The sequence below is a fragment of the Chiloscyllium plagiosum genome, unplaced genomic scaffold (assembly GCF_037043375.1).
Source record: "Chiloscyllium plagiosum isolate Xiang-an unplaced genomic scaffold, Cpla_swu_hap1 HiC_scaffold_3, whole genome shotgun sequence".
NCBI classification, from domain to species: Eukaryota; Metazoa; Chordata; class Chondrichthyes; order Orectolobiformes; family Hemiscylliidae; genus Chiloscyllium; species Chiloscyllium plagiosum.
In genome coordinates, this window is record NW_028270141.1 from 24,369,339 (window position 1) to 24,513,517 (window position 144,179).

The 144,179-nt window shown below is 41.6% G+C and overlaps 3 protein-coding genes and 1 long non-coding RNA gene across 10 annotated transcripts in view; 1 reads left to right on the forward strand and 3 right to left on the reverse strand.

Moving 5' to 3' along the window:
• Positions 1-26,426: 26,426 nt before the first annotated feature.
• On the reverse strand, positions 26,427-57,244 carry colec11 (collectin sub-family member 11). Of its 4 annotated transcripts, none has more exons than XM_043678565.2 (7): positions 56,967-57,240; positions 54,722-54,877; positions 46,701-46,772; positions 37,940-38,011; positions 31,672-31,725; positions 31,477-31,572; positions 26,427-28,967 (listed from the first exon to the last, which is right to left on the reverse strand). In XM_043678565.2, exons 2-7 carry the CDS (start codon positions 54,849-54,851, stop codon positions 28,558-28,560), a joined length of 834 nt encoding a protein of 277 aa, XP_043534500.1. In that variant the 5' UTR covers positions 54,852-54,877; positions 56,967-57,240; the 3' UTR covers positions 26,427-28,557. The 4 variants fall into 4 exon arrangements, with proteins under 4 accessions (XP_043534500.1, XP_043534508.1, XP_043534513.1 ...); XM_043678573.2 differs by having other exon boundaries at positions 26,427-28,949; positions 56,967-57,234; XM_043678578.2 differs by lacking the exon at positions 31,672-31,725 and having other exon boundaries at positions 56,967-57,244.
• Positions 57,245-69,135: 11,891 nt separating this feature from the next.
• On the reverse strand, positions 69,136-84,041 carry rps7 (ribosomal protein S7). Its single transcript, XM_043678582.2, has 6 exons — positions 83,958-84,041; positions 79,741-79,812; positions 77,541-77,684; positions 77,378-77,442; positions 71,846-71,996; positions 69,136-69,252 (listed from the first exon to the last, which is right to left on the reverse strand). Exons 1-6 carry the CDS (start codon positions 84,030-84,032, stop codon positions 69,175-69,177), a joined length of 585 nt encoding a protein of 194 aa, XP_043534517.1. The 5' UTR covers positions 84,033-84,041; the 3' UTR covers positions 69,136-69,174.
• A 9,224-nt stretch (positions 84,042-93,265) lies between these two features.
• rnaseh1 (ribonuclease H1) lies at positions 93,266-135,208 on the forward strand. Its single transcript, XM_043678583.2, has 8 exons — positions 93,266-93,404; positions 104,797-104,918; positions 111,215-111,373; positions 123,721-123,820; positions 126,475-126,529; positions 126,776-126,860; positions 127,749-127,873; positions 134,408-135,208. The coding sequence occupies exons 1-8, from the start codon at positions 93,301-93,303 to the stop codon at positions 134,492-134,494; spliced, it is 837 nt and encodes a 278-aa protein (XP_043534518.2). The 5' UTR covers positions 93,266-93,300; the 3' UTR covers positions 134,495-135,208.
• Positions 135,209-135,217: 9 nt separating this feature from the next.
• Positions 135,218-144,179, reverse strand: part of LOC122541715 (uncharacterized) — a 12,986-nt gene continuing 4,024 nt past the window's right edge. For 3 of the 4 annotated variants that reach the window (XR_006309659.2, XR_015752525.1, XR_006309661.2), the window contains 2 exons: positions 142,510-142,724; positions 135,218-136,515 (listed from right to left, as the gene is read on the reverse strand). This is a non-coding gene — a long non-coding RNA (uncharacterized LOC122541715). The remainder of the gene's footprint in view (positions 136,516-142,509; positions 142,725-144,179) is intronic. The other variant, XR_006309660.2, reaches the window with a different exon arrangement.

Genomic DNA, 144,179 nt, shown 5'->3' on the forward strand with positions numbered 1-144,179 from the left:
ATTGGTGAGATGGTATTTGACAGTGATATTGGTGAGGTGCGGTTTGAAAGTGATATTGGTGAGGGGCAGTTTGACAGTGATATAGGTGAGGTTTGACAGTGATATTGGTGAGGTGTGTTTTGACAGTGATATTGGTGAGGTGTCGTTTGACAGTGATATTGGTGATGTGCGGTTTGACAGTAATATTGGTGAGGTGGAGTTTTACAGTGATATTGGTGAGGTGGAGTATGACAGTGATATTGGTGAGGTGGAGTTTGACAGTGATATTGGTGATGTGCGGTTTGACAGTGATATTGGTGAGATAGAGTTTGACAGTGATATTGGTGAGGTGTGGTTTGACAGTACTATTAGTCAGATACGGTTTGACAGTGATATTGGTGAAGTGTGGTGTTACAGTGATATTGGTGAGGGGCGGTTTGACAGTGATATTGGTGAGATGGAGTTTGACAGTGATATTGGTAAGGTGCATTTTGACAGTGATATTGGTGAAGTGCGGTTTTACAATGATATTGGTGAAGTGTGGCATTACAGTGATTTTGGTGAGGAGCGGTTTGCCAGAGATATTGGTGTGGTGCGGTTTGCCAGAGATATTGGTGAAGTGCGGTTTGACAGTGATATTGGTGAGATAGTATTTGACAGTGATATTGGTGAGGTGCGGTTTGTCAGTGATAATGGTGTGGTGCAGTTTGTCAGTGATATTGGTGAGATGGTATTTGACAGTGATATTGGTGAGGTGCGGTTTGAAAGTGATATTGGTGAGGGGCAGTTTGACAGTGATATTGGTGAGGGCAGTTTGACAGTGACATTGGTGAGGTGATATTTGACAGTGATATTGGTGAGATGCTGTTTTACAGTGATATTGGTGAGGTGATATTTGACAGTAATACTGTTGAGGTGGTGTTTAACAGGGATATTGGCAACGTGTGGTTTGACAGTGATATTGGTGAGGTGATATTTGACAGTGATATTGGTGAGGTGCAGTTTGACAGTGATATTGGTGAGGTGATATTTGACAGTAATACTGTTGAGGTGGTGTTTAACAGGGATATTGGCAACGTGTGGTTTGACAGTGATATTGGTGAGGTGCGTTTTGACAGTGATATTGGTGAGATGCGGTTTGAGAGTGATATTGGTGAGGTGCGGTTTGAGAGTGATATTGGTGAGGTTTGACAGTGATATTGGTGAGGTGTTATTTGACAGTGATATCAGTGAGATGCGGTTTGACAGTGATATTGGTGAGGTGCAGTTTGACAGTGATATTGGTGAGGTGCGGTTTGAGAATGATATTGGTGAGGTTTGACAGTGATATTGGTGAGGTGATATTTGACAGTGATATCGGTGAGATGCGGTTTGACAGTGATATTGGTGAGGTGCAGTTTGACAGTGATATCGGTGAGGTGCGGTTTGACAGTGTTGTTGGTGAGGTACGGTTTGACGGTCATATTGGTGAGGTGCAGTTTGACAGTGATATAGGTGAGGTTTGACAGTGATATTGGTGAGGTGATATTTGACAGTGATATCGGTGAGGTGCGGTTTGACAGTGATATTGGTGAGGTGCAGTTTGACAGTGATATTGGAGAGGTGTGGTTTGACAGTGATATTGGTGAGGTACGGTGTGACAGTGATATTGGTGAGGTATGGTTTGACAGTGATATTGGTGAGGTAGAGTTTGACAGTGATATTGGTGAGGTGATATTTGACAGTGATATCGGTGAGATGCGGTTTGACAGTGATATTTGTGAGGTACGGTGAGACAGTAATATTGGTGAGGTACGGTGTGACAGTGATATTGGTGAGGTACGGTTTGACGGTGATATTGGTGAGGTGGAGCTTGACAGTGATATTGGTGAGGTGATATTTGACAGTGATTATGGTGAGATGCGGTTTGACAGTGATATTGGTGAGGTGCAGTTTGACAGTGATATTGGTGAGGTGCGGTTTGACAGTGATATTGGTGAGGGGCAGTTTGACAGTGATATTGGTGAGGGGCAGTTTGACAGTGACATTGGTGAGGTGATATTTGACAGTGATATTGGAGAGATGCGTTTTGACTGTGATATTTGTGAGGTGATATTTGACAGTAATACTGTTGAGGTAGTGTTTAACAGGGATATTGGTGAGGTGTGGTTTGACAGTGATGTTGGTGAGGTGCGGTTTGACAGTGATATTGGTGAGGTGCGGTTTGAGAGTGATATTGGTGAGGTGCAGTTTGACAGTGATTTTGGTGAGATGTGGTTTGACAGTGATATTGGTGAGGTGATATTGGTAAGATGCGGTTTGACAGTGATATTGGTGAGGTGCGGTTTGACAGTGATATTGGTGAGGTACCGTTTGACAGTGATATTGGTGAGGTACCGTTTGACAGTGGAATTGGTGAGGTGTGGTTTGACAGTGATATTGGTGAGGTACGGTTTGACAGTGATATTGGTGATGTACGGTTTGACAGTGATATTGGTGAGGTGTGGTTTGACAGTGATATTGGTGAGGTGTGGTTTGACAGTACTATTAGTCAGATACGGTTTGACAGTGATATTGGTGAAGTGCGGTGTTACAGTGATATTGGTGAGGGGCAGTTTGAATGTGATATTGGTGAGGAGGAGTTTGACAGTGATATAGGCGAGGTGCGATTTGTCAGTGACATTGGTGAGATGGAGTTTGACAGTGATTTTGGTGAGGTACGGATTGACTGTGATATTGGTGAAGTGCTGTTGACATTGATATTGGTAAGGTGCATTTTGACAATGATATTGGTGAGGTGCGGTTTTACAATGATATTGGTGAGGTGCGGTTTTACAATGATATTGGTGAGGTGCGGTTTGTCAGTGATATTGGTGAGATGGTATTTGACAGTTATATTGGTGAGGTGCGGTTTGTCAGTGATATTGGTGAGATGGTATTTGACAGTGATATTGGTGAGGTGCAGTTTGACAGTGATATAGGTGAGGTTTGACAGTGATATTGATGAGGTGATATTTGACAGTGATATCGGTGAGGTGCGGTTTGACAGTGATATTGGTGAAGTGCAGTTTGACAGTGATATTGGAGAGGTGCGGTTTGACAGTGATATTGGTGAGGTACGGTTTGACAGTGATATTGGTGAGGTACGGTTTGACGGTGATATTGGTGAGGTAGAGTTTGACAGTGATATTGGTGAGGTGATATTTGACAGTGATATCGGTGAGATGCGGTTTGACAGTGATATTTGTGAGGTACGGTGTGACAGTAATATTGGTGAGGTACGGTGTTACAGTGATATTGGTGAGGTACGGTTTGACGGTGATATTGGTGAGGTGGAGATTGACAGTGATATTGGTGAGGTGATATTTGACAGTGATATCGGTGAGATGCGGTTTGACAGTGATATTGGTGAGGAGCGATTGGACAGTGGTATTGGTGAGGTGTGTTTTGACAGTGATATTGGTGAGGCGGAATTGGACAATGATATTGGTAAGGTGCGGTTTTACAGTGATATTGGTGAGGTGGAGTTTGACAGTGATATTGGTGAGGTGGAGTTTGACAGTGATATTGGTGATGTGTCGTTTGACAGTGATATTGGTGATGTGCGGTCTGACAGTAATATTGGTGAGGTGGAGTTTGACAGTGATATTGGTGAGGTGGACTATGACAGTGATATTGGTGAGGTGGTGTTTGACAGTGATATTGGTGAGATAGAGTTTGACAGTGATATTGGTGAGGTGTGATTTGACAGTACTATTAGTCAGATACGGTTTGACAGTGATATTGGTGAAGTGTGGTGTTACAGTGATATTGGTGAGGGGCGGTTTGACAGTGATATTGGTGAGGTCGAGTTTGACAGTGATATAGGTGAGGTGCGATTGGACAGTGATATTGGTGAGATGGAGTTTGACAGTGATATTGGTAAGGTGCATTTTGACAGTGATATTGGTGAAGTGCGGTTTTACAATGATATTGGTGAGGTGTGGCATTACAGTGATTTTGGTGAGGTGCGGTTTGCCAGAGATATTGGTGAGGTGCGGTTTGCCAGAGATATTGGTGAAGTGCGGTTTGACAGTGATATTGGTGAGATAGTATTTGACAGTGATATTGGTGAGGTGCGGTTTGTCAGTGATATTGGTGAGGTGCAGTTTGTCAGTGATATTGGTGAGATGGTATTTGACAGTGATATTGGTGAGGTGCGGTTTGAAAGTGATATTGGTGAGGGGCAGTTTGACAGTGATATTGGTGAGGGCAGTTTGACAGTGACATTGGTGAGGTGATATTTGACAGTGATATTGGTGAGATGCTATTTGACAGTGATATTGGTGAGGTGATATTTGACAGTAATACTGTTGAGGTGGTGTTTAACAGGGATATTGGCAACGTGTGGTTTGACAGTGATATTGGTGAGGTGCGTTTTGACAGTGATATTGGTGAGATGCGGTTTGAGAGTGATATTGGTGAGGTGCGGTTTGAGATGATATTGGTGAGGTTTGACAGTGATATTGGTGAGGTGTTATTTGACAGTGATATCAGTGAGATGCGGTTTGACAGTGATACTGGTGAGGTGCAGTTTGACAGTGATATTGGTGAGGTGCGGTTTGACAGTGATATTGGTGAGGTACGGTTTGACGGTCATATTGGTGAGGTGTGGTTTGACAGTGATATTGGTGAGGTGATATTTGACAGTGATATTGGTGAGGTGTCGTTTGACAGTGATATTGGTGATGTGCGGTTTGACAGCAATATTGGTGACGTAGAGTTTGACAGTGATATTGGTGAGGTGGAGTATGGCAGTGATATTGGTGAGGTGGAGTTTGACAGTGATATTGGTGACGTGCGGCTTGACAGTGATATTGGTGAGATAGAGTTTGACAGTGATATTGGTGAGGTGTGGTTTGACAGTACTATTAGTCAGATACGGTTTGACAGTGATATTGGTGAAGTGTGGTGTTACAGTGATATTGGTGAGGGGCGGTTTGACAGTGATATTGGTGAGGTCGGGTTTGACAGTGATATAGGTCAGGTGCGATTGGACAGTGATATTGGTGAGATGGAGTTTGACAGTGATGTTGGTGAGGTACGGTTTGACGGTGATATTGGTGAGGTGCAGTTTGACAGTGATATTGGTGAGGTTTGACAGTGATGTTGGTGAGGTGTGTTTTGACAGTGATATTGGTGAGGTGTCGTTTGACAGTGATATTGGTGATGTGCGGTTTGACAGTAATATTGGTGAGGTGGAGTTTGACAGTGATATTGGTGAGGTGGAGTATGACAGTGATATTGGTGAGGTGGAGTTTGACAGTGATATTGGTGATGTGCGGTTTGACAGTGATATTGGTGAGATAAAGTTTGACAGTGATATTGGTGAGGTGTGGTTTGACAGTACTATTAGTCAGATACGGTTTGACAGTGATATTGGTGAAGTGTGGTGTTACAGTGATATTGGTGAGGGGCGGTTTGACAGTGATATTGGTGAGGTCGAGTTTGACAGTGATATAGGTGAGGTGCGATTGGACAGTGATATTGGTGAGATGGAGTTTGACAGTGATATTGGTAAGGTGCATTTTGACAGTGATATTGGTGAAGTGCGGTTTTACAATGATATTGGTGAGGTGTGGCATTACAGTGATTTTGGTGAGGAGCGGTTTGCCAGAGATATTGGTGTGGTGCGGTTTGCCAGAGATATTGGTGAAGTGCGGTTTGACAGTGATATTGGTGAGATAGTATTTGACAGTGATATTGGTGAGGTGCGGTTTGTCAGTGATAATGGTGTGGTGCAGTTTGTCAGTGATATTGGTGAGATGGTATTTGACAGTGATATTGGTGAGGTGCGGTTTGAAAGTGATATTGGGGAGGGGCAGTTTGACAGTGATATTGGTGAGGGCAGTTTGACAGTGACATTGGTGAGGTGATATTTGACAGTGATATTGGTGAGATGCTGTTTTACAGTGATATTGGTGAGGTGATATTTGACAGTAATACTGTTGAGGTGGTGTTTAACAGGGATATTGGCAACGTGTGGTTTGACAGTGATATTGGTGAGGTGCGTTTTGACAGTGATATTGGTGAGATGCGGTTTTAGAGTGATATTGGTGAGGTGCGGTTTGAGAATGATATTGGTGAGGTTTGACAGTGATATTGGTGAGGTGTTATTTGACAGTGATATCGGTGAGGTGCGGTTTGACAGTAATATTGGTGAAGTGCGGTTTGACAGTGTTATTGGTGAGGTACGGTTTGACGGTGATATTGGTGAGGTGCAGTTTGACAGTGATATTGGTGAGGTGCAGTTTGACAGTGATATTGGAGAGGTGTGGTTTGACAGTGATATTGGTGAGGTACGGTGTGACAGTGATATTGGTGAGGTCTGGTTTGACAGTGATATTGGTGAGGTAGAGTTTGACAGTGATATTGGTGAGGTGATATTTGACAGTGATATCGGTGAGATGCGGTTTGACAGTGATATTTGTGAGGTACGGTGAGACAGTAATATTGGTGAGGTACGGTGTGACAGTGATATTGGTGAGGTACGGTTTGACGGTGATATTGGTGAGGTGGAGCTTGACAGTGATATTGGTGAGGTGATATTTGACAGTGATTTTGGTGAGATGCGGTTTGACAGTGATATTGGTGAAGTGCAGTTTGACAGTGATATTGGTGAGGTGCGGATTGACAGTGATATTGGTGAGGGGCAGTTTGACAGTGACATTGGTGAGGTGATATTTGACAGTGATATTGGAGAGATGCGTTTTGACTGTGATATTTGTGAGGTGATATTTGACAGTAATACTGTTGAGGTAGTGTTTAACAGGGATATTGGTGAGGTGTGGTTTGACAGTGATGTTGGTGAGGTGCGGTTTGACAGTGATATTGGTGAGGTGCGGTTTGAGAGTGATATTGGTGAGGTGCAGTTTGACAGTGATATTGGTGAGATGTGGTTTGACAGTGATATTGGTGAGGTGATATTGGTGAGATGCGGTTTGACAGTGATATTGGTGAGGTGCGGTTTGACAGTGATATTGGTGAGGTACCGTTTGACAGTGATATTGGTGAGGTGCGGTTTGACAGTGATATTGGTGAGGTGCGGTTTGACAGTGATATTGGTGAGGTGCGGTTTGACAGTGATATTGGTGAGGTACCGTTTGACAGTGGAATTGGTGAGGTGTGGTTTGACAGTGATATTGGTGAGGTACGGTTTGACAGTGATATTGGTGATGTACAGTTTGACAGTGATATTGGTGAGGTGTGGTTTGACAGTGATATTGGTGAGTTGTGGTTTGACAGTACTATTATTCAGATACGGTTTGACAGTGATATTGGTGAAGTGCGGTGTTACAGTGATATTGGTGAGGGGCAGTTTGAATGTGATATTGGGGAGGAGGAGTTTGACAGTGATATAGGCGAGGTGCGATTTGTCAGTGATATTGGTGAGATGGAGTTTGACAGTGATTTTGGTGAGGTACGGATTGACTGTGATATTGGTGATGTACGGTTTGACAGTGATATCGGTGAGGTGTGGTTTGACAGTGATATTGGTGAGGTGTGGTTTGACAGTACTATTAGTCAGATACGGTTTGACAGTGATATTGGTGAAGTGCGGTGTTACAGTGATATTGGTGAGGGGCAGTTTGAATGTGATATTGGTGAGGAGGAGTTTGACAGTGATATAGACGAGGTGCGATTTGTCAGTGATATTGGTGAGATGGAGTTTGACAGTGATTTTGGTGAGGTACGGATTGACTGTGATATTGGTGAAGTGCTGTTGACATTGATATTGGTAAGGTGCATTTTGACAGTGATATTGGTGAGGTGCGGTTTTACAATGATATTGGTGAGGTGGGGTGTGACAATGATATTGGTGAGGTGCAGTTTGTCAGTGATATTGGTGAGGTGCAGTTTGTCAGTGATATTTGTGAGATAATATTTGACAGTTATATTGGTGAGGTGCGGTTTGTCAGTGATATTGGTGAGGTTTGACAGTGATATTGGTGAGGTGATATTTGACAGTGATATCGGTGAGGTGCGGTTTGACAGTGATATTGGTGAGGTGCAGTTTGACAGTGATATTGGAGAGGTGTGGTTTGACAGTGATATTGGTGAGGTACGGTGTGACAGTGATATTGGTGAGGTACGGTTTGACGGTGATATTGGTGAGGTAGAGTTTGACAGTGATATTGGTGAGGTGATATTTGACAGTGATATCGGTGAGGTGCGGTTTGACAGTGATATTTGTGAGGTACGGTGAGACAGTAATATTGGTGAGGTACGGTTTGACGGTGATATTGGTGAGGTGGAGTTTGACAGTGATATTGGTGAGGTGATATTTGACAGTGATTTTGGTGAGATGCGGTTTGACAGTGATATTGGTGAGGTGCAGTTTGACAGTGATATTGGTGAAGTGCGGTTTGACAGTGATATTGGTGAGGGGCAGTTTGACAGTGATATTGGTGAGGGGCAGTTTGACAGTGACATTGGTGAGGTGATATTTGACAGTGATATTGGTGAGATGCGTTTTGACAGTGATATTTGTGAGGTGATATTTGACAGTAATACTGTTGAGGGAGTGTTTAACAGGGATATTGGTGAGGTGTGGATTGACAGTGATGTTGGTGAGGTGCGGTTTGACAGTGATATTGGTGAGGTGCGGTTTGAGAGTGATATTGGTGAGGTGCGATTGGACAATGGTATTGGTAAGGTGCGGTTTTACAGTGATATTGGTGAGGTGGAGTTTGACAGTGATATTGGTGAGGTGTCGTTTGACAGTGATATTGGTGAGGTGTCGTTTGACAGTGATATTGGTGATGTGCGGTTTGACAGTAATATTGGTCAGGTGGAGTTTGACAGTGATATTGGTGAGGTGGAGTATGACAGTGATATTGGTGAGGTGGAGTTTGACAGTGATATTGGTGATGTGCGGTTTGACAGTGATATTGGTGAGATAGAGTTTGACAGTGATATTGGTGAGGTGTGATTTGACAGTACTATTAGTCAGATACGGTTTGACAGTGATATTGGTGAAGTGTGGTGTTACAGTGATATTGGTGAGGGGCGGTTTGACAGTGATATTGGTGAGGTCGGGTTTGACAGTGATATAGGTGAGGTGCGATTGGACAGTGATATTGGTGAGATGGAGTTTGACAGTGATATTGGTAAGGTGCATTTTGACAGTGATATTGGTGAAGTGCGGTTTTACAATGATATTGGTGAGGTGTGGCATTACAGTGATTTTGGTGAGGTGAGGTTTGCCAGAGATATTGGTGAGGTGCGGTTTGCCAGAGATATTGGTGAAGTGCGGTTTGACAGTGATATTGGTGAGATAGTATTTAACAGTGATATTGGTGAGGTACGGTTTGTCAGTGATATTGGTGAGGTGCAGTTTGTCAGTGATATTGGTGAGATGGTATTTGACAGTGATATTGGTGATGTGCGGTTTGAAAGTGATATTGGTGAGGGGCAGGTTGACAGTGATATTGGTGAGGGCAGTTTGACAGTGACATTGGTGAGGTGATATTTGACAGTGATATTGATGAGATGCAGTTTGACAGTGATATTGGTGAGGTGATATTTGACAGTAATACTGTTGAGGTGGTGTTTAACAGGGATATTGGCAACGTGTGGTTTGACAGTGATATTGGTGAGGTGCGTTTTGACAGTGATATCGGTGAGATGCGGTTTGAGAGTGATATTGGTGAGGTGCGGTTTGAGAGTGATATTGGTGAGGTTTAACAGTGATATTGGTGAGGTTTTATTTGACAGTGATATCAGTGAGATGCGGTTTGACAGTGATACTGGTGAGGTGCAGTTTGACAGTGATATTGGTGAGGTGCGGTTTGACAGTGATATTGGTGAGGTACGGTTTGACGGTGATCTTGGTGAGGTGCAGTTTGACAGTGATATAGGTGAGGTTTGACAGTGATATTGGTGAGCTGATATTTGACAGTGATATCGGTGAGGTGCGGTTTGACAGTGATATTGGTGAGGTGCAGTTTGACAGTGATATTGGTGAGGTGATATTTGACAGTGATATCGGTGAGATGCAGTTTGACAGTGATATTGGTGAGGTGCGATTGGACAGTGGTATTGGTGAGGTGTGTTTTGACAGTGATATTGGTGAGGCGGAATTGGACAATGATATTGGTAAGGTGCGGTTTTAGAGTGATATTGGTGAGGTGGAGTTTGACAGTGATATTGGTGAGGTGGAGTTTGACAGTGATATTGGTGAGGTGTCGTTTGACAGTGATATTGGTGATGTGCGGTTTGACAGTAATATTGGTGAGGTGGAGTTTGACAGTGATATTGGTGGGGTGGACTATGACAGTGATATTGGTGAGGTGTGATTTGACAGTACTATTAGTCAGATACGGTTTGACAGTGATATTGGTGAAGTGTGGTGTTACAGTGATATTGGTGAGGGGCGGTTTGACAGTGATATTGGTGAGGTCGAGTTTGACAGTGATATAGGTGAGGTGCGATTGAACAGTGATATTGGTGAGATGGAGTTTGACAGTGATATTGGTAAGGTGCATTTTGACAGTGATATTGGTGAAGTGCGGTTTTACAATGATATTGGTGAGGTGTGGCATCACAGTGATTTTGGTGAGGTGCGGTTTGCCAGAAATATTGGTGAGGTGCAGTTTGCCAGTGATATTGGTGAGGTGGAGTTTGTCAGTGATATTGGTGAGATGGTATTTGACAGTGATATTGGTGAGGTGCGGTTTGAAAGTGATATTGGTGAGGGGCAGTTTGACAGTGATATTGGTGAGGGCAGTTTGACAGTGACATTGGTGAGGTGATATTTGACAGTGATATTGGTGAAGTGCGGTTTGACAGTGATATTGGTGAGATAGTATTTGACAGTGATATTGGTGTGGTGCGGTTTGTCAGTGATATTGGTGAGATGGTATTTGACAGTGATATTGGTGAGGTGCGGTTTGAAAGTGATATTGGTGAGGGGCAGTTTGACAGTGATATTGGTGAGGGCAGTTTGAGAGTGACATTGGTGAGGTGATATTTGACAGTGATATTGGTGAGATGCTGTTTGACAGTGATATTGGTGAGGTGATATTTGACAGTAATACTGTTGAGGTGGTGTTTAACAGGGATATTGGCAAAGTGTGGTTTGACAGTGATATTGGTGAGGTGCGTTTTGACAGTGATATTGGTGAGATGCGGTTTGAGAGTGATATTGGTGAGGTGCGGTTTGAGAGTGATATTGGTGAGGTTTGACAGTGATATTGGTGAGGTGTTATTTGACAGTGATATCAGTGAGATGCGGTTTGACAGTGATACTGGTGAGGTGCAGTTTGACAGTGATATTGGTGAGGTGCGTTTTGACAGTGATATTGGTGAGGTGCGTTTTGACAGTGATATTGGTGAGGTGCGGTTTGAGAGTGATATTGGTGAGGTTTGACAGTGATATTGGTGAGGTGTTATTTGACAGTGATATCAGTGAGATGCGGTTTGACAGTGATACTGGTGAGGTGCAGTTTGACAGTGATATTGGTGAGGTTTGACAGTGATATTGGTGAGGTGATATTTGACAGTGATATTGGTGAGGTGTCGTTTGACAGTGATATTGGTGATGTGCGGTTTGACAGTAATATTGGTGACGTGGAGTTTGACAGTGATATTGGTGAGGTGGAGTTTGACAGTGATATTGGTGATGTGCGGTTTGACAGTGATATTGGTGAGGTGCAGTTTGACAGTGATATAGGTGAGGTTTGACAGTGATATTGGTGAGGTGATATTTGACAGTGATATTGGTGAGGTGTCGTTTGACAGTGATATTGGTGATGTGCGGTTTGACAGTAATATTGGTGACGTGGAGTTTGACAGTGATATTGGTGAGGTGGAGTTTGACAGTGATATTGGTGAGGTGGAGTTTGACAGTGATATTGGTGAGGTGTCGTTTGACAGTGATATTGGTGTGGTGTCGTTTGACAGTGATATTGGTGATGTGCGGTTTGTCAGTAATATTGGTGAGGTGGAGTTTGACAGTGATATTGGTGAGGTGGACTATGACAGTGATATTGGTGAGGTTGAGTTTGACAGTGATATTGGTGATGTGCGGTTTGACAGTGATATTGGTGAGATAGAGTTTGACAGTGATATTGGTGAGGTGTGATTTGACAGTACTATTAGTCAGATACGGTTTGACAGTGATATTGGTGAAGTGTGGTGTTACAGTGATATTGGTGAGGGGCGGTTTGACAGTGATATTGGTGAGGTCGAGTTTGACAGTGATATAGGTGAGGTGCGATTGGACAGTGATATTGGTGAGATGGAGTTTGACAGTGATATTGGTAAGGTGCATTTTGACAGTGATATTGGTGATGTGCGGTTTTACAATGATATTGGTGAGGTGTGGCATTACAGTGATTTTGGTGAGGTGCGGTTTGCCAGAGATATTGGTGAGGTGCGGTTTGCCAGAGATATTGGTGAAGTGCGGTTTGACAGTGATATTGGTGAGATAGTATTTGACAGTGATATTGGTGAGGTGCGGTTTGTCAGTGATATTGGTGAGGTGCAGTTTGTCAGTGATATTGGTGAGATGGTATTTGACAGTGATATTGGTGAGGTGCGGTTTGAAAGTGATATTGGTGAGGGGCAGTTTGACAGTGATATTGGTGAGGGCAGTTTGACAGTGACATTGGTGAGGTGATATTTGACAGTGATATTGGTGAGATGCTGTTTGACAGTGATATTGGTGAGGTGATATTTGACAGTAATACTGTTGAGGTGGTGTTTAACAGGGATATTGGCAACGTGTGGTTTGACAGTGATATTGGTGAGGTGCGTTTTGACAGTGATATTGGTGAGATGCGGTTTGAGAGTGATATTGGTGAGGTGCGGTTTGAGAGTGATATTGGTGAGGTTTGACAGTGATATTGGTGAGGTTTTATTTGACAGTGATATCAGTGAGATGCGGTTTGACAGTGATACTGGTGAGGTGCAGTTTGACAGTGATATTGGTGAGGTGCGGTTTGACAGTGATATTGGTGAGGTACGGTTTGACGGTGATATTGGTGAGGTGCAGTTTGACAGTGAAATAGGTGAGGTTTGACAGTGATATCAGTGAGATGCGGTTTGACAGTGATACTGGTGAGGTGTCGTTTGACAGTGATATTGGTGATGTGCGGTTTGACAGTAATATTGGTGACGTGGAGTTTGACAGTGATATTGGTGAGGTGGAGTATGACAGTGATATTGGGGAGGTGGAGTTTGACAGTGATATTGGTGATGTGCGGCTTGACAGTGATATTGGTGAGATAGAGTTTGACAGTGATATTGGTGAGGTGTGGTTTGACAGTACTATTAGTCAGATACGGTTTGACAGTGATATTGGTGAAGTGTGGTGTTACAGTGATATTGGTGAGGGGCTGTTTGACAGTGATATTGGTGAGTTCGGGTTTGACAGTGATATAGGTCAGGTGCGATTGGACAGTGATATTGGTGAGATGGAGTTTGACAGTGATATTGGTGAGGTTCGGTTTGACGGTGATATTGGTGAGGTGCAGTTTGACAGTGATATAGGTGAGGTTTGACAGTGATATTGGTGAGGTGCGTTTTAACAGTGATATTGGTGAGGTGTCGTTTGACAGTGATATTGGTGATGTGCAGTTTGACAGTAATATTGGTGAGGTGTCGTTTGACAGTGATATTGGTGAGGTGGAGTATGACAGTGATATTGGTGAGGTGGAGTTTGACAGTGATATTGGTGATGTGCGGTTTGACAGTGATATTGGTGAGATAGAGTTTGACAGTGATATTGGTGAGGTGTGGTTTGACAGTACTATTAGTCAGATACGGTTTGACAGTGATATTGGTGAAGTGTGGTGTTACAGTGATATTGGTGAGGTACGGTTTGACAGTGATATTGGTGAGGTCGAGTTTGACAGTGATATAGGTGAGGTGCGATTGGACAGTGATATTGGTGAGATGGAGTTTGACAGTGATATTGGTAAGGTGCATTTTGACAGTGATATTGGTGAAGTGCGGTTTTACAATAATATTGGTGAGGTGTGGCATTACAGTGATTTTGGTGAGGAGCGGTTTGCCAGAGATATTGGTGAGGTGCGGTTTGCCAGAGATATTGGTGAAGTGCGGTTTGACAGTGATATTGGTGAGATAGTATTTGACGTGATATTGGTGAGGTGCGGTTTGTCAGTGATATTGGTGAGGTGCAGTTTGTCAGTGATATTGGTGAGATGGTATTTGACAGTGATATTGGTGTGGTGCGGTTTGAAAGTGATATTGGTGAGGGGCAGTTTGACAGTGATATTGGTGAGGGCAGTTTGACAGTGACATTGGTGAGGTGATATTTGACAGTGATATTGGTGAGATGCTGTTTGACAGTGATATTGGTGAGGTGATATTTGACAGTAATACTGTTGAGGTGGTGTTTAACAGGGATATTGGCAACGTGTGGTTTGACAGTGATATTGGTGAGGTGCGTTTTGACAGTGATATTGGTGAGATGCGGTTTGAGAGTGATATTGGTGAGGTACGGTTTGAGAGTGATATTGGTGAGGTTTGACAGTGATATTGGTGAGGTGTTATTTGACAGTGATATCAGTGAGATGCGGTTTGACAGTGATACTGGTGAGATGCAGTTTGACAGTGATATTGGTGAGGTGCGGTTTGAGAGTGATATTGGTGAGGTTTGACAGTGATATTGGTGAGGTGTTATTTGACAGTGATATCAGTGAGATGCGGTTTGACAGTGATACTGGTGAGATGCAGTTTGACAGTGATATTGGTGAGGTGCGGTTTGACAGTGATATTGGTGAGGTACGGTTTGACGGTGATATTGGTGAGGTGCAGTTTGACAGTGATATAGGTGAGGTTTGACAGTGATATTGGTGAGGTGATATTTGACAGTGATATCGGTGAGGTGCGGTTTGACAGTGATATTGGTGAGGTGCAGTTTGACAGTGATATTGGAGAGGTGCGGTTTGACAGTGATATTGGTGAGGTACAGTGTGACAGTGATATTGGTGAGGTACGGTTTGACGGTGATATTGGTGAGGTAGAGTTTGACAGTGATATTGGTGAGGTGATATTTGACAGTGATATCGGTGAGATGCGGTTTGACAGTGATATTTGTGAGGTACGGTGTGACAGTAATATTGGTGAGGTACGGAGTGACAGTGATATTAGTGAGGTACGGTTTGACGGTTATATTGGTGAGGTGGAGTTTGACAGTGATATTGGTGAGGTGATATTTGACAGTGATATCGGTGAGATGCGGTTTGACAGTGATATTGGTGAGGTGCGATTGGACAATGGTATTGGTAAGGTGCGGTTTTACAGTGATATTGGTGAGGTGGAGTTTGACAGTGATATTGGTGAGCTGGAGTTTGACAGTGATATTGGTGAGGTGTCGTTTGACAGTGATATTGGTGATGTGCGGTTTGACAGTAATATTGGTGAGGTGGAGTTTGACAGTGATATTGGTGAGGTGGAGTATGACAGTGATATTGGTGAGGTTGAGTTTGACAGTGATATTGGTGATGTGCGGTTTGACAGTGATATTGGTGAGATAGAGTTTGACAGTGATATTGGTGAGGTGTGATTTGACAGTACTATTAGTCAGATACGGTTTGACAGTGATATTGGTGAAGTGTGGTGTTACAGTGATATTGGTGAGGGGCGGTTTGACAGTGATATTGGTGAGGTCGAGTTTGACAGTGATATTCGTAAGGTGCATTTTGACAGTGATATTGGTGAAGTGCGGTTTTACAATGATATTGGTGAGGTGTGGCATTACAGTGATTTTGGTGAGGAGCAGTTTGCCAGAGATATTGGTGAGGTGCGGTTTGCCAGAGATATTGGTGAAGTGCGGTTTGACAGTGATATTGGTGAGATAGTATTTGACAGTGATATTGGTGAGGTGCGGTTTGTCAGTGATATTGGTGAGGTTCAGTTTGTCAGTGATATTGGTGAGATGGTATTTGACAGTGATATTGGTGAGGTGCGGTTTGAAAGTGATATTGGTGAGGGGCAGTTTGACAGTGATATTGGTGAGGGCAGTTTGACAGTGACATTGGTGAGGTGATATTTGACAGTGATATTGGTGAGATGCTGTTTGACAGTGATATTGGTGAGGTGATATTTGACAGTAATACTGTTGAGGTGGTGTTTAACAGGGATATTGGCAACGTGTGGTTTGACAGTGATATTGGTGAGATGCGGTTTGAGAGTGGTATTGGTGAGGTGCGGTTTGAGAATGTTATTGGTGAGGTTTGACAGTGATATTGGTGAGGTGTTATTTGACAGTGATATCGGTGAGATGCGGTTTGACGGTGATATTGGTGAGGTGCAGTTTGACAGTGATATAGGTGAGGTTTGACAGTGATATTGGTGAGGTGATATTTGACAGTAATACTGTTGAGGTGGTGTTTAACAGGGATATTGGCAATGTGTGGTTTGACAGTGATATTGGTGAGGTGCGTTTTGACAGTGATATTGGTGAGGTGTGGTTTGACAGTGATGTTGGTGAGATGCGGTTTGAGAGTGATATTGGTGAGGTGCGGTTTGAGAGTGATATTGGTGAGGTGCGGTTTGACGGTGATATTGGTGAGGTTTGACAGTGATATTGGTGAGGTGTTATTTGACAGTGATATCGGTGAGATGCGGTTTGACAGTGATATTGGTGAGGTGCAGTTTGACAGTGATATTGGAGAGGTGTGGTTTGACAGTGATATTGGTGAGGTACGGTTTGACGGTGATATTGGTGAGGTGCAGTTTGACAGTGATATAGGTGAGGTTTGACAGTGATATTGGTGAGGTGATATTTGACAGTGATATCGGTGAGGTGCGGTTTGACAGTGATATTGGTGAGGTGCAGTTTGACAGTGATATTGGAGAGGTGTGGTTTGACAGTGATATTGGTGAGGTACGGTGTGACAGTGATATTGGTGAGGTACGGTTTGACGGTGATATTGGTGAGGTAGAGTTTGACAGTGATATTGGTGAGGTGATATTTGACAGTGATATCGATGAGATGCGGTTTGACAGTGATATTTGTGAGGTACGGTGTGACAGTAATATTGGTGAGGTACGGTGTGACAGTGATATTGATGAGGTACGGTTTGACGGTGATATTGGTGAGGTGGAGTTTGACAGTGATATTGGTGAGGTGATATTTGACAGTGATTTTGGTGAGATGCGGTTTGACAGTGATATTGGTGAGGTGCAGTTTGACAGTGATATTGGTGAGGTGCGGTTTGACAGTGATATTGGTGAGGGGCAGTTTGACAGTGATATTGGTGAGGGGCAGTTTGACAGTGACATTGGTGAGGTGATATTTGACAGTGATATTGGTGAGATGCGTTTTGACTGTGATATTTGTGAGGTGATATTTGACAGTAATACTGTTGAGGTAGTGTTTAACAGGGATATTGGTGAGGTGTGGTTTGACAGTGATGTTGGTGAGGTGCGGTTTGACAGTGATATTGGTGAGGTGCGGTTTGAGAGTGATATTGGTGAGGTGCAGTTTGACAGTGATATTGGTGAGATATGGTTTGACAGTGATATTGGTGAGGTGATATTGGTGAGATGCGGTTTGACTGTGATATTGGTGAGGTGCGGTTTGACAGTGATATTGGTGAGGTACCGTTTGACAGTGATATTGGTGAGGTGTGGTTTGACAGTGATATTGGTAAGGTACGGTTTGACAGTGATATTGGTGAGGTACGGTTTGACAGTGATATTGGTGAGGTGTGGTTTGACAGTACTATTAGTCAGATACGGTTTGACAGTGATATTGGTGAAGTGCGGTGGTACAGTGATATTGGTGAGGGCCAGTTTGAATGTGGTATTGGTGAGGAGGAGTTTGACAGTGATATAGGCGAGGTGCGATTTGTCAGTGATATTGGTGAGGTGGAGTTTGACAGTGATTTTGGTGAGGTACGGATTGACTGTGATATTGGTGAGGTGCTGTTGACATTGATATTGGTAAGGTGCATTTTGACATTGATATTGGTAAGGTGCATTTTGACAGTGATATTGGTGAGGTGCGGTTTTACAATGATATTGGTGAGGTGCGGTTTGTCAGTGATATTGGTGAGATGGTATTTGACAGTGATATTGGTGAGGTGCGGTTTGACAGTGATATTGGTGAGGGGCAGTTTGACAGTGATATTGGTGAGGGGCAGTTTGACAGTGACATTGGTGAGGTGATATTTGACAGTGATATTGGTGAGATACGGTTTGACAGTGATATTTGTGAGGTGATATTTGACAGTAATACTGTTGAGGTGGTGTTTAACAGGGATATTGGCAACGTGTGGTTTGACAGTGATATTGGTGAGGTGCGTTTTGAGAGTGATATTAGTGAGGTGCAGTTTGACAGTGATATTGGTGAGGTTTGACAGTGATATTGGTGAGGTGATATTTGACAGTGATATTGGTGAGGTGCGATTGGACAATGGTATTGGTGAGGTGTGGTTTGTCAGTGATATTGGTAAGGTGGAGTTTGGCAGTGATATTGGTGAGGTACGGTTTGATTGTGATATTGGTGAGGTAGAGTTTGTCAGTGATATTGGTGAGATGGAGTTTGACAGTGATGTTGATGAGGCGGAGTTTGACAGTGATATTGGTGAGGTGTGGTTTGACAGTACTATTAGTCGGATATGATTTGACAGTGATATTGGTGAAGTGCGGTGTTACAGTGATATTGGTGAGGTGGAGTTTGACAGTGATAATGGTGAGGTACGGATTGACAGTGATATTGGTGAGGTGCTGTTGACAGTGATATTGGTGAGGTGGAGTTTGACAGTGATATTGGTGAGGTGCGGTGTTACAGTGATATTAGTGAGGTGCAGTTTGACAGTGATATTGGTGAGATGGAGTTTGACAGTGATGTTGATGAGGCGGAGTTTGACAGTGATGTTGGTGAGGCGGAGTTTGACAGTGATATTGGTGCGGTGGAGTTTGACAGTGATGTTGATGAGGCGGAGTTTGACAGTGATGTTGGTGAGGTGGAATTTGACATTGCTATTGGTGAGATGGAGTTTGACAGTGATATTGGTGAGGTGTAGTTTGATAGTAGGATGTGCAGATTTGTTGAGAGCTGCAAAATTGACCCAATGCAGAACTTTTCAGGTGCTACCCATGTCTCTCCCAACATCGCCCTGGTGACAGAGTATGAGTGTCTGTGTCATCATCATAGATCAGAACCTCAGATCATTGAACATATCAAATATGTGATATGTTTGACAAAACGGACAGATATAGCAATGATGACCACAGGCACTTCACCAATGGCTATCCTTATGGGAGTCGGACTGTTACACTTGCACTCAGGCAGGGAAATGGCAAACAATAAGACTAGCAATGAAGGGATTGTGACGACTGACTCCCACAACCCCACTTATCAGGGAGTTATCTCATGCGGACATGTGTGTGTTTTAATATTCTGTCTATTCATTGGGAGAGGTGGAGGTTAGTCTCGGTTAGATAATGAACATTGGTGTGCCCCGTGGGCATAGGGGTAGTGAGGCTTTTTCACAGGGGTGGAGGCAATGTTGGAATGACAGTCCGTCATTTCCCAAACTGAATACTGATGGGGTGGAACAATGAGATTCATTCCTGGGGTTGGGTGGGTTGGGGGGATTGAGAATGACAGTTTATCCCAGTGAGTGTGAGGGGGACATAGTGAGGGTCTGTCAAAGGTGAGTGGAAGGAGGATGAGTGAGCCAGCACTAAACGCGAGGTAGGGGGGCTGAGGGACATTAAGGGTATGTCCTGAGGGAGGGATAGAGTGAAGATCTGTGCAGGAATAAGGTTCTAATAGTTGGTCCCAGGACTCAGCAAGGAAAGGGGAGCTAGGATTTGTTGTCAGGTGACGTAGGAAGGGAGACGAGGGGAGGCATTGGCCGATGGGAGAGAAGGGGGGGATATGGAGGAGAACATTGAGGATCTATCCCAGGGAGGGAGTTGGACTTAGTTTCTGACTTGGGAAGGCAAGGGGTCTATTCCAAGAGAACTGGATAGGAAGGTCTTGAATGAGGTTGAAGTGAGATCTGTCCATAGAGGGTCTATCCCAGGGGGTGAGGGGAGTTACGGTCTGTTCAGAGGGAAGGTCTGGCCTCTATCCTGTGGGTGGAGAGGGTAAGAGAAGTCTGTCCCAGTGGCTTCAAGAAAGGTTCCGGGGCCAGGCGAAGTATCCAGAAACAGCAGGAGGAGAGGCCAGGAACAATGACTTTTAAATTGCAGAGCACCATCAAACATTACTTCCCAGAACACAGTGTTGTTGCGGAGAGAGAATTGCAGGAAATGGTGTTTTGGGAAACTTTAATTAGCAGAGTTTACCTGGAAGCTCAGCAGTTGCATTCACTGCATCCGAATGCCCAGAGTCAGGAAATCATCCTAATGCTCAGTGAATGTGAAATACTCCCAGTGCTCAGGGTGGGAAACACACTCTGTGTGAAATATGCTCAGTGTGGGAAACACACTGTGTGAAATATAGTTCAGTGTAGGAAGTGCACTTCATGTGTAATATACCCAGTGTTCAGTATGGGAAACACACTCTGCATAAAATATACCTAGTGCTCAGTGTGGGAAACGCACTCTATATGAAACATACCCAGTGCTCAGTGTGGGAAATGCACCCCAAGTGTAATATACCCAATGTTCGGTGTGGGAAACACACTGTGTGTGAAATATACCCAGTGTTCAGTGTTGGAAATACACACTGTGTGAAATATAGGCAAAAGTGAGGACTGCACATGCTGGAAACCAGAGTTTAGATCAGAGTGGTGCTGGAAAAGCACAGCAGGTCAGGCAACATCTGAGGAGCAGAAAAATCGACGTTTCGGGCAAAAGACCTTAATCATAAATCCTGATGAAGGTCTTTTGCCCAAAACATCGATTTTCCTGCTCTTCGGATGCTGCCTGATCTGCTGTGCTTTTCCAGCACCACTCTGATCTAAACACTGTGTGAAATATACCCAATGTTCAATGTGAGAAACACATTCTGTGTGAAATATACCCAGTGTTTGGTTGTGCGGGAAATACACTCTGTGTGAAGTATACCCGGTGCTAAGTTATGCGGGACATACTCTAGTGTTTACTGCGGGAAGTACACTCAGTGCTCAGTGTGGGAAAGATGTGATGAGGTAGTAAAATGTAAAATAAAATAACTATCTAAACAAATGTATAATAATTACAGTATGGGGGAAAATGGTTGGGTATATGGGTCTGAAAGGTTTAACACTCAATTGTGTGCCCTAAGCAGCATGAGCCCTTTGCTAATCATATTCACGCAGTCGATAAATAGTTGCAGTGATGCAATAAATTGGGCTTAGCAAGACCTTTTGAGTTATACCAAAAAGTTGGTTTTTATCCACTCCAGACCACTTCAGGCTTAAACAAATTGTCACACACAAGCTATATTTAAAAAAAAAATACAGATTCTGGGAATCAGAATTCCAAACAGAAAATGATAGAAAAACTCAGCAAGCCTGACAGCATCTGTAAAGAATGGAATCAGGCTAACAGTTCAGGTTGAAGACCTTTCATTAGAAATTTTCTTCCATCTGTATACGAGAAGTGTTATTGTCCTCAGGTATGGTAGTAGCAATCAAATTGTACAGAGTGTTGGGTTTATAACCACTGAGGACAAGGATATTTTTGGCACAGCCTTGGGATAGTGATTCTTGCTGGTAATTTTAGCAAAGGAAAGGTTTATGAGTTTCATGTGCAATTGAAGGAATCATGACATTGTTGATATATGGATAACTAAGAATGGGATCACCAAACATAAGAGGTAATCACAGTTAGCTGAATACACAAATGTCAAGAAAATAGAAGACTATATATGGAGTTGGCCATTCAACCCATCATAAGCCTGCTCTGCTATTCCAGACCATGGTTCATCACCTATCTCAAAGTTATATTCCTAGGATTATCCCATTTCCCTTGATGTCATTAATAACTAGAAATCTATCAATTTCTGACACAAATTGAGCTCCCATGGACCCCTGCGGTAAAAGGCATTTGAGGCAGGGGTATTGAATATTGTTCTTAGTTTTTAGTGGTTGAAGGGTATGGGTAGAAAGTGAGAACAGGGTACCGAGTTGGGCAATCAACCATGGTCATCTTGAATTGAGGAGCAGGTTGGGAGGGCTGACTGACCTATTCCTGCTTCTATTTATGATGTTTCTATGAAGGGAATTCCAAGGATTCACTGCCTTTGGGTGAAGAAGTTCCACCAAAGTTAAATAGCTTGCCTTTTATTCTGAGACGGTGTTGCCTTCTTCTGGACCCACAGCTAGACCTACATATACTCTGCATTAGAATGGTGCTGGAAAAGCCTGCTCCTCGGATGCTGCCTGACCTGCTGTGCTTTTCCAGTACCACTCTAATCCAGACTTGGGTTTCCAGCATCGGCAGTCCTCATTTTTACCTACATGTACTCTGTTACATATACTCTGTCTATCCTTTATAAATTTTGAATGAGGCATTCCTGATTAAGGGCTTTTGCCTGAAACGTCGATTCTCCTGCTCCTCGGATACTGCCTGACCAGCTGTGCTTTCCCAGCAACGCACTCCCCACAATACTCCAGGTGCTATCTCATCTGCCTTTTCTGCAATTGAAGCAAGACTTCTTTGCACGTATACATAGATAATTATACCTTTTTCCTTCCAAATTGTTTGCAGCATTTGTATGCATTTCAATGATTTATAAGTGATGATATTGCATGTCTGATGCAATACAAGACAATATTGCATATTATCAAGTATAAAATACCTAACGCATTGCACAGGATTACAAAAAGTATCCAGCAGTTAGGCTTTTCAGCCTATACACTCGATGCTGCAATTATGGTTCACTCAAGCCCCTCGCATCTACCGTTGGAACCATATATTCGCATTTCCCTGATGTGTTTATCCAGTTTACATTTCCATGTATTTATACTATTTGATTCACACACTCTGTGTGATACAAGAGATCCAAATTCTGACCTCTCTTTAGCAAAAAAGTTTTTTCTGAACTGCATTTTATGGTGACTATCTTATAATGGTAGCCTCAAGTTGTGCTCTTCCTAATTGAGGGAGTATTCTCTGTCTAAGCGCTCTAAGAAAACCATTCATAGACTTACAGCCCCTCAGTCCTTTTTTTAAGTTGTCAATACAATAGAAGCTAAATATTAATACAATTTGTAAAATCTACATGAAAAGCATGGGTTCATTTCCATTTTGGATTAAGGAAACATGAAAAAAAAGCTACGAAAAACAGATATTGCTGGAGAAACTCAGCAGGTCTCATGTATGGAGAGAAAGCAGAGTTTACATTTTCAGTCCAGTGACCCTTCTTCAGAACTGATGGTAGTTCAGAAAGTGCTGGTACATATAGGATGGGATAAAGGGGGAGGAGTAAATGATAGGTGGAAATGGAGCCCAAAGAGATAGAACAGAAAGAGAGAGCAGACAAGGAAATGGATAATTGTCAGCCTGGGAGTATCAGTAGCTGTTAACGAGGACCAGTAGTATCTGCTAGCAGCTTATTTGATGACAAGGCCTGGTGTTCAGTAAGGACACAGGAGATGGTGCTCAGGCTCTAAAACTTTTGAACTCAATATTAAGTCCTGAGGCTCTAGGTTTACCAACCAGAAAATGAGATGTTGTTCTTTCAGCTTGTGCTGAGCTTCGCTGGAGCACTGCAGCAAGCCCAAGATGCAGGTAGCAGAAAGCTTAGAGTCATTTTTGCAGGCAGAACACAGGTATTCTGCAAGGCGCTTATCCAGTGTGCATTCCATCTCCCCAACGTAGAGCAGACTACATTTTGAGCAGCAACTACAGAAGACTACATTGAGCGAAGTGCAGCTGTTTCACCTGGAAAGTATGTCTGGGGAGTTGGATAATGAGAAGGGAGGAAGTAAACGGGCAGGTGTTACACCTTCAGCATTTGCATAGGAAGGTGTCATGGGAATGTGGGGAGGAACTGGAGGTGGAAGAAGAGTGGACCAGCATATCTGGCAGTGATCAATCCTGGCAGAAGGCTGACAAGGGACAGGAAGGGGATATCTGTGCAGTAGTGGTGGTGAAAGTGGCAGCTAATGAACCTTTGGATGTGCTTTCTGTTTGGGTGTTAACTGAGGTCCAGGGAGATCCTATTGGAGTTGTTGGAGGTTAAAAGTGCAGGAGATGGGTCAAACAGATAAGAGCATTGTCAACCATGGTGGTGGGAAATCCTAAGTTGAGGAAGTAGGTGGACATTTCGAAGACCCCCTCATCAAAGTTGGCATCATCAGAACGGATGCAACAAAGATGGAAAAACTTGGAGAATGGAATAATATTTACAGGAAGGAAGGCGTGAGGATGTATAGTCGATGTAACTGTGAGAGTCTGTGGGTTTGTAATAGGTATCAGAGGCCAGCCTATCCCCAGAAATGGGAGTAGAGATGTCGAGGAAGGTCAGGGAAGAGTCAGAGATGGATTATGTAAAGATGAGAACAAGTTGGAAATTGGAAAAGAACTTAATGCATTTTTCCAATTCTGTTCAGGACAGAGAAGCAGCACAAGGATGTCATCGATGTACTGGAGGAAGAGTTGTGAGGAGGGACCAGAGTAGAACTGGAAAAAGGAATGTTCCACATACCTCATAAAGAGGCATAACTGTGGCCCACTCATAGGCACACCTTTGATCTGAAGAAAGAGAGAGGAATTAGAGAAGTTGTTCAAAGTGAAGACATGTTCAGCCAGGTGGAGGAGGATAATGGTGAGTGATGACCCAGGTCTTTATTCCAGGAAGAAGTGGAGAGCCCAGAGGCCATCCTGGTGGGGACGGATGTGTGAAGGGATTGCGTGTCCCTGGTAAAGAGGAGGCAGGTGGAGCCCGCAAACTGTCAATTCTGAATCTGATGTAAAGCGCCAGTTGAATTCTGGACGTAAGTGGGAAGGAACTGGAAAAGGAGAGAAAATATTGAGTCAAAGTAAGAAGAGATGAGCTCTGTGGGGCAGGACCAGCCAGAAATAATGGGTGTGACCGGGTAGTCTGTTTGTGGATTTTGGGAAGCAAGCAGCGGGCTGGACTAGATTGGGGTCTATGAGTTTGGAGGTGGTAGAGGGGAGATCATGGGATGAAATGAGACTTGTGACCATTGTGGACACAATGATGTGATGCTTGATGGTGGTGTCATGGTCCTTGGGGAGATAAGAGGAAGTGTCTGAGAGCTGACACAAGTCGGTATGCCAGAGTTCAGCCTGGCACAGAGGTGCTGCCAGAGAACATAGTGTTGAAGTGGCAGGCAACTGGGAGCTTTGGGTCATTTTGCAGACAGTACATAGATGTTCTACAAAGCAGTCATCCAATCTCAGGCTTGCTACAAATCTCCAGCAAAGCAAAGCTCAACAGGAAGAACAGCATCTCATTTTCCGTTTGGTGACCCTGCAACCTTGACTCAATATCAAGTTCATTAATTTTAAGGCTTATGCATCTTCTTCTATGTCCTTTCCCCAGTCGTCACACACCTAGCCTTGAATCATAATGGGCTGCTACCCCAAGCAACCGATTGTCAGCCACTAATGGTCCCTATTAGCAGTTAATCATTCTTTCACGTTGAACATTACTCATTCTTTTGTTCTCTCTGGCTGGGTGCCAACTCCACCAATTATTTAGTTCCTCCTCCTGCCCAACAGGTGGCACGGTGGCTCAGTGGTTCGCACTGCTGCCTCACAGCATTAGGGCCCCAGGTTTGATTCCTGTTTTGGACGACTGTGTGTGGAGTTTGCACATTCTCCCCATGTCTGCGTAGGTTTCCACCCACAGTTCAAAGGTGTGAGTGCCAGGTAATTAGCCATGTTAAATTGCCCGTAGTGCTAGGTGCATTAGTCAGAGGAAATGGCTCTGGGTGGGTTACTTTTCAGAGGGTCGGTGTGGACTGGTTGAGCTGAAGGGCCTGTTCCATACTATAGGGAATCTAATCCAATCAAACTTCAGCATAAATTTATACCAATATTTTTCTGGCTCTAGTGGTCATGAAACATTAACTCTGCTTTCTTTCCACAGAAAGCCAGACCAGCTGAGTTTCTCCAGCAATTTCTAATTGTGTTTCAGAGTTCCAGCTTCTGCAGTTCTTTATTTGTTCTTAATGGAAAAAGAGTATTTTAATTCACTATAATATTCGTAATATGTTTTGTTCCAATATGTTTGACTTTGCACTTTTTTGTCCAGTAGCACAACACTAAAGGACAATCTAGATATCCAGTCTTGGTTGGATTAGATCAATGATTTCAGTATGCCACATCATCATGTTTAGTGTTGCAAAGTAGTTAATTATAATGAAAACACAATATGCTAAATTAATGAATTACTTTCATATTACTGTTAGTTTTGTTAGCCTGGATTACTGATTATTGCTAAGAGACAGCACAAGCAGTCAAGCTATTTTAGCGTGTATTACCTTCACAAAATCACATCAGCTGAACATGGGTATCTTAATATAAAAATGACAACTGTGTCCTATTACAACACTAAATATTTAATATCACTTGTACCAGAAAATGGCAACATCAGTAGAATTGATCACAGTTGAAACCAAATTACACAATGTCAGCAATATATTGAGTACAGAGCTGTACAGAGATGCTAGGTTTGTCAACATCTTTTACAGTGTTGCCAGAAACTACATCAAAGGGATAATGGATCTATAAAGTAAGTCAATGTTAATGAAACTTGAAAATCAGTAAGATATTTTGTTTATACAGAATCACAGAAATAAACAGTGAACATGTGGTAACCAAATACATCTCACAGTTCAGAAGGTATAATAAGATAGTATATAATAACAAATTCAAACCAGAGGAGGTCTTAGAAAAGATTACACTTATCTTGGCTGCCCTGGATATTTTTGTCTATATGTGCATTGAAAGAATAGAGATGTTGAAATCACAGGTCTCCTGCCAAGCACAGGGTTAGTACCATTCTGCCCTTGCCATGTGTTATTATCCTTCCCAATCATCAATATAACCTTAACCAGAGAAATACTAACCTCTGTTTGAAGCTGTCTCTGGAGCCGCCATTAAAACCTCTATGTTCTAGACCTGGAAGAGGAGCCCACCAGAAGTGTCAGAGACCTTGACCAAACTAGTGCCTATATCACTCATCAATTGACGGAAGCATTAATACACACACCAGAGAATACAAATATTAAGCTTGAGGAGATAATAGTGCTCAGTCACAGTGTACAGACGGGAAAAAGTGAAAGCAGCTATTTGATGAGGGTGCTATGCACCAAGAATACATATTGGAAATAATTGGAGACTGCTAAATATTAAGGGAACTTAAACCAATACCTTTGGCCCTCACCACAATCTCTGTTCACTTGCGACTGACTCCAACTTTTTCCGTGGCAACTGTCTGTTTGCAACTGGGTTTTCATATTTGACCCTGAGTTAAGCTTACAAACATATGCCTCTTAATCATTGGGATCACCTACTTCCAACTCAATAATATTTCCAAGTTCAGCCTATTTAGATCTACTGCTGAACCATCATTCACATGCCTTAGTTATCTCTAAATCTGACCATTCCAAACCAGTTCTGGCCAACATTCCCACATGATACCCTCTTTAAATGTGAAATCATCCAAAGTTCCACTACCATGTTGAGCCATGAACTCTGCATTGTTAAAAACTGCCCCAGTTGTAAAATTCCCATCATTGTCAAACTCTTTCATGATCTAACCCTTTGCTCTCTCTCTGTAATCTCCTCCAGCTTCACAACCTTCTAAGGTATCTGTTCTCTTCTAATTTTGGCCTCTTGAGCTTCCCTGATTATACTACTGCAGCAGTACAATCCCAATGGGCAGACGTTTCCTGACAACAGATAGTGAACTAAGGTCCTCAGTCATTGTCACACAGCAGTTGATAGGCCTGCAGATATGATGCTGGCACAGTCATAGATACAGGTAATTCACCTCTTGTGCTCCCTGGTATCTCTGAAATTCTATTGTATAAAATTCTATGATTGGAATACTTTAAAATAAGTAGAAAATGAGGATAGCAATTCTAACCACTCATATCTTGCGCAGAATGGCAAGAAAAGGAATTATAATAGAGCTCACTTTAATGTTCATTTTGAACAGGCAGTGAATTGTTTAGCCAAAAACAGCAAGGAATAGCTTGCCATTTACAGCTTTGAAAAATAAATTGAAAGACCCAACCAATAGCAAATGAGGAAAGAGAAACTTAAGTAACAAATGAGAGGGTTTGGGCTGGTAATTTTGTTTGTGACAGTGTAAAATAGACAATGTAAGATTAGTCATCTATTACACAAAGCTCTGAAATTTTCATTCTCATTGACTTCATTGATCTTCTCTCTTTAAGCTGCCATCCAATGTCAAATTACCTCTTGCCTTGTTCACGGAAACTATAAAGCACAAGAAAATGGTTCTGCTAAAACTCAATATATTATCCTACAGTACTTGTATCATACATCTAAGAAGGTGAGTGAAAATGAGACTTATAAAACAAATACTCTGGTGGTTTTAATCATTCCCCCATTGAGGTATCATAGCTTTTAAAACTAATACTGATTTCTCCATTGTCAATGTGGAATAATATAATGCTACAACATCAGGACCTGACTGAATTAAGGAGCATCTTTATCAAATTCACAGACAAAGTACATTGTAATATGACAGGCAACATCATTCCAGCCCCCAGAAGATACCATCTCCGCACAGTCTTCTTCATCGTAGGCATTATTCGGCTCTCCGGTACGCCACTTGTTGAAGGTCTGCAGGGGTGACCCATCTGTAAAGACAAACTGGCCTTCCTCCTCCAGATCATTAACACCAATGAATACCCTGCTGAGACCTGCTTCGCTGATGTAAGAAGCAATGAGACTATTGGTTGCTTCATCTTTTGGCATTATAAGTAGTCCTCCTCGGTCATGGCAATACTCATGGGCATCTGTGTACCTCTTCTCCTCCTTCACCAGTAGGTAAATCTTATTCTCTACCTCTCGTACTCCAGCAACAGCTGCAGGGGAGGGCAGTGCTGAAAAGTGAGCACTTTGACTTCTGTTATATTTAATAAGATATAAGCAGCTTTACAAAGATCCATATGTTCCCCCATGCAAACTATGTCTTCAACTGGTAAACCTCCTGTGTCTTTATGGAAGGGAACAATCAAAATGAGTAATGTCTTAATGAGCTTAAGCACATTCTTACACAGGAAACATAAAACTTCATACCTCACAGTTTGATTTTCTTTTTAATTTTTCATGGCATGTGGGCATTGCTGGCAAATTTGTTGTCTATTCTTAACTTCTCTTGAAAGATAGCTGAGAAGATGCTTTCTTGAAGCACCACAGGTATCTGGTGAAGGTAGTCCCACAGTGCTGTTATTTTTAGTGGTCTGTTACAAGTCAATAGCTTGCTAGGCTATTTCAGACAAAAGTTAAAGCTAAACCATAATCCCCTGTGAATCTGGAGTCACATGTTGACCAGAACACACAAAGACGGCAGCTTTTCCTCCTTCAAGGACATTAATGAAACCAGTGAGTTTTTGCCACAATTGATGATGGTTTATATGGCACTGTTACTGAGACTAGCATCCAATACCAGAACTCTATCAATTAATTAAATGTGTTAATTAAATTCAAATTCCACTTGCTGCCACGGTAGGATTTGAACCTGTGTTTGCAGCCTATTAGCCTGGCCCTCTGGATCCATTTGACATTACCACTACAACATCATCATCCATTATGCTTTGATTGTAATGTCTATATATTCTTAAATTTCGTTTATATGGTCCAATTTCCAATGTTTGAACACATTTATTGATGAAATTGTAACTAGAGTGCAGAAATCATCACCAAAAGAAAAAAGGGAGAGATAAGGATTTTCTTTTTAGTTATGAACAGAATAATGGGGAATCTTATGAGATCATAGAATATATCCAAATCAAGGAATCCAAATTCAAGTAGCTCACCTCTAGACACATCTGAAAGCCTATCCACCATCAAAATGGTACAAGTCTGGAGTGTGATAAAATACTCTCAACTTGCCTGGATGAATACAGCTCCAACAGAACTCAAGAAGCTTTACACTATCCAGGACAAAGCAGTCCATTTGAATGGCACTTCATTCACTAGTCTCAATATTCATTCTATTTATGACCAATGCACAATAACCGCACAGCGTACCATCTGCAAGACGCACTGCAGAAATTCACCAAGGCTCCTTCAACAGCACCTTTCAAATCCATAACCACTCTAACTCAGAAATCTGCAAATTTCTCTCTGAGCCACATGCTATCCTGACTTGGAAGAATTTCTTCATTTCTTCGATGGGTCAAAAACCTGCAATTTCTGTCCCAATAGCACTGTGGGTCTAACTACCCCATTCGGACTACAGCAGTTCAAGAAGTTTGCTCACCATCACATTCTCAAGCGCAAATAAGGTGAGCAACAAATGCTGCCTTTTCCAGTGACACCCACACCTCATGAATGAACAAAAAAGGCAGGAAGAAAGTGAATAAATATTTTCAAAATAATAAGGTTAAGTGAATGCCACCAAATAAACAAAGACCAAGATAATTGCAATGAGTCAAGTAGTTGGTAAAATTTGTGTGGTAAAATTTAATAACTTCACCTGACTATCTCTATACTTGACTAAGTTTCATAACAAAGAGTTTTTGTTAGTTTGCACTGAAATCAGCAATGCTAGCATAAAGGTGAATTGATTTTACAAGTTTTATTAAGCTTAAATTGAGTTTCCTTGATTTTTACACTGTTTTATGAAAAAGATCAGGTAGGTAGCTGATTCAGTCAACAAATTTGATGACACCCCATATCAAATTAGCGATTGTGCCTGTTCAAAGAGGATCTTCAAATTAAGCTGTCTTTTGAGTGCAGACACTAGTGGATTATTGTAAAGGTTTTTACATGTTAAATGAAGTCTAATTTAGAAAGGAACTGACGAGTGCAAATGATTCTTTATAGTTTTAAAGTAATTTTCAGAGATTTAAAATTGGTTTACTGAGAGGTAATCGATTGCATACTTATTGGAAATGCTCATTTTCAGCTGTTTTGAAAAAATAGTTTACCCCCACTGTTAAATGTGTAATTGAATATTTTTAATGCAAGGGAAGAATAAATAATGACATGCTGTTACATTGCTCCATTTCCTCCATTCATGGAAGATTTTGCACTTGTAATCATGCAAATGAATTTGATGAAAACTTGATCTGTAACTTCAGAAAAACGAAATTTTAAGCACAATTTGCTCTCAGATTGTCGACTGTATACAGAACAGATACTCTAATCTAACCACTGTATTTAATTGTATCTAACAACCGTACAAAGTCTTATAGAGCATGATACATAAAAAGCAAATGGATTACAACTCTAAATGTACACATGCTTGTACTTAGCAATTGGTTTAGTTTGAAAGGTTAATAACTGAATCACCTTCTCTAAAAGACAATGTAAATGTCATCTGACAGTAAGGGTTGAAATAATATAGGCAAAGAGGTCTGCCTTGATATAAGTGATAAAACTTACCATTTTTAATGAAATTGAGTTCATTTGTTAATTGTGTCACAAGAATGTCCATTTCTCCAATTACCTTTCTCAGGGGGCCACACTCACAGGGTAAACCTGGAGAGAATGTACACAAGACATTAATCATGCACATAATTAAAGACACAGACTTAACACAAAGCAGGGGTACACCAATAGAACTTTTGGTGACTCTACCTGGATCTCCATTTTCCCCTTTTGGTCCTAGATCACCAGTATCTCCTTTGTTTCCTGATAAATTAAGAAACAAGAATTTGAGTTTCTTCAGTTTCTACTCTGAGCTATAGCCTGTCCTCCTGTGTTATCTGAATTTTTGTTGAAAGCACCACACACACACACACATTCAGCTCAGCATGAGTAGGCTATTCAGCTCATTCATTTAATATGATCATGATCCAACTCAGTACACTGTTCCCACTAGGCAAAAGTGAGGACTGCAGATGCTGGAGATTAGAGTCAAGAATGTGCTGCTGGAAAGGCTCAGCGGGTCAGGCAGCATCCAAGGAGCAGGAAAATCAATGTTTCAGGCAAAAGTCCTTCATCAGGAAGTCCTGATGAAGGGCTATTGCCCGAAACGTTGATTTTCCTGCTCCTCAGATGCTGCCCGACTTGCTGTGCTTTTCCGGCACCATTCTCTCAAGATTGTTCTCACTTTCTACCCGTAATCTTTGACTCCATGAGCCCGAAGAACCATATCTGATTCCTTCCTGAAAACGGTCAATTTTTTAGCCTCAACCGCTTTCTGTGGTAGAGAATTCCACTGGCTCTCCACTCTCTGGGTAGAGAAATTTCTCATCTCAGTCCTAAATGGCCTACCCCATATCCTTAAATTGTGATCCATGGTTCTGGACTCCCTGGTCAATGGGAACATCCTTCTTGCATTGACCCTTTTCAATCCTGTTAGAATTGTATAGGTGTTTATGAGATCCCAGCCACATTCTTCTAATCTCCAGTGAATATTATTCTCATCAATTCAGTCACTCTTCATGTATCAGTCTTGACATCCCAGGAGATCCAATATGGAGAAAATAATTGGTGGTTGCTGTTGTGACAAACAATGCTAAAGGGCTAAATTTAAATCTGAGATCCAAATCTGAGGTGCAATAAGAGCAGTTGTAATTGCCTGGTGAAAATCTATCAGCTTTGTAAAAATGCAATAGAAATGCATGAGCTGTTACCTCACCAGTCTTTTAAGTGCAATGACTTTGGTGTGTAGAAGTGTGTGAGAGTTATTTTGAAAAAAATCTTTTTATTGCTAACTTAGGTCTGTTGTGTTGTGCCAGTTCAAATAAAGTCACATCACAGAAATTAATGTTTTCTTTGTGTGCTATGGCTTTAAGTTAAACAAAGCATTGATAATTATTAACGATGTGTGATTCCAAATACTCATCTTTCAACATTCAAAAGGTAATGTTAGTATGAGATTGTATCATCCATTGTAAGAGTCAGTGAGAATGATAAGGTAGTCCCGAAAACGAAAGAGAGCCCCCCAAAAAATTGAAAATTAGCTCCTGAGGTAATCTCAAGATGGGGTCTCAAAACTAATTACTTTTTGTCCTACTTTATATAAGCTCATGTGAATCCCATTTAATGCCTTCCATCTGCATTTAATTAAACAAAACTGATTTATAATTAACACAAAAAGAAGTTACCATAATATTCCACTTGTAGTCTAATCAAATTAAACATAGAAACGAGGAGCAGCAGTGGCCACTCAGCCCTTTGAACCTGATCTGCTCTTCAATATGATCATGGCCAATCTTCTATCGCAATTTCATATTCCCTATTTCTCTCCAAACTACTTGATGTCTTTATTACCTAAAAATTATCAATCTTTTTCTTGAATATATTCAGTAACCCAATCTCCACAGCTAACTGCGGTAACAAATTCCACAGTTTGACCACTCTCTGAGTGAAGAAATGTTTCCTCATCTCAGAACTAAATGGCTTAACTCAAATCCTGAGGCTGAGGCTTCTAGATATAGACCTCCCAAATAGCAGAAATATCCTTCCATGTCAAGTCTGTCCAGCGTTGTTAGAATTTTATATATTTCAATCACATCCACTCATTCCTCTAAACTCTGGTTTGAATAAAACTGATTATATAACTTTAAATATTTATAATATATTAATATCTTATTTTTGTACATGCATGCAACCCACAAAACATTACTTTCTGCTCTCATATTTAACTATCAATTACTTTGTTCAGATTACAGCCATTGTAATCTGGTCTCAAGATTCAACAGTAGTAGCACACTGATTACTGAGTTTTAAATTTTCTGGTTCCTCAATCTATATTATAGAGAAACTGATAAGCTTCAAACAATTCTATTTCTCTGCTTTTAACTTCTTTTGGTTATGCTGTTCAACTGTTAATAAAATCAAAGTCTCGTATAAAATCAAGACATGACTTTAAGCTGAGGACTGAACTCTTTAATTATCTTCTCCCCTCTGACAATATCATAAGATATCGACTCCCTGTCCGCAAAGATAAAAAGATCAAATAATATTAACAATTACAACAGTGAGGCCTTAATCTTCCTTCTTTGCAGGAAGTCTCCCCCTAAATAGCAGCAAATGAAAATTCTAAATGCATATCAACCATAATTTTCTGACAAAATTAGTTGGTAATCATGGACCATGTACAACACAATTACCCAATATGCCTTTATTTTAAGGAGGTCAAAATATACAGCATGCTGACAATAGATGCAATGGCTAATTATTTTTTCTTCCAGGAAGAGAGCATTACATGCCAAGAACAAATATTAAATATCGTGGCTCGAAACACTGTATGAATAAACATGTCACAAATTTGGGAAATTTCTAATATGTGACCTATTTGCCAGAAAAACATAATTTTTACATTACACTTTTTATTAAATGTGGCACACAGGCCAGTAGCAAATTAAAATACCCTTTTAGTCAAAACATTGTCAAACACTGTCCCTATGATGGTCCAATTGATATGCCCATTTTGGAATAGAACATAGATCAGTACAGTTCAGGAACAGGCCCTTTGACCTACCTTGTCTGTGCTGACCATGTGCCATTCTCCCTGCAAATAGTCAGTCTTCCCTACCCATATATGCCTTTATCTAAATGTCTTTTCAATGTTGCTATTGTCTCTTCCTCTATCAGCTCCCCTGGCAGCACGTTCCCGACACCTAACTCTCTCCATGTAAAACATTACCTCGAATATCACCTTTAAACATTTGTCCTCTCACCTTAAATCTATGGCCCCTATTATTTGACATTTCTGTCTTGGGAAAAAGTCTCTTCCACACCTCTCATTATTTATATATTTCTATCAAGTCACCCCTCAGCCTGTAGTGAAAGCAATCCAAGTTTGTTCAACCTCTCCTGATAGCTAATATGCTTCAATCCAGGCAACATCTTGGGGGTAAACCTCTTTGAACCTATCCAGGCCAAGAAGGTTCATGGAATATTTCAAGTATAAATTTGACTGAGATAGTAGTAACCACATTACTATCAGGTCAACTTTATTTAAAGACATGGTGGGAAAAGCAGCAAGGATATTCTGCTCAGTAACCCTTAATGTTTTTCTTTATAAATATTAGTGAGGGAGGGATGGTCTTGACACTAGCACTACAAAATGCCTGCATATGTTCAATTAGAGACAAAAAAAAACTGCAGATGCTGGAATCCAAGGTATACAAGCAGGAGGCTTGAAAAACTCAGCAAGCCAGGCACATCAGGAGGTGGAGAAGTCAACATTTTGCGTGTAACCCTTCTTCAGGACCAGAAGGGTTACATCAAAAATGTTGACTTCTCCACCTCCTGATGCTGCCTGGCTTGCTGTGCTCTTCCAGCCTCCTGCTTGTCAATCTTGCAAACATTCAATATCCAGGTTCATAAATGGTCAATGGGCAATTGAGTGAGGGAGTAGAAAACTGCCAATCTCTACAAAATCATCCTGTCTTATGAAGGGGTGTTGGGGAGGGTGCTGGGGGAGAGGGGAGGTAGAGGAAAGATACTTGGGTGATGAGAATTGATAATCAGGGGTAATCCTAAAAAACTCTTGTTTACTTAAGACCATAAGACATAGGAGTGGAAGTAAAGCCATTCCACCCATCGAGTCCACTCCATTATTTAATCATGGCTGATGGGCATTTCAACTCCACTTACCCACACTCTCCCACTTAAATGTACATATCACCAATTATTGATAAACCAGAGCAATAGATATTGTGTAATTAATAACATTTGTACATGAATAGAAGGAAATTATTATGTAAATGATGACACTGGAGCTATTTGAGGACACAAACGTGCTGACATCTCTCCAGAAGACAGCATTCTTTCCTGCCATCACTGCCATCACTACCACTTGCATTGTCTTGCTACCACAGCAACCTGCTATTGTCTATGCAGAGATGGCACAGTCCACAGTAAGGCCTTGTCGACCTAAAGCTGCTCAATTCTCCAAAGCTACATGATATATTTTCCAGTAAAGCTCAGGAGCCTTCCATCAGCTATGTAGCACTGCATAGAAGCTCTAGGACAGGGAAAGGCACATGTAAGGCAAGCTCTAAGGGAACATAGAAGGGTGATTTGTTAACTCATTTGTACAATATTCATAATTTCACTTACATTTAATGTGGAATGTTTCTTTCTCAGTAGCTTTCATTTTTGCACTGTGGCAAAGTGGATACTTCCGGGGTTAGTAACAGGGAAAGAAAGCTAATGGACTGTTGGTGAATGGGAGTTTGGGTGTGAATACTGACATTGAACTCAGATGAAACATTATAGATCATCCACTTAGCATGAGACGACACAGGTTATAGTCCAATAGGCTTATTAAAATCACAAGCTTTCAGATTGTTGCCAGTTTGTGATTTCAAATAAAACTGTTGGACTATAACCTGGTTCGTCTGACTTCTAACCTGGTCCACCCCAGTCTAACACCAGCATTTCTATATCACTCAGGGTGAGACCGCCTGGATTGCCATGTCTCCTCTTCTTCCTACCACTCCCATTCCTCCTCATTAAGCTCTGTTCTTCAGTTAATATAATCCTCTAGCTGAAGGCAACTGCTGCCCTCACGTGTGTAAACTTGCACATGTTCTGCTGAGTAATGTAAGGGTCCTACTGTCTGATCAATGTTTCATAATACTAACAGTCTTCTATTCATGTGGCACCATGACTTTTGTTGAATGCACGTTGTACACATGTTCATGTACTAGACTCATCAGCCATGTCATCAGCAGCCAGACCTTGTCAACCAGAAGCCACTTATCCTGGCAAAAATAATGCTGGCATAGAGAACTAACAGAGAATTAAGTTGTCACAACAGTTTCTAGAGTCTCAATCACTGGTCTTCTTGCTTTGCTGCCTATGGTCACACACCAAGTTGAATCCTGAGGTAGTACAAACCTTTTCAATTCCATTAAAAGGAAGGGCTAGCATTGGGTAATTGGGTGGCATGGTGGCTTAGTAGTTAGCATTGATGCCACTCAATATTCAAGTTCACCCTCGGTTGACTGTCTGTATGAAATGTACAAATTCTCCTCGTGTCTGTGTGGGTTTGCTCTGGGTGCTCCTGTTTCCTCTCACAGTCCAAAGGTGTGCAGGTTGGGTGGATTGGCCATGGGAAATGCAAGGTGATAGGGTAGGGGATGGGTTTGGGTCGGATGATCTTTGGAGGGTTGGTGTAGCCTTGATGGATTGAATGGCTTACTTCTATGCTATGTTTTTTAAGGCCATAGATTGCTCTACTCCAAGGGGAATGCCTACAAGTGCAGCCATGTCTTGAAGCAATTCATTTGTGAAAAAGCTGGGGTATCATCAAAAAACCTTCTGAATAGGTTGATTAGAAAATAGCTAAAAGAAAACCTGAAACACTTGATAGTACAAGTCAGAAACACTTATAGAACCAAAGCATCAGGAATAAATTAATCTGTAAGTAGCTGAGTTCTTTTAAATAGCGCTAATGGGATTGGGAATCTTCCTGCTCCTGACAACATGTTTAGTTATTTTGACAGGTTTAGCTCCAAAATGGTATTTTTTGCATCAAATCAGCCTTGTACACTAATTGATTAACTACCAACCTGCCTGCTTATTCTACCTTGCATGTGATAACACCCTCACCAATATAAATTCCAGCACAATGCGCCCATTTCCTGGATATGTTTGGGCATGATTATGGGCATAGCTTATGCCCATTTCCGGAGTATTACCTAATTATATCCTTAAATCTCCAAAATACTGTTGCAGCTTGTCAACCTCACAAATATATGCACAATCATAAAGTATCAGAATTTCTCAGTCATATTGATAGAAGTAAAACAATAATTAATGAAGGAAAACATAAGGTAATGCAACATGAGAGAAAATTATGTTGCCAAGAAGTGTCAAAAAATCCAGAGAGTGTCTGTATTAAATCAAGTACTAATTTATTTAAACAAAAATGTTAGTATACCTTTTAACCCAGCTGGGCCTATTTTGCCAGGGTGACCCATTGCACCTTTATGGCCTTTTTCACCAGCAGGGCCTGCAAAAGAAAGTTGTAGCTGTTTCAGCAAAACATTTCCAACTATTTTATTTCACATGACTTCAAGGAATCAATTTCATCATTTGCAAAGAATTTTCAGAATATTCAATTGTCATTGAAAACATTTGTTTTGTGGCTTTGAAAGCCACAGGCATATGGGAAGACACCTGCAAAGGTCCAAGCAGTAAACATTCATTTCAACTTTGTCTATCAAATGCTATGCACGGAGTTTAAACTGGATAACTGATTCACCAAATCAATAAAGATAAGTTACAAAAGCAGAAATGGAATTAACCAAAAATTGTTGAGCAAGACATACAAACATATTGTATTGATTGGAACCAGCTGGATCTTACTGACTATGAGATCCCTGATTGGGATTGTTAACCTGGACCAATCAGGAAAACCCAGGCTGTCCAATATAACCAGGAGATTCTGGGGATAAAATAAGCACTACCGCACTTAGGTGGAGAAAAAAGAAAAAGAACAGGAGTGTCGAGGAAAGGAAAAAAAAAAATAAATAAATAAATAAACAGGAGATCTCACACAGCACTGCCCTTTGATGTGAAGGGCAGTGTTTGTCACTGGCCACCCGAGTGTTTTCCTGTCAGAAAAAATAAAGAAATAGAAACAGGGGATTCCAACTCTATTTTGAAAAAAAAAGAAAAAAGAAATATAACCAGGAGATTTCTTTGATGAGAAAGGCATTGCTTGTCACTGGCCACTCGGGTGTTTCTTTTCTTCCTGGTTGTGGAAACTGAATAAAGATTTGTACACCTTGTGTCTTTCACTGTGTCTCACACCTGCACACACACACACACACACACATCATGGGTGCATAAGCACCCATATAAGCACTACTACAGTTAGGCGGAAGTGTGGGGGTAAAGACAAAAGAAAAAATGAAAGAAAAAATCACCAGGAGATTTAGAATAAAAAAAATTTAAAATAACCAGGAGATTTAGAATCTCCTCAGTTTAGGGCGCTGACTCTGTGCTGGCTGGGCCACAGTCAGTGTGTTAGTGCTGATGTTGGTTTCTGCTTTTTTTGGGAGAACCTGATTCCTAAATTGGCTGGTTTGCAAAGCCAGCTTTGTTAACTGGTATACCTTTTTTGTTAAGAAGAAAAAAAAGAAAGAAAAACAGAATCTCCTCAGTTCAGGGGACTGACTCTGAGCTGGCTAGGCCACAACCAGTGAGCTGTACACAAGTAAATAAAGGGTGACGGGCTACTGGACTCTGTGCAGCTATTTCACATACAAACAAAGAACAAGAGGAGGCCATTCTGCCCTTCAAGCCTGCTCCACTATTTCAACAAGATCATGACCCATCTGATTTTAATCTCAACTCTATATTCTTGCATATCCCCAATAATCTTTCTTCCTCTTTACAATCAAGAAGGTATCCATCTTTGGCTTTAAAAATATTTAAAGATTATTTATCCATTGCCTTTAGAGGAATGGAATTCCAAAGATACACAACCCTCTGAGAGAAAAATAGAGAACCTAGATTAATTTATGAAAAATTAGCAGCTGACATTTTGGCAATGGCTCAGCTCAATCCTTTTCTTTAGGCTTGAGAGATTCTTTGAATAAAGAAACGGTTTTTAGCAATGTTGGGGAAATTTGGTTTTTATTCCCCATCCTTGGGGACCCTACACATTGCTGCATTTTCCTTAAAATTCTGTGATCTTCTGATGAGGATCTGCCCAGAATAAAATTAGATGGAGCAGAATTCCAAAATATTGTATTTGAAGGACTGGGGATACGTGTCCGAGTCAGAATGGTGTATCAATTAGAAGAGGTTAGAGCTGATTGTGCCAGTGCTGGACTTGTATTTTAACTGTTCTATTTTAGCGAAAATTATTAAACAGTAAACATGATTAATAAAGAGCATATTTTAATAAATACAGGGCTTTAAAGTGGGACTGATTTAATCATCACTCCAGTGGCAGATCTCAACACTTCTGTTAAAAAGTAGCAAAAGATGAGGTTTGAACTTTTGTTCCAAAACTTTGGAGGTCCTCACAGACTTTAAACAGAAATATTTCAAAAACTGACATTTAATCCACAAACACAAATAAGTATAAACACATGGAATAACCGACTAGTCATTGAATTCATTCTCTGGCTGAACTACGTTAGTGTGTGACCTCCTGTCCTTTATTTTAAACAAGAAGGCCTGACCACTTACGACCAGTGATTATAAAAACAAACCATGTTGTACTTGGTGAGCTAATGACAGCTTGAAGATTAATTTACGTCCACATGACATGTAATCGCAGTTAAGCACTACTTGGGTGGTACAAACACGAAACACGAAGCATGTGGGAAATTGTCCATTTTCCAAAGTCAGAAGATCATAATTATTTTCAAGTTTATCAGGTTACAATTGCAATTCAGTAACCCAATCTACTACATTAATATGGAGACTTAATATTTATTTAGTAAATTGACGGTGCTCTACATTTCAACCTTAACCTAAATTTATCTTAATTATTGACATAATCACCACAGAAAATATGTCATTTTCAGATGTGCCTTCTATAAAGGCTAGAAAATAAAGAATTGGTAATTTACCTGTTCCTGCGCCTATGGGAACATAGCACAAGAGATTTACAAAAACACCTTTTGTAATAGATGGATGTTATAATTAAATGTAACAATAGCTGCAATAATAGAATCCTGGTTGAATTTATTCCTCCGTCCATAGAAACTTGAGAACAAAACAAAGTTATTCACCAACAGATCTGTGCTCTGCGAATCGATTAGATCATGTCTGATCTGAACAGAAACATTCACCTCCCATAGCTTCATAATCGATTAATATTGTTCATTACCTGGCCAAAAATGATCTATTCCAAACTTAGAAGCATCACCAATTCCTTCACTGTCGCTGGGTCAAAATCTTGGAATTCCCTCCGTCATGGCATTTGGAGTCATAGAGATGTATGGCAATTAAACAGACCTTTGGTCCAACTCGTCCATGCTGATCAGATATCCTAAATTAATCTAGTCCCATTTGCCAACATGTGGTCCATATCCTTGTAGACCCTTCCTATTCATATACCCATCCAGATGCCTTTGAAATGTTGTAATTGTACCAATCTCCACCACTTCTTCTGGCAGCTCATTCTATACATGCATCACCTTTTGCAAACAAATGTTGCCCTCAGGTCATTTTTTAAATCTTTCCCCTCTCACCCTAAACCTATGCCCTCTAGTTCTGGACTCTCCCAACATGTGGAAATGATTTTGTCTATTTACCCTATTCGTGAACCTCATGATTTTGTCTATTTACCCTATTCATGAACCTCATGATTTTGTAAACCTGTATAACGTCACCCATCAGCCTCCGCGCTCCAGGGAAATCAGCCCCAGCCTATATCTCAAATGCTCCAACCTTGGCAACATCCTTGTCAAGCTTTTCTGTACCTCTTCAAACTTCACAACATCCTTACTATAGGAGGGAGACCAAAATTGCACACACTGTATTCCAAAAGTGGCCTAACCAATATCCTGTACATCTACAACATGACCTCCCAACTCAAAATACTGACCAATAAAGGAAAGCATACTAAATGCTTTCTTCACTATCCTATCTACCTATCTATCCTATCCTATCTCGGGCGACCGACTCAACACAGACATTTATTACAAACTGACTGACTCCCACAGCTACCTAGATTACACCTCCTCTCACCCTGCCCCTGTAAAAACGCCATCCCATATTCCCAATTCCTTCGCCTCCGCTGCATCTGCTCCCAGGAGGACCAGTTCCAATACTGTACAACCCAAATGGCCTCCTTCTTCAAAGACCATAATTTCTCTTCCGATATGGTCGACGATGCTCTCCACCAGATCTCCTCCACTTCCCGCATCTCTGCCCTTGAACCCCGCCCCTCCAATCGCCACCAGGACAGAACCCCACTGGTCCTCACCTTCCACCCCACCAACCTCCGGACACATCGTATCATCCTCCATCATTTCCGCCACCTCCAAACAGACCCCACCACCAGGGATATATTTCCCTCCCCACCCCTATCAGCGTTCCAGAGAGACCACTCCCTCCGCGAGTCCCTCGTCAGGTCCACACCCCCCACCAACCCAACCTCCACTCCCGGCACCTTCCCCTGCAACCGCAAGAAGTGCAAAACTTGTGCCCACATCTCCCCCCTCACCTCCCTCTAAGGCCCCAACGGATCCTTCCATATCCGTCGCAAATTCACCTGTACCTCCACACACATCATTTACTGTATCCGCTGCACCCGATGTGGTCTCCTCTACATTGGGGAGGCAGGCCGCCTACCTGTGGAATGTTTCAGGGAACACCTCTGGGACACCCGCACCAACCAACCCAACCGCCCCGTGGCTGAACACTTTAACTCCCCCTCTCACTCCGCCAAGGACATGCAGGTCCTTGGCCTCCTCCATCGCCAGACCCTGGCCACACGACACCTGGAGGAAGAGCGTCTCATCTTCCGCCTAGGAACCCTCCAACCACACGGGATGAATGTAGACTTCTCCAGCTTCCTCATTTCCCCTCCCCCCACCTTATCTCCGTCCCAACCCTCGGATTCAGCACTGCCCTCTTGACCTACAATCTTCTTCCCGACCTCTCCGCCCCCACCCCCTCTCCTACCTATCACCCTCACCTCTTTCCACCTATCGTATTCCCAGCGCCCTGCCCCCAAATTCCACCTCCCCCCTACCTTTTATCTCAGCCCACTTGGCACACCAGCCTCATTCCTGAAGAAGGGCTTATGCCCGAAATGTCGATTCTCCTGCTCCTCGGATGCTGCCTGGCCTGCTGTGCTTTTCCAGCACCACACTTTTCAACTCTGGTCTCCAGCATCTGCAGTCCTCACTTTCTCCTATCTCCCTGAGACTTCACTATTAAGGAACTACGAACCTGCACTCCAAGGCCATTTTGTTCAGCAACACTCCATAGAACCTTACCATTAAATCCGCCCTGATTTGCCTTTGCAAAATGCAGCATCTCACATTTATCTGAATTGAACTTCATCCATCATAACTTGGCCCATTGGCCAAGCTGATCAAGATCATTGTAACCTGAGGTAATCTTCTTCGCTGTCTAGTACACCTCTGATTTTGGTGTCATCTGTAAACTTGGTAACTATACCTCTTATATTCACATCCAAATCACATATATAAATGATGAAAGCAATCAGCAGGTGGAATGCAGTGGTTCAAGAAGGCAGCTCACCACCATCTTCTCAAGGGCAACTAGGGATGGGCAATAAATGCTGGTCAGCCAGCAAAGCCCAAATCCCACAAATGAATTAAAAGAACTGCCCCTACATTCACAGGCCACATTTGATAACATCAAATTATGGGTTCTGTGACCAGAATGTGCAATTAACAGGTATTCATTGATTTTGATGGATGCTTCGAGTATGACTTGGACAGTCTGCCCATTTTAATGATAACTTGGAAGTGCCAGTTTTGGACTGGGGTGAACAAAGTTAAAGATCATGGACTATAACCTGGTGCTGTCATTTTAATGATTATAGAATGCATTGTTAAGTGGCTGCTCATCTGACCATACAGTAAAAAATTGTGAGAGATAGATCTGAAAGGTAGATTGTATCTTTTAAAGGCGAGGAACATTTTATCCACAAGTCATGGTAAAACTGAGATTTCATTTTTAATTATTTCAAAAGCCATGCACATCATTGGCAAGACAAACATTTTTTACACATCTCTAATTTCCTTTGAGACGGTTATGGTAAGCTGCCCTCTTGAACTGCTGCAGTTTCATCAGGTGCACTCCTAAAAGGGGAGTTCCAGGATTTTGATCTGATAATATTGTCAGAAGGGCAATTATAGTTTCAAATCAGATCAGGATGGTGTGAGACTTGGACTTGCATATGTTAGGTCTTCCTGTGCAGATTCTGCCTTGCTGGACATAGTCATTGCCTAGCACTTGTGTGGCTTAAATGTCACTTGGCATTTGTTGGCACAAACATGAATGTTGTCCAGGTCCTGTTGCAATTGAATGTGAGCTGTTTCACTATCTGCAAATGGGACTGAATGCTACTGTTTGGCTACACTTACCACCAAGATAGACCTGGAAATTCTGATGGCTGATTAGCCTTAAGAATTGATAAGCCGAAGAATTTTTGTATGTATTGAAAGCTTCAGTAACTGACATTTGACCCCAAAAGACCTTTCTATATGCCAATGGGAAGTCTATGAATACAGCCATTACCTTAGCTGTTCCTGGAGCCCTGCCTTAATATTGATCATTGGTATAAGGGCCTGGTCAAAGCAATTTTGTCCTTTCCTGAAACTCTCTGGCCCGTTTTGGAGAGTGACCTCTAAAACTGGTCTCATCATTTACAGGTTAGCTATTTAATTACCTTGTAGACATTAGAGAGCTTATGGGGATGATAAACTAGTTTTCCTGAATTTAGGATAGCAATTATTTTGGAATGGCACCAAGCCTCTTAGATTATCCTAGCATGAGGGATGCAGGAAATGAACCATATTCGGTCTTGTAGCCACACTGCCCATTTTCTGTTGGTGAATAATTAATGACAGTCTTCCTGAATGTGCTACTTCTTCAAGAGCTTTTCAGTTAATCACACCAAGGAAACAACTAAACTTTTGAACATGCTCTTTAGGTCTGCAAAGCTTGAGAGCACCAATTAATCAACAATCATATGACTGAGGCTGTGGCCAGGGGCAAAGCCGAAAGCATCGAAACCTAATTTTTCCCAAATTCCTCCTCCCCCAAGATCACCTTTTCTATCGATCGACACACAGCACAGCTTGTTTCTCTTGAACAATAAAGATCTTTTCCCTAGGGTTGGGGAGCCCAAAACTGGAGAGGATAGGTTTAAGGTGGCTCAGAGGTTAGCATTGCTGCCTCACAGCACCGGGGACACAGGTTCATGTCCAGCCTTGGGCGACTGTCTGTGTGGAGTTTTCACATTCTCCCTGTGTCTGTGTGTGTTTCCTCCCACAATCCAAAGATGTGCAGATTTGGTGAATTGGCAATGCTAAACTGCCCATACTGTTCAGGGATGTGTAGGTTAGGTGCATTACTCAGGGATGAATGTAGCATAATACGGTCGGGGAATGGATCTGGGCGGATTATTGTTCTGAGTGTTGGTGTGGACTTATTGAGCAGAAGGGCCTGTTTCCATACTATAGATATTTTATGTTTCTGTGAGCCAGGAGGTGAGCTACTAACAGCCAGGTTACTAGCCTCTCACCTGCTCTTGTAGCCATTGTATTTTTATGGATAGACCAGTTCAGTTTCTGGTCAATTGTAATACCAAGATGGTAATGCCAATGAATGTCAAGAGGTGATGGTTAAATTTTCTCTTGTTGAATTAGTCATTGCCTGGGCCTTGCTGCTTTTGGGCATTGACTACTTGGAAATACAAACTGTGCTGAACATTGTGTAATCACTGGCTAAATATAAAATACTTTGAAGGGTTGGTTAGAGGAAAACCTGAACATGGTGAGACGTCAGGCATGAGTGGCCTGTATTCAGTGCAGAAGGCCAGCACAGGGCCAGCAAAGCATCTTGGCCATGAAGCTCACCCTGTGCAGCAAAGAAAGAATCCAAGAATGATGATGCACCATCTGATGGCTGATATCTCGGTTCCTATTGCAGCACAAACATAAGCACCTGACATCCAGGTATTGCCTGTAAGCCAAAGTCATGCAAATTCAGCATTCAACAGGACAGGCAAGGTGCCAAAGCAGTCAGTAATCTGTCCTCCAAGCTGGTGTTGTTAGAAGTTGAGGTCCGTTCAGAAAACATCCCATCTCCTGGGGGTAAACACACATCCATTTGTCTTACTATAAAGAAACCCACCACCAAGTTAACTGATCACTCAATTAACACCAATTCACCAAAAAAGGGGAAAAAGTAATGAGGGGACTAAATCATAATGGTATTGGTGAGGGAGGTGACTGCTGTTGGACCTCTTAAGCCTAGCTTTGGAATCCTTTCTTTTCCGAACACTGAGCGTGGTTCTGGTGAGAGTCCCAGTTTTCTATAGATAGAGGGTACCTCTCCTCCTGTTTGTTTCCTCCACAAAGACTTCAGTGAAGAATCTGTAAACATCAGAACCTGCTTTTTCACATGTTGTGCCATTTTTCAACATGTTTCAGAATACATTCACTTCCACATCACCTGCTTTACCTTTAAGCTTTGCAGGTTGGCTTTAAGTGATGCTAGCCACTCACAATCAACAGCAGTGAGTAATTCCAGCTAGATATTAACATTACTGATATGAACAAGTAGACATCAAAAAGTTAGTATGTTGCCTGTGTGTGATAATCAACAGTTACACGTTGAAGTGTGAATTGCAATACTAAAGGTATTATTCTTTGTGGCGGGCTACCAAATTTAGGTCCCAGGAAATTGTGCACTTTGCCCACAATACATTTGCTGAATTCGAATGTAGCAAAATGGATACACTGGAAATGAAAAGTGAACACATGAAAGGCCGAACTAATGCCAAGATTCGAAGTCTCTCTATTGCCAGAACCTGACCAGTCTGGTGAAACAATTGAAAAGTGAAATAAGCCAATTAAACTTCCTACAGCATATCAAATACATTAGCATCCCATGTTACAATTTTGTGTGTTGTTTAATATGAAACACGTAAGTCTTTTTACAATGTAGAATTTATATTTGTAGAAAATCACCTGGTTGTCCAACTGGGCCAACTTTTCCTAGCCTTCCAGGCTCTCCTTTCTCCCCCTTTTCCCCAGGTTCACCTGCAACACAACATAAGAACACAGCATCATCCTCATTGGCAAAATAGCAATACAAAAATAATACATATGTGTAAATGGGGTTGTTGCTATTCATTGACTCAGCATGATCAAACAGCACATAGGTAGCAATCTCAGTCTGACAGGTTAGAAAATTGCCAGTGTTCAAATAGGGCAAAAATGTCATATTCTCTTTAGTATATCCCCAATTATTCTCAATTATTTCCCATGCAGGAGTGCAATTTGTTACCTCTGAGGGACATTGCAATTACTCGTGTTGGCAATATACACCATAGATAATTATAACACTGGAATATTAATTGCATTCACAGGATATTTACTGTACTCATGAGCCTGTGTTGAAAATGTACTCTGTTACCTGTGCATTGAAGTGTAATTATTACATTAGGAATTAAATCATTAATGCTTAAATATTAGATTTTAATTACTGAGCTTCATGGGACAGATGGCAATTATACCTAATGTAATAACTGATATTACCTCAGTTAGCTGATACAGAAACTAGGTCCATGCACATAAATAACATTAACCACTGTACACCTGCAGTCTTCTCACTGTACCAGGTTATAATATTGCACCCAGGCTATCCTCCTATTGTTGTTATGTTGGCAGCATGGCAACGGAGTTGTCCAACACACTCAAATGTTTTCAAAACTACTGTTAAGACTGATTTTCTATCAATTAAATTGATAATAATAGTAAGCTACAAGTATTATCATTATCATTACTTACTTATTTTTTAAAAAGAGAGAGCCGTTAATTTTAGTAACCGTCCATATGACACACATTGAAGACAGGTCAGGGGTAGACAGAAAGACGGTGAGTTGGGAATGCCTCATATTTTACATTTCTATCCCCTAATCACCACCCCCCAACCCACCAAAATACATCCAGCTAGGACTATAAAATCCAGTCTGTAAATTATCATACCCCAAAAAATGAAATTTATCAAATTGGTATGTTCCAAAAATTAGTATTAAGACTCCTTGCTTCTCCATCAAAATAAATGGTTTGAGCACTGTGATAAAGAGATGCATCTAACATTTTCTGGAATTGCTGAATAGCAATGGAAAATGGGGAGGAAGAAAACCAAGGAAAAATGCAAGTTAGGTCAATGGACATAGTGCTGCAAGAATAGTTATATAATGAAAGTGCTTTTTTGGGCTTAGATCTCAAATACTATACTTGTAATGTAAACTCTCACCTTAGAGGAGGTGATCAGTAGAGTATATTTAGATTTGCTAAACCACAACTTTAAGTGAGAATGTACACTGTCGGAAGTACACAAGGAGCCTGCACAGAGGTATAAATGCCATTTAAATGGAAAAGAGCTGATAAATAGAGGATAATGTGAGGAAATTATTCAATTTGATGGAAGATAGAAAAAAATGAATATTTTTCAAGAATGAGAATCAGTCTTGTGGCCAAACAGGCTACTCAAAGTGATGGATTTATGAAAAATGGACAATAAATGAGACTTGCTACAAAATTGAGACTAGTCTTAACCAAAAGTGATTGTGCTCAAAGACTCTGGAATTAACAAGCTCCAGAATCCAGACACACGTTACAAAACTGACCCAGCAGCTGCAAACAATACAATATACAATTGAATTGGAATTGAATAGAATCAATCTGAATGCCATCCCCAGGACAATCGGAAACATCAAGCTGTTTACCAGACACAGGGGCACTTCACAACCTTATTGAAAAGGGCTACTTGACCTACCAGGTCCTGACACCTCCAGGAATGGTTGCCCAAGGACCACACTGCCACTGAAATGTCAACACCTGGTTGGGTCTGACTGATCTACTGGTGGACATCGACGACCCTCCAAAAAGAGCGCAAAGACTTCTGCTAAGAATCACTGCTACACCACCCTCAGGAGCAGTAACTCAAGACCAACTTAAGAGAAGACACCCCTGGAACCACCAGGAGAAGAATGCCAAATGATCATTGTCACGTGGATCAAGACCAAGATCTAGAGCAGTGGTATGTGATCATCCACAGTGAAGTTCAAGGGATTGAATTAGCAGAGGGATTGAATTCAAGAGTCGTGAAGTGATGTTGCAACTGTACAGGACTTTGGTTAGGCCACATTTGGAGTACTGTGTGCAGTTCTGGTCGCCTCACTTTAGGAAAGATGTGGAAGCTTTGGAGAGGGTGCAGAGATGATTTACCAGGATGTTGCCTGGAATGGAGAATAGGTCGTACGAGGATAGGTTGAGAGTGCTAGGCCTTTTCTCGTTGGAACGGCGAAGGATGAGGGGTGACTTGATAGAGGTTTATAAGATGATCAGGGGAATAGATAGAGTAGACAGTCAGAAACTTTTTCCCCGGTATAACAGAGTGTTACAAGGGGACATAAATTTAAGGTGAAGGGTGGAAGGTATAGGGGAGATGTCAGGGGTGGGTTCTTTACCCAGAGAGTGGTGGGGGCATGGAATGCGCTGCCTATGGGAGTGGTAGAGTCAGAATCATTGGTGACCTTTAAGCGGCAATTGGATAGGTACATGGATGGGTGCTTAAGCTAGGACAAATGTTCGGCACAACATCGTGGGCCGAAGGGCCTGTTCTGTGCTGTATTGTTCTATGTTCTATGTTCTAAAGCACAAGATATCCGATTAGATTTACAGTGTAAACTGCTAGTTTGTAAAGCATTTTATTATTATAATATTAATCATGTTAAACAAATAAAATTATCATTTATTATTATTAAGAGTCGAATCACAGTTCTTTGCTAGATGTAAGAGTTATAACACACCGTGGCAGGAGCAACAGTCTAAAGTTAATTTTGCAAGTGATTTGGGCATTTTTGTATAAAAGATAACGTTGAACATGTTGTTTCAGCTCAAAACTAGGAAGGCAAATTGTATGTATTCATAACCAGGGGATTGAAGTACAAGCAAAACTTGCTGCAATTGGAACATTGCACACAGTTTGGTCTCCTTCACACAGATGGGGCACAGTGAAGGCTCTCGAGATTAATTCCAGGAAAAGGAGGATGCAGATTCAGAGGAAAGATTTGATGCTCTGTTGAGTTTAGGAGAATGTATCATGAGCTGATGATCATACTTATGATTCTGAGAGGACTTGACAAAATAGATGCTGAGAGCCTGTTTTTCCCTGACTTAAACCTTGAGTTCAGAAAACAGACTCTGAGAAAATCAAGGGATATGCTGAGGGGCAGCACAGAGGAATGGAGGTCACAGATATGCGGTGAATTTATGAAATGGTGGAGCAGAGCAGATGTAGCATGTGGTCAATGCTAGTTCTGCCATTCTAATATACTTCTTCCCACTTAAAAAAAAACCTTTGGCTTCTTAGTTCACTATCAGTTTCCCTGACACCCATCTCTGAAGCACCTTAGGATGTTAATTTTACTGAAGGTACGATTTAAATATTGGCCTATCAAGTGACACCCACAACCTGTGAATGAATACAGAAAATGCAAATTGCTAATTTCGCAACACTAGTTATTTTGGTTCTTATTTCAATGACATCACAGAGAGACATCAGTATATCGATGGTGTCTCTGTACATTTTAATACCCTTTTTAAGCTCAGCTAGGGATGGGCAATAAATATTGGTCAGCCAGTGACACTCATGTCCCACAAGTGAGTAAAACAAAAGAACTGCAGGGTTGGATTGGCCTTATCTGCAAGTTAACCCTAAGGGTCTCTCAACATCAATAAGATATATCTTCACACAGAGGAAGAGGTTGAGAAGATGAGTCCATCATGGTAATCTCAGCCCATGTGGGAATTGAACCTATGCTATTGGCATCACTCTGCATTGTAATCCAGTCACCCAGCCAATTAACAAGAGAGTCAATGGTTAACATGGGGTGGGGTTCAAGAATGTTGGGGCCATGATCAGATAGAATCAGAGAGATACAAAGCACAGAAACAGACCCTTTGGTCCAACTTGCCCATATTGACCAGATATCCTCAATAAATCTAGTCCCATTTGCCAGCATTTCCCCCATATCCCTCTAAACCCTTTCTATTAATATACCCATCCAGATGTCTTTTAAATGTTGCAATTGTATCAGCCTCCACTACTTCCTCTGGCAGCTCATTCCATACACACACCACCCTCTGCGTGAAAATGGTGCCCCAAGTCCCCTGTAAAATCTTTCCTCTCTCACCATAAACCTATGTCCTCTAGTTTTGAACTCCCACACCCCAGGGAAAAAAATTTGTCTAATTACCCTATCCATGCCCCTCATGATTTTATAAACCTCAATAAAGTCACCCCTCAGCCTTCGACTCTCCAGGGAAAATAGCCCCAGTCTATTCAGCCTCTCCCTATTGTTCAAACCCTCCAACTCTGGCAACATCCTTGTAAATCTTATCTGAACCCTTTCAACTTTCACAACATCCTTCCGATAAGAGGGAGATCAGGATTGCACACTGTATTCCAATCGTGGCCTAACCAATATCCCATACAGCTGCAATATGACCTCCCAACTCCTATACTCAATGCACTGACCAATGAACACAAGCATACCAAATGTCTTCTTCACTATCCTGTCTAACTGGGACTCAACTTTCAAGGAACTATGAGCCTGCACTCCAAGGTCTCTTTGTTCAGCATCACTCCCCAAGGACCTTACTATTATGTGTGTAATTTCTGCTAAGATTTGCCTTTCCAAAATGCAACACCTTACATTTATCTACATAAGACTCCATCTGCCACTCATCAGCCCATTGGTCTATCTGATCAAGATCCCGTTGTACTCTGAGATAACCTCCTTCGCTGTCCAGTATACCTCCAATTTTGGTGTCATCTGTAAACTTACTAACTATACCTCCCAATTTGACATCCAAATCATTTATAATAAATGATGAAAAGCACTGGACCCAGCACAGATTCTGGTGGCACATCACTGGTCACAGGACTCCAATCTGAAAAGCAATGATCTTACTGAATGGCACAGCAGGTTTGCCAGACTGAATACCCTACTCCTACTCCTATTTTGTGTGTTATGTTTCATTCAGACATAAGATGTAGGCATTTCTGTCAAGGCACTTTGTTTTGGGATCATCCTTCCTACCCTTTTCAAAATGTTTCCAAGCATCAATGTTCTTTCGAAGCAAGAGGCATAGGGTTTGATTATGGGCTAAGACATTGACTCTGAATTAGGGAGACACACGTTTAAGCACATGGTGCAAGATGATGCGTCAGTGGACTGCTGAGCATGTATTCAAAACTGTGGAGGTGTTGTCCTTTAGATAAGATGGGTTTAGATAACTGAGGTCCTGTTTGTCTGTTCAACAAAATGGAAAAACATTTCATGTGACTAAGTGAAGTACAGGTTGCTCTCCTGGTATTCTTGTAAATTTTTTTTTATTTATTCATTCACGGGACAAGGGCATCACTGGCTAGGCATTATTGCCCTTCCCTAATTACCCAGAAGGCAGTTAAGAGTCAATCACCTTGCTGTGGGTCTGGAGTCACATGTAGGCCAGACCAGGTAAGAATGGCAGTTTCCTTCCCTATAGTTCATTAGTGAACTCAATGGATTTTTCCAACATTTGGTAATCGATTTATGGTTATCATTAAATTCATCATTCCTGATTTTGTTTCCTCTATTGAATTCAAATTACACCATCCACTATGGTGGGATTCAAACCTAGGTCCCGAGAACATATTTTCTGGCTCTCTGGATTAACTGTCCCGTGATAATACCATTTGGGCTGTCACCACCCCAGTAACTTTTCTCTTTCAGCCAACACAATTACAAGTCAGTTTAATTGATCGTTCATTTAATTGCTGATTGTGGGTCCTTATGCACAAACTGATTGCCACTTTTCCCTGTGTAGCAGTTCGATACTTTCGAAGTTAATCAACTGTCTATGAAGATTTGAGATTTCCTGAGCGTGGGGAAGGAGCAACTTAATCCTAATTTCTTTATTTTGAGCGGAAAAGGTATATTAAAATATTCTGAGAGCAGTACAAGGCGAAAACAAGTCTTGATTCATAATCAAATTCGTAATGTAATCTTGTATTTGATTATCCATTCAGGAACTTCACATTGATTGAATATTTTCAAAGTATAATTAGAAAACATACTTCTGCTTACTTTTTCACTTTGCAAACACACAGCCCTTCATGTTGTGTATATAATTCTGCTCCAATTCACATTATCTTACATTTAATTATGTTAAATTTCAAGGATGTCCCATTACAAATGTTTTTGAATACCTCCTTTGACTAATTCCCTGCCTTATTAAGAGTGGTGCTTTTTATTGCCTGAGAGTGTGGAGGGGACTGATCGAAGTGAGGCAGTCAAACAGAAATTAGACTGTCACCTGAAAAGGAAAAATGTGCAGGGTTATGGGAGAAGGTGAGGGAACAACATTTAATGAATTGCTCATTTGGAGAGCTGGTGCAGACATTATAGGCCTCCTCCTGCACTGTTGTGATTCTATGATCAATGATCATCCTTGAAAATGACAAATAGACCAGAGGGTGAGCTGGTACCCCTGGAAATAATCATTGGATTCAGGAGTGTGGGCAGGAGAAAATAAGGACTTCGATTTTCATCTCATTCTTCACATTGCACTGGCTGCATTAGCTCTGCGGTATTAAAATCCTTCACCAATTTTACGCTACAATTCCGGGATCCCAATATTACCTGGAGATAGAGTATTAGAGTAGACTACCGACAATCGACATGCTGAAGATGGAAAATTAGGAAAAAATTGGACTCATGAAACACAGGAACAATGAAATGATAATTTCTCCTATTTGCCTCACAACAGATGAAATATGTGCCTGCTGCCAGGCGCTCATTTTTTTAGAACGGCCATGAAGCATAAGTATTTTGTCATCTCAGAGCTGGCAGATCTGGTAGCATCAAAGTCAATAAATTTACAACACAGCAAACCCCACAGACAAATTAATGTCATCATTGAATCATAAGTTGTGAATTCTGACTCTTTAAAATGCCATACAAGACAAATTGTGTTTGTTAAATTAACTTCATCATGGACCATTTCTACCGCCAAATCTCAGAACACTACCACTGTTTGATCATGCATGCGCTTGCACATTGTGGCAGAACACATACCATCATATATCACATACATGAACATGTATGGCAGGGCTATGGAAGTTGAACAAGTGTGTAAAAGAATGGTTCACCAAACCACACAAATAATACCAGTGGAAGTTGATCTTGAGGGGTCAGCTTCATGCTTCCAACTGCAGGAATACAAATGGTGTGTTGCATCACAATAATGGACTCAGAAATGTCAGATAGCTCTGCATGAATAATTGGAACTAAGCATATTGAATTCATCAAAAAAAACCCTCTCCTACACTTTATTTTGAATACTGCATTCAACCATGAAAGTGATACTAAACAACCACTATAATAGCAACAGACTATTTTTCACCTACTTTATTTTGTCATATATTTACCTAAAGTTACTATTTTACATTGGGGATTCATTCCCACAACTCTCTATGATCTTGTCCATAGCCCTTTGTAATTAGTATCAACTGTGAGGGTTATCACAGTTGAACTCAATCCTGTTTACAGGCTCCATTCACATGTCTTTTTGTGGTTCTTACTGGATAGTGATCAGGAATGGGCTGCAGCAGCTCTATCACATCCACTGCTGCCTCGGGTAAGATCAACTAACTCAGCACAGATAAGGAACTTAGCTGTATCTGTATTACTTAGTTCACAAATGGGCATTGCACTTAGTAAATAAATCAGCCAGTAGTCTCCATCCACTACCAATTGCTGCACCATCACTGTTGTATAAAATGCACCACTCTTTTAGCATCCAACAAGCTTATAATGGCATTTATTAAAGAGTTAATGTAAGTTAATGCAGTTTGGTAAGAAGTACAAGTAGTACAAGAATAAAACACAGTCTTACATACTTCACAAACCACAAACTTAATGTGCAACTACCTTTCAGGCCAGGGACTAGGATCTGTACTGAGCATGATTCATCTGCTATATGTTGAGATTCTCCAGATCTGAGCAAGGACAGGAACAGCAGGCCAATTCGGAACACAAGTGAAAACAGTCCACTGTTCATAATGTTCACAAAAAGTTCATTGACTCCTAAAGATAAAAATTCTTTTATAAATAACCATTACTCTACTAAGATGAAACAAACACATTCTTTAACTCATTAAACATTATCAGCGTTTAACATTTCCCTACACACAAACTTTTAATGTCTGCAAGCTTCACATGTTAAAAGTGTAACTCTTTTTCCATTTTTCTGCCATTCTAACTTATTCTTCCCCACCCCCAAAGACCTCAAATCTGCAACTGACTTAATTTGTGGTTTTCTTTATTCTTCAATGTTCAGGTATTTCCTTTTCAAGCCAAGTATTACCTAAACCCTGTTATTCCTTAGTTAGGCAAGTGTGTAAAGCTACCTGATCTGAATGGGTGGCAGAGGAAATTGGAGTTCAGTTACCCCGGATCTCAAACCCCATTTCTTTGGATTAGGATTTGGGTGCATGTGATGGAGGGGTGTAAGCTTTTTGCTTTTGACCTCTTCTCTTCTGGGTTCAGAATGCAAGGAAGGACAGTATATGATAATATCATCCATCACATTGCCTACGGTTCCATCACCAATGAAGACAACTACCATCATCACACCATCCCCTGCCTTGTCCCAATGCCATGTGTGCTTGTACAACAAGAACACTTAGACCATAAGACTGTGAGATATAGAAGCAGAATCAGGGTTTCTCAGCACCACTCTCCTGCCTTCTCCCAGTAACCTTTGATTCCCTTACTAATCAAGAACTTATCTATCTCTGTCTTAAAGATACTCAATGACTTGGCATCCACAGCTTTCTACAGCAATGCATTCTACAGATTCACGCCCTCTGCCTGAAGAAATCCCTCCTAATCTCACTTCTAAAGGGTGTCCCTTCACTCTGAGGTTTTGTCCTTGGGTTCTGGTCTCTCCCATTAATGGAAATATCTTCTCCACATCTACTATATCCATACCCCTCAGAATCCTATAAGATTCAATCAAATTCTACACCGCCAACCTTCTAAACTCCATCGAGTACAGACCCAGAGACCTCAACTGCTCCCCACGCAACAAGCCCTTCATTTTCAGGATCATTCTTGTAAAGCTCCTCTGGACTCCTTCCATGGCCAGCACATCCTTGTTTTTCCATGTGTTCCTTGGACACATGGCCCAAAACTGCTAATGATATTCCAAGCGTAGTCTGACCAAGCCCCATACATCCTCAGTGGTACATCTCTGCTTTTGTATTCTAGTCCTCTCAAAATGAAACCTAACATTGCATTTGCCTTCCTAATTGCCAACTGAACCTGCATATTAACCTGAAGAGAATTCTGAACTAGGACTCCTAAGTTTCTTTGTATTTGAGATTTCCAAAGTCTTTCCCCATTTAAAAAATAGTCTACGTGTCTATTCTTCTTACCAAAGTGCATAACCTCACATTTTCCTACACTGTATTCCGTCTCCATAATGGTGGCACAAGTTTCCCACCAGCATTATGCTAAGTAATAGACTACCATGGGAATTTCTAGGTCCAAAGGCTACTTTAGAGTTCATCCAATCACCATCTATTTCAGCCAGTGCCTTATGTAATGGAACTTCACTGTGATACCTTTTCATTTTATAAAGTTCCATACTTATGTAATTTGTTAGTAAATAATAAAATAATAATTCCTAAAATTAAAATTGAATCTATTAACATTATGTCAGACAAGGCTGAAAATCTCAGTTTCAAAATATCACAATTAAAACTGAAACACACTTTTAGCTATTTAAGATTATGACCTGAATGACATTTTGCTGATTACAATTAAACCAAATCCACTAGTTCTCAAATGTTTTCTGTGTGTTTCATCAGCTCACAAAAAAGAATTCCTATCACCACACTAACTATAATGCCTGGAAAATGACTCCTATTTTAAGCACTCCCAGATTTCAAAACATTTTAAGGGTTAATTGATTCTCAGCTCGAGCATTTTAATACAGTTGACAGATCTTCAGTAACTGTTGAAATAAGTCTGTTGGTCCGTACATTCTTTTACTAATGTGCTCCCTCTTCCTGTCCTTTAATAGCCAGGAGCAAAGACTGTCCTTTGAAAATTAGAATTGCAGATATTTAGCTAACTGTGGAACCAAAAGCAAACTAAAATTCCCTCTTACCTTATGATGGAAGACAGAACACTGAGAAAGGAATCATCCTGAGCATGCTCTCCCATTCCACAGATGAATTTTATTGCTGTTCTTGTTTACCAATGTTTGACAGTTTTTTAGGTTGACTCGTTAATATAGCCTGCCCAAGGAATCAGCTCAGCAAATCAAAGACCAAAATTGTAAGCATGACCTATAAAAAAACATCCTGTTTGACAAATGTCAGCTGGGATGCTTGCAGCTGTAAAAGGAGTCTATGGGAAAATCCAACGCGGTGGGTCGCACAGGAAAAAAAAATTGTTCAATTTGCCTTTTTTTTTTCAAAAAAGAAAAATATCAAACAAGAGCATTTTGGCTTCAATACCAAACTCTTTCCACAGCACGTGAAAGTGCTTTTTGTAATCTGAATAGGACCAACTCCCTGCCATTTTCCCTGCGGCAGACTGTTCAAGCTAATTTTCTCTTCTGTCAGGCAAATTACCAAAGATTTTACTGACATTTTCTTGGCTTTTCATGGTGCAAAGTTAGAGTAACATTATCTGGATTGAACCACTGTTTTCTTCAACATCTTATGTTTATGTTTTGTTTTCCCATGGTGACAATTTTAGCACTCCCACATCACGGTCAAGCTTCATTTATTATAAAGATGTTCTTGGAGGTAACTTGTTTTCATCCTTGTCTGCGCAAAATATAAAACTTACAGGAGTAACAAGGGTGTTGGAAATTTTTATATCGAGCACTCCACTTTCAGATTATCAAATGCAACAGAACCTCCCAATTCACTCTCCGTTTGAGATATTTAAGAACGAATGCTCTGCACGTATACGAAGTCCCAGTGGAAAATTTGATGAATATCAAGATAAAAGATGATAATGTAAAACTAAGCCTACCAATGTTCTGTAAATGATTTTAATTTTCTACACTTAAGTGAATATATTCTAGGATTCTTTTTTAATTAACCCTCCTGCTTGACTGGCAGTTTAAATCATTACTCAGCTCTACAAGTAAATCATTGAAACTATACAGTTCTTAGTTTGATTTCAAATCTGTGCTGAATTCTCGCAATTGAAGCAATACAATTGGTTTCGGCATGTCTGCCTCCAGTAAGGAAAAATAATTGATTTTTTTCTGCTTCTGATCACTATCCAGAGATCATCTGCTGAAATCTAATGTGCTGATCAAGCTGTGAAGCCCTTTAGAATCTGTTGGTCTCTCCTGATACACACTGTCTACCCGCAGATGAAGACTAAGGAAAGACATCTGTGAGACATAACCCAGCAGGAATCACTAAGCATGAGAGGATGGAAAAAGAAATTGTAAATAAAAAAACTAACGGAAGGATTTCTTTTAAAGAAAGAAGTCAGACATCTTTCTTTCTCAGAATGCCTCACATCATCTTTCTGGTTCTGCATTTTATTTTTGGATACATGAGAAAAATTATTCTCAAATGTAGGTTAGTAGGGAGACCAGTTCAGTAACGTGACTAGTATTTAACTGAACCACTTCTGTGAAATCACAGGAAAATTACTGTGAAATGGCTGCTTCCATTGTAGAACAGTGGTTTACCTTGTATGAGATACATGTAAGCGAAGATAGGTTTTTCTTCATGTGAGATTTTAAGTCATTAGCCAAGTAATTCACTGACACAGAAAAAAGCAAAGAATAGCTTTCTAAGATGGAAGAAGTAACTGAGTGCCATTACAAATTATCCTCATAATCAATGCACAGTTGCCATAGAAACAGAAACCCCCTAAGCTGGAGTACGTCTCTGCATGAAGGTTTGTTGACTGACACTGCAAATAGCACTACTAATTGGCTGGGTGCTTTGTGACCAGGCACAGGAAGATTTCAAAATATTTTCTAGCAAGACTTTCAGACTTCTCTTTTATCTGCCCGTCCTTCTGTTTATTGCCTGGGGATGTTAAAAATCCCAAATAAATGCAAGTTGTTGCTGGGCCACATCCACTTTGATGATAACTCATTTCATAAAATCACTGAACTCTACAATGTTATGTGTTCAGCAAGAGATATTTTAAGAGTTTAAGATCAACTGCTTGCATCAGATGCACAGCAAAATTGCTCGAGAAAGTAGAGAAGCAGAAATATTGATACTGAGCACGTCATTGGCTACTTCTTAAAGTCATTATTTAATAATGAATTAATGCCCATTTGACCTTGATGATTGTCTAGCCAAAGGTGGGGGGATCAATTTCCTGTTTCTCTTAATTTTTCCAGCACCTTTTATTGGCTGCTACAGAGCACCAACGCTTGACTTCCCAACACCTTTCAGCACCTTGAGCCAGGCACTGAGTAAATCAGGAATTGGACCCACCACCATTCCACAGTTTTGAATCTTTGGAAACGTCAACCTCAAAAGTTCTCAGTCACAGAGTATATTCAAGACTGAAATCGATAAGAATTTTTGGCGATAAGGGATCAGAGACATAAAATGACAAAGCAGGAAAGTGAAGACAAGGAAGCACATTCACAGAGGGCCTAACCCTGCTTCTGTTTACATTCTCATAAATAAAACATAGTAGTTTTGGGGTATGAACCAATACATTTTTATATCATGCTTGAAGACTTCAGGATCTCCCAAGGCCTTTCACAGCCAGTAGTTTTGTACAGTCACTGCTATAACGAAGGGAAAACTCACACCAGTACATGACCACACTTGCCTCTACACTCTGCATGATTGAACAGCCTGCCACTGCTCTCATTTTGAACTCATTTATGAAGGGATATCATTTGTGACATATCAGAGAGTTGACTGACAACATCTTTCAAAAGGAAGGGGACAGAATGTGAAATTGAAAAAAAAATACAGAATTTATTTTAAAAGTGAATTTGTTTTAAGACATTCACAAATAAATGGAAAAGAAAAAGAGGAAAATAGTACAATTGTAATCCAGTCTCAATCATTTGCACAAGATAACTCAACCTCACCTAACCTCATTAGGGTGGCACAGTGGCTCAGTGGTTAGCACTGCTGCCTCACAGCACCAAGGACCTGTGTTCAATTCCACCCTCAGGCAACTGTCTGTGTGGAGTTTGCATATTCTCCCCACGTTCTCCTGCAGTTCAAAGATGTTCAGGTTAGGTGGATTGGCCATGCTAAATTGCCCTTGGTATCCAGGCATGTGCAGACTAGGTGAACTAACCATGGGAAATAACTGATTGTGGGGATGGGTCTGGGTGGGATGCTGTTTGGAGGGTTGTTGAGGACTCGATAGGCCAAATGCCTGCTCCCACACTGTAGGGATTCTATGATTAACTGAGATGTACAATTGGAGCCAAAGTAAAGAGGGAATGTTTGCACTGCTTGCTTATGAACATACAAAGATTGGTAAATAAGGTTAGTGAGCTGCACTTGCAAATAGCCACCTGAAATACAGCAGTGTTGAGTTAATGGAATGCAGGCTCAAACAAAAAGAGTAGGACGTGTTGCTAAACCTTCCTGGATACAAGATACTCAAAAAAGATAGGGAATGAAAGGAAGGAGGAGCCGCAGCAATACTAGCTGACGAGTATATTGGAAGTACTATGAACTGTGAAGAAAGCGATGAACTTCAAGAGAACAGCAGGTCGGTGGAATGGAGGGGGAGCCATGGCTGATGAAATTTAAAACAAATAAGTGTGACATGATACATTTAGTTAGAGGAACAAGCAATGACAATATAAACAGTAAAATGCTAAAGGAAAAGCAGCAGACTTGAGGGCACATTTGGATTAAAGATGACAAGGAAGGTTGAGAAGGTGGTTAGAAAGAGTCCTGAACTTTATCGTAGTTAGAGAAGCAAATGCTGGATGTCAAGGACAGAATCTGTTTAGTTAATTTTGAAGAAACAATAGAGGTAACATTACATTACTGGATATATCCTTATCCCAGCAATGAATGTGAAAGATGCAGAGGAAAATCATAGGATGCAGCAGTGATAATGGAAGACTTTAATCATCTTGTGTGGTGTGAGACAGTAATTGTGTAAGGGCAGAAGGGTGGACCGTACTGTGAAATATGTTCAGGAAGATTTTCTTCTTCAGCAAATTTCTTGCCTCGCAAGGGAGGAGACACTTCTGAATATAGTTCTACGCCATGAGTTGGGTCAAGTGGGTCTTTATTTTTTAAAAGAAGAGTCACTACAGTGTGGAAACAGATCCTTCAGCCCAACAGGTCCACACCAACCTTTGAAGGAGTAAACCACCGAGACCCATTTCCCTCTGACTAACACACCTAGCAATTTAGCATGGCCAATCCACCCTAACCTGCACATCTTTGGACTATGGGAGAAAACTGGAGCACCCAGAGGAAACCCACACAGACACAGGCAGAATCTGCAAACTCCACACAGACAGCTGCTCGAGGCTGGAATTGAACCAGGGTCCCTGGTGCTATGAGGCAGCAGTGCTAACCACTGAGCCACCATGAACATTCCAGATGCAGCCATGAATGTATTAGAAGGTCTAGGTCAGCAATGGAAAATGACAAGAAAGCAAACCAGGGTGAAAATACTTAGAAGGACAAATAGTCTTACTGGAACGAGAACATTTCTGGGCCAGGGAAATTGTAAGCAGAGCGTAGCAGGCAAACATTTCATGGAACTGCATTTAAAGAGATTATTTGTTTGCAGTCTCATTATATTTTCACAGGGTGAAAGTGAGGACACAGAAAGCCAGAGATCACTTGATGATGAAAAAGAGAATGAGATGAAGCAGTAAATGAAGTGCAAATGGCAGGTGTTAGCTTGATAGTACAAGTCAGAAACAAGCTGAGAAGATTCAAAGAGGAAGTGAGAAAGAAAATCAGAGGAAGGAGAGAATATATGAGAAGAGACCAGCAGCTAACAAAAGAAAATTCAAAATAATTCAGTATGCATGTAATTAGTAAACAGGATTGGTGAAACGCAAACTGTAAAAATCTCCTTGAGTCACTAATTCTCCAGGAGGGGAGACAATGGCCTAGTGGTACCATCACTGGACCTTCAACCAGATAAAGTTCTGGGGACAGGATTTTGAATCCCACTGCAACAGATGGAGGAGTTTGGATTCAATAAAAATCTGCAATAAAGAGTCCAATGATGACCATGAATCTTACGTCAATTGTTGGAAAAACCCATCTGGTTCACCCATGTTCTTTAGGGAAGGACTGTCATCCTCACCAGATCTGATTTAAAAGTGACTCCAGACCCCAGCAATGTGGTTGATGCTTAACTGCCGTCTGGGCAATTGGGGATAGGCAATAAATGCTGGCCTAGCCAATACTGCCTTCATCCCGTGAATAAGTAAGAAAAAACTAGGACTATTGCAATTCTAGATCCTAATGACCTAGATTTTGGTGCACAGTGTAACCAACTGAGATTACCAAGAAGGACTCACCTTCTTAACCTTTCCCCTCATCTGTAGTATGGTAACCCTCAGATTGAACCAACACCATTCATCTTTTATTAGTGAAAGCAGCCGTGTGATCTGGTAATAGTTTACCTTTCACGGGACATCATTTCAAAATGCAAAGATGATACAGACCTTGGAAATACTATGAACTGTGAGGAGCAGAATAATGGACTTCACAAGAACAGATTGGATGATGTGGTTAGGGGTGGGAAGGCGGGGGGAGCAAATGCCTGATCAAATTAAAGCAAATACGTGTGAAATGATACATTTGCATAGCGGAATGAGGAGAAGCAATATAAAGGGTAAAGCTTTAAAGGAAAACTAATCAGAAAGGAATTGAGGGCAGAATTGCATAAGCTTTGAGGATGACAGGGCAGGTTGAAAGGCAGATTGTCTGGAACATTTTAGTACGGATGCAGATATGATGAATCTTTATAAGATACTGTTTCTGCCTCAGCTGGATCACTGCATCTAATTCTGGCAGTTCACTTTTCTACCAAGGCAAAGTTTTTTGGGATGAGGCCTCTTAGAGTCATAGAGCTGTACAGCACAGAAACAGTCTCTTCCATCAAACTAGTCTATGCCGACCAGATATCCTAATCTAATCTAGTCCCGTTTTCCAGCACTTGGCCCATATCCCTCGAAACCCTTCCTATTCATATACCCGTCCAGGTGCCTTTTAAATGCTGTAATTGTACCAGCCTTCACCACTTCCTTTGGCAGCTCATTCCATACATGTACCATCCTCTGTGTGAAAAAGTTGCCCTTTATGTCCCTTTTATATCTTGCCCCTCTCACCCTAAACCTATGGCCTTTAGTTCTGGACTCCCCAACCCAGGGAAAAGACCTTACCTACTTAACCTATCCATGCCCCTCATGACTTATAGGAAGGATATAATTAAACTGGAGAGGGTTCAGGATGTTGCCAGGAATGGAGGGTTTAATAGACTTGAAAAGCTGGACATTGTTCAACTGAAGCATAGGAGATTGAGGGGGTAACCTTAGAGTTTTTAAAAAATGAGGGGCGTAGATAAGGCGAATGACAAGAACTTTTCCCTCGAGTGGGGAGTTCAAAACTAGGAAGCAAATTTTTAAGATGGGAGGAGAAAGATTTAAAAAGGTCATGAAGGGCAACATTTTTTGAAACACACAGAGCAAGTGAAAGTGGTGGAGTCAGACAGTTACAATGTTTCAAAGACATTTGGATACGTTCATAAGTAAGAGGACTATGACCAAGTACTGGCAGTTGGGTAGTTTGGGAATATGGTTGACGTGGACTGGTTGGACCAAAGGGTGTGTTTACATGCCATATGACTCAATAAATGATATGCAAGAATGGTCCATGGATCAGAAACTTCAGTTACCTGAATGGACTAGAAAGATTGGGACTTTCTCTTCACAGGATGGTTGCGAGGAGACTTCATAGAAGTATTGAAAAATACAAGAGTAGGTAGGTCTGGGCAGAGTAAGTAGAAACTGTTCCTATTGTGAGAAAAATATGGATTGAGTGTGACAGATGAAGAATCAATGGTTGTTTGCAAAAATAAATTTGGGAAACATCTGAAAAGGAAGTATTTGCAGGGCTATAGGGAAAGGGCAAGGGAGTTGTTCTTGCAAGCATCCAGTACAGACACAAGGAGCTGAATGGATTCCTTCTGTCCTTACACTATTCCACGACTGTGGAAAATATTCCAAAAACATTATCTTGTTAGTATGCTAAATGTAGAAAGCAACTTTTGTATTTATAAAAATAAACAACTACATGTCAACACATCAAATGTAGGTTGTGAAAATTAATTTTGAAGAGATTGTGGTTCTTATCAAACCAATGCAGTCGATAATTTCAAAATAATAATTTCAAAAGGGCTGCAATAAGAAACTGTTTCCTCGAGCTTTCTTGGCACTGCCCATAAAATTCCTTTTGGAACACTGGAATAAAATGAAAATCACAAGAGGAGAAAAAAATTAGAGCTGTTGCATTTTCCAGAGTCACAACTGAGAACTTTAACTGATAAAAACCATCAAAAAAAAAAGAAATTGCTATGGTATCAGCTATTATTTCCATTTGAATTGAAAATGCAAATACAGATCCAAATCTTGCAAATATTTAAAAAAAATCTTCAGGAACAAATGAACAGTTTGAATGAGAATTAAGAATCACTGATTTTGAATAATTGTAAAAATCAAATAATTCATGATTAAAACTAGAAGTGAAGACCTGTAAGGCAGGTAGGCTTATTTTACGTGACAAGAGTTTAAAGTTTATAGGGTAGTTTTTCAATTATAGCATTCCCAGAAGACCAATAACTCCCGTTCTCAGCTTCAAGCATGTCTGCCGAAGCTGCCTGCTCGCTGATCTCCTGCCAATCACAATACTTGCTTTGCTGCTCCACTGTAGCTTTATTCTCATGAGGTTTAGCCGCACAAATCGTCTCATGAGTTTTAATCCAGCACTTCATTTACTTATTTTTTAAAACTGATGTGTGGTGACAACCACAAAAAAATGATTGCAAGGCAGTGAAATGATTCAGTGACCTAAGAATTAATATGTTTAAAAAAAGCAATGGCTTTGCACTCTCAGATAGATAATTGTGTCTAAAAATACAGAATAAACTTGCAAAATTTGTAATGATGTGCATGTATTATGGCGAATGGCCACCTGAGGGCACTCTTGCATATTGGGAGAGTTGTCTGGGTTTCTGGAAGAAACCTACTCATCAATTATTCTTTTTCCAATTACAATTAGTCAGCTCAGCAAACCCCACACCTGCCCTACTCTTCAAATTCCTTTCAAAAAAAATAGGAGGGCACAATGACAGATCCTCAGGGTCACCAGTAGCAATCGCAGGAATGGGAAAAATAGCACCACTGTAATGACACTTTCACTATGATTACGATAGACAAGCATGAAACACCAAAGCTAACAGAGCAAGACAGAGACTGGGTCTCTGGGTCTCAATAAAATTGCTCACCTCCTGATACCATAAAGTCAGCACCTCCCACAGGCCTCAGGCCAGGAATGTGATGGAATATTCCCATGCACATAAATGCATAGAACGGATCGGTCTCAAAACTGGTGATGTTTGGACAGCAAAAACATTCAGTATATTTGATCCGCTGTCTTACCACTTGATCTAGTATTGCAGGCCCACTCCAAACAGTGCACTTCAGCTTTCAAAGGTGCACTACAGCAGGCGGCCAACATCTTTAAAAAAAATTGAATTTGTACAGTGCCTTTCATCCAGTATGTGGCAACAAAGCAAACTTACATAAATCACGATTTGGAGATGCTGGTGTTGGACTGGGGTGTACAAAATTAAGAATCACACAACCAATCAGGTGGTTGATGAAGGAGCAGCGCTTCGAAAGCTAGTGCTTCCAATTAAACCTGCTGGACTACAACCTGGTGTTGTGCGGTTTTTAACTTTGTACATAAATCACTAATTGGTAACAACGAGATGAGCTGTTTTTGAGATGTTGATTGAAGGACAATTACTGGTCAGAACACAATGGATGAACATAAAACGCTGAATACAGCTCAAAAAAAAAAGGCCCTTCAACCCACCATTTCTGTGCTGCCTATGCCATTCTAAACTAATTCCTCCTGCCTGCAAATGGTCCATATCCGTATGTTTCCTGCCTGTTGATGTGTCTAAACACTTCTGAAATGTTGCTATCACCTCTGCTTTAACACTTCCCTTGGCAAGCAGCTACCACCCTGTGTAAACAAAAACTTGCCTTGCACATCTCTTTTTCTCCTTTCACCTTAAACCAATGCCCTCTAGTATGATATTTCCACCCCGGGGGAAAAAAACTGCAAATATTGCCACCTAATGGGGCTGACAGTACCTTGGATCATGCCTCATCTAAAAAGCAACTCAAAACTCAAGACAGTGTAGTAAGAATCAGTAAAATCTGGAATAAAGTGTGAGCCAATGGCGTTTGCCTAACCACTGTTGATTGTTGCAAGAAAAAAATCCCCTTTGATTCACTTCCTTCAGGGAAGGAAATCTACCACCCACAGCAGGACTGGGACTCCAGACTAGCAGTAATGTGGTTATCTCTGAATAGTGCACTGAGCAATTAGGGATGGACAATAAATGCTGACCTAGCCAGAGACCCACATCCCTCAAAGGGATTTGAAAAACAAAAAATATCAAGTGGTCTGCCTTGTCCTGGATCACATCAGACTGAAGTGTTGTGAGAGTTGCACTCACCCAGGAAAACGGGGAGTATCCCATCACCCTCGAACAGTAAATTTGTTGCTGTTGCTGAATCATCAAAATAAAAGCTATTGACAAATTTGGCTTGTAATCCCCTCAAATTGGGAAAAACATTTTTAAAAAGCCAAAAGCATGCTCCCTTTAAAACTTCAATTTTGGATGTACTTGTATCAATACCCTCGCATTCCTGAATGCCCTCTCGAATTAACCAAAAATATTCCTGTTGGAATAGTTTGAAACTATCAATAAAATAAAAACTAAATTTAGCGTAAACTGCAAGTGATTGGAGACTTTGATGGCTTGTGGTGTAGTGATACTGTGCCTACCTGTGAGACCTGAAATCACGGTTCAAATTTCACCTGCTACAGGTGTGTCATAACATGTCTGAACATGTTGATTAAAATATTTTCCTCTACCCGTGGACCAGGTTCAAGTCCCACCTGCACTGAGATGCGTCATATTTGAACAGGTGGATTAAAAACAATTCAAAATCAGCTTTAATAAAAGAAAACGTGTTAACTGTTTGAAAATAGATCCCTGCCCATTTTTCTGGAATCTCAGTTCTGAGAAAAACTAATACCACATTTAATGAATAATTCCTGAATGTGGACTTAACATTTGCTTCGTCCATGGCAGTGAAGTTGGGCAAATTGGTGACTATTCATAATAGTATTGAGGTGGAAGTGGTAGATCTTTGATGCAAGCTATTGCAGTCGTTTTGATTTGTCGCCCACAATTACGTTGGGTGCGTTATTTGTTACTTGGTGCAAGTTTGGCGATGGTATTCTCATGACATTGCTGCTCTTGTACCTTTTGCTGTGAGAGCACAGCAGACAGACTTGCTCAGCCATAGTTCAACTGGTACCACTCTTGCTTGTGTGTTTAAGAGTTTTAAGTTTTAACCCAGGACTTCTGCATGGAAATGAAGTTTCTCCTGCTAGCATGGCACCATGAAATACAGCACTCTCCAGTTCAAAACTTTGGTCTTAGATGAGACAGTCAGGTGCCTTAAGTGGTAATATTTGCAGTCTTTTCCCCAGGGTGGAAAAATCAAATATAGGGGCGTAGGGTTTAAGGTGAAAAAGATGTGCAAGGCAAGTTTTATTTTAAATGCATCAGAGGGTTGTAGGTGCCTGGAACATGCTACCAGAAGTAGGGGACGTTCAGTAAAATCATCAAGGTGGAGGTCACAGAGGGCAATCTGTCAACCCCTAGGTTACTGACATGTTGTGTTTTAACAAGGAGCGAATGGAGAAGTGAAGGTAACGGAATAGTTGAGAGCCGCAGTGCTAAAAGCAGCACTGGTGTTGAGTTGAGAAAACATTGAAAATGAAATGGATTTCACACCATTCAGATAATAAATGTCACTCTACATTCCATGTGAACATAAGACCTGGTTTGTATATCAACCTAGAGACCTCTTAGCCCACATTTTTCACAGTAAAGTTACTGAAGGTAGAACTGCACCCAACCCGATCTCTCCCCCAAAATACTAAACTTTAAAATGGAAGAATGGCAACTCTAGTGAGAGCCAATACCTAAAAGGATGAACATGGCACAAACAGGAAAGCAAAGGAAGAATTAGATTTTTCACTAAACATCCCCCAAAGAGAGGTTTACAAATCATGTGCATATTATGCTTGTACCAGCTTTGTGCTGTCCACCACACAGCTCGTGCTCAATTGGTGGAACAGGTGATTTGTGATGCATGGATTCAACGCCTGACCGGCAGACATTCCCACAAAAGGTCTGCTTCTTCAACCTCAACAGAGGCATGATGACCTTCAGATTAAACCAATACCAGTGGTCTCTCTCTCTCTCCCTCCAATGAGAACCCCTAACATCCTCTGGGGCTAATGTTCTTGGAATCAAGGAATGGAGTGTGGAAAACGATGTAGAAACATTACATCACTAAAAACAAGAGTACTGTTTTGTTTGGGGTTAACCAAAGTAAATACAGCAGCTAGCTTCTTAACTAACTCCATTGTAAGTTTTCATATCTGCTCACTGAGGTATTAAAATGTGAAATTTCAGAAACCAGGCTCAGCTCCATGACCAGACGCATTTAGACATCCAGCTCATACGTGGTGAGAAACATCAGCAAAGCACCAATGAGACACAAACAACAAACTCCAATTAAACACCTCCCCAATATTCAACAGCATTACCATTACTACATATCCCACCATTAACATAACTGCAGTAGGACAAACATTGTACATGTCATTCTGTTATAACGTATGTTTTGTCAACACAAATTCGCTGTAACACAACTGAATTAGGGACACATTTTAAAAATTTGCACTTTAGAAAGAGTGTATTGGCTGTAACACAATTGCAGCGCCAATACTTGTTGTTTCTAAAGCATAAATTCTTCTATAATGCAATGGTTGCATTCTAGTGCAGCCCCACATTATAGAAGAACTGACTGTAGTTACATTTACATGGAAACATTCCTCGAAGGTTTAAAATAAACAGGAGCCAGATGCAACAAGAATGAGACTGATTCAATTAAAGGAGTGAAACCAAACATCTCTGCAATCTTAACAGCATGAGCACAACCACAAAGGCAGTATTGACTTTTTTTTATTTAGGCCATTCTTTACAATTTACAGTTGGAACTCTGGGAATTCATATACAACATCCTTGCCAGTTAGCTTCTTGTAGACAGCTGAAAATGTATCCACCTGGGGAAGAACAAAAAGAAATCTGTCAAATACCAAAACAACAAGTTAGTGAAAAAACAACTAAGAATTGTTCTGGATGAAATTAATTCAAAATCCTTTTCTCACATCCCAATACACAACAACAGCAGTGCTTATGAAAAGCTACTTTCAAAAACATCACGTTCTACCCTTCAGGGATGGAAAACTACAGTTCTAGTAGGCACTTTGAGGACTTAATACACGTATTGTTGGTTAGCTTACTACCAATTAGTCATTCCTCAACTTGGTCTGGGAACAGAGGGAATAGGTCAGGAATACAGCAAAGACACCTTAATTTAAAGAAGGCAGTTACATCTTCAGAATCAAGTCAATTGAAGCATACTTGGTAATAAAACGAGGAAAAGAAGTCCACAATACTCTGTCAATAATTAATCAATCAACCTAATTCACAAACAGTCACTGGAGGTTCAGCCCTTCCTAACTCTAAAGTGCTAACAAGAGGGTGGATCAACTAGCACATAAACCAGCCTCTTTCCTTCAAATTTGCACAGTTGAACCAAGTAAAACTGGGGTATATATTAGCAAACTGGCTCAGAATTCCAGTAGAGTGTTCCAACAAATGAGGAAGTGTACACTTCCTACTGGGTGTACAGAATTCTCAATAACTAAATTAAGCATTTCTGCGCATTTGTCTATCTTGGCCCAAGTAGTTGGATTCAACCTACCTGGCAGACCAAAATATCTAATTGTGTCAGTAAAGAGCATTTCAAGGTAATTCATATTGGGCCTTGAGGTGTAGTGGTAGTATCCCTAGCTCTGGGCCAAAAGGCAAGAGTTCAATTTCCACCTACTCGAAGTGCAAAAACAAATCTGAACGGGGGATCAGAAAACCATCTTGAGGCACACCCTGGAACACTATAACACAACATGGGTGCCAGATAGTTCAGTTAGCTGGTTTGCATTACAGTGACCTCAACAGTGCAGTTCAATCACCATACCATCTAACATCACCACGCTTGTGACAGGCTAACTCACCACCAGTCATCTCTCTTTAAATGAGAGCACAGCCATATGGTTCTCTGGTGATTTTACCTTACCACAAAAGCAACATGTAACATCAAACCATATTACACATACTGGGGAAGATGGCCAAAAGACTACTCAAGGAGATGGGAGAGAATTCCAAAGCTCTAAGCTTACAATAGCTGGAGGCACAGTAACTATTTGTGGAATAGTTACAGTTAGGATATTTACAGAGCCAGAACTCCAAGCGATGCAGCACTGGGAGAGATAGGGAGGCTTGAAGCCATTGATGAATCTGAAAGCAACACGGGGTCTGACTAACAGCCAATATATATCACAAACACAGGAGTGGTTGGTAAGCAGGACTTGATGCAAGTAATGACAATGGCAAAGTTTTCAAAGATGAAGTTTTTTCATGGAGGGGGTCTAGTAGAGGAGCAAAACATGCTGGCACAGACTCGTGGCTGGAAGCTCACAAAGATCAACTGTGTTACAAAGGGTTGACAGTGGCCTGATTCAGCCTGAACAGTCACAAGGAAGCAATATGAAATCAGTAGCTAAGTAAGGTTTGTGGTTTTGGCCTTCTCAATATCAAACGGAAGAAATCTTTTTCAAATTCCAGTCACGAGATGCAGATGTCACTGACCAGACCAGCATTTACTGTCTATGACTATTTGTTCAGATTCAATCACAATACAATGGAGCTGGGGTCACATGTAGGCTAGACAAAATAAGAATGGCAGCATCCTTCCTTAAAAAAGGACAATGAACCAAACGGCATTCCCTTCCACAAATCGGCAATGGCTTCATGGTCACCACGGAAGAAAAAAAAAAATTGGATTTCAAATTCCAACATCTGCCATGGCAGATTTGAACCCAGGTCCTCAGAACATTCCCTGGGTCTCTGGATTATAGTCTAGCAATAATAGCACTAGGCCATCGCTTCACCTCAAAGTTAAGATTTCAAGTCTCGTGACTCTTCTTTAGAAGTTCTAAAGACAGATCACCAGACTCAAAACACTGACCCAGTTTTCTCTGCACAGATACTGCAGGACCTGCTCAGTTTCTCTTTGTTTTCTTTTCAGATTTCCAGCAGACACTGTTCTTTTTATTTAATAAAACTTACAAACCATTTACAAATCAACGACAGTATCAGACAACTCAGAAAGGTACAATACATATAATTTCAAAAACCCAAATATTTTGCAACAGTTACCTCCCTGTTATGCTTTCAAAGAATCAGTATCAGGAACATTCAGGATGCAGTCTAATGCCTGACAACAGAATACCCAATAATGTGGGAAAGAACCATGTTATCATTGTACTTAGCATTCCAGAAACATATGGTACAAGACTGCTGGAGAAAATTCAACCCTTGCTTACCCACATTAAAAATTGAAGTTTCAATAAGCATACATTTAATAGCAGTAAAACCTAAGCAGAATTATCCTAACTAAATATTAAATTAGGAGGAGAACACTTGGAAATCAAGTCAAAAACTTGAGAATATTCCTCATAAATGCACAGTAACAAGTTACACAGATAGAACGTAGCATGGTGCATGTGCATGACTGTTTGAAATGAAACTCACTTTGTGTTCTACATTGTTCTGTTGTGCTTTGTCCAAATGTACTTTGATTAGCCTTGTACCATCCAGTTTCACACGAATTCTCTTGCCCACAATTTCACTGGGGAAAACCAAGTCTTCAAGAATGGCATCATGCACGGCAGTCAATGTACGGCTGAAAGCAAATATTTGTAGTTAAACACTCAATGTGAGGATTGAAGACTTTTTTTTAAGACTGGCTTCCATACAGGTAAAGTTAATCAGTGAGAAAACTAAAACATTAAACTTCATTATCAAGTTGATTTTGGAATGTTACTCTGCGCCCATAAACGTTAAAACCATTATACAAAAGAACCTTGATTGCCCGCCATCCGATTATGCGGCAAGATCGCATGGTCCCGACACTTGGCTAAACTGTGTTATTCAGCATTCGATTAACTGAACAAAATACTCCCCCCCACCCGGTGTCCTTCAGATCATCGAGGTTCCTCTGTATATATCTTAAATCTCAGGTAAATTGCAATGATTCACTTGAAGGTTCATTGTTCAGCTTCAAATAACCCTTTCAGAATTTTAGCAACACACTTCTGGTCTGCAACTTTGACTATACTCCTCACACCAAGATAACCTAGTTCAAAATAATTCTAAACTATCTCCTCTTTCTCAGAAAGAATTACTGCACACCATCCAGCTTCAGTTCCAACTGAAACATAAAAGGTATTTTCATGCTATGGCTATTTCCCCTGAACACACTTTCACCGAAAAGAAAAATTTAAAATGTGAAGGCTCAATGCACGACACTATTTACATTTGCATATAAAATTATCTCATGGTAAAGAAGAAAAAAATTACTCATGGTGAAGAAACAAAAAATTATTCGGCAGGAAATTTCTATCAAACACAGTCTTAAAAGAAGTCAACACAGCAATAGAAACATTTCCAAGTTAATAACTAAACACCTTCAGAAACAGAAAGCCCCTTATGCCACTAGGTCAAAATTTAAAAGTTCAAAGAAAACAAAATATTTACAAATCACAAACTGACATCATAATGAATAAATATATAAACACCTTTCTGGAGACTACGCATTGCAGAAAACTAACTAGTTATTCACACTCAATATATGAATGAAATGTTAAGTAAAAACGAGTTTAAGTAAATTTTCATAGCAAGTCAGTGGGGACAAGAACAGTGGGGGTGTGATATCAGAGATGTACCATTTGTATCAGACAAACATTTGCAGCAATCATCAACGGCTACACGCCCTGAGATCAGAGTTTCAAAACTTGAGCAATGGTTGGAGTCCATGTTATGCATCGATGAGGCAGACAACTTTGTAAGTAGAAAATTTAGGAACGTACTTTGGGGTCGGGGGTTGTTTGACAGACCGTATCGAAAAACCAGGCAGCAGTCACTGGAATTTACTGGGCTTGCCAAACAGTATGCCGTTTGAAGGTAACGGCTTCTCAGTGAAGTACAAGCACGACCAAGTCCACAGCGTCAAGGGTGTCTCAGCTGTTTGAGAGAAAGTGTGAGTGAGTGAGGGAGGGAAGGAATTGATGGAAGGACATTCTCTAAGTCAGGGATCAAACAGATGCTTCTACTCCAGAATGATGACGGATTGCCTTCCTGGTTCCAGGTCCCCTCCTTTTAGGGTAGGAGAAAATCCCAAAAGTCACAGTCCATATTAGTGAGGAGATAGTTAGGAGGAGAAGAGTTCAGGCAGTCAGTCAAGAAAGAAATTTTTAAAAATGACCTCAGGAGCAGTAAACACGGTATTATTCCATTGTCACAGGCTAGTTAGCAAGAGATGATGGAATGGGGCTGGAGAATTGATGTAGGAGGGAGGGTAGGCATCAGATTTGAGTCAGTGGCTTATACAAACCAGACAGGTTACATTTTTAGTAGGTGTAGGACCGATATCCTTGCAGTGAGTTTTGCTACTGGGGCTAGTTTGAACTAGCTTGTCAAAGGCCAGGAACCTGAGGGGTAACCCAAACTGGGAGTAAAGGTGAAGTAAAGTTGTAAAGGGAGACAAGCCAAGCATTGAGAATGCCGTGAAATTCAAATGGCACAGAGATAAAAATAACGGCACTCTGCCTAAAGGTACACGACATTCACAACAAGATAGTGTAAATGTACAAATACAGGTAGATGTGATGATGCAATTGCCTGTATGAAAACATGGCTGCATGTTCACAGCCGGGAAGAGAATATTAAATAATAGTCTCTGTTTAAGAAAAGAGGAAAAGGACACAAGCAAAATACTTTGGAGGCTGGAAATCTGAACAAACATACAAAATGCAGGAATAATTCAGTAGCATCTGTGGAGAGAGGAACAGTTAACACTGAGTGCAGTATGACTTTAAAGAAGGAAAATAAATTGAGGTGATAATCCAAGATGGGATCAGTATATTTGTAAGGGTGGATCTTAGATCAGAAAAAATCGTGTGGAATAAAAACATCACAAGGAAGCACAAATTGTTAATAGCGGCAATTAGACAATGAAACAAATAGGGAGGATCAAAGCACGAAGCATGTATTCTAGATATCATGGGTGACTTTAATCTGGTATATCGACTGGATAAACCCACATTAAATCTAAGGAGAAAGTGAGGACTGCAGATGCTGGAGATCAGAGCTGAAAAATATGTTGCTGGAAAAGCGCAGCAGGTCAGGCAGCATCCAAGGAGCAGGAGAATCGACGTTTCGGGCATAAGCCCTTCTTCAGGAATGAGGAAGCTTATGCCCCAAAACGTCGATTCTCCTGTTACTTGGATGCTGCCTGACCTGCTGCACTTTTCCAGCAACACATTTTTCAGATTAAATCTGAGGACAAGATTCCAGAGTGTCTTAAGAATGGCTTTCTAGAGCATGTTGAACAGCCAATTAGAACACAGACCATTTTGGACCATTACATAAAGAAGATGTCAAATTGATAATTGTTACAAAAAACCTCCAAAGATGAATAACCACAATATGATAGAATTGTATATTGTTTGAAAGAGAGGTATCTTATTCTAATGCAAGGGTGTTAAATCTGTACTGGGGAAATTATAAAAGCATGAGGCATAAGCTGACTAAGTTGGATTGGGAAATTGCATTAAAAGGTTGACTGTATGTAGACATTGGGCAATCTTTAATATGGCACAAAATTATAATAAATCTGATTATCAGGAGGTTAATAAATAACAAAGAGGATCAAGAACCAGAAGGAAAGGATGCATAGAATACAAGTCCAATCTAGCAGCATAAAAACTTTTATAGCCGGTTTTGTTTTGAGCATGTATAGGGAATGTTTGGCTAAGCCAACTGGGGGTCCAATAAAAGCAGAGTCAAGAGAAATTAAAATGGGGAAGACAGAAGTAACAGCTAAATGATGACTGAGGAAAATACAAAAACCTGAGATATGAGAGGTCCAAGTAACAAAGGAGAAAGAAGTTATTAGTATGAATTTTACTGGAGAAATTAATGGGACCGCAAGTTGATAAACTCTTGGGAACTAATCTTCCTCAACACTGAGATGTAGACTGTGCTTAGAGATTGTCAATACTTTAGTGATCCTCTTCCAAAATGTCGGATTCTGGAATGATTCCTGCAAATTGGAAGCTTGCACATGTCACCCCATTATTTTAAACAAGATTAAGGAAACAAACAAAGAACAAGTCTGTCAGCCTTGCATCAGAAGTAGGGAAAATGTTGGAATTTATTATAAGGGACTTGATAAATGGACACTCACATGAAAGTGATCAGATTGGGCACAGTCAACATGGATTTAAGAATAGAAGAGTGTCTCTGACAATATGGAGGGTTTATTTGAGGATGTTAATAACAAAATTGATAAAGATTTGACAAACGTAGTATATTTGAACTTTTAGATAGCAAAATTACATGTATAGCATGTCATGTTTTGGTATGGATTAATAGATGGTTAACAGGCAGCAGGAACAAAATGGGTAAATCTCACATTGTCCTGCTGGTCACTGCCATTAAATCATAGTTTAAAAACATGATCCCCAGCTGGTCACAATACAGAGAAACCTTGATTATCTGAATTTTGGATTATCCAAACAAGATCACATGGTCCAAAGCTTGGCTAAATTGTTATCCGACATCAGTTTATTCAGTATTTCATTATCTGAACAAAATACTTGCCACCGATGACATCAGGATGATCGAGGTTCCTCTGTATACAGGGTAATCCCCATATCTGTAGAATCGCTTTCCATGGTTTCACTTATCCATGGTTTACCACAGCCAGAACATATAAAAGGAATAGTTCCAACACCAGGGACCAGGAGGCTGCCAGGAAGGTAATTTCCCATTAGAATGAACGGGTTCACTGCTATCCACGGTAGGTTCCGGAACGTAACCCCCACAGGTAGGGGGACTGCTGCACATCAATGCTTTGGATGTGAAGACCAAATGTGATATTTTGTGGATAATACAAAGTCAAGCAGGAGCCTGTGTCATGAGGAAAATGTTTTCAAGAGGTAAGGGACTGATTTGGAGACTGGTCAAATGTCTGATTATCAAGAGCATAAATGTTATGGAGATAGGATAGAGAAAAGGCAGCGATGAAGTGTTCAATCAGCCTTTCTTGAAAAGCCACATCTTTGCTAATTTACAACAGCTGGAAGCTGGACATGAGAAATTAGGCAATTTTAAAAACTGCAAACAAAGCACCCTACATTCCAGCATTCCATACCTCTTTTAGAACCTAGATTACAAGGCATCAGGTCATGGGATTGCCAGATTTCAATCCCTTAAATATCACCACTATTTCTTTCCAGTAAGGATATTAATTTCTTAATTTAAACATTTTTAATTAACATTTTAAAGTATCAAGGTTATCCTCTTTCTGGATGCAACTTGCTCTTTCTCTGAAAAGATGTAAACAAACATTTGCTCAATGTCAGCCATTTCCTCATTACCCATAACTGCTACTTCCGCCCCTGCTTCCAAGGAACCAGGGTTTATTTTAACTACTCTTCCATTCATATTTGTAAAAGCTGTCACAATTACAACATTCTGCCTCCTTTGCTTTAATAACCCACTTTCTTTGAGCCATGTTCAGTTTTTATTGGCCCTTCACTGTTGTCAATACACTCCCAAACATCAATCCTCCACTAATACTTATATTGAACTTTATAAGCTTCGGATAATTTATTCTCACCCTCTAGTTATAATAAAACTCATTAAACAGTTTGTCTACATCTTTGCTTTGGCGTTTTGAACAAGCCATCCAAATTCATCTCATTTTTTTCACAACACTTCAACATGGCTTCAAACTAAAATTTCTACATTTATATAAAACACAAGTGTTTAGGATAAAAAGCAAAACCATATCATGTTCCATAATATCAAACATTGACTGACTTTGAGACAATGTCCAAATTCAACTCAGCTGATTATATCCACCTGTGCCACATACTTCCCAGGAAAAGAAACAGCCTTCTAATTGGATATCCCCATCAACCTATGGTATGACACCAAATAATACTTCTGCTGGCATATTGCGTCCAGTGTAAAAAAATATGAAAACAGGACAATCACCTTCTGGGACGCTTCTGTTTATTCTTGTTTCTACTTTTCCTGGTTGGCTTTGGCAAAATTCTCCTCTAAAAAGAAAAAAAAAGTATTTTAATAAGCTTATGCAGAAAGGGTTAGAATAGTACTACAGCCAAACTTTATAACAAGTTTAAAATTTTGATGTTACCTGTGCAATGAAGACAACGTGTTTACCACTGAATTTTTTTTCAAGCTCTCGAACTAGTCGCACTTGTATCTTTTGAAAAGACTTTAGTTGGGGGACTGGCACAAAGATAATGATTGCTTTTCTGCCACTGCCAACTTCAATTTCCTAATTAAAAGGAAACATTGAAAATGCACTCAATTTTTGTACAAACGTGAACTGATAAAAACAAAGACACCAACCCCTTTTAAGCAGATCATTCATAATAACATCTATGCACTTTCCTGGAAGTGCATAGTTTGTTTAAAAAACACGTTAAATGGAACTTTCTTCCAAAACCAATTCAACCAAGTTTCCACAATAAAAAAACATAACTTGGTTTACATAGCACTTTTTCAGCTTTGATCAAATGACTGAAACACTGACATTATCTTTTCTAGATATAATTTGTTCTTGCTGCTTCAAGCTCCTCTTCACTAGTCTTCGTCAATGTAAAGAACTTTTAGCATACTTCTCAGTAACCACAATTCAAAGGCCTCTATTTCCTATTAGTTACCATCCATGTTTCTGAAGCATACAAGCAAGTAGACAAAAATGCAGCATCAATAGGTTTTCTTCAAGTTCAAGTTTCAGTTTTCCATCTGCTCACAAATCCTTCACAAAAATATTTACATATGCTTCTAACTTCTGAATCACATGTGCCATCTTCAGTTACCATCTGTCCCACGTAGACCAACTTATCTACATCTTCCAGTGCAATACCATCTACTTCAACCTTGACTCTAAACTCTAATGTATTTTGCATTCATTCACAATCTATATTCTAAACTTTCTTCTTCCAGGATATTTCAAAGGGTCATTTCTGATTCTGCAAGTAGCTACCCTTTTGTTAACGGATCACAAGCTTGTAATGTTGTTATGACAATGTTTTTAAATCTGGAAGTAAGTCTAATTTTTTGAGTATCTGTTATGCACAATAATTCTGGTGTCAGCACAGCTTCGCTGTACTCATCTACTTAAATGAAGTCTATCGGACTACACCTTTTCTACCCTGATCACTATGTGGTCCCAAAACAGGTTCTGAGCACACCTCGATCTTTACTGTTAACATCATCGTCTTAAGCTTTGGTGTTATACATGAACAATGCTAATGTCTATGAATAATGTGAGAATATTTGTTTATTTCTAGACATTGATCCCAGACCATTGAGGGAATTATTTTTAATCCAACAAACAATCATACTGCAGGTCTCATTCGGACTACTTTCATCAACTTCGGCTGCAAATGTAGCATTACTTCTATAATTTTCAACATCAAGAATAGTGAACCAACTCATTCACGTGAATTTTGATTAGCTTCCCTTTAAAATGTATCTATAGAGTTCAACTCTTGTTATTAATTTTAACACCCATCTCATGGTCCCAGTAGCTTTTTCAATCACAATCACAAACTTACAAGATCAATATTAAATTTGTTCATGTAGATCTTATGGTGGTCTAAATCCCAACTGGACTCAAGCATTTACTTAGTGAGTCAGCATAACCCAAATTTGGCTATTAGTAGTATAGAAAGTAAACAACTGTAGAACCATAAAAATCACAACGAATAGGCATGGCCAGGAAAAAGAACGAAAATGAGAAGGGAAAGAAAAGATGCAAACCATTACCAATAAACTTAATTCAACTATTGTATTTTTAAGTCACCAGTCCCTTAGAGTGATAGGAGAGAGTAACTACAATTGCATTGCTCGGTATAAATACAGTAAAGATATAATTCACTGGTGGTTTTCCAGGGCTCAGGATTTTGAAAAGCCTTGGAGTAGCTCATGATGGTCTGCCAAGAATTACAATAAAATATTACATTTTCTCTTTCCCCCTTTCATATTTAAAAAAAAACATTCAAAGCTGGTATGTATTTGAAACAAACTGCCAGAGATTGTAGTAGAGAGGAGTACAAGTTACATTTGAGCAGGTACATGAGTCATTCCTGAGGAAGGGCCTGTGCCCGAAACGTCGAATCTCCTGTTCCCTGGATGCTGCCTGACCTGCTGTGCTGTTCCAGCAATAAAGTTTCAACATGAATCGGAAAGGTTTAGAGGGATATGGTCAAATGCAGGCAAATGGGGTTAGTTTAATTTAGGAAAACTGGTCAACCATAGACAAGTTATACTGAATGATCTGCTTCTATGCAGTATGACTATGAATTGTTTAAAAAAAAACTCACCTTAGCAGCTGTAATGTTCAGTTCTCGTAACTGAGCCTTCAGGTCAGAATTCATTTCTAACTCCAGAAGAGCCTACAGTGGAAGGTGAGACGCCATTAAAAAGTCTTGAGCAGTTAATTAAACAGTCTTGACTGTTAAGTTCTGAAAGACATTTTCTTTAACTATACAGCCTTCCAGACCAAAAGGTAGCCAAACAGAAAAAAAGATTTAATCAGGACTGTGCAAGATTGACAGGTTTACATATCAAGAAAAACAACACCCAACAGCTGATGGCACAAGCACTTGGGGGAAGACACATTTAACACTTTGAGCACAATATACAGGAAGGATGCTACAAAATTCTTAAAGAAGTCATATTGATCTGGAAGTCTCTGCCAAGATAGCAGGAGAGAAACAAATTATTACAATAGATTCAATGTACGTTTGAAGGTTTAAGTGGATGAAAAGACCTGAACTAGTTCATGGAGATAATCAGAGATATACAGCACAGAAACAGATCCTTATGTCCAACTCATCCATGCCAACCAGATATCCTATCCTCATCTAGTCCCATTGGCCAGCACATGGCTCATATCCCTCTAAACCCTTCCTATTCATATAACCATCCAGATGCCTTTTAAATGTTGCAATTGTACCAGCCTCCACCACTTCCTCTGGCAGCTCATTCCATACACGCACAACCCTCTGCATGAAACAGTTGCCTCTGAGGTCCCTTTCATCTTTCCCCCTCACCCTAAACCTATGCCCTCTAGTTCTGGACTCCCCCACCCCAGGAAACAAATCTTGTGTACTTATCCTATCCATTCCCCTCATGATTTTATAAACCTCTATAAAGGTCACCCCTCAGCCTCCAATGTTCTGGGAAACAGCGCCAGCCTATTCAGCATCTCCCTACAGCTCAAATCCTCCAACCCTGGCAACATCCTTGTAAATCTTTTCTGAACCCTTTCACGTTTCACAACATCCGACAGGAAGGAGACCAGAATTGCACACAATATCCAAAACTGGCTGAACTAATGTCCTGTACAGCTGCAACATGACCTCCCAACTCCTGCACTCTATGCTCTGTCCAATAACAGAAAACATACAAAATGCCTCCTTCACTATCCTATCTACCTGTTACTCTATTTTCACCGAAGTATGAACCTGCATTCTAAGGTCTTAGTTCAGCAACACTCCCGAGGACCTTACCATTAAGTGTCCAGGTCCTGCTCTGATTTGCTTTTCCCAAAACGCAGCACCTCTCATTTATCTAAATTAAACTTCATCTGCCACTCCTCAGCCCATTGGCCGACCTGATTAAGATCTCGTTGCAATTAGGGGTAACCTTCGCTGTCCACTACACCTCCAATTTTGGTGTCACCAGAAAACATACTAACTTTACCTCCTATGTTCATATTTAAATCATTTATATAAATAATGAAAAGCAGTGGACACAGCATTGATCCTTGTGGCACACCACCGGTCACAGGCCTCCAGAGTTGAAAAATGTGGTGCTGGAAAAACACAGCAGGCCAGGCTGCATCCGAGGAGCTCTTCTTCAGGGATGAGGCTGGTGTGCAAACGGGCTGAGATAAATGGTGGTGGTGGGATGCTGGGAATACGATAGGTGGAAGGAGGCGAGTGTGAGGGGCCGGAGAAGTCGGGACGAAGACTGCAGGTCAAGAGGGCGGTGCTGAATCTGAGGGTTGGGACTGAGATAAGGTGGGGGGAGGGGAAATGAGGAAGCTGGAGAAATCTACATTCATCCAGTGTGGTTGGAAGGTTCCTAGGCAGAAGATGAGGCGCTCTTCCTCCAGGCGTCATGTGGCCAGGGTCTGGCGATGGAGGAGGCCAAGGACCTGCATGTCATTGGCGGAGTGGGAGGGGGAGTTAGTGTTCAGCCACGGGGCGGTTGGTGTGGGGGTCCCAGAGGTGTTTCCTGAAACGTTCCGCAAGTGGGCGGCCTGCCTCCCCAATGTAGAGGAGACCACATCAGATGCAGTAAATGGTGTGTGTGGAGGTGCAGGTGAATTTGTGACGGATATAGAAGGATCCATTGGGGCCTTGGAGGGAGGTAAGGGAGGGAGGTGTGGGCGCAAGTTTTGCACTTCTTGCGGTTGCAGGGGAAGGTGCCGGGAGTGGAAGTTGGGTTGGTGGGGGGGTGTGGACCTGACGAGGCAGTGGTCTCTCCTGAATGATGATAGGGGTGGAGAGGGAAATATATCCCTGGTGGTGGGGTCTGTCCGGAGGTGGCGGAAGTGACGGAGGATGATACGATGTATCCGGAGGTTGGTGGGGTGGTAGGTGAGGACCAGTGGGGTTCTGTCCTGGTGTCGATTGGAGGTGCGGGGTTCGAGGGCGGAGGTGCGGGAAGTGGAGGAGATGCGGTAGAAAGCGTCGTCGACCACGTCGGAGGGTAAATTGTGGTCTTTGAAGGGGGTGGCGAGTTGAGTTGTTCAGTAGTGGAATTGGTTCTCCTGGGAGCAGGTACGGAGGAATTGGGAATATGGGATGGTGTTTTTACTGGGGATGGGAGGTGGAATCCAGGTAGCTGTGGGAATCGGTTGGTTTGTAGTAGACTCAAATGATTACTACCGAATAACTCAAATGGCCTCCTTCTTCAAAGACCGCTATTTCCCCTCCGACGTGGTCAACGATGCTCTCCACCGCATCTCCTCCCCTGCCCGCACCTCCACCCTTGAACCCCGCCCCTCCAATCGCCACCAAGACAGAACCCCACTGGTCCTCACCTTCCACTCCACCAACCTCCGGATACATCGTATCATCCTCCGTCATTTCCGCCACCTCCAGACAGACCCCACCAGCAGGGATATATTTCCCTCTCCACCCCTATCAGCATTCAGGAAAGACCACTCCCTCCGCGACTCCCTCGTCAGGTCCACACCCCCCACCAACCCAACCTCCACTCCTGACACCTTCCCCTGCAAACCGCAAGAAGTGCAAAACTTGTGTCCACACCTCCCCCCTCACCTCCCTCCAAGGCCCCAATGGATCCTTCTATATTCGTCGCAAATTCACCTGCGCCTCCACACACATCATTTACTGCATCCGATGTGGTCTCCTCTACATTGGGGAGAGGGGCCGCCTACTTGCGGAACTTTTCAGGGAACACGTCTGGGACACCCGCACCAACCAACCCAACCATCCCGTGGCTGAACACTAACTCCCCCTCCCACTCCGCCAATGACATGTAGGTCCTTGGCCTCCTCCATCACCAGACCCTGGCCACACGACGCCTAGAGGAAGAGCACGTCATCTTCCACCTAGGAACTCTCCAACCACAGGGGATGAATATAGATTTCTCCAGCTTCCTCATTTCCCCTCCCCCCCATCTTATCTCAGTCCCAACCCTCAGACTCAGCACCGCCCTCTTGACCTGCAATCTTTTTCCTGACCTCTCCACCCCCACCCCCTTCTCCAGCCTATCACCTCCCTCCACCTATCATATTCCCAGTGCCCCTCCCCCAAATTCCCTCCCCCCCCTACCTTTTATCAGCCCGCTTGGCACATCAGCCTCATTCCTGAAGGAGGGCTTATGCCCGAAACGTCGATTCTCCTGCTCCTCGGATGCTGCCTGGCCTGCTGTGTTTTTCCAGCACCACAATTTTCAACTCTGGCACTCCAGCATGTGCAGCCCTCACTTTCTCACAGGCCTCCAGTCTGAAAAGCAACCCTGCACCATCACCCAATGCCTTCTACCTTCAAGCCAGTTCTGCATCCAAATGGCTAGTTCTCGTTGTGTTCTATAGGATCTAACCTTGCTAACCAGGGTCCCATGAGGAACTTTGCCGAAGTCCATATAGATCACATCTACTGCTCTGCTCTCATCAAGCCTCATTTGTCACACCTTCAAAAAACGCAATCAAGTTTGAGAGGCATGACTTCCCACGCACAAAGCCATCAGTTCTGGCCTTTCTAAATCCATGTAAACCCTGTCTCTCAGGATTACCTCCAACAACTCACCCACCACCGACGTCAGGCTCAATTAGTCTATGACTCCCTGGCTTTTCCTTATCACCTTAAATAGTGGCACCACATCAGCCACCTCACCTGTGACTATGGGGCAAATGACAATCGTACAGGTTTAAGTTGTGAACTCTCACTTGCATTACATGTGACTCAATGCTTGTCTGGCGATAAGCAATTCAAATATTAATTTCACTTTAACATCCATCAAAAGCGTTCAATAAATCTTGCAAATGGTGCCGACGTACCTGGGAAATGCCAGACTCGAATTCGTCCGGCTTTTCGCCATTAGGCTTCACGATTTTGGCGCTGCTGCTGAACATGGCCTGTCTCTGATAAAGAAATGGATGGGGGGGGGGGGGGGGGGGGTTAGAAATAAAAAAAAATCAGTCTCGGTGAACGGGCGGCGACAAAACCAGAACCCAAAACCCCGATCGGGTGAAGTAGGGGAGAAGAGAAATCATCCTGACGGCCCGGCATCCACGTTAGCAGAAAGCAGGAGTAACCACTTCCTGGTTATGTGGCGGTCAAGCGCAAGGGTCTGGGAGCGGTGAGTGGAAGGGCTGCAGGATGGAACGCGGGCCCGGGGATCGCGCGCCCGGCCCTGCAGCTGGGGCGCAACTGCACCCCGCGGGCAGGATGGAACGTGAGCCCGGGCAGTGGGGAATCCACGCGCGCACACCCTCCCTGCAGACAGCTGCTCTACCCCACCGTGGGCAAGAATGGAACGTGGGCCCGGGAACCACGCGGCGGGTGCCTCGAGCGCCGCGTGTTCCACCGCCCGACCCGCGCAGCCTCAGTCCTGCCGTCAGCCTCCATCTTCCCCTCTCATTTCCCTGGGCCGGTGTGTTATTAAACCGCCTCAGACCCCCGCCATCCGGCCGCACGAACACTCGCATCTGATCCATCTCAGCCCCGCCGGCCGTTCCCCACCGCTCGGCCGCCCGTATCGAGCGGATCGGCGGCGGTTATTAGAGGAAGGCAACGGGGAGCGCGAAGGCGCCCTCACCAACCTGGGAGAAGAGCGGCCGAGAAAGAGAGAGGGAGGAGGCATGAAGCCTCGCGAGAGTTTTTCTGCAGCGGGAGGCCCCGCCCCCTCCGCCGGAATGAGGAATGATGGAACTCCATGCATGTGTAACACAGTTACCATGGTAACTGGGTACCAGGGCTGTCTCCTTGCATCATTTCATCCAGAGCGTGCAGGAGAAGAAATACAATCTTATTACTGGCCAAACTGTTAGAGTGGTGCTGGAAAAGCACAGCAGTTCAGGCAGCATCTGAGGAGCAGGAAAATCGATGTTTCGGGCAAAAGCCCTTCATCAGGAATAGAGGCAGAGTCCCTGCAGGGCATTTATCTCTTCACCCTGCAGGCACTCTGCCTCTATTCCTGATGAAGAGCTTTTGCCCGAAACATCGATTTTCCTGCTCCTCAGATGCTGCCTGAACTGCTGTGCTTTTCCAGCACCACTCCAATCCAGAATTTGGTTTCCAGCATCTGCAGTCATTGTTTTTACCTAATCTAATCACTAAACAAGTCAGGTGGTTAGGTCAATTGGCTGATCTAAATTGCCCACAACGTTCCGGATTTGGAGATGCCAGTGTTGGACTGGGGTGTACAAAGTCAAAAATCACACACCAGGTTATAGTCCAACAGGTTCTGTATCCAGTTAAACCTGTTGGACTATAATGTGGTATTGTGTGATTTTCACAATGTTCAGGGATGTGTAGGTTAGGTGCATTATTCAGGGGTAAATGTAGAATAATAGGAGAATGACTCTGGGTGGGGTATTCTTCAGAGGGTGGACTTGTTGAGGCAAATGGTCTGTTTCCACAATGTAGGGATTCTATGATTCTAAGTCACACTGGGCTTTTGGTGGAACCAGACCAACTCACACACGTAGAATCATAGAGATGTACAGCACAGAAACAGACCCTTGAGTCCAACTTGTCTGTGTTGACCAGATATCCAAAATAAATCTAATCCTATTTGCCAGCATTTGCTAATGACAAATACCCATCAGCTTCATCTGCCAATGCCTGTCCAACAGACAATGGCAATAAGAAACTGTACCTACCAAAACACTGGCCACCCTACCCTTTATGAAGAACATATCAGAATTAATTACCAGGTTGTTACGACCTCGAGGTATTGTGGTGGCACACCAACAGCCACACTACACCAGCTACTTACCAGGATTAAGGACCCCATACCCACAGCATGCAGGTCCAACGTGGAATACAAAATCCCTTACAACAACTGCAATAAACTCTAAATGGGACAAACAGGTAGAAAATTCGCCATCAGACTTCACAAATACCAACTGGCTACTGAACGACATGATCCATCTCCGTAGACAAGATCAAGAGGGTCATCAATTCAACTATGACAAAGTTACTATCCTAGGACATGTGAGAGAGTTGTTGGAAGCCTGACACATAGAGATAGACCCAGCGTACACTGCAGAGAAGACGTGAAAGTGGCACACACCTCAACAGGCCGGACCACATAAAAAGCAAGCGGGACAGAACAACAGCGGCACGGTGGCATCGTGGGCGGCACGGTGGTACAGTGGTTAGCACTGCTGCCTCACAGCGCCTGAGACCCGGGTTCAATTCCCGCCTCAGGCAACTGACTGTGTGGAGTTTGCACGTTCTCCCCGTGTCTGCGTGGGTTTCCTCTGGGTGCTCCGGTTTCCTCCCACAGTCCAAAAGATGTGCAGGGTCAGGTGATTTGGCCATGCTAAATTGCCCGTAGTGTTAGGTAAGGGGTAAATGTAGGGGTATGGGTGGGTTTCGCTTCGGCGGGTCGGTGTGGACTTGTTGGGCCGAAGGGCCTGTTTCCACACTGTAATGTAATCTAATCTAAAACAGCGCTTCACGGATGTCGCACTGATGATGTCACCCAGTAGGGTAATGAAAAGTCTGCATGATAACCCAACAACTTGACAAGCTAACCAAATACCTTATCCACAACCCGAGCTACATATCTTTGTGAAAATCTGTAAATGTGTCAGCCTCCACCACCTCCTCTAGCAGCTCATTCCATACACACATCACCTCTGTGTGAAAAGGTTGCCCCTTAGGTCCATTTTAAAACTTTCCCCTCTCATCTTAAACCTATGTCCTCCCCTCCCCTTGGAAAAAAGATTGTGGATATTCATCCAATCCATGCCACTCATAATTTTATAAAGCTCTATAAGGTCACTCCAATCCACCAGGGAAAATAGCACCAGTCTATTTAACCTCTCCCTATAGCTCAAACCCTCCAACCCTGACAACATCCTTGTCAATCTTTTCTGAAGTCTTTCAAGTTTAACAATATCTTTCCAATAGCAGGGAAACCAGAACTGAATACAGTATTCCAAAAGAGGCCAAACCAATGTACTGAACAGCCAATTCCTACAGGACACACACACCTACACAAACCTGGAATACGCTGTGTGCAATTTTTGGTCTCTGTCTATGGAAATGTTTGTGTTGGAGACAAAGGCTCACCGTGTCTCTGGAGTGAAATGATTGACATATCAAGACAGATTCATCTTGAGCTCAGCTTATCATGCCGAGAGTTTGGGATAGTGGGGGGTTTGATCTAAGAGAAATGTAGGGATGATATCGGTGGAATAGAATTTTTTTTTAATTTCTGAAGGATAATACTAATACTGATGGATGTTGAAAATCTGAAATAAAAACAAAAGAGGCTAGAAATCCTCTGCCGCGTAGGTAGCATCTCTGCTCTAATCAAATGTTATTGATGGAAAATGTTAACTATGTTTCTCTCCACAGATGTTTACGGCCCTACTGGGGTGGTCCTCTTAATTCAGCATTCTATATTTAGTATCCTGTGTACCAGGAAACTTCATAAAACTGTGTCATATAAGTAACTAGCCTTCTGAAGACAGAAACTGATCTGTATATGGAAACAGAGAAGAAGTCATAAGAATCATCAAAGTTCTGACTCACGACAAAAGTTTGTCATGTCTCATCCTACCTCATTATCAATGTAATGTACTGGAAATGAGAAGATTTTTGTCCCAAAAGAAGTATAACTAAACTTAAAATGGAGGTGGGCAATGGGAGAATGGCCATGTCATTCTGATGTCATGAGTAGCCGTCCCATGGCCATTGACAAAAAGGGGTTTGTCAAATTACCAAGATAGCATTGATCACCAGTCCCGAAGTGATGTATATTAACAGGGGTGTAGGAGGAAGAAGATTCAGAGAGATGAACCATACCATCTCCAGGAGACAAGCCAGGAGTTCCCCTACAACTACCTGAGGAAAGAACAGTTTGTTGGTACTGTGATCACCAAAGATGACCAGAGACCACCTCAAAAGGGCATAGGACCACTGGGACATGGGAGTACTCCGACTCTAATCCTCCATTCTGCAGAACAGCTTCCGGATCAATGAAGCATTCTCATCTGTCACAGGTACTATATTTCCTTTCTTTGCCTAGTTAACTAGTGTACCATATCGAAACTGCTGTTTCTCAATAAATTATCAGAAAATTTCTGTTAATCATCAACTACTTATATTAGGTAACTGTGAACATGAACCCTCTAAAATTAACAGTTGTTGTCAGAAGTGAGATTGTTCTCAGAATTCATAGTTTAATTGGCTTTAAGTTTGGGAAGTATCGAAGTCACAGTTTTAGATCATAGTTAAACGTATGTTGAGTAATTCTTAAATAAACCAATAGCTTTTACATTTGCCAAACAGAGGTTGCTAGGATGTTTGATTGTGAAAACCATGGCAGTTGGAACAAATATGTATTAGGAATTATGGAAGATTGTGATGGAGATTATGGTTCTTTTTTTTAATAGACTTTTTATGGAGGTTCAGATGGACAACACTAAAATAAAAAAATGTCCAGAATAAACTGGGCTACAGTGCCCATGTATGCTCCTTGCAACTAAATAGAAAGCATAAGGAATCTAGGGAACAAATTACAAATTTACAAAAGGAAACATAACTTATACCTTCAATTAAGAAGACAGAGATGTGTAATGCAACATGTTACAGAGTTAAAAGAGATCGAGAAAATATTAGAACAAGACAAGCACATAATGCAAGATTGAAAGATGAAATAAAGGATGCAAGGGTTGAGGTGAGAGCATAATTTTAACAAATAGTATTGCCTCCCCAAAGCAAACCACATCTCTTGTATAAATTAAAAGAAGCTCCAAACAGCACTTCACCAAAAGAATGCAATGATACCTGCTTTCTCTGCTAAAAAGGTTGAGTGACTTTGATATAAGCCAGAGAAGCAAGCACCTTTGTACTCTGCCTCATACAGTAAAGCAAAACCTGTGTTTGTAGTCACAACAGTCAAGGTGAAAACTGAACAGGACAAAGATGCATTTGAAATTAGATAACAAATTGTGGTAAACCAGGGAAAGAAATTTTTACAGGTTGAAGTTGCAGATCTTCTCTTTCGTCTCATAAATGCAATGTGAGAACTGTACATAAGTATACTGGGTTAAAAGAACAAATAAAAAATTTCAGCTTCATATGAAAAAAGTATTTGAGGTGTTGAACAGTGATAAGGTATCTATTGAATGGGCCAGTATTGCAGTTCTCACTTTCTTGTAAAATTGTCAGGGAAAGAACAGAAGGGTTTCGAGAGAGGATGCAGTCTATTCAGAATTTTGAGAGAGCAGAAGTTAGTAGGAAGTAGCCATGTGTTCTTTGTGACTGAAGATGATTTGTCAAATGCACAAGCTGATGAGTTGAAAAGTAATGCCAATGGGCCAAGTCCTGGAAAATGGATTAGAATAATTTGGTGTTTTCGGCTGGCATAGATTTGATGGGCTGAAGGGACTTTTTTGTACTGTAGAACACAATGACTCATTTACAGTTCTGAGCTGAACAAAGCATGAGGGCAGACAGATCAGAAATGATACAGCCTCAATGGAAAGTCCTATCAAATATGGCATGGTACAGGAATATCTGCTTTGGAGATAAAAAGAATCATTCTTGGAAGCTCTAGCATGGAAGATAGTATATCAGCAGGTGTACATGGAGAGAAACGAGGAGAAAGTTCTCCAGATTAGAGCCTAAACCAGACACAGTACTGATAGCAGTGTAATGGAAACATAAATCAAGGTGGGGACCTAATAATACTGGAACAGAGTGCTCAACATATCCTATGAAGAGATATGCAGAGTTAGGGCTCATGCATGACCTGTAATAATTGTCCAATTTTATTCCCTTCAAAAGGTTGTGGTGAGTTGTCTCCTCAAATTGTTACCACCCATTTGGTGTAGATACATCCACAATATTGTTCGGAAGGGAGTCCCAGGATTTTGACCCAGTGAAACTGAAGGAATGGTAATTATATTCCCAAGTTAGGAAGGCAAGTGTCTTGGAGGTAAACTTACAGGTGATGTCCTCATACAAAACTAAGTTCAATTCAGCAAAAGGATAAATAATCTCTTACACTCCACAAACTAAGTGGCATGGTATAGTCACTGGTACTCATGATGGCATCAAACAGGGAGATAGCCAGGCAGGTCCTAGACTTCAGCAACAGAATGGCGATATATTCCCAAGTTAGGATTGCAAGTGTCTTGGAGGTAAACTTACAGGTGATGTTCTCATACAAAACTCAGTTCAATTCAGCAAAAGGATAAATAATCTCTTACACTCCACAAAGTAAGTGGCATGGTATAGTCACTGGCGTTCATGGTGGCATCAAACAGGCAGCCAGAGCTCATTCTCTGAGGATGATGACATAGGACACTCAGGTAATTCACCATCACATCATTCCACTACACCCTTTGCCAGAACAGAGACAGCCACTTCAGTGGGAATGCATTCCTGATTATGATTTAGGGTCACAATCCAAAAAGTTTGCAAAAGCCATTGGAGATATCACGTTTTAAGTTCCTGACAGTTCTAATGTTTAAATAGACAGCCTTCCATGCTCCACAAATTTCTGTTTTTCCATATCTGAATCTGACCCAGTGCTGAATCCCATAAACATTTTGTTTAACCGTCCTCATTGGCTTTCAAAGTTCTTGACACTTCAAGGTGAAAGTTATTATTTTCATGCTCAATTTACCTTCTCACTTAATTGTTCCTCCCTATCATTGTACATTCTCCAGGCTACAAATGTCATCTGCATCTCTAACTCCAGTCTCTTGTGCATCATTCCTTCCCTTCATGTCTTAATTGGCAGTCCTGTCTTGAGCTGCCTATGCTGCAGTTTCTGCGTGATACATCTGTAAGACTCTATGACCTCAGCACCTTCCTTTCATTTTTCAAGATTGAACTTAAATCCCAATTTTTTATCCAAGCTGGTGGCCTCCCTTGTAATTGCTTTTTCTTAGCTCAGTATCATATTTTTGATTAGGCTTTAGTGTAGTAGTTTGAACAATTTTCTGTGATACAGACATTATTTGGAACCTTCCACTACACTCTTTGTGTGTTTTAAAGTTTTATAGTTGATAGGTGGTGATGATGGGATTGGTACATAAATAGTTGCGATGTCCTGACAGTCATATTGAGTTTAAAGTTGAGAATATTTTGTGTATCCGTTGCGTTACATAAAAATATGCTATAAGTAAGCCTTATAGTTACTTGTTACAATTTCAGCTGGGACCACAATTATCTGTTACAAAGTTGGTGGGTTTGTCAGGAAATAAGTCATTCTTAAACTAAGAAATTAAATGTCCATGTTTTATTTTTCAATTGACTTGTATAGACTTGATTTCATGTGCTCTTAGTACAAATCTGTGGCTAACAGTGATTCATACAGTTTCACATTGGTGTTTTGTTCTGCTGCAATTGCTTACATTTGGACTAAACAAGTGCAACAGCAGCCAGAAAAACAGGACTTCAATTGACCGCAAGTCGAGATGAAGACTGGATGGTGTGGCTTAGGTGATTATACTGGGTACAATTAGGTCATGTTGTATAAGGTAATGGTTCTGAAAGAATTAGTGGGTGGCATGGTGGCACTGCTGCCTCACAGCGCCAGAGACCCAGGTTCAATTCCCGCCTCAGGCAACTGTCTGTGTGGAGTTTGCACATTCTCCCCGTGTCTGAATGGGTTTCCTCCGGGTGCTCCAGTTTCCTCCCACAGTCCAAAAATGTGCAGGTTAGGTGAATTGGCCATGCTAAATTGCTCGTAGTGTTAGATGTATAGGAGTGGATCTAGGTGGATTACTCTTCGGAGGGTCGGTTTGGACTTGTTGGGCCGAAGGGCCTGTTTCCACACTGTAAGTAATCCAATCTAATCACCTTCTCAAGGGCAACTAGGGATGGGCATAAATACTTGCCCAACTAACAACCCTACATCTCACCAATGAATATTTAAGTGGGTGGCACAGTGGTTAGCACTGCTGCCTCACAGCGCCAGAGAGCTGGGTTCACTTCCCCCCTTTGTGGAGTTTGCACATTCTCCCCTTGTCTGCGTGGGTTTCCTCCGGGTGCTCCGGTTTCCTCCCACAGTCCAAAAATGTGCAGGTTAGGTGAATTGGCCACGCTAAATTGTCTATAGTGTTAGGTGCAGGGATAAATGTAGGGGAATGAGTCTGGGTGGATGCATGTCGGTGTGGACTTGTTGGGCCGAAGGGCCTGTTTCCACACTGTAAGTAATCTAATTAGTGGTGAAGATGTATTAGCTCCATTCAATATTATGATGTCACATACAGTCATTGGGAGACTAAAAGGCTTAAACATGAGTCTTTTTTGGGATGAGATGTATGCTGTATGGCTGTCAATAAGACCTTAGTAATTATGTCTGACCAGTAACATTGACTGTACTTAATGTTATCATGAAATGACCGTCTTGTTAACTAAGACAAGTGAACTTTAGAGTCACCAATGGTCTGTCACTGATAAACAGGCTTCGGATGCTGCTTGACCTGCTGTGCATTTCCAGCACCACACTCTAGGGTCTGGACAGAATACAGACTAGAGACAACTGGTGGCAGTGAACTATTGTAGACAACCTTTACCCAGTGTCATGTAATGAGGTCCCAAAAGTGGCAATCCAGGTAATACTACAAATGCAATCAGTAGAAAGTCACCACCCTGAGGTAGGGCGTGGTCAATTGTGTAGGTGGGGACTAGTCGATGAATGGACTTTGAATCAGCATTAAATATCAAGCAAGCTGCATAATAGCAAAATATTATGGATGCTGGAAAAATTAAATAAAATCGCTCAACAGGAGGCACTCCCCAGACGCAACTCATTTACGTTTGCAATTCGACAATCTTTAGTAGCATTCGATTCGATCCCAGTCAGGCTACGCTGGTGTCATGCCAATAGTCCAGGCAGCCGATGTTTAAAGAAGATTAGTAAAATTCTGACCAAAGCCAGGTCTGTGTACTAACACCTGATGAAGGAGCGGCGCTCCGAAAGCTAGTGTGCTTCCAAATTAAACCTGTTGGACTATAACCTGGTGTTGTGTGATTTTTAACTTAGGTCTGTGTACGTCTGTGCGCGCGCACTCGTGGTTGATTGGGTGGTGGGACAATGCGGAGAGAAAGCAGCGCTGCATTTCCTCCTCCCAGCCTCAGGTTGTCGCTGTGGGGCGGGGGCGTCCTCAAAGGGCGAGGGCTGGCTTCGCGGAGAGTGTCTCTATGTGGCGCTTCAGTGGGTTGTTAACGGCGCTTTCGATCGGTATGAAGAAAAGGTTTTATTATGCGGTGAAGGCCGGGAGGAAGCCCGGAGTGTACGCAACCTGGTGAGTGAGTGAGGCGGCTTGTCTTCAGCTGTTGGAGGCCCTCGAGGGCAACGGGTTTATTTATTTAATTATAAAAGGAGTGCAGGGACGTGGAGGGGATGTCGGGACATTATGCTTTTCGCAGTGAGCTAGTATAGGCACGATGGGTTGAATGGCCTCTTGGTGTGTCATTCGGTGATACAGGGATATCGTTCGGCCTTTGTCTAGCCCACTCTCCAGCTCCTGCAGGGTGGGGGCAAGATCCCACTGCCCCATCTACTCATCAGAATGAATGGACAAGTTAAAAATCACACACCACCAGGTTATACTTCAACGCGTTTATTTGGAAGCACTAGCTTTCAGAGTATTGCACCTTCAGGTTGCTGAGGAACAGGATCATAAGACACAGAATTTATAGCAAAATATCCCAGTGTCATGCAACTGAAACAAGATCTATTGCTATAAATTATGTGTCTTATGATCCTGCTCCACAGCAGCCTGATGAAGGAGCAGCGCTCTGAAAGCTAGTACTTCCAAATAAAGGTCCTTGAGGGTCATCATCTCTGGATTACTGTCCAAGGCACGTGCTAATCGGAATAGGGATAAGAAAATTAGGGAAGTAAACAGGTGGCTAAGAGATTGGTGAGGGAAAGAGGGATTCCATTTCATGGGACACTGGCATCAGTTTTGGCACTGGAGTGATCTGTACTGATGGGGTGGTCTCCACCTGAACTGCTCTGGAACCAGTGGTCACTAGGACTTTAAACTTGAGAGTCGGGGGGGGGGGGGGGAAGAAAGTGAAAACAGTAGAGAGTATGGAGCCAAGTAGAAAGATAAGCAGCAGGTTAGCATGTGTGCAGGGTTTAAGTTCAAGGCAGACTAGGAATGAAGCAAAAAGGAAGGATAACTTGGGACACATTACTAGAGATGTTGGAAATGATGAGGATAAGAAACTTAGCATTAAGGTGCTTTACCTGAATGCTTGTAGTATTTGTAACAAAGTAGATGAATTAATGGCACAAATTATTGTGAATGATTATGATGTGGTTGCAGGGGGTTCAGGACTGGAAGTTAAAAAGCCAAGGACTTACCACTTCGCGAAAAGACAGGAAGGTGGGCGGAGGAGGTGGGGTTGCCTTGTTAGTTAAGAATAAAATTAAATCAATGGCATTGAATGACATAGGGATAGGTGATGTGGAGTCTGTGTGGGTGGAGTTGAGTACCCACAAAATCATAATGGGAGTTACGTACAGACCTCCCAGCAGTGGTCAAGACCAGGGACACAAGATGTACCACGAAATAGATAGGGCATATCAGAAAGACAAGGTTACAGTGATCATGGGAGACTTCAATATGCAAATGGACTGGGTGAATAATGTTGCTGATGGATCCAAACAAAGGGAATTCATAGAATGCTTACAGGATGGCTTTTTGGAACAGCTTGTGATGGAATCCACAAGTGAGCAGGCTGTTCTGGAATTAGTGCTATGTAATGAGCCAGACTTTATAAAAATAAGGGAACACTTAGGCAGCGATCGTAATATGGTAGAGTTCAGTCTGCAGTTTGAAAAAGAGAAGGTAAAATCAGAAGTAATGGTGTTACAGTTAAATAAAGGTAATTATAGGGGCATGAGAGAGGAACTGACAAAAATCAACTGGATGCAGAGCCTAGTGGGGAAGACCAACAATGGCAGGAGTTTCTGGGTGTAGTTGAGGGCACAGTATAGAGGTACACCCCAAAGTAAAGAAAAATTATCCACTTTTTTTTGAGGGGGTGGGGATTAGACAGCCATGGCTGACAAAGGAAGTCAGGAAATGTATCAAAGAAAAAGAGAGAGCCTATAAAGAGGCCACGATTGGGAAGACTACAAAAACAAGCAGAGGATAACAAAGAGAGAAATATGGAAGGAGAGGATTAAATATGAAGGTAAGCTAGCCAGTAATTTTAGAAATGATGGTAAAAGTTTCTTTCAATACATAAGAAACAAACGAGAAGCAAAAGTAGAAACTGGGCCGCTCCTAATTGATGCAGGAAGGCTAGTAATGGGAGAAAAAGAAATAGCTGAAGAACTTACTGTGTACTTTGTGTCAGTCTTCACAGTAGAAGAAATGAGCAATATCCCAACAATTAAGGAGAGTCGGGGGCAGAGTTAAGTATGGTAGCCATTACAAAAGAGAAAGTGCTAGAAAAGCTATAAGGTCTAAAAATTGATAAATCTTCTGGCCCCAATGGGCTACATCCTCGTTCTGAGGAAGGTGGCTGAGGAAATAGTGGAGGTCTTGGTTGTGACCTTTTAAAAATCACTGGAGTCAGGGAAAGTCCCAGATGATTGGAAAATCACTGTTGTAACTCCTTTTGTTCAAGAAAGGATCAAGACAAAAGATGGAAAATTATAGGCCGATTAGCCTAACCTTGGTTGTAGGTAAAATTCTGGAATCCATCGTTAAGGATGAGATTTTAAAATTCTTGGAAGTGCAGGGTCGGATTAGAACAAGTCAGCATGGATGTAGTAAGGGGAGGTTGTACCTGACAAAACTGTTAGAATTCTTTGAAGAGATAACAAGTAGGTTAGACCAGGGTAATCCAGTGGATGTTATCTATCTAGACTTCCAAAAGGTGCCTTACAGGAGGCTGCTGAGTAAGGTGAGGGCCCACGGTGTTCAAGGTGAGCTACTTGCATGGATTAAGGATTTGCTGTCTGACAGAAAGCAGAGAGTCAGGATAAAATGTTCTTTTTTGGCATGGCAGCTAATGACAAGTGGTGTCCTGAAGGGGTCAGTGTTAGGGCTACAGCTATTCATTTTATATATAAATGATCTGGGTGAAGGGACTGGGGGCATTCTGGCAAAGTTCGCCGATGATACGAAGTTAGGCGGACAGGCAGGTAGTTCTGAGGAGGTGGGGAGGCTGCAGAAAGATTTAGACAGTTTAGGACTGTGGTCCAGGAAATGGCTGATGAAATTCAACATGAACAAATGCAAGGTCTTGCACTTTGGAAAGAAGAATACAGGCATGGACTATTTTCTAAACGGTGAGAAAATTCATAAAGCCAAAGTACTAAGGGATCTGGGAGTGCTAGTCCAGGATTCCCTAAAGGTTGACTTGCAGGTTGAGTCCATGGTTAAGAAAGCAAATGTAATGTTGTCATTTATCTCGAGGGTTGGAATATAAAAGCAGCAATGTGCTACTGAGACTTTATAAAGCTATAGTTAGGCCCCATTTAGAATACTCTGTCCAATATTGGGCCCGCATCTCAGGAAGGACATACTGGTACTGGAGTGTGTCCAGCAGAAATTCACACGGATGGTCCCTGGAATGGTAGGCCTAACATACGATGTCCGGCTGAGGATCCTCTGATTATATTCTTTAGAGTTTTGAAGATTGAGGGGAGACCTAATTGAAACCCTAAGATAATGCATGGCTTAGAAAGGGTGGATGCTGGCAATTTGTTTCTGTTAGGCAGGGAGACTGGGACCCTTGGGCACAGCCTTAAAATTAGAGGGGGTCAATTTAGAACAGAAATGAGGAGGTATCTCTTCAGCCAGAGAGTGTGGGCCTGTGGAATTCATTTCCACGGAGCACAGTGGAGACCGTAATGTTAAATGTCTTCAAGGCAGAGATTGATTAAATTCTTGACCTTGTAAGGAATTGAGGGCTATGGTGAGAGTGCGGGTAGGTGGAGTTGAAATGCCCATCAGCCATGGTTGAATGGCAGAGCGGTCTTGATGGGCCGAATGGCATTACTTCCATTCCTATGTCTTATGGTCTTAAACCTGTTGGACTATAACCTGGTGTTTTGTGTGTGTGTGTTTTTTAAATTGTTCACCCAGTCCAACACTGGCACCTCCACGGAATGAATGGGAGCAACGTCAAGTTGTGAGGGGGAGAACAAAAAAACCTTTTCACACAATGAGTAGTTTGGTTATGGAAATGTGGAGGAAGCAGGTTGAATTGAGGTATTCACGAGGGCATTGGATGATTATTTTGGCTAGAAATGGTGTGCAGGGCTATGTGGAAAAGGTAGAAGATTGACACTAGGGAATAAACTAGTGTAGTTATGATGGGCAAATGGTTCCTTTGTGTTTACAGTGATTCTATGGAAGGATGGCACTCCTTTATTGAGTTGGAACTGATGTGATTCAAAAAGTGTGGCTGTAGAAAAGCACAACAGGTCAGGCAGTATTCAAGGAACAGGAGAATCAATGTTTTGGGCATAAGCCTTTCCATATGGATGTGGGGGTTGGGGGAACGATGCCGATAGATAAATGGGAGGGGGTGGGGCTGGGGAAAGACAGCTGGGAAGGCAGTAGGTAGATACAGATGAGGGGCGGTGGTGATAGGGTAGAGCAGATAAGTGGGAAGGAATATGGCCAGGTGGGACTGTTCGATAGGGTGGTGCTGAGTTGGAGGTTCGATTTTTGGGATGAGATGGGGGGAGGGGAAATGTGGAAAGTGGTGAAATTGACGTTGATGCCATGAGATTGGAGGTGGCAGATGAGGCATTCTTTCTCCAGGTGTCAGGTGGCTAAGATTTGGCAGTGGAGGTGGCCCAGGACTTGCATGTCTTTTGGTGGAGTGGGAGAGAGAGTTGAAGTGTTTGGCCACAGGTTGATGGGGTTGTTGGGTGTGTCTGTCCCAGAGATGTTCTCTGAAACGTTTTGCAAGTTGACATCCTGTCCCTCAAATGTTGAGGAGACTACATCAAGACAACAGACACAGTAGGTGAGGTGTTTGGGTGTGCAGGAAAATCTCTGCCGGATGTGGAAGGATCGTTTGGGGCCTTGGTTGGAGGTGAGCAGAGAGGTTTGGGCACACGTTTTACACCTCTTGCAGCAACAAGGAAAGGTGCTAGGAGTGGAAGGTGGGTTGATGGGGGTGTGGACCAAACGAGGGAGTCATCGAGAGACATCAACTATCGCCTTCCCAGTTAGCTCAGCCCTCCACCTCCTCCTCCCCCGCCCCCCCCCCCCCCCGCAATTCCACCTTCTTGATGAAGACTTTATGCCCGAAATGTCGATTCTCCTGCTCCTCAGAAGGCATTACAAAATGGATTGATATTGATGCTTGGCATTGTTTGGAACATGATTTTGTGATGCATATATTCTTGTTAGTCTCATTCATTGTTGGCTGTCCCCCAGTTTGAGGATGATGTTTATCCAGGGCTGTGATGGGTCTTCATGTAACTGAACAGGCCCATTCTTAACCACTTGGTCTTTGCTTATGCAGAGCAGGATGCCTTGAAAATTAGGAGAATTAAAAGTGAAGAATTTTGTCTTTTTTTTTTGTGTCACTATTCTGCCTCATGGTAAAGATCTTCTGATTTAAGCAAATTCAACTTGATTGTCAGATTGTCGCTATTTTGTGTGACTTGGAATAAACATTTCCTAGTCATTAAAGTCAATGTACTTCAAGGAAAGCTTTATAATGTCTTTTGAAGTGTACTTTTTGTGTCTTTCTGGAATGCTGTCCATCTGAGATGTGAGAAGACATGAGCTGGCAGAGATGCTTTTAGCCTGGACCTGATGTCCAGTCTATCAAACTTGATTTTGCAAAAGTTTTACCTGAATGCTTGTGAAGTTGCCTTTAAGAAGGGAACACAACATTGCTGCTGGAATTTCTCACACTCTTGGGGTCATATTACAGTACAAAGGTGTAGTGACAAATGCTCTGGATGTGCCTTTGATAACTCACACCCAGTGTGCTTGATTCCAGATTTTGGACCTCTCCATCTCCATCAACGATGACCAACTCAACACTGACATCTTCTACAAACCCACTGACTCCCACAGTTACCTGACTACACCTCCTCCCACCCTGCCTCCTGTAAAAACACTACCCCTTATTCCCAGTTCCTCTGCCTCTGCTGCATCTGCTCCCAGGAAGACCAGTTCCACCACAGAGCACACCAGATGGCCTCCTTCAAAGACTGCAATTTCCCCTCCCACATGGTCGATAATGCCGTCCAGTGCATCTCATCCACTTCTTCCAACTCCGTCCTCAAACCCCACTGCACCGACCGCAACAAGGACGGAATCTCCACCCCCCCTCCCTGGTCCTTAGACATTGCATCATCCTTTGCCATTTCTGCTACGTACAAACGGACCCCACTACAGAGATATATTTCCCTCCCCATCCTTAGCTGCTTTCCGTAAAGACTATTTCCTCCGCGACTCTCTCTTGTCAGGCCCATAACCCCCCCCCCCACAACACTCCTATGTCTGGCAGCTTCCCCTTCCACTGCAGGAATTGAACCCCCCCCCCCCCCCCCCGGCCATCCGTACAAGGCCCCAAAGGAGACTTGCACATCCATCAGAGTTTTACCTGCACTTCCACATGTGTCATTTACTGTATCCATTGCTCCTGATGCGGTCTCCTCTATATTGGGAGACAGGACACCTACTTGCAGAGCGCTTCAGAGAATATCTCTGGGACACCCGCACCAACCAGCCCCACTGCCCCATAGCCAAACACTTCAACTCCCCTTCCCACTCTGCCAAGGACATGCAGGTCCTGGGTTTCCTCCATCACCACACCCTAACCACCCAACGCCTGGAGAAAGAACGCCTCATCTTCCGCCTTGCTACCTCATGGCATCAATGTGGACTTCACCAGTTTCTCATTCTCTCCCCCAACCCAGTTCCAACCTTCCAACTCGACACCGCCCTCATGACCGTCCTTCCCACCTATCTGCTCCACCCTCCTCTCCAACCTATCACTATTACCCCCACCTCCATCTACCTATTACACCCTCAATGCCCCCACCCCCTCCCATTTATCCCTCCACCCCCTTTGCTCACAAACCTCATTCCTGATGAAGGGCCTTTGCCCGAAACATCGATTTCCTGCTCCTCGGATGCTGCCTGACCTGCTGTGGTTTTCCAGTACCACACTCTCGATTCTGATCTCCAGCATCTGCAGTCCTCACTTTTTCTCCCAGATTTTGAAGGTGTCTGTTTCAGATCTCCTGCTCAACATGGTTGAGTCATAACTCAAATTCTACAATTGTTTTAATGTTAAGATTTCTTGGACATTTTTATTGAATACATCTACTGAATATGTCGAGAATGTGCTGCTGGAAAAGCACAGCAGGCCAGGCAGCATCTGAGGAGCAGAAGAATTGATGTTTCGGGCACAAGTCCTTCATCAGGAATCACATGTTTTGGTCCGGTTGATGAATATAATGAAGGGTTTGTTATGGCATTTACAACTTTTATTTTTCTTGGATTAGTCTTGCAACAATGGCTATACCAGAGGATGCTTCACGAAGGTCTAACCCACATTGTCTCTGAGATTTTCTCATCCACAGATGTAGCAGAGAATATGCATCAGGACTTTCCCTGCTCTGAACAAGCGAGGAATGCCTTTATTGTCTACAGCATGTTTTATTTTCCTCTTTTAAGATGATTAACGTGTTCGCATTCCTGAAATTTGGTTGAGGGTTGTTTCTTTCATTTCTCTTTTTTTTCCCACTTCCTCATCATACCCTGAACAACTTTCAACTCCGCAGGATTAATGTTTGAAGTCTTGATGATAGCAAAAGTTCCCCTGGTAGACATAAGCTGCAATACTAGGAGAAAGTGAGGACTGCAGATGTTGGAGATCAGAGCTGAAAAATGTGTTGCTGGAAAAGCACAGCACGTCAGGCAGCATTCAAGGAGCAGGAGAATCGACATTTCGGGCATAAGCCCTTCTTCAGGAATAAGCTGCAATACTGTCAGGGTCATGGGCTTTTTGTTTTCCACCTGTTAATTGCACACTGCAGCTCATTCTTGTGAATTCTACCGCAGGTGGCCTGGAGAGTATTGGCTGCCACTATGACTTCAAGGTTGAGGATTTTTAGAAATAATTTTTCCAGTTTAGGATAGCATTGTTATTCTTGAGAGAAACACCAACCTGTGTGTGAGGTCCATTTGACCTTGATCTATAGCTGTTAGGCTTTGTCTTCCCATAACTGTGCTGGCAGGTGGGACTAGATTGGGTTGGGATATCTGGTCAGCATGGACAGGTTGGACTGAAGGGTCTGTTTCTATGCTGTACATCTCTATGACTCCATAACTATCTTTCGTTTTCCAGATTTTTCCCTGGATGTAGGGCTTGCTAAGACCTTAAGGAATAGAACCATAAGTAGGCCCCATTCAGCTCCATCAAACTGCTCCAACAGTCGATAGGATTGTAGCTGATCTGACATTACTTATGCCCTTTTCTGCTCTTACCCCATAACCCTTGATTACTGATGAAGAATACATGTGTCTCAGCCTTATGCACAGGGTTACAACTTTCTGTATCAAGGAGTTCCTCTGAAGAAGTTCCTCCTCATCTCAGAATAGAAGCACCAAGTTAAGACTGAGACAAATGCGTACTCTGGTCCAAGACACCCTCCCATGAGGGGAAACATCCTCTGAGCATTTCCCTTTTGAAGCCCTTGGAATGATCTTTGTGATGGCGTCTTTTGATTTGTAACTTGAGTCCTGACAGGAAGGGAAGACTGATTTGGCTTTGTTTTAGGAGCTCACATGTATCAGCATTATTTTCACTGAGTCAGTCTTAAAAACAATACATGAAACCAGTGAACTGGGCACAGAGTGGAGTTTCATACAAGCTGTCTTTATTTGATCTCTTTGTCTCACTGTAGTGCTTAGATTTCAAATATTTCTCTTTATGTCCGCTTTCATGTGCCGATCCAGTGCCCGGATCTCCTGCTCTTGCTTTGTCAGCATGGCAATAATCGGTTGCAGCACTGTTTCAATTTTCTTTTTTTTTCTTTCAGCGTTTTGAAAACTCTGCTGCTGTTGCTCCACTGAGCTGAAAGGCGCTGAGGTTGAAACAGCGGCTATGGGTGTGCCCAATACAATAGAGGAGTGCCCTGCCTGCTGTGCTCCCATAGCTCCCTTTTCCTTTAGACATCTTCATTTAGAGTCCAGAGCCTCCAAATCCTAATTTAAAGGGTTCTAGGTGGGCGGCACGGTGGCACAGTGGTTAGCACTGCTGCCTCACAGCGCCTGAGACCCGGGTTCAATTCCCGCCTCAGGCGACTGACTGTGTGGAGTTTGCACGTTCTCCCCGTGTCTGCGTGGGTTTCCTCCGGGTGCTCCGGTTTCCTCCCACAGTCCAAAGATGTGCAGTTCAGGTGAACTGGCCATGCTAAATTGCCCATAGTGTTAGGTCAGGAGTAAATGTAGGGGTATGGGTGGGTTGCGCTTCGGCGGGTCGGTGTGGACTTGTTGGGCCGAAGGGCCTGTTTCCACACTGTAATGTAATGTAATGTAGGTGTTCTACCTGCTTTGTATTAAAACTTTTCCAGTGGGGTGGTGTGGGTAGGAGCCCACCTTGCCTGAGATATGGCACAGAGCAGACTGCCATCTTTTTCAATCTCCCTCTTTATGTCTGATGACAGCAATGTTAGCTAGACTGGAATAAAGCAGCAAGGATAGCCAATTCAACCCATTAGACCTGCACTGCCATTCATTTAGTTCTTAGGTAATGGTCTATCTTAGTGCAGGAAAGTGGCACTATCTTCGTATTCATTTAATATAATTGGTATCCAGAAATCCATAATCTGTTTCTCTCCTCAACCTTCACAATAAACAACCAAATTGCATTTATTTCAATTTTGCACTCTTGCTTTAACCCAAAATTTCCCAAGTTGTCAATATTTAGCTGTTGAAATGTTGTCGGGAATGTTCAGGTTTTGTTGTTGCTGAATTATTTTTAGGCTGAACTAGATAATTTTTAGGTAAATTAGAAACAAGAGTCTTTATTATCCTTCTGTTCCCTACCACTATTTTTAATAATAGCAAAGATTTCAAAAATTCAGTTGTGAATGTGTGTCCTTGCAACTTTTGAATGATTAGATTGAAAAGCTGTAGACCATCTGTGGTAAATGTTTACAGACTCACAACTGCAATACTTTCCTTAGGTTAACATTATAGGTACTGGATTAAATCCAAAAGTGACAACAAAATTTGAAAAGCCAATAAAGCTGGGTATCAGGTTTAATTAGTGACAAGTGTTTTAAATGAAAACTTGACTGCTGGTAGCCAGTGCTTTGCATCTAACAAGACCAATCTTGCACAATTGGAGTATTTTACTACCTATTTGTCATGATCACAGCTGGTATGCTGGATGAGTGGACTGTGAACTGCAAATTCTTTAATATTGTGTATAGCTTATTTTGCCCCTTTTTTCATTTTTGTTTTCCCATTTTAAAAATAGCTATTTTGTTTTTAAATAAGATCAGAAGTTGGCTTATTAAATGACTGTTACTTAGAGTTAAGTAAACCTTCTTAATGGTGAAGGTTTTCTCTGGAAACCATGTTCCTCAAGCTCAGTCTAGACAAATCTTTAAACTTTTGTTTTAATTTCTCAAGAATTTGGCCTTTGAGTTTGAGTTGTGCAGTGAACCATAGAACACTTCATCTGTAATTGCTCTCCATTCCCTGGGTCTTGGCATACTTATCTGGGAAATTCAGTAGTTTGAGAGAGTATATGAACCAAGTCGTCACTGGTTTCCAAAGGTTGTTCCTTCCTCCCAGCTTCAGTCTTCATAATCATCCTGTTGTTCAGGTAAAATGCTGATGAGTTATTCGTTAGACTCCAAGAGGTAAATAGACAGGTTTTAAAATAATTAAAAGAAAAGTACCCATTTACAATCCAACCATCTCAATACTGACCTGGGAATTTGAGACTAACAGTTTAACCACTTTAATAAATGCTGATGTTGTTACCGTTGTCTCCAAGTGAACCTCTTTTTCCATGTAAACTTTACAGACCTACTGTTAACCCTTGATAATTGTGTCATCTAGGTCTTTTAACTGGCAGGCTTCAAAATCAGTCACTTGATCCCTTCATTTAACTTTAAAGCTAGTCCAAAAACACAATGATCTTTTCAACCTCCAGTTTGTAACAATTTCAACTTGTTGAGACAATTACATCATCGTGCAAATGGCTATAGTACAGAACCTACCCTGGTAAAATTGTGTAATTACAACTATAAAGTTTACACAGACAGCTTTGTTGTATGAGTTGACATAGGAATGGTAGGCAAAAAAGAAAGTTGACCGGAGGTATATGCAGAAGTGACGTCTATTAGGGTACTATAGTTGAAAGTGTGACACTGAAAAAGCACAGCAGTTCAGGCAGCATCCGAAGAGCAGGAGAGTGACGTTTTGGGCAGGGATAATTTGTGGATTGTAATTTTGCAGTTGCTTTCAGAAAAAAAGATAAGTTATCATACTCATCACCTATCAGATTGATAATCAAAATCCCAGGGGTATGTGGATTGCTTCCTAATCCACTTAATTGACCAGCCTAGTATATTTTCTCTGCAATTAATAATGAATTAATTTTAAAACCATACTTAAAAAATTGGAACATTACATTCTCTTCAAATTACGCACTTTTTTTTCTTTTTAGGGATGAATGTAAAGAACAAGTAGACAAGTTTCCTAATGCCAGTTTCAAGAAGTTTGCTATTGAAGATGATGCGTGGTCTTTTGTAAGGACGGTGGCTTCAAATTCACAAACTACATCGACAGGTAAAGTGTGTACATTTGAATATGTAAATAATTGAATAATTCCAAGTAGTTAATTCAATCTGTAAGAGTGGGGGTGATTGACATTTAGCAGGACAGTTACATTAAAGAATCCAGAAGAACAAAGTTTGGGAGTTGGTGATGGTTGTGATGGTGGGGAGCTGTAATCTTATTACGAGGTGGGATGAATAAATGAAGTTCTTAAGTGTAGACTGCAGAGCAGTAAAACTTTTAAACAAAATTGTGGATTGACACATTTTCAACATTGTTTTAAATGTAACACAGTTGGTTAGCAGATGAATGTGTTTTGATTTTGTAAGGAGTGTTTTAGACACCTTTGCTGAAATCTTGGAGATTGATTCTATTTGATAGTGACAGTTGGCACAAGTAATGTGGCACACAAATTAACTGCACTGCAAATTTTCAAAAGAACACATTCTGCATTGAGCATGCTAAGTAAAGTATTGGCATGAACATTTTCAGATGCAGGTCAAAATTTGCTGCGGTTAGAATTGTGTTCTTGACGTTTTCGTAAAGACACGTGACTGACAGTGCTTTTCATTTTTCAAATCTTGATAGTGTCACTTCTTGACAAAAGTGTAACAATTCAGTTGTGCAATTCATCTTTTATTTTTTAAAAAGAAATTGCAAATGATTTCATGGAAGAAATTGGAGGGCTAGATTTAATGTTGTAAAACATTTTTCTGTAACAGGTTGCAGTCCTGGTGGAATGGATTTCCAATGTTTTGGGGGGGATTTCTTTAATAAACCATGAATAGTCTACTCTGGTACAACCTTGGCAGTAGTAGTGGACAATTTCCTTCCAAACTCTGCTCTAATCCCATCTCCAATTTACTTGTTCCCCTTTACCTGAATCTTCAAGAACTCTAACATAAAACAAAGAAATAAAGCTGCTGGAAATCTGAAACAAAAACAGAAATTGCTGAGAAACTCTGGTTTGGCAACATCTTTGGAGAGGAATCAGTTAATGTTTCAAGTCCAGTGATCCTTCTCCAGATCTGAAGAATGATCACTTGAATCAAAACATCTTTTCCCTGCAGATACTGCCAGACCAGCAATTTGTTCTATTTCCTCAAGAAATTTGTTTTATTTCATTTTTGAATAGAGATTAAGTCTTTAGTATCCTGCAGTTCTTCACTGCTTCACCACAGTAGCTGGGTTTGTTCTGAATTGTCTTTTCAGTGTACTGAGTTTATAATACAATGCTAATTAGTTATCTATTTGCTTTTACCTTTTTTTAGTTCTTCTTCCCATGGCAACCTGAGATTATATGCATTTTCAGAACCAAGATGTTTTCTGAGTTTCAATTACACCCTTTTTCAGAATCCTCTTTCACTTTGCAAGACGCTCGTGTTTTGAAAAGCTCCTTTCGTGACAACAGATATATTTTGAAAATCCTGTAGACTGTAGTTCAAAACTTATTAAAATTCTTAGTTACCTTTTTTGAATAACGTACGGATGGTTAACCTAAGTACTAAACTGCATTAATTAAAGAAAAGATAATGAGCACCACAAATTATCTATTGGCAAGAAAATTTTCTCAATTCTATATTCTCTGGTGTCTGGTATCCACCTTCGCCTCCGTGCCTTCTTCTTCAATCAAGACTCTCGCCCACCCTCTGACGACCCCTTCTCCCACCTCCAACACACCCCGTCCACCTGGACACCCCGTGCTGGCCTCCTACCTGCCCTCGACCTCTTCATAGCAAACTGCCGCCGCGATATTAACCGCTACCTGAACTCCCACACCCCTCCCACCCACTCCAACCTCTCACCCTCGGAACGCGCAGCCCTCCACTCCCTCCGTTCCAACCCCAACCTCACCATCAAACCAGCTGACAAGGGAGGCGCAGTAGTAGTTTGGCGCACTGACCTTTACACTGCTGAGGCCAAACGCCAGCTCGCAGATACCTCCTCCTACCGTCCCCTTGACCATGACCCCACCCCCCACCACCAAACCATCATCTCCCAGACCATCCATAACCTCATCACCTCAGGGGACCTCCCATCCACCGCCTCCAACCTCATAGTCCCACAACCCCGCACCGCCCGTTTCTACCTCCTGCCCAAAATCCACAAACCTGACTGCCCCGGACGACCCATCGTCTCAGCCTGCTCCTGACCAACCGAACTCATCTCGGCATACCTCGACACGATCCTGTCCCCATTAGTCCAAGAACTCCCCACCTACGTTCGTGACACCACCCACGCCCTCCACCTCCTCCAGGATTTCCGCTTCCCCGGTCCCCAACGCCTCATCTTCACCATGGACATCCAGTCCCTGTACACCTCCATCCCCCATCACGAAGGACTCAAAGCACTCCGCTTCTTCCTTTCCCGCCGTACCACCCAGTACCCTTCCACTGACACCCTCCTTCGACTGACCGAACTGGTCCTCACCCTGAACAACTTTTCTTTCCAATCCTCCCACTTTCTCCAAACAAAAGGAGTAGCCATGGGCACCCGCATGGGCCCCAGCTATGCCTGCCTCTTCGTAGGGTATGTGGAACAATCCATCTTCCGCAACTACACTGGCCCCACCCCCCATCTTTTCCTTCGCTACATTGATGACTGTATCGGCGCTACCTCGTGCTCCCACGAGGAGGTTGAACAGTTCATCCACTACACTAACACCTTCCACCCCGACCTCAAATTCACCTGGACAGTCTCGGACTCCTCCCTCCCCTTCCTAGACCTTTCTGTTTCTATCTCAGGCGACCGAATCAACACGGACATCTACTACAAACCAACCGACTCCCACAGCTACCTGGACTACACCTCCTCCCATCCTGCCCCCTGTAAAAACGCCATCCCATTCTCCCAATTCCTTCGTCTCCGCCGCATCTGCTCCCAGGAGGACCAGTTCAAAATACGTACAACACAGATGGCCTCCTTCTTCAAGGACCGCAATTTCCCCCCCGATGTGGTCGACGGTGCCCTCCACCGCATCTCCTCCACTTCCCGCTCCTCCGCCCTTGAGCCCCGCCCCTCCAACCGCCACCAGGACAGAACCCCACTAGTCCTCACCTACCACCCCACCAATCTCCATGTACAGCGCATCATCCGCCGTCACTTCCGCCACCTCCAAACAGACCCCAGCACCAAGGATATATTTCCCTCCCCTCCCCTATCAGCTTTCCGTAGAGACCACTCCCTCCGCGACTCCCTTGTCAGATCCACACCCCCCACCGACCCAACCTCCACTCCCGGCACCTTCCCTTGCAACCGCAGGAGGTGCAACACTTGCGCCCACACCTCCCCCCTCACTTCTCTCCAAGGCCCCAAAGGAAACTTCCATATCCGCCACAGATTCACCTGCACCTCCACCCACATCATCTACTGCATCCGCTGCAGCCGGTGTGGCCTCCTCTATATTGGGGAGACAGGCCGCCTACTTGCGGAGCGATTCAGAGAGCACCTCTGGGCCACCCGGACGAACCAACCCAACCACCCTGTAGCACAGCATTTCAACTCCCCCTCCCACTCCACCGAGGATATGCAGGTCATTGGACTCATCCACCGCCAAACCACAACAACGCGACGGTCGGAGGAGGAGCGTCTTATCTTCCGACTGGGAACCCTCCAACCACAGGGGATGAACTTGGACTTCACCAGTTTCTTCATCCCCCCTCCCCCCACCTTGTCTCAGCCGAATCCCTCCAGCCCGGCACCGCCTTCCTGACCTGCAGTCTTCTTCTTGACCTCTCCGCCTCCATCCTACTCCGACCTATCACCCTCACCTTGACCTCTTTCCACCTATCACATTTCCAACGCCCCTCCTCCAAGTCCCTCCTCCCTACCTTTTATCTTCTCCTGCTGAACACTCTCTGCTCATTTCTGAAGAAGGGCCTGTGCCCGAAACGTCGAATCTCCTGTTATCTGGATGCTGCCTGACCTGCTGTGCTGTTCCAGCAATAAAGTTTCAACTCTGGTATCCATGGAACTATTTCAAAGGCACAATTTTAGCTGGGGTAGAGAATAAAAACAAAAATCCAGTCCAGTGGACAATATCCGCATTGTCTCCAATCCTTTCAACAAACAGCTATAAACCAGTAAATGATCTTGTTTCGCCAAATTAAGTAACTGGGTATTTTCTTAATGGGAAACAATAAAATGCACGGGAACAAAATAGACCACGTAGTCCCTCAGGTTTGTTCTGATATCCAATGATATTGGGACTGATCTGGGATATAACTCCATGTACCTTCCTTTGCCAAAATCCCTTAAAACATTAATACATTTTTGGTTAACAGTGTCAGATTTAAATTGACACAGCATCAAATGCTGTTTGCAAAATTTATAACTTCTACAACCCATTGTGTTAAGACATGTTACTGGGCTTCACTTCAGACAGATCTATTTCTAATATTGAGGCTACATCCACAAGTACTTGACTCTCAACCTGCAGAAATAGTTCTATCCATTTGCTTTTAATACTTTAAAATCTTTTTTTTTAAAACACCTCTTAACTGTCTAAATTCTCGAGTATGTAAACTTAATTTGTGCTATTTCTTCTTTATAAATTACCCTTTTAAACCACAGATATTTTGAAAACTCAACCCTGAAATTCATTCAACGGCAGTATGTTCTTATTATAGACACTCTGGATCTCGGGGTGTGCAGTGACCATGGTTTTTTTTTTATAGCTGTAGCATAATTTGTAGCCCCTTTATGTTCTATGCTTTAGATATAAAGTCTTGCATTTCATTAGCCATTTTAATTAGTTCCTTTCCATGTCCAGGATTTTAAATATGTACATACAAACATAAAGGTTTCTAACGACCGCCATTGTTTTTGTTCACTTTAGTATGACTGATTTAGAACATCTTGGAAATATGATTAAATGTTATCTGTTGTATAGATAATCTAAAATATTGTTTTGGTTTTCAGAGGTTAGTTTATTACAAACCAAAACTGACTAAATTGATGGATCAGTAGAACTAGCTTAGAAAATGTGGGGATCATTGTATAAAGGTTTCAGTACTTGAAATGAAAGACAACTTGGAACAATTCTTATTAATAACCATATAGAAACAACAGACACAATGTAAATGCCTGTCCTTAACTGCAATTGCTGACTCCCATCTAAGTCATTTGAGTTGACTTTTTTTTTATTACAAATTTTTATAAATGATTTTTATGGGCACTAAATGAGACTAATACAAACAACTTTTATGAAACAGATTTTCTTTGCATTAAAACTAAATTTTTTAGATGATTAGATTAGATTACTTACAGTGTGGAAACAGGCCCTTCGGCCCAACAAGTCACACCGACCCTCCGAAAAGCAACCCACTCAGACCCATTTCCCTACATTTACCCCTTCACCTAACACTACAGGCAATTTAGTATGGCCAATTCACCTAACATTTTTGGACTGTGGGAGGAAACTGGAGCACCCGGAGGAAACCCATGCAGACACGGGAAGAATGTGCAAACTCCACACAGACAGTTGCCTGAGGCGGGAATTGAACCTGGGTCTCTGGCGCTGTGAGGCAACAGTGCTAACCACTGTGCCACTGTGCTGTCCATAATTGTTTGAAAAACAATATTCTCATTCTTTTTCCCTTTTTGATGGTGTTGACTCATTTTGAGTACATTTTGACTAGGAAACACCAATACTTTACACAAGCGACCATTACTCATAAGGACTACAGTGGTTCCAAAAGCTGACTCCCTATCATCCCCTCTCTCTCGAAGCTAATTAGGAATTGGCAATAAATTCTAATGATGTCCAAGTCTCAAAGGAAATAAAAAGCTTTTGACAGTGAATAGTCAGTCTGTTTTAGTCATGAAGACATCCTAGTCAAGTTTAATGCCTCTACATACATGGAGGATAGCAGTGTATAGCAAGCAGAAGTGCAAACCTTAATGATTTTTTTTCTCTTTGGTCTCCTACCTGTGAAAGTTTGGTCACTGAGATGCCACACCTGTATGAAATGGCTGAGTCCTACTAAATTAATCTTGGAAACCTCTATAGGATTTGGTCCACATGATTTGACAATCCAGTTTAATTCATTTAATGATTGAAGAGGGCATGGACAAATGTAGTGGAACCTGCTTGTTCTTCCTTGAAATTACTAAGTATTTATGCACCTTCTTCATATGTAATTGATTTCACTGTCTTCAATTAGTACTCTATTCTGTCTTTTGTTACTTTCTCAGAATTTATTCCTACTTTGCAAACAAATCATATTGCTGGAGAATCACTTTAAACCCCATATTTTAATTACATTACAATAGAACTAATCATTTAAATTTTTTTTTCCCCCATTTAGACTGCAGTGACCAAATCAAGTCTACTAATGAGGAGAAGAACCTAGAGGATTGTAATGGGAGAAAACGTTCTCTGTCATCCGTTGAGGACGAGACATGCACAAAACGTTTTAAAAGCACACAATCATTCATTGACTTGGAACAGAAGTTTACTTACATGGGTAAGTGGAAGTATTACTTCATAGTTTGTCCTTTTTCAGGATGGTTATTAAGAACAAAGACACCACCTTACATGTTTAAACGAAGTGTGGATGTATCCTTAGAATGATTTACTGTGCGCACAAGCTCTCACAGGTGGTGTATTTTTAATTGACTTTAAATATCAAAGTATGTAAAAATAATCCAAGGAAATAAATTCATTTTCAATATTTGTGTAACCATTTGGCCATTAAAAATTGCATACTGCTTTATTAAAGCAGAAACTTCTGTCTTCTCACCCACCCACCTCACTTTATCATTGAGTTCTAGTAATTAGAACTTGTTTCAATATTCCCTGTTCAGGTTGCCAATGCATTAATTTATCCATTGCTTTCCAATGTATTTAACAACTGTGAAAGATTCTGACCCTCTGACTTTACTAGTAAGTTGTTTGAATTTTCATAATTTATCCCTTTATTGCCTCAAAAACTTTAATTGGATGGATTTTCTAATGAAGTAAAAAAAGTTGGCATTGAAAATAAAATTGGTGAGTTGTGGGCCAATGGATCAAATCTGTTAATTGAGACCCCAGTGAAGAATAATATACAGAATAATCTTGGCTACCTGATCATCAATTATCTGAATTTCGGATTATCCAAACAAGATCTCAAGATCCTGTAAAAATGTTCAATTTTCCGAACAAAATACTCCCCGCCCGTCTTGTTCAATAATCAAGGTTGTTCTGTAACATTAAATGTAAAAGAAGGGAAAACAATGGAAATGATTTTGTAAAATTTATATACACTTCCTTTTATAAATTAAAATCATAGGAAGAGGAAGCAATGCAGTGCCATCTAGAGCTTCTGTTTCTAAATTTTCTGGAGAATATATAGAATGAGTTAGATGCTTTCATGCAAATATGAAAGTAAATTCCAGTGTCATGCCTAATATCATAGTTTGTAAATTTTAAAGGTATTTCGCTCCTTTTTTGTGATAAAATTTCCTTTGATCATCTGGACGTCAGCTAACCCTGTTAACTACAACTTAAAAGGTAACTTGTGTTTGCTGAATAAAGTAAGAAAAAGACTCATCCAATTGCAGGTAGTCTTAGCAAAGGACATGGAGACATGATGCTTACAATTATTCTAGTGAAATATTTACTTGTATGGCTTACCGAATTAAGGAAAGCCATGGAATTCACTGGCATTTTAACCTGCGAACAATCTGTGTCACTTTGGAATGGAGATGGATGGAGCTTAGTGAGCTCCTTTGTTTTGAGATGATCTTTGAGAATTCAGTCGGAGCATAGCCAGCAGACAGGACTAATGTTTAGAAAAGCAGCTGTGGATCCTGTGTAGCTTGCAGCTCCTTTTGAAGTTGAGACATAAAGCCAGAATTACAACTGAGGTGGTGTAAATACTAGATATTCTTCAAAATGCAACCTGCAAGTTAGAGCTGGTATTCCATATCCGGTGGCAAGGGGGAAAATGGCTGGAAGTGAAAGGAATAAATACACAGTCTACAATACAAGGAAGTAAACCATGTTAGAGATTTGGTAGTAATCAGCTTGGTTGCTGTTTAAAACTGCAGCAACAGGCTTTGAGAATCCATGTGTTTTCACAATGCAGGTCAATATTTAAGCTGAGAAATTCAAAATAATAATACCAGTAAATAAATGGGAGCATTTTTATTTATTTGCTAAAAGCCAATGGATAAACCTCCATCGAATCTCATTCCTCGGCAAATAGTTGGAACACCAAAGGAAATCAAAGCAAACTCCAGAGACTGAAAATGTACATTAATGGCTTGGGCATGGAGAAAATGAATGACATTTCTAAATTTCATGGAACTCTTGGCAGAGAGGTGCAGTAGTAAAATAATTTAGAACTGAATTTTTAGCTTGTCATTACAAACAATGGTGTTAATAGAGTGTATTGTATTTACTTTTTGTACTTTTTGTACTTTTTTTGTGTCTAAGAAAATGAATTAGTCTGGGGTAGGTTTCTCAGTTAATTACTAAATGTTTTGGATTTCTTCCTTAAATGTTAACTGTCCCTAATAGTGTCGTAGAGACGTACAACACAGAACAGACTCTTCGATCCAACTCATCCAGTTATTCTAAATAAGTCTGGTCCTGTTTGCTAGCATTTGGGCCATATCCTTCTAAACCCTACCCATCCTTCTAAATGCTGCAATTGTACCAGCCTCCACCACTTCCCCTGGCAGCTCATTTCCTACACATTCCCCTCTGCATGAAAAAGTTACCCCTTAGGCCCCTTTTTAAATCTTTCCCCTCAAACCTTCTTCACTGTCCACCAAATCACCAATTTTGGTGTCACCTGCAAACTTACTAACCATTCCTCCTATATTTCCTTCCAAATAAATGACAAAAAGCAGTGGACCCAGCACTGATTCTCATTGCACACCAAGTGGTCACAGGCCTCCAGTCTGAAAAACATCCCTCTACCACTATCCAGTGTCTCCTACCTTCAAACCAATTTTGTATCCAAATTGCTAGCGCTCTAAATTCCATGTGATCCAGCCTTGCTAACAAGTCTCCCATGGGGAACCTTGTTGAATGCCTTGCTGAAGTCCATACAGACAATGCTGACTGCTCTGCCTTCACCAATCTTTGTCACTTCTTCAAAAAATCAAACATGTTAGTGAGACACTATTTCTCACACACAGGGCCATGATGGCTATCCCTAATCAGTCCACCCCTTTCCAAATACTTGTAAATCCTGTCCTCAGAATCCCATCGAGCACCTTGCCCACCATTGACCTCAGGCCCACCGGTCTATAATTCCCTTACTTTTCCTTTACTTTTTTTCTAAATACTGGCCACCATATCAGTCTTCCGGCACCTCACCGGTGGCTATTGATAATACGAATATCTCAGCAAGGGTTCTCCACAAAGTTCCAGATTGCACCTGATAAAGTCCTGGAGATTTATCCACTTCTTTTGTGTTTTAAGATGCCGAGCACCTTTTTGAGTGAACTTTGAGCTTGGTGCATTTTATCTGTTGCTCAGAATTATGTGTTTTGTGTTCTTCTCACAAGCAGATTTTGCATTGGTACATATCGATTGTCTCAAGATGCCAACACTTCGATTTAGAGTCATAGAGATGTACAGCATGGAAACAGACTCTTCGGTCCAACCCGGCCCTGTCCATGCCGACCAGATATCCTAACCCAATCTAGTCCCACCTGCCAGTACCCAGCCCATATCCCTCCAAACCCTTCCTATCCATGTACATCCAGATGCCTTTTAAATGTTGCATTGTACTAGCCTCCACCACTTCCTCTGGAAGCTCATTCCATTTTCACCCTCTGAGTGAAAAGGTTGCCTCTTGAGTCTCTTTTCTATCTTTCCCCTTTCACCCTAAACTTATGACCTCTAGTTCTGGACTTCCCCACCCCAGGTAAAAGACTTTGCCTATTTACCCTATCCATGCCCCTCATGATATTATAAACCTCTATAAAGTCACCTCTCAGCCTCCGATACTCCAGGGAAAACAGCCCCAGCCTATTCAACCTCTCCCTATAGCTCATGTTGTGAAGATGACCTAATAACGATTATGACTGACATAGATAGGGGTGGTGAAAAATGTGGGAAAATGTGATGTTGTTCACATTGGTAGGAAGGAAAAAGCCGAGTATTACATAAATGGTGAGCAACTCCAGAATTCCAAGGTGTAGAAAGATCTGGGTGGTTTAATGCAAGAATCGCAAAAGATTAGGATGCAGATACATCAAATGATTACTGGAATGCTATTCTTTACTATGATAGCAATTTGAACATAAATGTGAGGATGTTATGCTTGTATAAGATTTTGGTTTGGCCACATTTGGAATACTGCGTACAGTTCTGGTCGCCACATTACCAAAAGGATGGGTGCTTTGGTGAGTGTGCAGAGGGGGGTTCACCAGGATGTTGCCTGATATGGAGGGTGCTAGCAATGAGGAGAGGTTGAGTAGATTAGGATTGTTTTCATTAGAAAGATGTAGGTTGAGGGGGGATCTGATTGAGGTCTACAAAATCATGAGGTCTACAATATGGACAGGGTAGATTGCAAGAAGTTTTTTCCCGGGGGGGGAGGAGAGACTCTTACTAGGAGTCACGAGTTCAAAGTGAGAGAGGAAAGGTTCTTTACGCAGAGGGTGGTAGGTGTCTGGAACACATTGCCAGCAGAGGATAGAAGATCTCGATCCGCACAGGTTTGCAGGGCTAAAGGGCTGTTCCTGTGCTATAATTTTCTTTGTTCTTAGAAACAATGACAATAGCATGTTAAACTTGTTGCAGTTTTTGAAATCTTATGCTATTGGAATTAAGTGAGATTGCACTTTATCTTTACATTTCAAGTTGCAAGATGCAAGTTGCTATGCCCCAGCTGGTGGTAATATTGGATGCCAGGCTCAATGGTGAAACCTGACTTGATATGCTGTACGTTTTAGTTCAGCGATTTGGTTACCACCATAATTTGTCACTTGAATATGTTCAGTGACTAACTAAAACATATTTCCCTCATTTCTGTCCTAAAAGATTTTAAGAATGCATTCCTTAGCTCTGGACTCACCTACATAAATAACAACATCCTTTCCGTGTCCACCATGTGAAGAGTATTTGAGATTTGATAAACTGCAATCAAATCATCCCTCACTTTTCTAAACTTAGCTGAAACCGTGCTCAGCTTGTCCAACCTTTCCTCATAAACCAACTTGCTCAATCCAGGTATCATTCTGGTAAACCTTCCCTGAACTGTGCCCAACACATTTACTTTCTTTCTTAAATAATGAGACCAAAACTGCACACAGTATTTGAGATGTGTTCTGACTAGTGCCCGATTTATTTGCACAAACTGATTATTTTCAACTGGATTAAAATATTTTTGAATCGGACTGTGTTCAGGGATGTTATTACACACCTCTGAAGCAGATGAAATGTGAACCCGTGTCTCCTACCACAGGTGTAGGGGTACTATCACTGCACCACAAGAGCCCCCTTTCAACTCCATGAGATATTTAAAGCTAAATTTAATTTAACTGTTCTTTATTTTGTGGTTAATTCACCTCTCAAACACTTAGTATTTGATGTGGCCGGTTAAATTACAAAGTGGAGTGGCAGCATTAGTCATTCTATTAAGTGTAAACTCACTCATCCATCAACGTTTTGTCTTTGTTTGCCTATATTTAATTCCTACTCAATAATCCTTCCAACTAACTGTGTTCTTAGCTGTCCTTTTTTCACTCTAACCAACTCAATTCCACATCTTTGCCCTCCACTGGTGACCGCTCTCAATCACCTGAACCTCACGGAATTCCTACCCAAAACCTTTTAACCTCATTTAAGACACTGCTAACAATCCACCATTACAATATAACCTTTGGGCACACCTCTAATTTTCATTATTTCCTTCCATATTTTTTAATATGCTTTGAAACATTTTATGTCTACAATCCAATTTCAAGTTGTTGTATGAATTAGTTGCATGCTAATCTTCCTTTCAAGAGCATGTTAATGATTCCCATCTGATAAGTTATTCCAAGGGATACAGATTTTCCCAGTGAGATGTAAAGAATTAGATGGTAAGGTTTCACATTTTAAAACTTGTATAAGTGGGGAGATCCAAGATGGCGGCAACCCAGCAAGTCTGAGTCTGTAGTGCTCTGTCCAAGACTCAGGCAAAGTGGACTGCCCGCCTCCACCACATCTGCCAAACCATTCAAAATAACTTTTTTTTAATTCAATACAGTTAGTCATTTGCATCAAACTTGAGTAGTTTGGTGCTTTGTTAAAATGCCTAAGGGAAAGAATGCCCACAGCAGGCAGGAACCCCTCCCCCAGCTGCAGCAGAGGCATTCGCCTCGGGGGACTTGCCTACGGTGGCGAGACTTGTTGTAGTAATTACCAAGCTGGAAGAGAAGATCGACGTCTTCATAGAGGAGTCCAGAAGCAGGTGGGAATCGCTCTCGGTCGTGCTGCAAAAGCACGACCGAGGTATTGAAAAAAATCGAACATAGAGTTGGAGGTGCGGAGCTAAAGGCCGCGACCTCCGAGGCTGCTGCAGAATCGGCCGTGGATCGGGTCTGGACTCTTGAACAGCGAGTCCGGGCCTTAGTAGATCACATTGATGACCTCGAGAATCGGGGTTATCGAAAAAATATTCGTTTGCTGGGCCTTCCCGAACAGGAAGAGGAAGGCCAGCTTGCAGTGTTTTTGGAGTAGTGGCTCCCTCAGATGTTGAAGCTGGTGGCTGGATCAGGCCAGGTGCGGGTAGAATGGGCCTACTGGGTTGCAATACGCAGGCCCGGGTCGGTCCAGCGATCCGCCGGTCCTGTTCCGGCTTCAGTGTTACAGAGAGAAGCAAATGCTCCTGGAAGCCTCCAGAACTCTCGGGAAAGATCCCCAGCCTATGACATACAAGGGATCTAGGATTATGCTGTTTCAGGATTTTTCCCCAGCTTTGGTCTGTAAGAGGAGGGCATTTGATGAAACGAAGAAGCGTCAAAGGGATTTAAACATTCAGTACTCCCTGCGCTACCCAGCGAAGCTGCATTTTAACCACGAAGGGTCCGTCTATAACTTTGGATCGCCGGCGAAGGCCAAAGAATTTTTGGACTCTCTCTTAAATAGATTGTAAGAATTAATCCATGTGGTTAATGATGCTGTCCTGCCCCCCACCCCGGTTTACCCTTTTTTTTCCCTTATTTCCTTCATTGTTTAATATCATCTCTTGGGGTGGGGGTAGGGAGGGGAGCTTATTTGTACTCCACTATGCGATTTTCTTTCTTTTATATATAGGCTGGACCTAGTTGATTCAGGTGGGGGGGGTGGCGTTTGCCTTGTCCTACTGTATTTCTTTTAGAGCAGGGTTGTTTCCCCTTTTTTATTTTGTTATTATACTTAATTATTACCTGCTGAGACTTTAACTTTATAGTTTTAAATGTTTATACGTGGTATTAGCATTACTAAATGTATCTAGGTATTGGTGTCGGTGTGGGTAGGGTGGTAGTGTACTCACCGTTAACTTTAGCTTTATAGTACACTTGAATTTTTCTATTTTATTATGGGGTGCCTGGGTCGAGGTGGGGCACTGGTTGGGAGAGGATATGATGGGTTTTCGGATAGGAAGTGATGCCCCCTGGAAGTAAGGGGGAAAATCTCCTTTAAAATATGTTTTATATTTTTTTATTTAGAAATAGTTTTTTACTATATTGGCGTGAGTGTATTAAAGAATCTCTTTTTGTGAATTTTCTATGGTCTATGCTCGGGATGTTTTGGATGGGGTTCTTCCTCCCGGGGAGGCCTCTTGGACCTGCCTGGACAATTATGGTTGGTCATTCGATTAAATGGTGCACCTGGAATGCTAAGGGGAGTAATTCGCCAATCAAAAGAAAGAAAATACTACCACACCTTAAAAAAGAAAGGGGTGATATAGCTCTCTTACAGGAGACACGTTTACTGGATAAAGAATACTTGAAATTACAACAGGGTGGATTTGATCAGGCCTTCTTTTCATCTTTCAGTTCAAAAAGTAGGGGAGTAGTCATTCTCATTCAGAAGAATCTCCCTTTCCAAATCTTAAGTCAGATAAAGATGAATCTGGACGGTACGTACTGATTAAAGCCCTTTATAAATGGAGAAGAATATGGGATTTTGAATCTTTATTGTCCCCCCCAGCGCATCCTTTCAAATTTATAATGGAAGCTTTCTCCAAACTGATGGCTCTCTGGGCTCGTCATGCAATTATAGGGGGAGATTTTAATTCCATTATAGACAAGATACCCAAGAGTACTGCAGGTATATCCCCCAGATCCAGGCAATTGGCAGATTTGAATAAAGAGCTAGAATTAGTAGATGTATGGCGGTGCCTCCACCCGCAAGTGTTACACTAGAATTGATATGTTTTTTGCCCCCTCGACTTTTTTGAATTCCATATTATCCTGCAAAATAGGTAATGTAATAATTTCTGATCACACTGTAGTGTATATGGAAATCAAGACTAGGAACAATGAGACGGCCCCCCCGACATTGGTGTATGGATTCTTTCTCAATGAAGGATAGTAAATTCGTAAAATATTTCTCTCAAGAGTTCAAAGTTTTTTTGGAAATTAATTCAGGTACGGCTAGTAACCTGTCGGTGATGCGGGAGACCATTAAGGCTTATGCGCAGGGGCTGATCATTTCATACTCGGCGACCCAGAAAAAACTAAAGGGAGAACAACAGCATCTGCTCGAGGCTCGTTTAAAGGCAGCTGAAACAGCATACGTTGATAGGCCCTCTGCTGCTAAATTACAAAGGATTATGGCCCTTAGGACAGCCCTGAATACCGCGCTTACACAAACGGCAAAGAGGGAAATATTATTTACAAAGCAAAGATTATATGAATTTGGCGATAAACCTGGTAGATACCTAGCGTTTCTCGCAAGGGGGAAAAAAGGTCCCTCAAGCTATCACTTCCATCAGGGAAAGTGCTGGTACTCTGACTCACAATCGTAAAAGGATTAACACAATTTTCAGAAAGTTTTAGTCCGATTTGTATAAATCGCAGGATTGTGAAGATCGAGCCAGGAAGATGGAGTCCTTTTTTAAAAGCCTGGCTTGTCCGGACTTAACCCCAGAACAGGTGTCGGTCCTGAATGCTCCCCTGACACCCCAGGAAATACTTGATACAATAGGCAGCTTCAGAGCGGTAAAGCACCGGGTCCAGATGAATTTCAGGTTGAATTCTACAAAGCATTTGCACGAGTACTAGCTGGTCCATTTATGGACATGTACAACTACTCATATAGTCTTCGTTGAGAGAAGCAAATATCTCGCTCATTCTCAAAAAAGGAAAGGACCTAGAAGATTGCTCCTCATACAGACCAATATCTTTGCTAAATGTAGATTTTAAAATTCTTTCTAAAACATTAGCATTGAGGCTGGAGAGGGTATTGCCATATATCATAAAAGAGGACCAGATGGGGTTTATCAATGGCCGTAGATCATCTAATAATATTTGAAGGTTTTGAATGTGATTCAAGTCTGTCATCAGGAAAGAATATCAGGAATAGTAGTCTTGTTGGACGCGGAGAAGGTATTTGACAGGGTTGAATGGTCATACCTGATCTATACACTGGAAAGGTTTGGCGTTGGAAAGGTATTTGCTAAATGGGTCTCAACATTGTATAATGACCCCAAAGCAGTCGTGATCACCAATGGCTTAGGCTCGGATAGCTTCAGTGTGGGTAGGGGCTGCCGTCAGGGATGTCCTCTCTCACCGTTACTACTCACGCTAATAATTGAGCCACTAGCAGAAGCTATATGGGCTGACTCTAATATAGCAGTCCCGAGGGTTGGCATGGGTAAACATAAAATTACCCTTTATGTAGATGATGTTCTCCTTTTTCTTAGTAATCCTTTGATGTCCGTGCCCCGCCTGATTCAAGTTATTAGTTTATTTAGTGCATTCTCAGGCTACAAAATTAAGTTCTCAAAATCAGAGGCCATTTCGATGGGTGGGCTCGCTAGTATGTCCCACTTATTGGACGGATCTCACTTTCCCTTTCGGTGGTCTCTGGAGGGTTTTTTAGATTTAGGTATTTTTACTGCCCCAGTATTTGGCCAGCTATACAAGGTCAATTTTGTGCATCTACTGGAAAGGATAAGGCAAGACCTTCAACGTTGGAGGGATCTTCCAATTTCTTGGCTAAGTAGAATAGTTCTAATTAAAATGAATGTCTTGCCCCGTCTCTTATACCCTAATGAGAATGCTCCTGGTGATGCTGCCGAGGCTGGCACTGCGCAAATTATATGGTTGGCTTGGTTCTTTCAACTGGAATCATAGACGGCCCCTCATTTAAGTTAAAGAAGCTACAGCTTCCACAAGCAAGGGCAGGGCTGGATTTTCCAGGCTTTAGGAAGTATCAGCTGAGTTCCCTATTAAGCTACACAGCCGATTGGGTTTCGTCTGACCCGCAATCAATCTGGCTGGACATCGAGGCTTCTCAAGTAAAGTGTCCTCTTATTAACCTCTTATTTTTAGACAGGATGAAAGCCATTATGGACCATTGTAAAAACCCTACACTATTAAACACAATTAAAGTCTGAAAGATAATGCGGCAAAATGAGGGTAATTTACATAAAACCTCCCCTTGTACTCCTATAGTGGGGGCATGGGGTTTTCAACCAGGCCCCTCAGACACCACAGTTAAATCCTGGAGTTGCAGGGTATCTCCTGTTTAGGGGATGTTTGATGAGGGGGTCTTGATATCTTTTGAACAACTGCACCAGAAATTTGGACTATCTAATGGAGACCTCTTTCGATACTTCCAAATTCCAGATTACGTACAGATGAAGACTATGTTATTAGATAGAGAACGTAGAGTGTTGTGGCCAATGGGTTTACCCTCGGTCAGCACTCTCTATCATTTATTACATGAAGTGTTGGAAGACATGGAACGTTTGCTTAGAACATGGCATCAGGAGTTGGGGTTAGAAATATCCACAGAAATGTGGGATGACATCTGGGAAAATGCCAGAAAAATCTCCATCTGTAATAGAACCTAGGCCATTCAGTTAAAGATACTCCGTCGGACTCATAGCACCGGAATGATTGGCAAAATTTAGGGCAGGAGCATCTCCAATGTGTCCCAAATGTAAAATAGAGGTGGGCACTCTCACACACTGCTTGTGGATGTCATAAGATCTGCAAAGACTGGGTCAGAGTAGCAAATGCTTTGACAGAAATTTTGGGAGCGGAAATTAGAGTAGATCCAGTATCTCTTCTCCTGGACTTTTCGAGCTTGCCTTCCCTGGATGTGCACGGTGGGAAATTATTTTCCATTCTCTCTTTTTGTACAAGGAAAAATATCTTAGTAAACTGGATATCTGAGGGCCCTCCAGGACTTTCGAATTGGTATAGATTGGTCATGGAGTATATTCCCCTTGACTTCCTTACAAATATGGTGCACCAAAAAACTGAATTATTCTATAAAATATGGCAGCCCTTTCTGAACTATATGGACACAGATATTTTGGCCATTTTGTCAAGGGCTTTCATCTAGTTATGGTAGCGGTTCTGGCTGGTCCAGGGGCCCTTGGGGGGAGGAATCCCTCATGAATACGTGTTTTATTATGACTTGATGTTAATTCGTTCCGAGCATTTACTTCACTATTTAATTACTATGTTATCCTTTTTTTTTCCTCTTGAGTAATGCAAGATATTTTATTATATGCTCTGGTTAGTTATAGGTTAGATTAGTAGTTAGTTGAGTTTTGTTTTCACTTTTTAAAAAAAAAAATTCTGTTAGTTTTGGTTATTATTTATTTAATACTTAATTGTATATTAATGTTTGTGTGTATTATTTTGTAAGTTTGTAAAAACATGTTAAATTTTCAATAAAAATATCTATTTTTAAAAAAACTTGTACAAGTACACAATCCTTTGTCTGAAACCCTCAGGAGCCAGCTGGTTTTCGGAATAAATAACAATTAAAATTTCACTATAGTTTAATAGTGAAATTTTAATAAATCTTACTGAACAGCAGACATATCTGTGAGTACTACAGGCCCTGAAACTGAATTGACGCCTGCCAGTACTGTGCCAGAATTGACGCCTGCCAGCATGACGTGGGTCGAGTGGATGTGAAGTTGGGTTAACTGTTTGCACGCCAAACATCAGCCTCAATGCAAGCTCGAAGAACAACACCTCATTTTGCACTTGGGGACCCTACAGCCTTAACATCAAGTTAAATAACTTTACAGCCTGATTCAATCCTTCCAAGTTTTTTGTTTACCCATGCCACACCCTATCGTGTTAAGACTTGCTTTTAGTACAGCCACCCGTTCTTACATACTCCCCAACCCACAAGTTATATGGATTGTATTCGTACAATTCACCCATTTTCTCCTACAGATCGGCTGAATAAGTGATAATCAGAGCTTTCTTCTGTCCCTGCTTGCTATCCATATCTCCTTATTTACTACCCCTATCATATCTCTTTCTCTGGGCTCCAGCTCCACCTATCCACTCACTTCTCCCCTTTCCAATACCTGATGAAGAGTCTCCAGATGCAAAAGGTTAACTGTACTTTCTTCCCACAAATGCTGCCAGACCTGCTGAGTTTCTCTCTCCAAACTACTCCAGCTTGTCTTGAATAATAGAGACAATTAAAATATAACTGTCTCAACGTCTTGTATCAATTTAAAGCAGCAAAGTAATAACCAGGTGCCGTTACATAGTGTGAATTCCTTTGTGAAAATGCATATTTTTAAAGTGTTCAGCTATGTTTTAGCTGTAAGAATTTGTTTAAGGATCAATCCCTTTCCTCAAATGTCACTTCTTGTAAACAAATCCAACAGTTTGTTGTTTTTGTTTTGATCAGGAGATGCTGTTGCAGTATACACGGATGGCTGTTGTTCAAGTAATGGGAGGAAGAGAGCTCAAGCTGGAATTGGTGTGTACTGGGGACCAGGTCATTTCCTGTAAGTAAAATAATTTATTTTCAATTTGGAAACTCATGTGAGAAATTAACAACAATTGTAATTGTAATGTTTTTAAGTGAATGTTTGTTTGATTTTTACTGTTCCTGATATTGTTTTTCTACTGAGGTATTTTTTCATTTTGTAGACTCTCCACTCTAACTAATTTTAAATGGATATTTGTTTTCCAATTTCCAGGATCTGTAATATTTTTATTCAAGTTTTAAATGGATGTGAGATCTCCTGGGATATTAGTTATAGTCACTTTGCTTTATCTGTGATGGCTAACTTTAATTGTTAAATACTTCCAGTGCTGATGCATTATTGGGATATGTGTAACAAAAAGACAGAAACGCAATATAAATTTTTCCGTGTTATTCAGCCAGTGATTATTCTCATTCTCTTCCCAAATGCTCCAAAACCAGAGGACTGCCTGCAGACTGGCTTCCCCTTTAGCAGCCAGATTCCAGGAATTCTCCAAGAAAGCAAGTTCTACATTCTGTCCCTAAAGTGATACTGGAACCAGAAATTACCCCAATCTCGTACTCCAAGGCAACCCCCAAAACCTCTGTTAAACCCCATCACCTCCCACTTCTCACTGGTATATACTTTGTAACTAAGTAATGAAATCCACTAACTTAACCGAAAAAAAGGAATTTACGTTATTAAAATATCACCGACTTAAGGGTTTTCAGTGAAAGTAGCCAAATCGTGAAATTCAATTCTAAAGCTTGTGCTTTTTAAAACAAGTCTGTGCAATGAAAACAGAATTTACTTTGGTCATTATAGGACAGTAACTGCGTGTGATGGAATCTAAGGTTTGAGAGCTTGTATATTTTTGGAGTGGCAGCTAATTTAGAAGGGAAATTGACCCTTTCAATTCATGAAAAAACAAAGACTGAAATTGAGTTTGGCAACCAAACATCAAGGTAATCTGGAACTGGTTGAAACCATATTTTTAAAAAAACAATCAAGCTCTGATGATGATGATGATGCAGTACAGGCAGGCTGAAGAAGATAGAGGATAGATCCAGAAGTTAAGAATAGGTAAACAGACAGTTGTCCTACCTGTTTCTATTATTTGAAGATTTGTGGATTTATGTAATCCAGACCTTTGTTGTCAGAAATGAGGAGATTCTACAGACTTGCTAAAGGGACTACTGAACCAATTTGCAAGACATGCACGTGGATAAACTCCCATGTCTGTAAAAAGCTTAGTTTGTCAATTAATGTCAGAAACAAACATGTCTTGGTTCAGGACATTGCTATGTGTTAATGCTGAATTGTGACTCTGAAGTTGTTAACTTATCATACCTAGACACACAACCACAGCAGTCTATTACGTGATGGTGAAATCAGTACATTCTGACTCAGCTTGGGGATAATCTATTTTACATTCTTTACAAGCCAAGAATGACAAGTTGAGAATCTGAGATCTCCGCATGCTTGTATTGATTAGTGAGACATTTACAAAATATGCTCAGCAGGAGAAAAGACTAAACACTTTACCCTTGCTGGTTCGGATGTCTCCTCATCAATGCCTTGGAGATAAACTTAGTGTTCTGAAGCATCGTTCTACACAAATTGCTGACCACTTTTAATGAATGTGTAACAGCATGTTCTCAAAGACCTGTGTAGTGAACTGACCACTGGCTGGTAACCTGCTGAATGTCCCTATCTGTGCTGCAAGAAAGCCAAAAGCGAGACATTAAGAGGGTGTACACTTGTCTTCCAGTTGCTAAAATTTGATGGCTGTCACCTTCCAGAGGCTGACTGTTTGGGAGGGCATTGAAGAGGCAAGAAAAAAGTATAAACTCAGCTGGCTGAGCTTATGACTCACTGACAATAGGCCAGCAATTTGGGCAACTTCTCAGCTTACTGTCTTCACTCGAGTGGGGCTCCTGAGCCACACCAGTTCATGTTTCATACAGTTCACTCCCATGGAAGATTGTCAAGGGATATCTTACAATAATTGGTGGGCTGCTTTTGCACACCTTTGTGGCTGATGCCTTGAAAATGTAGGATAGTTGAGGGAAGCAGGACTAAATAACTTGAGGAATATCTTCCCGAAGCTCAAGATTCACTGTGTTGTCTCTTCCGAATGCAAAGCTAAGTAATGATCTGCAATGACTCATTTCAATTTTCAAAATCTTGTGACAAGTGAGCCATTTCTTGCAACCCTCATACCTACTCTTGAATGTAATTGAGATCAGGAGTTTTGGTATTGTAGAACATAGAACATTACAGCACAGTACAGGCCCTTCGGCCCTCGATGTTGGTTTCACAGGTTGGTGCAATCTGAAGCTCAGCTAACCTACACTATTCCGTTATCATCCATGTATTTATTCAATGACCACTTAAAGTTAGTCAGTCTACTACTGTTGCAGGCTGGGCATTCCAAGTCCTTACTGAGTAAAGATACTACCTCTGACATTTGTCCTATATCTATCACCCCTTAATTTAAAGCTATGTCCTCTCATGCTAGCCATCACCATCTGAGAAAAGAGGCTGTCACTGTCCACCCGATTTAACCCTCTGATTATCTTGTGTGCCTATTTTAAAAAACCTCTTAACCTTCTTCTCTCTAACTAAAATTGTGTGGATTTATTATCTTTATATTGCCCTTTTCTATTGTTAATTTTTATTTATTTTCTCAGAAACCTTAGTGAAAGACTTGCAGGAAGACAGACCAACCAAAGGGCAGAAATAGTTGTAAGTATTCTGTATTGAAAAACGTAGCCAAAATGTTACCAAATCCTATCTGTACACAAAGCAGTGCACAAGTGATTGCATCTATTCTGCTAATTTAATAAGAAATTATGTTGGTGACATTACTTTACTGTCATAACCATGACATGCCAATGAGATTTGTGAAAGCTGCACTGCTATCAAACATTACTTACTTTACTGACCATTGTTGAGCAAAGTTAATGAAATTGCTTTTTTTTTCTTCATTAGGCAGCTTGTCGAGCAATTGAGCAGGCCAAAGAACTCAATATTGAAAAGCTCGTTATTTTTACAGACAGCATGTTTACAATTAATGGTAAGTGGCTCTAATCTGTGGAGCAATAGATATAGAGAATGCTCGAGAAATTCTGCTCTGACAGCACCTATGTAGAAAGAAAGTGTTAATGTTTTGAGTCCAGTAGAAGAGTCATATTATCCTGTCTGCCTGTGCCAGGACTTTGTGTACTGGTACATGACTGAGAGCTAGAGCAAATATATAGCCTAACTTGGTATTATTGGTGACATAACACTTTGCATTACACTGGTTATCATGATACAAGCTTGCCAGCCAAACTTGTACAGACTCTTCCACTGACCGACTCAACAAACAGTCTCCACTTTAATGAAAAATGACACTAAATGCATGGAAACAGTATTATCTGTCTCCAAGTAGTATCCAATTCTGTTCCAAACATGATTTGGAATGGGTGGTGGAGGAGAGGAGGGAAACCAAGTCAGTATCTGCTTCTGATGACTATTTAGTGAGTTTTGCCAAATGCACCTTTTGTTGACAATCTGCACAATGTCATCATCATTATTTAAACTTTTAATCCCAGATTCTTTAAAAATTGAATTCAGATTCCATCATCTGCCATGGTGGGATTTAAACCTAGTTCTCCACGATATTAATAGATAGTCTCGTGTTAATACCACTAAGCCATTCCTTCCCCCTAAACCTACAAGGGAAAAGTATTAAACTTACTGCTTATGTGACCTTGGTGAACTCTCTCTCTCCCAGATAATAAATGTTATCAGTGGATCAAATGATGTTAACTTTAATCCTTAGTGCTGTTTCAATCCATCTGTGTTATCTACATTGCAGTTGCAGCAGTAACCACAATAAAAGCACTTCATTAGCTTTTGGTGAATATTTTGATGTCTTGCGCTTGTGAATGAAATGCAAGTTTGTCCTTCTTTCCAACAGGTATCACCAAGTGGATCAAATCTTGGAAGTGTAATGGATGGAAGCTTAGTACTGGAGGATCAGTAATCAACAAAGAAGACTTTGAAAGACTTGACAAATTAACCTCTGGTATAAATATTGAATGGGTATGCAACTTTTTTTATTTACAGTCATATAGTTGTACAGTATGGAAACACCTTTTAGGGCAACTCATCCATGCCGACTAGAAATCCTAGTTTATCTAGTCTCATTTGCGAGCATTTGGCCTATATCCTTCTATGCCCTTCCTATTTATGTACTCTTCTAAATGCCTTTTAAATGTTGTAAGTGCAGGAGGGGACAGATCTTTAAATTGAGGGGTGATAGATATAGGACAGATGTCAGAGGTAGGTTCTTTACTCAGTAGTAAGGGCATGGAATGCCCTGCATCCACCACTTTCTCTGGCAGCTCATTCCAAAAATATACCACCCTCTGCGTGAAAAAGTTCCCCTTTAGATCTCTTTTTAAATCTTTTCAAATCTTTTCCCTGTCACCTTAAACCTATGAGGAGAAAGTGAGGTCTGCAGATGCTGGAGATCAGAGCTGAAAATGTGTTGCTGGAAAAGCGCAGCAGGTCAGGCAGCATCCAGGGAACAGGAGAATCGACGTTTCGGGCATAAGCCCTTCTTCAGGAATGAGGAAAGTTTGTCCAGCAGGCTAAGATAAAAGGTAGGAAGGAGGGACTTGGGGGAGGGGCGTCGGAAATGTGATAGGTGGAAAGAGGTTAAGGTGAGGGTGATAGGTCAGACTGGGGTGGGGGCGGAGAGGTCAGGAAAAAGATTGCAGGTTAGGAAGGCGGTGCTGAATTCGATGGATTTGACTGAGACAAGGTGGGGGGAGGGGAAATGAGGAAACTGGTGAAATCCGAGTTCATCCCTTGTGGTTGGAGGGTTCCTAGGCGGAAGATGAGGCGCTCTTCCTCCAACCGTCGTTTTGTTGTGGTCTGGCGATGGAGGAGTCCAAAGACCTGCATATCCTTGGTGGAGTGGGAGGGGGAGTTGAAATGTTGAGCTACAGGGTGGTTGGGTTGGTTGGTCCGGGTGTCCCAGAGGTGTTCTCTGAAACGCTCCGCAAGTAGCCGGCCTGTCTCCCCAATATAGAGGAGGCCACATCGGGTGCAGAGGATGCAATAGATGATGTGTGTGGAGGTGCAAGTGAATCTGTGGCGGATATGGAAGTTTCCTTTGGGGCCTTGGAGGGAGGTGAGGGGGGAGGTGTGGGCGCAAGTCTTGCACCACCTGCGGTTGCAGGGGAAGGTGCCAGGAGTGGAGGTTGGGTTGGTGGGGGGTGTGGATCTGACGAGGGAGTCACGGAGGGAGTGGTCTTTACGGAATGCTGATAGGGGAGGGGAGGGAAATATATCCTTGGTGGTGGGGTCCGTTTGGAGGTGGCGGAAATGACGGCGGATGATGCGCTGTACATGGAGATTGGTGGGGTGGTAGGTGAGGACCAGTGGGGTTCTGTCCTGGTGGCGGTTGGAGGGGCGGGGCTCAAGGGCGGAGGAGCGGGAAGTGGAAGAGATGCGGTGGAGGGCATCGTCGACCACGTCGGGGGGGAAATTGCGGTCCTTGAAGAAGGAGGCCATCTGGGTTGTGTGTTTTTGGAACTGGTCCTCCAGGGAGCAGATGCTGCGGAGTCGAATTGGGAGAATGGGTGGCGTTTTTACAGGGGGCGGAGGTGTAGTCCAGGTAGCTGTGGGAGTCGGTCGGTTTGTAGTAGATGTCCGTGTTGATTCGGTCGCCTGAGATAGAAATAGAAAGGTCGAGGAAGGGGAGGGAGGAATCTGAGACTGTCCAGGTGAATTTGAGGTCGGGGTGGAAGGTGTTGGTGAAGTGGATGAACTGTTCAACCTCCTCGTGGGAGCACGAGGCGGCGCCGATACAGTCATCGATGTAGCGGAGGAAAAGGTGGGGGGTGGGGCCAGTGTAGTTGCGGAAGATGGACTGTTCCACATATCCAACAAAGAGGCAGGCATAGCTGGGGCCCATGCGGGTGCCCATGGCTACTCCTTTCGTTTGGAGGAAGTGGGAGGATTGGAAAGAGAAGTTGTTCAGGGTGAGGACCAGTTCAGTCAGTCGAAGGAGGGTGTCATTGGAAGGGTACTGGTCGGTACGGCGGGAAAGGAAGAAGCGGAGGGCTTTGAGTCCTTCGTGATGGGGGATGGAGGTGTACAGGGACTGGATGTCCATGGTGAAAATAAGGCGTTGGGGACCGGGGAAGCGAAAATCATGGAGCAGGTGGAGGGCATGGGTGGTGTCCCGAATGTAGGTGGGGAGTTCTTGGACTAAGGGGGACAGGACGGTGTCAAGGTATGCGGAGATGAGTTCGGTGGGGCAGGAGCAGGCGGAGACAATGGGTCGGCCGGGGCAGTCAGGTTTGTGGATTTTGGGCAGGAGGTAGAAGCGGGCGGTGCGGGGTTGTGGGACTATGAGGTTGGAGGCAGTGGATGGGAGATCCCCTGAGGTGATGAGGTTATGGATGGTCTGGGAGATGCTGGTTTGGATTATTAGTTTTGGACTGCTCTCCCCTTGGGAAAAGATCTTGACTCTTCACCCTCTCCATGCCCCTCATAGCTTCATAAACTTCTGTAACGTCACCCCTCAGCCTCTGACATTCCAGGGAAAATAACCCCAGCCTATAACTCAAGCTGTGAATGTCCAAAAATCTCTTGGAAATCAGCTGATGAACTACTAACAGAAATTGCAGCTAAGAATTTCATGCAAGGTTTGTGAAAATGCTTTTATTTGGCTGCTGGGTAGTTACCCATGTTATTGCACAGCAAAAAAAGAAAAAAAGTAAACAAAAAACACGGATGCTGGAAATCAGAAATAAAATTATAAATTGCTGGAAAAGCTCAGTTCTGGCAGCATTTGTGGAGAGAACGTTAACTCTGATTTCTCTTCACAGTTGCTGCCAGACCTGCTGAGCATTTTCAGCAATTTGTGTTTTCAGAAAAGAAAATGACTCTGCTCATTACCATACCTTGACTCCCATGTGTCTCTATCTTTTTGTTGCTTGCTCTTCTCTCTGACTTGCATTCATTTCCATTAATTTCAGCACCTGCTTTTGTATCATCTTTGTTGTCAACATGTTTGTGTCTTTTTTGTTTCTTGTTTTACATGTCTTTCTGTCAGTTTTCACATGTGAAAACAGAGCCGTTGTGTAAAGCTCTTAATTCTTCAACTAGAGGTCAAGAATAAGGAAAGATCGTTTGTATATGAAGTTTTATGTTGTAATTCTTGGTGTTCTTCTCGTCTGGGAGAAAACAAGGAATTCTGGGAGTGAATAAGGAGAGCACAACTTGTAGTTTAAAAATATTTTTATTTAAATGTGTTGCTCTTACTTATTATAATCTCTGTGTTGGAACTTAATCTACCTGCTAATAGAGTGTTAGAGGTACAGTTATACATTTCAACCTGCTTGCTGCTATTTGGTCAAAATCAGGGGTTTGAAGCAATGTTTCTTTTTAGCATTTAGTTGCTGAGCATGGCTTAAGTACGTGGTCCCTTTTTAAACTTGCTGTGCAGCCTTGCCCATATAACTTTGGGAGGTGTGGCAGCTAAATATCGACCAGCCTTTTGACGTATAAACACTGATTAAGTGCTTGACCCATGAAAGGCACGTGATAAATTGTCACATAGCGCACAAATAAAATATCAGCAGTCTGGCATCTGTGGAGAAAGAAAGAGTTAACGTTTCAAGTCTGGTATGACTCTTCTTTTAGAACTGAACCCCACACTCGGGTTTCCAGCAACTGCAATATATTGCCTTTTATTAAACAAAATATTAGACTGGGCAGACAACTGTTTGAGTAAAGATTGTACTACATTTCTTGTTGAAAGCTGTTAATATTCTAAGAGAAATTTTGAATACTCAGTGATCAAGTAAAACAACTACAAACTAAACTATACTATACAAGTTTCCTCACTTAGAGCTCAAATTGTATTCCTGAAAATCATGATCTTAAACAAAAAGACTTCAGGTGAAGCACTGATTCACATAGGAAGGAATGTTAAAATGGCCTGTCTTGGCAGATAATAAAATTCAAATTTTATACTGTACTACCTGTACTTTTAAATGTCTGAATGCCTACATTAGTAAAAATGTTCGAATAACATTTTCTCACACATAGACACAACCTACAACTCTCAAATTCACTTCAGATTCAAGATTTTTTTGCACATCTTTCCACTTTTAGTGACCCTGTAACTTGGTAACAATTGTGGGCTTCTCAGCTCAAGAATGGGCTTCACTCAAGTTCTTGCCGAGTAATTTTCAAAATGAGGAACATCCCTGGTTACTAAAGGCCTTCTACGCTCACTGCCTTGTATAGACCCTTACTGTTTTTTTTGCCAGTCCACTCCCACAGCTTCTGCATAGCTACCAGGTCTCAACTGATTTCACAGTTCCTGTGATATTTTTCTGTATGCCTGCTCTTAGCTAACAGCAGACTGCCACATTCAGGGAGAAATGTCCAGCTAAATGAAAACTAAAGAACTGAATTCATTTCCAGAACCCTCTTTCATGGCTGTTAGATGTCCTCAAAAAGAAATAGAAACAGTTTAATTTTTTTACCCTCAACATGACTCTTTGATTCTGAGAGGTAAAAACAATGACTGCAGATGCTGGAAACCAGATTCTGGATCAATGGTGCTGGAAGAGCACAGCAGTTCAGGCAGCATCCGAGGAGCTTCAGCAAAATCGACGTTTCAGGCAAAAGCCCTTCATCAGGAATAAAGGCAGAGAGCCTGAAGCGTGGAGAGTTAAGCTAGGGGAGGGTGGGGGTGGGGAGAGAGTAGCATAGAGTACAATGGGTTAGTGGGGGAGGAGATGAAGGTGATGGGTCAGGGAGGAGAGGGTGGAGTGGATAGGTGGAAAAGGAGCTAGGCAGGTCGGACAAGTCAAGGGGACAGGAAGTTTGAAACTCGCATGAGGTGGGAGAAGGGGAAATGAGGAAGCTGTTGAAGTCCACATTGATGCCCTGGGGTTGAAGTGTTCCGAGGAGGAAGATGAGGCGTTCTTCCTCCAGGCGTCTGGCGGTGAGGGAGCGGCGATGAAGGAGGCCCAGGACCTCCATGTCCTCGGCAGAGTGGGAGGGGGAGTTGAAATGTTGGGCCACAGGGCGGTTTGGTTGATTGGTGCGGGTGTCTCGGAGATGTTCCCTAAAGCGCTCTGCTAGGAGGCGCCCAGTCTCCCCATTGTAGAGGAGACCGCATCGGGAGCAACGGATACAATAAATGATATTAGTGGATGTGCAGGTAAAATTTTGATGGATATGGAAGGCTCCTTTAGGGCCTTGGATAGAGGTGAGGGAGGAGGTGTGGGCATAGGTTTTACAATTCCTGCGGTGGCAGGGGAAAGTGCCAGAATGGGAGGGTGGGTCGTAGGGGGGCGTGGACCTGACCAGGTAGCGATCCCTCCGTGACTACCTGGTCAGGTCCACGCCCCCCTATGACCCACCCTCCCATTCTGGCACTTTCCCCTGCCACCACAGGAATTGTAAAACCTGCGCCCACACCTCCTCCCTCACCTCTATCCAAGGCCCTAAAGGAGCCTTCCATATCCATCAAAATTTTACCTGCACATCCACTAATATCATTTATTGTATCCGTTGCTCCCAATGCGGTCTCCTCTACATTGGGGAGACTGGGCGCCTCCTAGCAGAGCGCTTTAGGGAACATCTCCCAGACACCCGCACCAATCAACCAAACCGCCCTGTGGCCCAACATTTCAACTCCCCCTCCCACTCTGCCGAGGACATGGAGGTCCTGGGCCTCCTTCACCGCCGCTCCCTCACCGCCAGACGCCTGGAGGAAGAACGCCTCATCTTCCTCCTTGGAACACTTCAACCCCCTGGGCATCAATGTGGACTTCAACAGCTGCCTCATTTCCCCTTCCCCCACCTCATCCTAGTTTCAAACTTCCTGTCCCCTTGACTTGTCCGGACTTGTCCGACCTGCCTAGCTCCTTTTCCACCTATCCACTCCACCCTCTCCTCCCTGACCTATCACCTTCATCTCCTCCCCCATTCACCCATTGTACTCTATGCTACTCTCTCCCCACCCCCACCCTCCCCTAGCTTATCTCTCCACGCTTCAGGCTCTCTGCCTTTATTCCTGATGTAGGGCTTTTGCCCGAAACATCGATTTTGCTGAAGCTCCTCGGATGCTGTCTGAACTGCTGTGCTCTTCCAGGACCATTGATCCAGAATCTTTGATTCTGTGACCCGAATGAATAACTTATTTATACAATGGACATGATCGTCCTCTCTCATGTCGGAATAATCAAGATGTTATCATGTTTATCAACGAGTTTTAGTTTATTTCATTTAAATAACATCATAATCCTATTACTGAGATAAGTGTTGATCTTGTGGCCTAAATATGGGTCACCCATCGTTCAATATTTTTACACTTTTAACTCTGAACTTGTTACCATTTAACTGTCACCTCGGCTTGATTTTAAATAACATTAGGATTGTTACCAATTTTCCATCAGTTTTCAATTATGTATTATTTTTCCTTTAATCTTTTATTTAAATCCAACTCCCAAACTGATTTTGTAAAGCATATAAATTATGAAACTAGATATTAATAGCAGTGAGTGTCTAAATGTAGTATGTTTTCCTTTTGCTTTGCAGATGCATGTCCCTGGTCATGCTGGTTTCCCAGGAAATGAAGCAGCAGACAGTCTAGCCAAGGAAGGAGCTTCCAAGCCCCTAAGCTGATAAACATTGTCAAACACTTTGCAGTTCATGGATGCAAATCTGAAATATATGTAAATTTCTTATTTTTTTGTAAAGCCTTTTTCAGTCGCTCCAACAATGCTCTTTATTACCAACTGCAGGCAACAGCTTGTTCCATTGTCAATAATACCACTGAAAAAATCATATTTCACAATGGGCTGGTTTCCTAGCCATTTTAATTCAAAGTTGTAGCTAGCAAATACTTGAATTTCTAAAATAATGTTGTTTATTTGTCATTTTGGGAAAGTATCTGTGGCTGAATAGGTTTAGCTAAGCTTTCCAACTTTGCAGCCTGAGAAATCGTAAGGGATTATGTCTTTTCCTTCATTAACACAGTGCAGCATGTTGGTAATTGCACCTCACTGTTACAGTACATCAAATTGTGGTGTGTTTTCAACCAAGGGCATGTCAGTCACTTGTATTTTGTTAAACAAGTGTTTGTACAGTGTTGATATGCAGAACTTGCTCATTTGGCTTTGTGTGTAAGAGGTTCTGATCTAGATTTTATTTTTTTTCTGCAATGTTTAAATACACAATTTTTTGATTTCTGTTTTGAGGTTTTTTCTTTTGTCTAATCATCTTTATTACTTTCTATTTGTAAGCTTTGTATTTTGTCATGGTAATGCTTTTGCATGAGTCCCTTCACAAACAAGATTGATTCATCTTTTGATCTTTATAAATATGGAAATTAACTAATTTTTTTAGAATTAACTTGTTTTGTATATAGGGCTGGTTTTCAGTTTGTAAAGCTAAAATCATAAGAAATAAATCTTCTATTTTGTAGATTGGCTTTTGCTTTTCGTTCAAAAACCATTGCAATGACATTTACATAATTCTCATTCTAATTTATTCTCTATACAAGAATACTTATGAAAGTTTCTGAAAAATGCTTGCCTTCCTGAGCATCTACAATCCAGGCCTAACTTACAAAACATATGAACATATCAGAATACTTTGGGCATCTATGTAACAGCATGGAAAAACAATCTGGCATGTCATGTTCACAAAAAGCAGGACAAAAGCACCCTGGCCAATTACTGTCCCATCAGGCCTTTCATCATCATCATTAGCAAACTGATTGAAGGTGTCATTAAGTGCTGCCTGATAGCACCCCCACAGTAATAACCTCACTAATGCATAGTTTGGGTAACTTGAAATAAAGGCAGTTTTTGGTTCAGATTGGCATAAGGGACCCCTGGCAAAACTTGAACCAACAGAGTGGGAGAGTCCCCACTGGTTGGTTGAGTCATAACTAGAACAGAAGAAGAAAGTTATGGTTGCTGGGATATCCATTCTTTCCTGAGAGATTGCTGTAGCAGTTTCTTGAGGCGGTGTCAACTGTTGAGTCAATGACCTTCCTTCCATTATAAAGTAAAAGTGGAATGTTTACTAATGACTGCACAATATTCAGTACCTCTACAGATGGTTTGGGATTTAGCAAGTCTGATTTTCCTGCTCTTTTCCTGTCAATGCAAATATTTATTTTAGATGCTTCTCCAATTCCCTCTTCAAATTCACAATCTGAATTTGTCTCTATCATCTTGGGCAATGCAGTTCAGACATTAATCAATTACTGTTTAATGAAAAAAAGTATCCCTTAAAATATTTGATTCTTTTGCTACTTCCTTTAGATCTGTCTCCTCTGGATCTTGACTCTTCCAACGATGGGAATAGTTTCTATTTATTCTGTCAAAAGACTTTTTTTAAAACCCACATCAAATCTCTTTTGCAGCAAGATCACCATTGGTGGCATGCTTACCAATGGAAACAAATAAATAAAAACCATCCAGTGCTATAAACAAGCAGATAGCCCAGTGGCTGACAGAACTTATGATATTCAGGACCCCAAATGGTGATGATTTCAAATTTTCGAAAGTAAGGTGTCCATTCTGTCATTGAATTTCTTCTGGCAGTTCTTAGAACGGTGCAGTTTACTGAATTGGCTGAAGCAAACAACAGTCACTTTGGGCACAAGTTCAGATATTGCTTCTGTAATACTGAAACTGAAAGCCAAAACAACGCCAGGATTAGTGAAAGCAAGAAAGGCAAGAAAGAGATTGCAAAAACAAGAATCAGCATGCGAATTCTTTTTAAAATAATAAGTGCAATTAAAAAGCAGGAAAATAAAAATTGCCGGTATGTCCTAAAATAGCATAAGTTTCAATACAAGAAAGTGAATGGAGACCAATAATTAACCTTACAACTGTATAAAATAACAATGGAACCCATTTATTCAAAATTTTGAGACTACAATAAACAGGCTGAGCAGCTTACTCCTGTTCCTCTTGAGCCTGCCCTGCCATTCAATAGGATCATTGTTGATCAAATATTCCTCAGGTTCCTGTGCTTTCCCCAAAACCCTTGATTCCCTGACTGATCAGAATCTATCTGTCCCAGCCTTAAATACACAAGTACTCTGTGGCAAAGAATTCTAAAGACAACTCAGAAGAAATTCTTCTGTATCTCTCTCTTAAACTGGTACCTTTTTATTCTGAAACTGCTCTCTGGTCCTTGACTCTTCCCATGAGGGGAAACATCCTCTCAGCGTTTACCCTGTCAAGCCCCTTAGGAATCCTATATGTTTCAATGAGTTCACTTCTCATTTTTCTAAACTCTAGTGAGTGGAGTCCCAACCTGTTTAGCCTTTGGTCATAAGACAATCTCTCCACACCAGGGATCATTTTTAGTAAACCTCTGAACTACCTCCAATGAAATGATCCCGTACTGCAATAAGGGAACTAAAATTGCCCACAATCCTCCAGATGTGATCTCATCAGCACCTTGTACAGTTCTAGTAAGACTTCCCTACTGTTTTACTCCAATCCTCTCAAAATAAAGGCCAATATTCCATCAGTCTTCCTGATTACCTGCTGCATTAGTCTGTTACTTTCAGGAAAGGAGTTCCAGGTTTTTTTTCTCAGCGACAGTTGTGCTGTTGAGTTGCTGCAGTGCATCTTGTATACTATACAGTAAATTGAAGAAACATCTGACAGTAGTTGGATATAGAGAAGTATCCACTAGTGAAGAAAGGTTGTTGTGGTGCTGTAGTAATGTTCCTACCTCTGGGCTAGGACTAGATCCAAGTCCCACCTTCTCCAGAGGTCTGTAATAACATCTCTGAACAGGTTGAGTAAAATTAATGTCCTCTAATGAAGGAGGGTTCTTGTGGCACAGTAGTAGTATCCCTACCTTTGAGCCAGGAGGTCTGTGTTCAATTCCTACCTACTCCAGAGCTGTGTCATGACATGCCTGTTCTGCAACAATGTTCTGAACTTGATATAATTGGCATATTTTATATCTAGCATAACTGAAGATGACTCTAGTTGTAAGTTATTCTAATCAACTTGTTTGGAGATGTTATTACACATCTCTGGAGTAGGTGGGATATGGACCCAGACCACCTGGCTCTGAAGTAGGGACAATAGCCCTTATGCTAGATGTGATGCCAACCCCAGAGAGTCATCCCACCTGATTCCCTTTGACTTCAATTTTGGCACAAGGAGCATAAGTAGTTACTTGGACCTCAAGCATACCTCATTATTCAAAAAAATTATGGCTGATATAATTATTGCATCTTTCTGCCTGCCATCAAAAGTCTTTCACTGCCTTGCATATCAAGAACTTAGCCAGCCCTGCCTTAAAAATATGCAATAGTCTGTTTCCACTACCTTTTGAGGAACAATATTCCAAAGGCTCTCAAATTTCTGAGAAAAGATTTCTCCAGACTTGTGTCTTAGATGGGTGACTCGACATTTTGAGTGACTTCTGGTTCTGGATTCCTTTCCATATCCACGCTATCGAGATCTCTCAGGATTCCATGTTTTTCAATCAAGTTGCCTCTCGCTCTTGTAAACTCCAACAGCCTAGCGAGTTTTGAGGAGATTTGAAGGTCAGGTTGAGGTTTTGGATGTAGGTTTGCTCGCTGAGCTGAAAGGTTCATTTCCAGATGTTTCATTACCTTACTAGGTAACATCTTCAGTGGGCCTCATGCAAAGCAATGCTGAAAATTTCTGCTTTCTATTTATATGTTTGGGTTTCTTTGGGTTGGTGATGTCATTTCCTGTGGTGAAGTCACTTTCTGTTCCTTTCCTCAGGGGGTGGCAGATGGGATCTAACTCAATGTGATTTTTGATAGAGTTACGGTTGGAATGCCATGCTTCTAGGAATTCTCGTGCTTGTCTTTGTTTGGCTTGTCCTAGGATGGATGTGATGTCCCAGTCGAAGTGGTGTCATTCCTCATCCGTATGTGAGGATACTAGTGAGAGAGGGTCATGAACACCAACTAGCCACAAAAAGACATGACCTCCTGAGGAAAGGAACAGAAAGTGACTTCACCACAGGAAATAACATCACAGGAAATGACATCACCGACCCAAAGATACCCAAACATATAAATAGAAAGCAGAAATTTTCAGCATTGCTTTGCATGAGGCCCACTGAAGATGTTACCTAGTAAGGTAATGAAACATCTGGAAATGAACGTTTCAGCTTAGTGAGCAAACCTACATCCAGATATAAGCCTAGCCTCTCCAACAAGCTGCCTATTTCATGTATTAATGTATTAAGCCTCTGAACAACTTCCTATACATTTACATCCTTCCTTAAATAAGGAGACCAATTCTGTTCACAGTTCTCCAGATGTGGTCTCATCAATGCCGTGTATAACTGAAGCATAACCATCTCATTTTTCTATTAAATTCCCTTGCTATACATTATCACATTCCATTTACTTTCCTAATTACTTGCTGAGCTTCCATATAAACAATTTTCAATTTGTGTGCTCGACCATCCACATCACTCTGTATCTCTGAGCTCTGTAATTTGTAACCATTTAGATAATACTTTTTTAGGCATCCTCCCAAAACAGACAATTTTACAATTCCCACATTGTATTCCATTTGCCCACTCACCTAACCTATCTACATTCCTTTGTACAAATAAAACAAAGAACTGCAGATGCTGGAGATCTGAAACAAAAACAGAAATTGCTGGTGAAACTCAACAGGTCTGGCAGCACGTGTGGGAAGAAAGCAGGGTGAACTTTTCAAGTTCAGTGACCCTTCATCAGAACTCTGATTATAAGTTCTGATGATGAGTCACTAGACTCGAAATGTTAACTCTGCTTTTTTCCTCCACAGATGTTTCTCAACCTGCTGAGTTACGTCAGCAATTTCTGTTTTTGTGCTATATTCCTTTGTCACCTCTTAATGTTCTTTTATAAACTTACTTTCCTACTTATTGTGTACAGGCAGTGCCCATCTACAAACATCCAAATTATGAACACTCATACTTACAAATGAGGTCCCATACTGAGGTGTATTAATATTAATTTTAAAGATCCAAAAGGCTCGTAATCAAAAACAACTATTTTATATTGTCCTGTTTTGTGTTTCAAATTGCCTACAAATTAACTTGTGAACATACTCAAGAACGGAACCTGCTTGCAACGCAGGGACTGCCTGTATTCAGCAAATTTAGCAATCGTACGGTTGGTTCCTTCATGCAAGTCATTTATACAAATTGTAAACAGTTGAGACCCTGGCCCTGATGCATGTGATATGCCACTCATTACATCTTGCCAACAAGAAAGTAACCCATTTGTACCTATTCTCTGTTATTAGCCAATTTTCTATCCATGCCAATACCTCACCCTCTACATAATGAGCTTTCCAAATAAACTTTGAAGTGGCACACTATCAAGTACCTTCTAGAAATCTAAGTACAGTACTTAGATTTGTCTCCCTTTATCCACAGTTTATGTTGTGTCCTCAAAGAACTCCAATAAATTAGTTAAAAGTGTATCTCTGTTCACAAAATTATGTTTACTCTGCTTGATTACCTTGAGTTTTTCTAAGTGCCCTGCAATAATATCTTTAAGCATAGCTTCAACATTTTCACTCTGTTCAGATGTTAAACTAACTGATCTGTAGTTTTCTGCTTTCTGTCTCCCTTCTCAAGTAAAAGAATGAATTGTTCACTATTTTCCAATTTAAATGAAGCTTCCCTGAATCAAAGGAATTTTGAAAAATTAAAGCCAATGCATTGATCATCCCATTCACAACCTCTTTTAAGTATAGTGTCTAGGATGAAGTCCGTCAGGATCCAAGAATAAGCCAGCACATAGATACAACAAGTTGCTCATTCTCACTTCCCTGGTGACTGTAATTTTCTTGGGTTCCTCCCTTCCATTTCCTGATTTCCAGCTATTTTTAGGATATTACTTATTCCCCTTTGTAGTCAAGATTTATACACAACACCTGTTCAATTAAATTGCCATTTCCTCATTTTCCATTATTAATTCCCCAGACTCACTTTGTATAAAACCAAAACTGGTTTGTTTTTTTTCCAACTTTATATATCTATTGAAACCCATTTTTTGTTGTTTTTCCAGTTGGCTTTTTCTCATACTTTAATGTTTCCTCAATCTTTTGATCATTCTTTGATTTTTAAAAAATATATATTCAACTCAATCTTCTGATCTGCCACCCATCTTTGTGATTTCTGTCAATGTTTGATACCATCTTCAACTTTTAGTTAGCCATGGATAGTGAGTTCACCCTTTGGAATTTTTTTTTCTTTTTCATTGGAATATATTCTGCAATATCCCCATAATTATTTACCACAGTATTTGTACTGACTTATCTCAACTTAATTTTCCAGTTGACTTTGGCTAGCTCTGCTTTTATGCCCTTATTAAAGTTTAAAATACTAGTATTCAACCCACACTGCTCCCTCTCAAACTGAACATAAAATTCCATCTTTTTGTTGCTGCTACCTAAGAACACTTTCATTCTGAGGTCATTGTACAATACTGGGTCTCATACAGACTGCTATCTGGTTGGCTTCAGAATGTGCTGTTCTAAGAAACTGCCCTGGAAGCACTCTATCAACTCTTCATCTGTGCCAACTTGACTCATTTATTTTTTCAGTCTATATATTCTTTCACTCAAGAATAGCTTTAGTGGCCCCTTAATTTGAATCAGCAACTTGCATTTTAATTGAATTATGAGAGAGCTGCAAGCTAAAAAAACACGCTAAACATTGTTGCGGTCAATCAGGATCCTTAAAAATAGGGGAGCTGATTTCCCCATCTCATCTAGTTGCAAAACATCCCATAATTTTACTGTGTTCAAGTGTAAAATGTTGGGTGATAATTAACTGGATTAAGGATTGAACCTGCTTTGAGTGGATAGTCAGATCACACCTGCAAGGATCCTGCTCAATCAACTCCACTCAGTGGCTGAGGAACACCTTTGAGAATCACAATGAGGTTTTCACCCATCAAAAGGCATGGGATGTCATCATTGCTGTGCAGCAATTTCATGAAAACCACAAGAAACAGGACCAATCACTGTTCATCACCTTTTTCAACCCTACAAAACCCTTTGAATTTGTCAAACATTAATGCTTACATAATATCCTCATTTTGGCTGCCCTCAGAAAATTGTCACCGTCCTCCACAAAATCCATGATGACATATATGATCCTTACCAATGGAACTACCAGAAACCCTAACTCACGGAAAACTGGTGTCAAACATGGCAACCTTCAATCCAAAAACCACTCATACTTCAGTTATAAGGCTTGAGTATGCAGGTACACATCTATGTGTGTACTTGCTCAGACTCCAAACTCCAGGCCAATGTTGATTCCTTTTCTGGAGTATGTGAGAAAGTGGAGTTTTCAGTAAACACCCAGAAAACTAAGGTCCTCTTCCAACCAACTTCCATAGCAAAACACCTGGACACTGTCAAAAAAGATCAATGACACAATCCTAGAAAATGGGACTATTTTCTACATCTTGGGAGCCTCATCTTGAAGAAGACAGACTACAAAAGTCATCATCACTTCCAATGTGCCAGTTTAGCCTTGAGCTGACTGACAGGGGAAAGAAAATCATTTGGGGTCAAGAAACTGAAATCTAAGTCTGAGGTTGCATTTTAACAAGCAGCAGTAAATTTGTGTTTCTACAAGTTTCAGAGAGTTGAGCAACTTACAGCAGGTACCTGATAACACCAGAGAAGTCCCACCAGCAATACCTTCAAACGATCCTCCAACTTGATGGGGAAAAAGACAGTCCAATAACAGTATCCGCTTCAGAGCCAGCTTGCTCAGCATTAATAGTCCATTGGGAAGACATCTTGTTCATATGCCTGATGCTAGATTCCCAAAGTTTGTGCTCTTGTTATGAAGTTGAAGATGTGTAATGTACCTTTAAGAGAGAGTGAAAGCTGTTTTGGCAGTGAGAATTTGCAGGCAACTATCATGTGACTGACTAGAAGTCTCAGAGTATACTGGAAAATTGAAAATATGTAACATGTATCTGTAAACTACATACTTCAGTTGTTTAGACCAACATTTGAATTTAACCAGTTTAAATTATGCCCCAGGATACTAAAACACAATCAACTTTGAATTTTTCTGTTATGACAACATCGACCCAATGAGACAATCCGATGTTTGGGGTATAAAGTAGCTGGCATTTTGAGAGTAAGTTAGTGAGAAAGAGTAATCTATCTAGAGAGAGACTGCCATCCAAAACAGTCTCTTTCAAAGGTACCGTTTTCATATGAAACAATTTGCAGCCAAGGACCGAAGACAACCCAGGTAGATCTTCAGCCACAGGAAGATAGACACCAATGACAGCCGCTCCCTGGTTTTGAAAATAAAGTTGATGTAATTTTAATAGAGGCTTTTATTGGATCAATATATTGTTATAGAGTTGGAGGCAGATAACAAGCAGTTAGGATAAAGGAGGCTTAGAGTTGCAAATATTTGTTGCTTTATGTTCACTTTTAGAGTTAAAGAATAAATCGATCATTTTTTCTTTAAAAAGTAGTATTTGGGAGTTCTCTGTCACTTATATTTTAGCAGATTATGAGGCGAGGTGAGCTTTTCTGTGTGTTTGGTTTAACTAGCAGAAGGATTCACTGCTTTGTCATAACACTTTACTTGAAACTTGGTTGTAGATGAAGACTCCCAGAAGGACATCAGAAATGCTCTAAGGTTTTCCTTAAAGCATTCCTGCTTATCAACCTCTCAGAATCCATTGAATCAAAGTCGAAGCAGGTCATCCTTGATCCTGAGGCACTGGTTGAGAAGGGTAATTCTCTACATTGTTGTGTGGATACCCGAGTTGAAGTTGTATTGAAACAACGTGGTGAGGACACAGATATCTGCAGTGACATGCTGGGTGTTGTCAGGGTCCATAGCCTTTGTTGTATTCAGTGCTTTCAGATGTTTCTAGATATCAAGTGGAGCAAATCTTCTGTGGGGACTTCAAGATGTATCAACTATTCAGCACTTCTGGCTGCAGTTAGTTGGGAAAAGGCTCATTGATATGCTGGGCTCCAATCTTATTGAGGATAGAGCCTCTTCCTTCAATGAGTTGTCCACTACCATTCACAACAGGATGGAGCAGTTCTGCAGACCTTTGACCTGACCTACTCTTATGGGACTACTCTGTCTGTCAGATGCTGCTTCCATGTTTTGCATGCTAGTAGTCCTGCATTTTAGTCTCACCAGATTGGCACCTCATTTTTAGGTATGCCAGACACTCTTAGCACACCTTTCTGCACTCTTGATTGAACCAGGCTTAAACCCCTGGCTCAACGGTAATAGTAGAGTGAAAGATTTGCCAGGCCATGAGGTTACAAATTGTAGTTGA

Coding starts and splice junctions, on each gene's coding strand:
- colec11 (XM_043678565.2), bottom strand. CDS start 54,851: ATGAACAGTGGACTGTTTTCACTTGTGTTCCGAATTGGCCTGCTGTTC. Junction 46,773..54,721: donor CCTAGTCCCTGGCCTGAAAG/GTAGTTGCACAT, acceptor GTTGTGTTGCAG/GTGAACCTGGGGAAAAGGGG. Junction 28,968..31,476: donor ACTCAATTTCATTAAAAATG/GTAAGTTTTATC, acceptor CTCACTTTTCAG/CACTGCCCTCCCCTGCAGCT.
- rps7 (XM_043678582.2), bottom strand. CDS start 84,032: ATGTTCAGCAGCAGCGCCAAAATCGTGAAGCCTAATGGCGAAAAGCCG. Junction 77,685..79,740: donor TGAACATTACAGCTGCTAAG/GTGAGTTTTTTT, acceptor CCTTTTAATTAG/GAAATTGAAGTTGGCAGTGG. Junction 71,997..77,377: donor AAACAGAAGCGTCCCAGAAG/GTGATTGTCCTG, acceptor ATTTGCTTTCAG/CCGTACATTGACTGCCGTGC.
- rnaseh1 (XM_043678583.2), top strand. CDS start 93,301: ATGTGGCGCTTCAGTGGGTTGTTAACGGCGCTTTCGATCGGTATGAAG. Junction 126,861..127,748: donor CAGCATGTTTACAATTAATG/GTAAGTGGCTCT, acceptor TCTTTCCAACAG/GTATCACCAAGTGGATCAAA. Junction 127,874..134,407: donor CTGGTATAAATATTGAATGG/GTATGCAACTTT, acceptor TTTGCTTTGCAG/ATGCATGTCCCTGGTCATGC.